General features: G+C 54.1%; 8 protein-coding genes, 1 long non-coding RNA gene, 1 other non-coding gene and 1 pseudogene across 25 annotated transcripts; 7 read left to right on the plus strand and 4 right to left on the minus strand.

The window, feature by feature from the left end:
- Positions 1 to 9,472: 9,472 nt before the first annotated feature.
- On the plus strand, positions 9,473 to 41,078 carry ZAN (zonadhesin). The gene is made up of 46 exons (XM_057749504.1): positions 9,473 to 9,641; positions 10,066 to 10,212; positions 10,374 to 10,645; positions 10,812 to 10,899; positions 11,696 to 11,848; positions 13,780 to 13,944; positions 14,279 to 14,370; positions 14,551 to 14,629; positions 14,722 to 14,868; positions 15,419 to 15,690; positions 16,002 to 16,086; positions 16,554 to 17,757; positions 18,437 to 18,617; positions 20,897 to 21,038; positions 21,199 to 21,315; positions 21,801 to 21,925; positions 22,116 to 22,261; positions 22,878 to 23,021; positions 23,418 to 23,525; positions 23,629 to 23,798; positions 24,706 to 24,908; positions 26,094 to 26,235; positions 26,504 to 26,751; positions 26,983 to 27,163; positions 27,429 to 27,540; positions 27,903 to 27,997; positions 28,271 to 28,447; positions 29,928 to 30,136; positions 30,401 to 30,545; positions 30,851 to 31,095; positions 31,183 to 31,347; positions 31,498 to 31,622; positions 31,952 to 32,247; positions 35,044 to 35,255; positions 35,772 to 35,913; positions 36,243 to 36,490; positions 36,996 to 37,125; positions 37,319 to 37,493; positions 37,799 to 37,972; positions 38,218 to 38,357; positions 38,774 to 38,973; positions 39,079 to 39,217; positions 39,722 to 39,862; positions 40,700 to 40,805; positions 40,907 to 40,944; positions 41,038 to 41,078. The coding sequence occupies exons 1-46, from the start codon at positions 9,473 to 9,475 to the stop codon at positions 41,076 to 41,078; spliced, it is 8,235 nt and encodes a 2,744-aa protein (XP_057605487.1).
- Positions 19,464 to 19,536, plus strand: TRNAD-GUC (transfer RNA aspartic acid (anticodon GUC)). Its single transcript has one exon. It is a non-coding gene; the product is annotated as a tRNA-Asp (tRNA).
- Positions 41,079 to 43,144: 2,066 nt separating the features above from the next.
- EPHB4 (EPH receptor B4) lies at positions 43,145 to 59,803 on the minus strand. Of its 2 annotated transcripts, XM_057747707.1 has the most exons (17): positions 59,283 to 59,803; positions 56,449 to 56,519; positions 55,936 to 56,223; positions 54,905 to 55,301; positions 53,713 to 53,868; positions 53,196 to 53,528; positions 52,722 to 52,846; positions 52,066 to 52,231; positions 50,620 to 50,722; positions 50,347 to 50,411; positions 50,134 to 50,247; positions 49,772 to 50,019; positions 46,871 to 47,086; positions 46,397 to 46,546; positions 45,806 to 45,999; positions 45,456 to 45,611; positions 43,145 to 44,249 (listed from the first exon to the last, which is right to left on the minus strand). In XM_057747707.1, the coding sequence occupies exons 1-17, from the start codon at positions 59,332 to 59,334 to the stop codon at positions 44,120 to 44,122; spliced, it is 2,964 nt and encodes a 987-aa protein (XP_057603690.1). In that variant the 5' UTR covers positions 59,335 to 59,803; the 3' UTR covers positions 43,145 to 44,119. The 2 variants fall into 2 exon arrangements, with proteins under 2 accessions (XP_057603690.1, XP_057603691.1); XM_057747708.1 differs by lacking the exon at positions 45,456 to 45,611.
- Positions 59,804 to 59,954: 151 nt separating this feature from the next.
- Positions 59,955 to 79,265, plus strand: SLC12A9 (solute carrier family 12 member 9). Of its 8 annotated transcripts, XM_057747712.1 has the most exons (15): positions 69,951 to 70,087; positions 70,835 to 71,057; positions 71,269 to 71,403; positions 71,875 to 72,006; positions 72,427 to 72,509; positions 72,684 to 72,735; positions 73,438 to 73,545; positions 73,642 to 73,768; positions 74,316 to 74,473; positions 74,580 to 74,662; positions 74,834 to 74,958; positions 75,107 to 75,299; positions 75,463 to 75,637; positions 75,870 to 76,016; positions 77,970 to 79,265. In XM_057747712.1, exons 2-15 carry the CDS (start codon positions 70,877 to 70,879, stop codon positions 78,857 to 78,859), a joined length of 2,589 nt encoding a protein of 862 aa, XP_057603695.1. In that variant the 5' UTR covers positions 69,951 to 70,087; positions 70,835 to 70,876; the 3' UTR covers positions 78,860 to 79,265. The 8 variants fall into 8 exon arrangements, with proteins under 8 accessions (XP_057603696.1, XP_057603699.1, XP_057603698.1 ...); XM_057747709.1 differs by having other exon boundaries at positions 72,427 to 72,735; XM_057747710.1 differs by having other exon boundaries at positions 72,427 to 72,735; positions 73,642 to 73,753.
- Positions 79,266 to 79,590: 325 nt separating this feature from the next.
- On the plus strand, positions 79,591 to 83,197 carry TRIP6 (thyroid hormone receptor interactor 6). Its single transcript, XM_057748693.1, has 9 exons — positions 79,591 to 79,849; positions 80,135 to 80,262; positions 80,352 to 80,477; positions 80,722 to 81,108; positions 81,419 to 81,512; positions 81,609 to 81,778; positions 82,234 to 82,412; positions 82,683 to 82,803; positions 82,928 to 83,197. Exons 1-9 carry the CDS (start codon positions 79,741 to 79,743, stop codon positions 83,057 to 83,059), a joined length of 1,446 nt encoding a protein of 481 aa, XP_057604676.1. The 5' UTR covers positions 79,591 to 79,740; the 3' UTR covers positions 83,060 to 83,197.
- Positions 83,198 to 84,305: 1,108 nt separating this feature from the next.
- Positions 84,306 to 96,344, plus strand: SRRT (serrate, RNA effector molecule). 6 transcript variants are annotated; one of them, XM_057748687.1, is made up of 20 exons: positions 84,306 to 84,443; positions 84,744 to 84,883; positions 88,904 to 89,032; positions 89,286 to 89,432; positions 89,664 to 89,876; positions 91,720 to 91,889; positions 92,020 to 92,204; positions 92,381 to 92,479; positions 92,561 to 92,678; positions 92,872 to 93,029; positions 93,378 to 93,439; positions 93,552 to 93,630; positions 93,894 to 94,082; positions 94,413 to 94,586; positions 94,684 to 94,837; positions 94,994 to 95,187; positions 95,384 to 95,540; positions 95,714 to 95,815; positions 95,928 to 96,054; positions 96,153 to 96,344. In XM_057748687.1, the coding sequence occupies exons 2-20, from the start codon at positions 84,762 to 84,764 to the stop codon at positions 96,226 to 96,228; spliced, it is 2,655 nt and encodes an 884-aa protein (XP_057604670.1). In that variant the 5' UTR covers positions 84,306 to 84,443; positions 84,744 to 84,761; the 3' UTR covers positions 96,229 to 96,344. The 6 variants fall into 6 exon arrangements, with proteins under 6 accessions (XP_057604670.1, XP_057604672.1, XP_057604675.1 ...); XM_057748689.1 differs by having other exon boundaries at positions 95,726 to 95,815; XM_057748692.1 differs by having other exon boundaries at positions 95,063 to 95,187.
- A 60-nt stretch (positions 96,345 to 96,404) lies between these two features.
- On the minus strand, positions 96,405 to 97,504 carry UFSP1 (UFM1 specific peptidase 1 (inactive)). Its single transcript, XM_057695139.1, has one exon. It carries the CDS (start codon positions 96,981 to 96,983, stop codon positions 96,555 to 96,557), a length of 429 nt encoding a protein of 142 aa, XP_057551122.1. The 5' UTR covers positions 96,984 to 97,504; the 3' UTR covers positions 96,405 to 96,554.
- Positions 97,505 to 97,645: 141 nt separating this feature from the next.
- ACHE (acetylcholinesterase (Cartwright blood group)) lies at positions 97,646 to 103,462 on the minus strand. 3 transcript variants are annotated; one of them, XM_057695137.1, is made up of 5 exons: positions 103,353 to 103,462; positions 100,681 to 101,767; positions 99,837 to 100,321; positions 98,880 to 99,049; positions 97,646 to 97,994 (listed from the first exon to the last, which is right to left on the minus strand). In XM_057695137.1, the coding sequence occupies exons 2-5, from the start codon at positions 101,743 to 101,745 to the stop codon at positions 97,873 to 97,875; spliced, it is 1,842 nt and encodes a 613-aa protein (XP_057551120.1). In that variant the 5' UTR covers positions 101,746 to 101,767; positions 103,353 to 103,462; the 3' UTR covers positions 97,646 to 97,872. The 3 variants fall into 3 exon arrangements, with proteins under 3 accessions (XP_057551120.1, XP_057551121.1, XP_057551119.1); XM_057695138.1 differs by having other exon boundaries at positions 97,866 to 98,767; positions 99,837 to 100,189; XM_057695136.1 differs by having other exon boundaries at positions 97,866 to 98,767.
- A 6,669-nt stretch (positions 103,463 to 110,131) lies between these two features.
- Positions 110,132 to 125,161, plus strand: LOC130861191 (uncharacterized). The gene is made up of 4 exons (XR_009055546.1): positions 110,132 to 110,190; positions 119,730 to 119,833; positions 124,911 to 124,965; positions 125,135 to 125,161. It is a non-coding gene; the product is annotated as an uncharacterized LOC130861191 (long non-coding RNA).
- LOC130861190 (40S ribosomal protein S23-like) lies at positions 123,706 to 124,123 on the minus strand (annotated as a pseudogene).
- A 35-nt stretch (positions 125,162 to 125,196) lies between the features above and the next one.
- On the plus strand, positions 125,197 to 135,035 carry MUC3A (mucin 3A, cell surface associated). The gene is made up of 13 exons (XM_057749505.1): positions 125,197 to 125,386; positions 126,602 to 126,606; positions 129,875 to 130,781; positions 130,883 to 130,984; positions 131,933 to 132,048; positions 132,162 to 132,220; positions 132,832 to 132,980; positions 133,372 to 133,437; positions 133,794 to 133,956; positions 134,137 to 134,313; positions 134,403 to 134,489; positions 134,786 to 134,867; positions 135,018 to 135,035. The coding sequence occupies exons 1-13, from the start codon at positions 125,197 to 125,199 to the stop codon at positions 135,033 to 135,035; spliced, it is 2,121 nt and encodes a 706-aa protein (XP_057605488.1).
- The last annotated feature ends 415 nt before the right edge of the window (positions 135,036 to 135,450 follow it).

The raw sequence follows: 135,450 nt of genomic DNA on the forward strand, positions 1-135,450 counted from the left end.
TTAGTTTCCTGACCAGGGATTGAACCCATGCCCCCTGCAGTGGAAGCACGGAGTCCTTAACCACTGGAAAATCAGGGAACTCCTACTTCTAATTTTTACCTTTTCCCTTGACAACTTCAAATTCCTTCCCAGAAATATTGTTTCAGCGGCAAAGCAATGCCCAAGAGAGACCTGTGCAGACAGCAAAAGATGTCACAAAACTGTATGGGGACCCCGATTCTGACCATTATCGTACATGGGGGATTGGTCTTTCTGCTTATATCACAAAACAGAGAAGTCAGCCTGCACCCCTGCAAATATACACAAGGGAGGGAAGGTTTTGCAATCTGTGGCGGGAAAAATATGGGCAGGTTGGGGGGTTGGAGAGTATTTGCCAAGTATATGTGTGTGAGAGGGTAGGGGTGAAGCTGTGGTGGGAGGAGTCAGCGAAGGGCAGGACCCAAGGAGAATTTTCACTCTGGCCAACCCCGGTCCTGGGCTACAGTGCCCTCTTCAGGCCCTCTTCGGAAATGCTAGGGTAATCTACAAGGTATAGAGCCCTGCGGTCTCTGATCTCGCTCATATTTTGGTTTCCACACATGCCACCTGGTTCTTGCTCTACCAGTGCGAATTAGGAAAGAAGGAACCTCTCTTTCACGATAGAAAAACTGACGCTAAGGGACCTGTCCTGAAGCCCAAGGAGTCTAGCTAGTAAGTTACAGCTGGGGGGACTTCCCTGGTGGCGCAGTGGTTAAGAATCCACCTGCCAATGCAGGGGACACAGGTTCGATCCCTGGGCTGGGAAGATCCCACATGCTGTGGAGCAAGTAAGCCCATGCATCACAACTCCTGAGGCTGCGCTCTAGACCCTGTGAGCCACAACTATTGAGCCAGCGTGCTGCAATGACTGAAGCCCGTGCACCTAGAGCCCATGCTCCGCAACAAGAGAAGCCCATGCACTAAGGGTAGCCCCCACTCTCCACAACTGGAGAAAGCCCTTGCACAGCAACGAAGACCCAACGCAGCCAATAAATAAATAAGTAAATACATAAATTTATTTAAAAAAAAAGTTACAGCTGGGATCTGAGCTTGAGATTTAGGGACAACCCCAAAGTCTTGTCCACCTTTTAGCCTGATGAGCTGCCTAAACATCCCCTGGATCTTTCTACCCCCTGACTTTATACCTTGACTTCATTTCAGATTTCTTACTGCTTTCAATTAAAAAAAAAAAGTAGTTAACAGAACCTGAAGTATATGACCTGGGTCAGGTGTGATGGGCGAGTAGGTTAAGAATGTAATTTTAAAACATAATTTATTCCACGTTTATGGAGTGCCTACTGTGTGCCAGCCTTTGCACTAAGTGCTAGGAAACATGGAATGACGGTCTGTGCCATTCACAGCCCAGTGTTCTCCTAGAGTGGGCAATCCCCTGGGGGCAAAAAGACGGGCATTCATGAGTGTAGACATAGCCAGCGTGGCGTGTGACCGAGTCCCGAGATGTGGGGGGCCAAGGGCCCTGGATAGGAAGAACCTCGTGACACCCAGAGTCCCTGCGAAGAGACACAGACATGCAAGGAGGGCGTGGCCAGATTTCCCAGGTTCTTCAAGTGCGGGTCAGGGGTGTAAACTTTCTTCTGCACTAGTATTATGAGGGTTATTAACAACATATTAATCTCTGGCACTTACACGATCTGCTGGGATTCTCACCATCACTCCATGAAAAAGGAGGACAGTAGGTATCGTCCCTATTTGTCAGACAGGGAAACTAAAACTAAGTTCCTCCAGGTAAGCGACTGAGCCAGCTCTTCCAACTTCCGGGTAGGACAGGCGCCAGCTCTGCCCGGTTCTGAGTCAGCAGGTTACATAACTGTTGAATGGAGATGCCTTCTGTTTGTAGAGTGCTTTGCAGTTTCCGAGGTGCTTTCCCTGGCAGTCTCACATTTGCTCTCCTAACCCCATGAGGAAGGCAGATACCGCAGAGGATCCCCATTTTGCAGAGGAAACCAAGGTCCAGAGAGATCATGTATGGGTCTAGCCCAGGTTGTAAGACATTGAGAGGAAGCATCAGGACCAGAAACTAGGCTCTTGGACTCTGGGTCCCTCTTCTACTGCAAGCAAGGATCATGGGAGAAGAGAGAGGAGGGGGAGTGGGCAGAGAGAAGGAAACAGCTTCTGTCAACGAGGCATGAGTCCCATTCATTTCTTGCTACCAACTCTTTCCCACTCTATCCCCTGCCCCTGGCACCCACTTCCTCCCTGGGAAGGAAGAAACTACCTACCGCCCTCCCCCACCACCCACATCTCCCAGCACTGGGGCCCACTGCCTCCTGCAGCCCCAGCTCCCACCTTGACTGCACCTTGGGTACTACTGGCCCGAATGCTCTTCCTGGGCCTGAGCATCAGGCTGACCAAATGCATCTGCCTGACCCCAGCCCCCAGGCCACCTGGGATTCTCCTGGGTCTCCCCACAGTAGGTGACTGTTGCTGAGCTGAGTTAGCTAAATGGGGCCTCTTAGACACTGGAATCTAGGCTGAATGTTAACTACATTATTTCCAGCTGGCCAAGGCTCATTCCTCTAAAATTCCATCATAAAGCTGTGACATTATAAAAGATTATTGGCAGCAGAAAAACAGATAGCAGGATGGTTTCCCGGCCTACGTGAGTTATGCCCAAATGTCTATAAACTCTCTCCTTGATTTTCAAAATGAATTATTAAAAAAAGTATGCCACCCACACACACTTTCTGATTTTTAAAAAAACCTTAGCTGTGATGGTCTCTCTATCTTACAGATGAGAAAACTGAGGCCCAGAGCAGATGAGCGAAGTGTCCACGGATACACAAGGAAGCCAGGACTGGCTGCAGTTCCCTGGAGTGATTCCCAGTTTCTCCCACATCCCAGGGTCCCTCACACCTATTCCTGCCATGGCCAGTCTTGTCAGGTGACAGAGGCTCTGGAGCCCATGGTTCCCTCCTACATCACCATCCCTCCCGTCCTGCCTGAGCACCAACCCCCACCCAGACAGGTCAGAAGCTGTGACCTTCCAGCTCTGCAGCGGCGCCAAAGGGAAGTCAGCACGAGCAGCCCTCAAAGGACTTATTGCCTAACCTGGAGGGACTGGGGATCAGCTGGCTTCTGCCGATCTTCCCTGGGTTAACCCTTTCCTGGCTCTGTCTCTCTACCGACTACTCTCCTAACCTTCTGGAGGAAGGGGAGATCCGAGTTTGGGCTGGGCGTCCTTTATAGCTCAGCTTTGAAGTAAAGGGATACAGGACCTCTTTTTCGGGGTTGACTCCTGTATGGGCCCTGTGGGTGCTCATTTGGGCAGAAGGAGTCCCCGGAACTCCGAAGGGGGTTGGGACTTCCCTCTCCAACACCTGGGGCATGACAGTGCCGGCCCCTCCCTGACAGCTCATGAGAATGGCTGGCCCAGGCATCCCTGTCACATGTCAGGGGCCAAGGCCAGCCACCTGAGCATAGATTTGATAGTAGGGAGGGGGGCTGCCGAAGTGAAGCCAATGAAACTGAAGGTTTCTAGGAACACCTGGGTGTGGGATACAGGAACTCTGGACTCAATTCAGCTCGCTGCCAGGTCAGCCCTCCAGCCAAGATACAGCCATGAGAATCAACGCAGTTTTTTTTTTAAAGCGGCAAAACTACCCTCTTAGCTGCAATCTCATGTAGACTTGCTATTGATGAAACTGGTACAGGCAGATCTGCTCTGGCTGGGGTGGGACCCCCCCTGGGTGCACTTCGAGGAAACATGGGACTTGGCAGGACACCACGTAGGGACAGTGCCCTTATGCTGGGCAATTGACATCATTTCTCTAGAGCTCAATTTCCACATATGGAAAATGAGGACAACAATTTTGCAGTGAACAGAATATGAGATTCTACAGATGGCCAACAGGCACATGGAAAGATGCTCAACATTGCTAATTATTAGACAAATGCAAGTCAAAACTACAATGAGATACCACTTCACACGGGTCAGAATGGCCATCTTTAAAAATCTACAAATAACAAATGCTGGAGTGGGTGTGGAGAAAACAGAACCCTCTTATAACTGTTGGTAGAGATGTAAACTGGTACAGCCACTGTGGAAAACAGTATGGAGATTCCCCAAAAAGCCAAAAATAGGATTGTCATATGATCCAGCAAACCCACTCCTGGGCATATATCTGGACAAAACTATAATTCAAAAAGATACATGCACCCTATGTCCATAGCAGCATTATTCACAACAGTCAAGACATGAAAACCACCTAAATGTCCACCTACAGATGGATGCATAAAGAAGATGTGGTACATATATACAAGGGAATATTACTCAGCCATAAAAAAGAATGAAATAATGCCATTTGCAGCAACATGGATGCAACTAGAGATTATCATCCTAAGTGAAGTAAGTCAGAAAGAGAAAGACAAATACTATATGATCTCATTTATATGTGGAATCAAAAATATGCCACAAATGAACTTATCTATGAACAAGAAACAAATTAAATAGACTCACAGACATAGAGAACAGATTTGTGGTTTCCAAGGGGGCAGGGCATGGGGAAGGGATGGAGTGGGAGTTTGGAATTAGCAGATGCAAACTATTATATACAGGACGGATAAACAACAAGGTCCTACTGTAGGGCACAGGGAACTATACTCAATATCCTGTGATAAACTATAATGGAAACAACGTGAAAAAGAATATATCTATGTATAACTGAATCACTCTGCTGTATAGCAGAAATTAACACAATATAAATCAACTATACTTTGATAAAATATATTTTTTAAAAAAAGAGAGAGAACATGAGATTCAGTTAGGTCAGCTGGCAAGAAGTGCTGTTTCTGGCTCTTGGAAAGCTCTTGATCCAATCACATCCCCACTCCCGCTACCTCAATATCAGCGCCCATTGGCCGCTCCCATCTCTCACCCTCCACCACCTCCTCTCCCGTCTCCCAGCTCTGCCCAGCCCCTCTTGGATCCATACCTACCTGGAGCTGCTGGAGCAGCCTTTCGAAAATGCAAGAGGAATCAAGTCATCCCCACTGCTTAAAAACTTTTGGTGGCTCCTCAAATCTATGGCAGTTGAGGTCCTCCAAGACAGAGCCCCTGCGCACACACACACACGCACACATCCTCACGCTCAGCCATCCTCCAAGTGTCACGCTCCCTCTGAGCTTGGAAGATTCCCTCTTCCTGGAATAAGCCTTCCCAACTCTCTTGGTAGTTTACAAAGCCCCTCAGGTGTCACTTTTTATTTTATTTTATTTATTTATTTTTTAGGTGTCACATTTTACCAAAAGCCTTCCCTAACTAGCTCCCTTCCCTTCCTGTCACCAGTGACCTGGGTCATGGACTCCTTTTCCGCGCTCCCTAGCAAAGCATATATCTGCCTAGCCCAGGAATGCACACTGATGCAACTGTCAAGCGTGGCAGAAGGTGGGAAGGGGTGGGTGGCGGAGAGGGGGCTGGCGTTGGCCCGGCTGCAAGGGAGGGATGCGCTGCCTGTGGGCAGCACTGGCACAGAGCTCACCTGGGATGGGCACTCCTGTGAGCTTCTTGCCACTGAAGCCTTCTCCATTCACCTCCTACTTCACAGATAAAACAGAAGCTGCTGAATGTGCTGTGGTGTGGTGCCCCGCCCCCCACCACAGAGCTGGCTTGCCCCACCCATTGTCTCCATTCTAGACTCCTTCCAGGAGTATTTACAGTATTTACACAGGCTCAAATTTTTCTCATTTTGAAAAGACCCTACCTCATTCCAACTTCGGCACCTGCCCCCCGAGTGTCCTCTAGATGGCCAAAGAGCCCTGAAACACTGTCCCCTCCCGGTTGGATTCCTTCTTCAACTTCCACTCCCTCCTCAAACCCTCCAGTCTAGTTTCCTCCCAACCAGGCACCTCAGATGGTTTTCACTAAGGTCCCTATAACGAGCCACACCTGTTACACAGGAAGGCCTGGAAGCATCCTTGCTGTGGGCAGAAGTATGCAGAACGCATGGAGAGCAGCCCACCCTTCCCTCAGGGAACCACCGTGAACAGCTTGCTGTATATCCTAGTTCCGTCTCTACACCTCAACTTGAAACACGTACATGTGAAATTAACACAACACTAAATCAACTATACCTCAAATTAAAAAAAACATACATAAACATGTACCTTTGTTTGGGGAGTTCACATAAACGGGATCATACTATAATTTTTTTTCTCTGTGACTCACTTCTTTCACTAAATAAAATACATCCAGGGACTTCCCTGGTGGTCCAGTGGTAAAGAATCTGCCCTGCAATGCAGAGGACACGGGTTCAATTCCTGGTCAGAGAACTAAGATCCCACATGCCAAGGGTCAACTAAGCCTGTGTGCCACAACTACTGAGCCCACGCACCCTGGAGCACGTGCACTACAACTAGAGAAGAGAAAACCCGCACATCACAACTAGAGAGAAGCCCACGTGCCACAATGAAGATCCCGCACGCAACAACTAAGACCAAAAAATAAAAGTAAAGTCTTTAATACAAAAAAAATAGTAATACCTCCAAATGCTCTTTCCACTATCAGAATATACTTATCTACCATAATTCCTTTTTTTCTTTAAGTCAGGAATAAACTTTAATAAACAGTATCATAATATTAAGTAATATTTTTATATTATTTAAAAAGTAGTGGGCTTCCTAGGTGGTGCAGTGGTTGAGAATCCGCCTGCCAATGCAAGGGACACAGGTTCGATCCCTGCTCCAGGAATATCCCATAAAAAAAAAAAAAAAAAGTAGTGGTAAAATATACATAACATGAATTTCCTTTTTAACTGTTTTTAAGAGTACGGTTCAGTAGCACTAAGTATATTCACATTGTTGTGCAACCATCACCACCATCATCTCCAGAACTTGTTCATCTTCCCAAACTGAAACTCTGTCCCCATTAAACATTAACTTCTCACTCCCCTTTCCCCCAGCCCCGGGGCACCCACCATTCTACTCTCTGCCTCTATGAGTTTGACTACTCTCGGTACCTCATATAAATAAACCATGCAGGACTCGTCCTTATGTGACCAATTTATTTCATTAGCACAATGCCCCCAAAGTTCATCCATGAAGGAAATTCATCAGAATTTCCTTCCTTTCTAAGGCTAGTATTCCATCCTACGTATATACCACATTTTGTTTATCCACTCATCTGCCTAGGGACCCTCGGGTTGCTGTCACCTTTTGGCTATTTTGAATAATGCCGCTATAAGCATCAGTGTACAAGTACCTACTCAAGTCCCTGCTTTCAATTCTGCTGGGCATATACCTGGAAGTGGAATTGCTGGCCATATGGTAATTCTACTGTCAATTTTTTGAGGAGCGCCATTCTTTTTAATACCTGTATAATATTCCTTCATATAAATATATTCCTTGAATATGATCCAACCACACATCTCCTGGCAAACATTTAGGTAACCTTGATTTTTTTTTTTCCTAGTGTAAATGATGCTGCAATTAACACCTTTAAGGTATGTACATCTTTGTGAAAATACACATGTATTTCTGTGGGTGGACTCCCAGAAAGGTAACGCTGGGTCAAAGATAAACACATTTGATAGTTTAAGAGTCACTGTCAAATTATCTTGTAAGACGTTCTCACCAACATGCAGTCTTCGCATCCATGTATTTGAGTGTATCTACCTGCACCCTGGCCAACACTCAATGCTATTAATCCTCTGAACTGTTGCCAACATGAAAGCTGTAGTTTTGATTAGCATTTCCCTTATTACGACGGAAGCAGACCGTTGTTTTCAATGTTTACTGGCTGCTTGTAGGTTTTCCTCGGTGACCTGTCTTTTTCAATTCTTTGCCAAGAAGCATTTTCAGTCCTCACTTTACTCCATCTCTCCGTCGCCTTTGCCACTGTTGCCAGCTATAGAATGTTAGGTTTGAAAAGGTTTTCTGTTGGAATGCTGTGGACAATGTTCCACTGCCTCGTAGAATCCGTGGTTGCTATTGCAAGTCCAGTGCTGTGCTGATTCCTGACCCTTGGTATGTGACCTGCTTTTTTCTGTCTGAAAGTGTTTAAGATTTTCTCTTCAGCCCTGATGTTCTAAAATCTCATGACATGCCTTTCATGGGTCTCTGCATTCACTGTACTAGACCCCTTTTAATCAAGAGATTTCTGTTCTGGGAAGTCTTCTTCTGTGGTTTTTCTTAATTTCTTTTCCTTCGTTCTTTCTTTTTTGAATTCTTCTGGTTGAATGTTAGGCTTCCTGGACCGACTCTCCAAGTCTTTCTCTTCTTTCTCTCTCTCTTTCCTTCTCTCTTGCTCTCATTTTATTTCTCTTGATTTCAGTGCATAATTCTTCTACTGGATTTTAAATTTCAGCCCCTGTAGTTTTCATTTTGCAGCGTGTTCTTGTGTTCACCGTCTAGTTTTCATGGCATCCTCAGGAGGATGCCAAGCGAGGAGGGGCAGGAGCGTATAAGGTGGCCTGGGCTCCTCACTCTGCCTTCCTCCTCTCCCCTGAGAGCCGCCTCTGAGGTCCTGCATGGCTCCTCCAGTCTGGACTCTGGTGCTGCTGCTGGGCGCTGCCTGGGGCCAGGGCCACGTGCCTGTCCCTGCCCGGTAAGCTGGGCTCAGGGGATAACTGGGGGTGGCTCCGAGGAAGAGCAAGGGGCAAAGCTGGAAGGGGCAAGCGGGCTAGCAATGAAGGGCATGGCCCTGGGAGGAAGGCAGAAGCCTGAGGGATGTGAGGAATATGCTGAGCAGGAGTGGGAGGAGCCCCGAAATCGAAGAGCCTGGACCTGAGAGGTGTGAGCAACTCAGCAGGAGCAGGACAAGCTGAAGTGTGTGAGGAGAGAGGGAGGAGGTGCTGAGCTGGGGAGACAGGTCTGAGGATGGCAGGGGAGGAGAGAGAGGTTGGGCCCTCAGAAAATGGACAAAACCCAGAGCAGACCCAGCGGACAGAGAGACAGCAAGTAGGAAGCAGCAAGAGATGATGAGTGGCTTGGTGTCCTAGAGCTTATCTGAGGGGATTTGAACAAGCAGGACTTGACCTACTAAAACGAAGGGCAGCTCTACATGGCCCACGCCACCTGGAAAGGGCAGCCGGCTTCTCTGTGGCATTTGTAAGGTGTCACTCGTCTGTGTGTTCAGTTGGGACAATACCATCCCTGCTACCCACCTGGCAACACAGGACCCATACAGATCCTACTCTGTGGGGAAAACTTGGGCTATAGCACAGGAAGATCTTGACCTGAAGGAAAAAGATTCCTCAGGTGTAAACCCTTAGGTGCCCCATGAGAATTCCTGTACAGAGAAACTGGCTCTTTCTCACGTGAGAGGACAACGTGTGACATCAAGGGCATAGAGGGGTGGAAGGAGCCAGTGGTGATGCAAGGAGCTTGACGGGAGATACTTTTTAGGAGACAGATGACAACTTAAGGTGAGAAGGCTGTGAGTGACCTTTTTGAAAACCTTCAAGTAAATACAGGCTTACTGCATACACGTTGATACAATATGGAGAAAAAGAAAGGAACAACCCTCCAGAAAGCTCAGAATCATGGAGGCTTAACAGTTCTTGGTAATGAAAAGGATTACATTTTCTTTTCTCTCTCTCTCCAAATCAACCCTAGGGAAGAGAAGCCTCTGAACTGGAAGCCCGTTGCTCGCAGCTCAAGGGAAAACTGTGAGTTGGAACCTGGGATTGCTCAGACCTCCTGTCCCTCCCAGGAGCGGCCACCCAGGAGGATGGAGGGTGGAGGGAACCCGGGAGGAGTAGAGTACAAGCCCCGCCTGAAAGATTCACAGTCAAATGAACAACAACAAAATGTATGTTGCCCAGACCAGCCTGCCAGACAGGGACCTCAGTTTGCAACCCCTGACCTAGTCATTCTGCCCCCTACCAACCCCAGCCCTGAATTTCTCCCAAGAGATGACATTTCTCGGCTTCTCTTTCCCAAATCTCTACTCTGAACCCTAAATCTCAGTGGCCACCTTCTCTAAACTTTGCAATCCTGCTAACCGCGCCCCCCCCACCCACCCAGGTTGACTCTGTGGCCGACCTTCTCCCTTTCCCCTCTCCTGGCCTTACAGTGTCCCTTTCTTCCCAGCCATTCTCACCCAGTGTGATTTTGAGGATGACTCCCGACCCTTCTGTGATTGGAGCCAATTGTCCAAAGATGATGGGGACTGGACTCGAGCCAGTGAGCCCTCCCCCACCAGCAGCACTGGGCCCCCTGGGGGGTACCCTAATGGAGGTGAGGAAGCCTAAGGTTTAGGGAGGCAGCTGGGAGGTGGACACGGGCTACCTGGGTGCAGGGAGGCGGCTGGAAGTGGATGCCTGGGCTCTGGGAAGGGGGTGGGGGGCAGCCCTTGGTGAGATGCAGGGCCTCACAGTCCTGGGCTCTGCCTCCCCCAGAGGGCTACTACCTGCACATGGACTCCAACACCTTCCGCCCGGGTGGGGTGGCCCGCCTGCGCAGTGCCCCCATATGGGAGCAAGGTCCCCTCTGCCTGCGCTTTGCCTACTACATGTTCGGGCTGTCGTGGGGCGCCCAGCTCAGGCTGCTGCTGACCACGGGCCCCAAGGGCAAGCGCCCCAATGTGCTCTGGAAACACATTAACACCCAGAGCCCCGCCTGGATATCCACCGCCATCACGGTGCCCATTGGGCTCATCCTGCCCAGCCAGGTGAGGCTGCCGTCCCAGTGGGAATCTGGGTGCGGGGGCGTCCAGGCGGGGCTGGGCTGGGACAAGGAGGGGGCACGGGGACTGGGCCGTCTGAATTCGGGCAGGAAAATGGGATCCCGGGGCAAAGGGGCTCACAGGGTGGGTGGTCCCCTCCTCCCTCCTGCAGCTGACATTTGAAGGAGTCAGGGGCAACACGGCTTATGTGGACATTGCTCTGGATGCCATCTCTATCCGTCGGGGCTCCTGCAGTCAGGGTGAGCCCCCGCCCCTCCTCCTCTTTCTCTTCCCCACTCATACCTCTGCCCAGGTGGCAGGAGTAGCTCAGGGACCGTGGCCCTGGTTTCTTCCAGAGTTGGGGCAACTTGCTTCCCTCTACCTCCACAACCCCACACCTTTGACTCCTGAAGCAGCCACATCTAAAGAGAGGTTCCCCTGGAACACAGTATCAAGGTGACACCTGTGCAGAATGCCCAGCCGTTCTGGTTTGCCCTGGCCTGTTCCTATTTAAGCACCGAAAGTCCCGCATCTCGGGAAACCCTCAGTCTCTGGCAAACCTGGACGTTTGGTCGACCTGGCTGTTACCCCAGGTCCATCCAGAATTAGCCCTCTAAGCTGAAGTTTGAGATTCAAGGGGAACGAATTCAAGGGAAAGAACATTCCAGAAGATGCACGCAAGGAACGAACACTCACTGAGCACAGGCACTGTGCTAGATGCTCCGGCGTGTGATGTAACTTACAATAGGCAGGTGCTGTTGTTCCCAGTTTATCGATGGAGACTGAGGCTTGACAGCTTAAGGAATCTGTGCCCGGAACACAGCCGCTGGGCAACAGGACCGTCACTGGCTTGCAAGCCGGCCATGGCTCACATGAGGACCCAGATTGGGACTCAGAATTCTGACTCCACGCTGAGGCTACTTTTCTCTTCTTCTTTTTTTAATTTTTATTTTATATTGGAGTATAGTTGATTAACAACGTTGTGTTTGAGGCCTGCTTTTCTGAGCTGCCTCCTCTTAGAAACAGTTAAATCCTTCCTGCTTTCTCTCTCCTCAGTCTGCACGATGCAAACGTGCAACTTTGACACTGCAAATGATCCCTGCGGCTGGAGCTGGATCCCGACGGCCGCTGGGGCCACGTGGGTCCAGAAGAATGGGTCAACAGGGGTGCCGAACGTGGGGCCTGAGGATGACTTCTCTAACCCTGGTAGTGAGTAATGGCTACGCTTCTGTCCTTTGACTTTCTGAGCTTCTAGTGACCTTCGCAGGAGTTTACGATGTTTGCCTGACCACCCTCCAATAACTCCCTTGGGATGGCCTGGGGTGAACCTCAGCAACCTCAGACCTCCATCAGCTTAAGTTACAGGGCAGAGAACAAATTCTGAGCACCCAGCCAGCTTCCCCCACTGTCACCCCAAAAGCCCTACCTGGCAGACCCAACACAGCCGGCTCACCTCTCTTCCCTGGCACCCTCCTTCTTCATTCATCCAGCAAATATTTACTGAGCACCTACGGTGTGCCAAGTACTGTCCCAGGCCCTTGAGATGCATCAGCTTACAAAACAGAGAGTGGTGGGGGGTGAGGGGGGAGACAGTTCCTGAAACAATGAAGTAAATTATATAGTTATAGGATAACCAGTGCTATCAGAAAAAAAAAATGAATAAAGTAAGGGGATTGGGAGAACAAGGTTGGGTGAGTTGCAAGTTTTAAATAGGGTGGTCAGGGTTACATGTGAGCACAAACTTTTAGGAGGTGAGGGAGTGAGGCATGAAATTATCGAGGGGAAGAACATTCTAAGCATAGGGGCCAGCCATGCAAAGACCCTGAGGTAGCCGTGGGTCGGGGGCTGGGCGTTGAAGTAGAGCAAGTCGCCCCACAGCTGGGATGGACAAGATGGCTCAGACCCCATGGAGCCTTGAAGGCCGTTGTAAGGACTGACTGTGGATGGGGAGCCTTTGCAGGATTTGGAGCAGAGGAGTGACCTGATCTGCTCAGGTTAAAAGGATCAGCCTGTTTTTTTGTATGAGAATCCACTGAAGGGAGGGGGCAAGGGCAGAGGCCATTCTTCTCCATTTTTCCCTGCCCCCAACTCCATTCGCTCCTTCCTCTGATCTTTCCTGCTGCCTGAGGTGTGCATTCTAGAAAGACCTGGAGAAAGCCCCACCCCATCTTCATTCTAAGCCCCTGGAGAGCAGGTCAGGGCCAGCCCATCCCTGCATGTCCCTCAGTATTTGGCACCATATTCCGTGCCCAGCAGTTTCAGTAAGTGTTGGGTTGGTTGGTTGGTTTCCATTTTCTCTCTCTTCTTTTTTCCATTTTGCTCCCTTCCTTAGGTTTTTCCCTCTTTCCTGTCTGCTTCTCCCTCGCCTCCTTTTCCATTTCTCAGACGTCTCAGCGCCACTTGTTGCGTCCTTTCACCACGTTACCCTTTCCCTCCTTCTCCCCTTTGCCTCCTCTCTTTTCTCTTCTCTCCCACTTAGGCTCACTCCCTCCTCTTCAGCTCTCTTCTCACCCTTTCACAAGCCCACCTTTCCAGGGCCCTGGGCAGAGGGCACTCTCCAGGCGGAACCCCTTGGGTGTCAGGCATGTGCGCGCTCATGTGTGTGTGTGTGTGTGCGTGTGTGTGTGTGTGCGCGCGCGCGCAGGGTCAATCCCTCCCCCCCAACCCCCTCCAACCCCCATCCCCTCAGCTACCAGCTGCTCACGGAGCGAGGGCCAGGCTGAGTGGCTACCTGAGCTGGTGGCGTGGGTGAGGCGATCCCTGCGGGCCAGTATCAGACCCATGCTCTCACCGCTTTGAGTGAATCAGCTGTGTCCAGCGGGTCAAGAAAAGGAAGAGGATATGACTCTGGGGGACCTCAAAAGGCAGACTCCAAAGGACAAGATTCTGGCTGCTGCTTCTGAGAGGATGCCACATTTCCTGGGAGGCGCCCGCGTCGTCACCCATACCTGCCAAGCACTTCTGGAAGGATCCAAGGCCTCAGCCTATCGTGTGATGGGTGTGGGCCCACCTCAGGGCCCGCCGATCCTAGGCGACTGTTAGGCCTCCCCAGGGCCAGGATCTCTGCCCTCGCAGCCCCTATCTCTGTGCCACCCCCCCCACCCCCCCAATCTCTCCTTTACTGGCCTTTTCCTTCCCAGGTGGCTTCTACATGCTCCTGGACCCCAAGAATGCAAAACCAAGGCAGAGATCTGCCCTCCTGAGCCCTCTGATCCAGTCCTCCGGCTGCCTGAGCCTGTCCTTTCACTACACCCTACATGGCCAGTCTCCCGGTGCAGCCCTCATGGTCTATGCTTCTGTCTTGGGTGAGAGTGAGAAAGACACGGCATTTACACTGTCCTGAGGCTCTTCTTCCAGGGTTGGGTTGACGAGGAAACGTGGGGCATCCCTCGGGGTCTGGGGAAATCTGGGATACTTGCAAGATGATTCCGTAGAGTGGAATTACAGAGCAGGGAGGGCATGGGGTTCTGAAAAAATAGATAAAAATGCCAGAAGAGTGAGAAAGAAGGCTGTGCTTGCACTTGGGGGAAGAAAATCCCCTCCAAGTATTTCCTCTGCTACTCATCCTTCTGAGTATAGGTTTGAAGTCATTTTCCAGCCCTGTCATCTCGCTGCTCTCTTGGGTTCCTTCCATTGTAGGCAGCATCCGGAAACACACACTCTTCACCGGACAGCCTGGACCCAACTGGCAGCCTGTTTCTGTCAATTACACAGGCCAGGGACAGATTCAGGTACAGAGGAGCAAGAGGTCAGGTCTCCTCGGACTTGGGAGGTGTGCCCAGTAGTGACATGGATTGAGGGTCTGGGCTCTGGAAGCCAGGTGCCTGGGTCCTGAATAGAGTCAAAGCAGGTGGAGGGCACTGAGCATTTGGGCTGTTTGCTCACTCCTGGCCCCTTCTTTCTCTCTTCAGTTCACCATGGTGGGCGTGTTTGGAAAGATCCCAGAGCCAGCAGTGGCCGTGGATGCAGTCAGCATTGCTCCCTGTGGGGGTGAGGGCGTCCCCCAGGATTGGGGGATGGGGGATGGGGGAGGAACAGAGAGCATGGCCCAGATTTCTCACATCTCCATTTTGATCCCCCAGAGAGCTTTCCTCAGTGTGACTTTGAAGACGAGGCCCATCCCTTCTGTGACTGGGTCCAGGCATTACAGGATGGCGGACGCTGGACCCCAGGAAGTAAGAATACACTCATCCAGGGTACAGGCCCCTTCAGAGTCTCCCTCAATGGGGGTGAGGAGATGGAGAACCCCTTGAGCTAACAAGTTACTGAATCTGCTCCCAGCGAGGGGAAGGGCTGGCGTGATGGACGCAAGATATAGGTGGTGAGGATCAGCCAGCAGGGGTTTGCTGGGATGCTGCCACGGGGCCAGAGCTGTAGAGGTGACAGAGGTAGAATGAGTTGAGGGTTCTCGTGGTTCTGGGGTCACTTGAGACTCCCAGAAAATCCAGGCATCACACTTCATTGAGCCCAAGGCCTCAAAACCCAGTGTGTCATTTTCAGTCAAGACATTGACTGGTGCAGCTAACAAAGGAATCTGAGTTGCTGGTTTGGTTTTCCCTTTCTTTTTGATCCTGCCTGCTTCAGTTAGGACTCTGAAATGAGTAGGAAAAAACAAAGCAAACAAACAAACAAACAAACAAACAAACAAAAATCGACTGCAGTGTGGGGAGTTTGGGTGTTTGCATCAAATCCCCATTTGGAAAGTAAGATGTCACTCAAGAAAGCATCAGACTTGTCCTCTGGAAGTTTCTCACCTGCCTGTTACCTTCTTTTGCCCAGAGGGTCACTTTGTCTACCTTGAGGCTGACAAGTTCTCCCAGGCAGGCCAGTCTTTCCGACTGGTGAGCCGGCCCTTCTGTGCCCTGGGTGCGATCTGTGTGAAGTTTACCTACTACATGTATGGCCTCGGACAGGGCACGAAGTTCAGGCTTCTGCTGGGGAGCCCTGCGGGCAGTTCCCTAACTTCTCTCTGGGAACGAGTTGGGTCTCAGAGCCCTGACTGGCTGAACAGCTCCATCACCGTCCCTGTGGGACATCAGCAGCCCATGCAGGTGAGAGACAGAGAGAGTCGCTCTGTAGGTGTCACTGTGGGACCAGGCGAGGGGGACATAACCCGCCCGGGTTCTGGGGGCACAAGCAGGGCTGAGAGGATGGGACGCTGGAAAAAGAGCAGAGCAGAGGGCCCTCTGTGTTCCCCATGAGGCTCTCTGGCTCCTGGAAAGGGCCAGGGCCCCTGCTGCACTGTTGAGGCCAGAACAAGGCCACACCTTGGCAGAGGACAGACCTTCTGTCTGGAGAGTCGCTGAGTTGCCAAGGATTCACTTTCATTTCTCTCTTGCTTCTCTCCCCCTTGTACCTTCAGCTGATGTTTGAGGTTGAGAGAGGCACCAGCACTGCCTTCGTTGTGGCTCTGGGTTTCTTCTTGATCAACCACGGGACCTGTCGAGGTAAGGCAAAACCCCAGGCCCCCGGGAGGGGACCGTGCTCTGGGATGACGATCTCTTGAGCTTCTCTGCGTGTGCTGCTTAAAATGCAAGTCCTCTTTTGGGCCTGAGTCCTCACGCAGCTTTGTTTTCTATATTCTGCCCGCCTGTGCCTTCTCGGCCCCATCAGGATGTTTGCTTAAGTGAATGTGGCTTTGATGCCATGGATTTCTGTGGTTGGACCCCTTACCTAGTGAGTGGTGATCCTGAAGGGAAGGCCAGTATCCTATTTTTGTGTGTTTTCCTGTACTCAGTGCAAGATCAAACTTATATTAGGAGCAGTGTTTGTTGAGTGTTAAGTGAGTGGAGGTTGGGGCTGGGAGTAGAAGGAGAGGTGTGAATAAGTTACCCTTTGAGCGCACTCACTCCAGTGAGTCAAGAGGGTGGTGATATGATTTTGACTAAACTCCAGGAATTGTTTTTCTTTGCAGAACCTACATCAGTAGTGCTTCCTTCCAAACCTCCAGTTACTCCCACTGGCCCTTCTGAAACCCCTGTCTGCATGGAAGGACCTATGGCCTCTGAAGAAACACCCACCATCCTCAGTGAAATATGCACCATCCCCACAGAAAAGCCCACTATTTCCACTGAAAAACCTACAGTTCCCACAGGAAAACCTATGGTCCCAACAGAAAAACCTACAGTCCCCACAGAAAGGACCACAGTCCCCACAGGAAAACCCACAGTCCGCACAGAAAGGACCACAGTCCCCACAGAAAAACCCACAGTCCCCACTGAAAGGACCACTGTCCCCACAGGAAAACCTACAGTCCCCACCGAAAGGACCACCGTCCCCACAGAAAAACCTACAGTCCCCACTGAAAGGACCACCATCCCCACAGAAAAACCTACAGTCCCCACTGAAAGGACCACCGTCCCCACAGAAAAACCTACAGTCCCCACTGAAAGGACCACCGTCCCCACAGAAAAACCTACAGTCCCCACTGAAAGGACCACCATTCTCACTGAAAGGACCACCATCCCTACAGAAAAACCCACAGTCCCCACCGAAAGGACCACTGTCCCCACAGGAAAACCTACAGTCCCCACTGAAAGGACCACCGTCCCCACAGAAAAACCTACAGTCCCCACTGAAAGGACCACCATCCCCACAGAAAAACCTACAGTCCCCACTGAAAGGACCACCGTCCCCACAGAAAAACCTACAGTCCCCACTGAAAGGACCACCGTCCCCACAGAAAAACCTACAGTCCCCACTGAAAGGACCACCATCCCCACAGAAAAACCTACAGTCCCCACTGAAAGGACCACCATTCTCACTGAAAGGACCACCACCATCCCTACAGAAAAACCCACAGTCCCCACCGAAAGGACCACAGTCCCCACAGAAAAACCCACAGTCCCTACTAAAACAACCAGCATTCCCACTGAAAGAACCACCACCCCCACAGAAAAACCCACAATTCCCACCAAAAAGACCACCATTCCCACTAAAAAGACCAGCATCCCTACAGAAAAACCCACTGTCCGCACTGAAAGGCCCACAGCTCCCATGACACCCCAGCCCAGCCCAACGCTTGTAACCACTTGGCCAACGGTCTTCACGATGCCAAGTACCTCTGTGACCACTGTGACCCCGGCCACCACTAGAACCCCAAGACCTACAGGTATGTGGTGGGGCATCTGACAAAGAGCTGAAAATCAGAGACAGTGATGGGGAGAGGGGGCTCGGATGCTTCCAGTAGAAAACTGCAGTCTCAGAGGAGAGAAGAACCAAACACGGTGACTTTAGAATGATGAGGACGATCCTGAGTGAGAGGGCTAGTGGGGGAGGTGGGGGGGAAGGGGATGGGTGGGGTGGAGTTGTTGAGAACCAAGCACTAGACTTATTATTGCTTCTTTTTTTTATTAAGATGTAATTCACTGGCGTAAAAATGCATCCTTTCAAAGTGTATGATTTGGTGGTTTTAGCATATTCACAAGATTGAGCAACCATCCTCACTTTTCCATTTCAGGGCATTTGCATCACCCCAAAAAGAAAGCCTGTACCCATTAGCGGTCACTCTCATTCCCCCACCCCCCAACCCCTGGCAACCTCGAATCTGCTTTCTGCCTGTTCTGTACATTTCATCCCGTGGAATCGTATAATAAGTGGTCTTTTGTGACTGGCTTTTTTTTTCTCAGCATATGTTGTTGTCAAGTTTCATCCACATTGTAGTTTGTGTCGGGACCTCCTTGCTTTGAATGGCTGAGTAATGTGGGCCTCCTTCTTCGGGAAGAACGGGAATGGGGGGTAGAGGGGAGACAGGAGAAAAGCCGGGGGCTTGATGGAGGCTGTTTTCCCCTCAGTGAGCTGCCCCTCGAATGCCCACCATGAGCACTGTGCCTGCCCAGCGTCCTGCCAGAGCCCCACGCCCAGCTGTGGGCTCCTTTGCAAACCTGGCTGTGTCTGCGATCGGGGCTTTTTGTTCAGCAACTCCCGCTGCATCAATGCCTCTTCCTGCAATTGCTTCTACAACGGCAGTTCCTATAAGGTGAGCCCCCAGGCTGCCCAGATCCCCTGAGGGAGACTGTGAGCCAAACACCTGGGGTCTGACAGCACCTGCTCCCCAGGTGACATGAATTTTGGACCCATGGGACACTCCCAAAGGGTCAGCTCTCAGGCAGCAGTGACACGGTGGTGGAGTCATTCATTCAGCGTGTTGCTTTTTTTTTTTTAATTAATGATTTTGTTTTCCTTGGCAACGCCGCTTGACACATGAGATCTCAGTTCCTGACCAGGGATTGAACCCACGCCCCTTGCAGTGGAAGCGCGGAGTCTAAACCACTGGACCTCCAGAGAAGTCCCTTGACGTGTGGTTTTTGATGGTCGGCTCTGTTCACACAACAGATACCTGTTAAGCACCCGCTTTGGCGCAGCCTGATGCTACGCTGTGCAGAGGATCCGGTCATCCCATGGCGCTGTCCTTGCTGCTCCTGGCAGCTTTGATATTTCTGTATTTTTCTGTCCTGTTCTGGCAGCCATGATGCCTTAGACCCTAGACCAGCTGGGTGGTGCAGGCCCCTTATCTCCATGCTGAGGAAAGTCAGGGGTCCCTGTGTATACACAGAGCCCTGGACACTGAGTGTATTCAGGCATTTTCAGGGCAGAAGGCATTTCAGAACCTTCTTCCAAAGGAACTTGTAAATTCCGATAGGATAGGTCAAAGGAGAGGAGATACTGTTCTTGTCTCTCCTAATTGATGCCCACCCCCACTTTGGGAGATTGTAGAAAAGCACAGGCTCTGGGCCAGGGCTGTCCAAAGGGATGGCATGCAAACCTCACACGGTATTTACATGTCGTAATAGCCACATTAAAAAAAGAAGTACAGGGAGGGAATTCCCTGGTGGTCCAGAGGTTAGGACTCTGCACTGTCACTGCTGAGGGCCCGGGTTCAATTCCTGCTTGGGGAAATCTGCACAGTGCAGCCAATAAGTAAGTAAGTAAATAAATAAATAAATAGAAAAAAAGTGCAAGGAAACAGGTTAAATTAACTCCAATCACCTACTCGTTTCAACGTGTAATCAATGTTTATCAATGAGATCATTTACATACCTTTTCTTTTCCCTACTAAGTCTTCAAAATCCAATGTGTATTTTACACTTACAGCCTATGTCAGTTTGCACCGGCCACGTCTCAAGAGCTTCGTGGCCACGTGTGGCTGGTGGCCATTGTATTGGGCAGAGCCGCCCGAGAGTCAGGCCGATCTGAGCTTGAATCCTGCCTCCGGCACTCGTTTGCTGAGTGACCCGGGGCAAGGTTCTTCTGTGACCTCTTCACATCTGTTTCCGTATCTATAAAATGTGCACAATAAGATTTTCCACCTCATAAGGTTGTTGTGAAGGTGAAATTAGATCCTGACACAGAACAATTACTTAATAAATGCTAATTATTATTGTTAGCAATTTATGGTAAGTATATGTGGCCTGGTAATTAAAAGTTAAGTCAGCGATTGATTAGCGTCTAGTACCTCTTCTCAGCTCCGGTGTTCTCCCCATGGAGCGACAGGGTTTCTTGCTTGTCTCTTCAGGGGCCAGTTGCTCCTCCAGCCCCCTTAACCTGTCTCCCGGGTGTCCCTGTGTCAGTGTTAGGATTAGCTTCAGCTGCAGCCTGGGTAAAACAATCTGTCACAACCATCAGCACCAAGCATCTCTTCCCTCTGCCCTGGGGGACTCCTCGTGAACGTGTTATATGTTCACTTATGCATTCAATAACATTTATTAGGTACCTTCAACCCTCTTGGCATTGGGGTCACCATGAATAGGGCATGTCCTTGCTCTCCTAATGCTGTCAGATTCTGGGGGACACATAGGATCTTGGTTCATTCTTTCATTAAGTATTTATTAAATGGGAACTCTTTGCCAGGCCCTGTGCTACGTGTTGGGGCTAAGATAGTGAGTAAAGATAGATGTGGTCCCTCCCAGGGGGCGCTTATGAAATAATCACAGAGGTGAATGTAAAAGTGCAATTGTGGTAAGTCCTGGGAAGGAAGGGTACCCAGAGCTAGTCAGGGAGCTCTGCAAAGTCTTCCTGAGAAGGTAGCAACCCTTGAGCCAAACTCCGCTGGCTGCATAGGAATGGTTTAGACGGAGGGAGAGGGATACGTTCCGGCACAGCATGTGCAAAGGGCCTGGGGTGAGCAGGAAGTCTGGTAGGCGATGGGGAGAGGAGTCTGAGCAAGGTGAGGTCTGCAGGAGGAGGGGGGCTATAGCATGAGATGACGGAATCTGCCCAGGAGCTACAGCCTGGTGACTCTGGCTCCCTTGCTCTCAGCCAGGGACAGAGTGGTTCAGCCCCAATTGCACAGAACGTTGCAGCTGCCAGCCTGGCAGTCGGATAGAGTGCCAGCCCTATAAGTGTGGGACACACACAGTGTGCCAGCTGAAGAACGGCCAGTACGGATGCCACCCCTATGGTGAGGCCCTCCCCTCATGCTGTCCTTGCCTGTCAAAGTGGGTGTGACACTAGGGGCCCCACCACTCCCTCGACCGGGGGAGCCTGGGAGGGCCACTGGGCGGGCGAGGGGGCCTGGCGTGGTGAACCAGCTTCGCGTGTCCCTGGGGTCCCCTCGGCAGGCACTGCCACCTGCTTCACCTATGGAGACCCTCATTACTTCACCTTCGACGGGAGGCGCTTCGACTTCATGGGCAAGTGCACCTATATCTTGGCCCAACCCTGTGGTAACTCGACAGGTAGGGCCCTGGAGTTGCCCCCCCACAGCCTGGGCGTGGGGGCTGAGGTCAGAAGAGCTGGGCATGGGAGCGCGCTGGCCGGCAGGAAAGGGCCAGAGCTGCTGGCAGGGGCAAGATGGGAGCAAGGCCGGCAGTAGAGCAGGGATGACAGGTGCACTCACAAAGCAGGACTTTCTCAGGGCGAGACTGCAGGGAAGATGCAGGTTAGGACTGCTCTCTGTATCAGTTGCTTCCTTGGCCGGCTTGGACGAGGGCACACCTGGCAGAAGATGTCACTGTCCACTGGGGGGGACAGATTCGTGGCACACAGCCCCACACTGTTGTAGACGACACCCCACTCCCGCTGGGGTTCTGCCTCCACTCTTCAACCGCAGAGCCTCCGCCTCTGTGGCCCTCTATCCCCCGCAGGGCTGGGTGGGGGCGCCACCCTCAGAAATGCTTCTGGAATGAGCCCCTGGGCACTCTCCACCCATCTCCCCGCCCAGAGCCTTTCTTTAGGGTGACTGTGGAGAATGAAGAGCGAGGACAGGAGGGCGTGTCCTGCCTGAGCAAGGTCTACGTGACTCTGTCTGAAACCGCCATCACCCTGCTCAAGGGCAGACACACGCTGGTGAGTCTGTTCTCCTCTCAGCCTTGCGCGGCTGCCAGCCTTGGCTCCTCCAGCCTCCCAACCCTCCCGAGCATTCCGCGTGGATTGGAAGAGGTCATTAGCATTGCACTGGGGATGTGGGAGTCCGCTGGGGGTCCTCCTTGACCCCCAGATCTGTCTCTCTGTCTCCTCCCTCGGCCCCGCCTTCCAGGTTGGGGGTCAGCGAGTCACCCTCCCAGCCATGCCTTCTAAAGGTGTCTTCTTGACTCCAAGTGGGCGATTTGTGCAGCTGCAGACGGCGTTCGGTCTGCGGGTGAGATGGGACGGTGACCAGCAGCTGTCTGTGAGTGTGCCCAGGTGAGGGGGCGACCCAGCGACGCAGCTGCCACTCCTCCCTCTCTGCCCCTTCCGCTCCTGGGACCCTCCCATCCCTGGACGCCGGTAGGAAACACCTAGGTCAACCAGCCGGCCTCCGTTTGGTGGAGGAGGGGGAGGAAATGGTTTCAGGGCAGTGTGATAATAGCAGGATATATACACAAGGCTCTGGGAATGTTCTAGGAGTTGCTAAGGAGCCCTGGGAGCCTTCAGAAGAGCGGTCTCTTGACCGCAGTCTTCAAGGAAGAGTAACTCCCCAGATGGACAAACAAGGGAAAGAAAGACTATAGAAATGGTGAACGGTAATTGCAAGGGAAAGAGTGACCATCTCAGGGCCAGCAAGATGTTTGTTACGGCTGAAAGAGGGGATGTGAGCAGAAGGGGACGAGGGGAGACTGACTCGAGGGTGAGAGCTTGAGGTCCTTGTGTGCCTGGCGCCCGGCGTGGAACCCTTGTTCCGCGTCCGCACCTCTTTGTCCTCTGCCCTCCTTTGCCTGTGGGGTGCCCCCCTCATCCCCTCTCTGCTGTGGTCCCTCAGATGCTGGAGGCCCCTTCTCTCCACTAATGCCTCCTTCTCCTCCTCCTCCGGCCCCCGCAGCATCTACTCCGGCAAACTCTGCGGTTTCTGTGGCAACTATGACGGCGACAGCAGCAATGACAACCTGAAGCCGGATGGCAGACCAGCACGAGATGAGAAGGAGCTGGGTGGCAGCTGGCAGACCTCAGAGGATGAGGACCAGAAGTGAGGACCTCCCGACCTCCATCTCTGCCCCTTTCCTCCTCTCTCCTCTTCTGCACGCCCCCACGCCTGTCCTTCTCCCCGCTCCCATTCCCTGCAAAGTTCATTGCCAGCACGTTCATCCCCACCTCCCCAGCACCCCCCCGCACCCCCCACTCTCCCCCCCACCCCGCACCCCCCACTCTCCCCCCCACCCCGCACCCCCCATCCCCCCCCATCAGTCGCCCCCAGGCGCTTCTGAGCAGCCCCGCCCCTTGCTCGTCCGACTCCAGGTTTTCCCACCTCTTGCTGTTCAGATGTTCTCCACCAGGGGACGCCGAGAGCCGGCCGACTGCTGGGGCCGGGCGGGGATGGAGGCGAGCCTCTGTCCTCAAGGCATTTGCGGTGGGTCTCTTCCAGGTGCCAGGAGAACCAGGCATCTCCCCCATCTTGCGACACTGACTTGCAGTACACTGTGTCGGGGCCAGAGTTCTGTGGACGGCTCGTGGCCGCGCACGGCGCCTTTGAGTATGTAGGGGGTGGGCAGGAGGGGTCACCCCGGGGGCACCGGGGTCCTCCGCGGCCAGAGCTTCCACCCTCTCGTTCCTTCTGACCCGGCCTCTCTCCTCAGGGCCTGCCTGCCTCACCGCGGTGCCACTTCCTTCTTTGACAACTGCGTGTTTGACGTGTGTAACTTCCAGGGGCTGCAGCAGGTGCTGTGTGCCCACATGTCAGCCTGGACTGAGACCTGCCAGGATGCTGGCTACGTGGTGAAGCCCTGGAGAGGACCCCAGTTCTGCCGTGAGTTGTGGCAAGATGCAGGGCCCCGTCCTTCAGACACAGACGCCAGCACAGACGCCAGCAGAGGGCCGGCGGCATCTGAGCGTTGGTGGCACAGGCTGGGGGCGGGGGGGTGGTGGCCCCTGGTGGAACCCCTTGGCCTCCACACTAGGACAGAGAAATCCAGAGTCAGAAACACCCACTGAGAAAGCCACACAGTCACCTGCAAACTCAGAAAGCCTCCCCAGGGTTCACTCCAAGCTGTGGATTTTCCAACGCAGAATTTTCAGCCTGGATCCAGCTTGGTTTTGTTACCTCTGATTTGGGCTCGGACTACACTTTGACCTTTTTTTAGTTCTATTAAAGTCTTAATTAAAGCTCTTTGGGAAAAGACTTGGAAAAGAAAAGAAAAAGAAAGAAAGAAAGAAAAGGTTTTCCCAGCTACTTGAGGATGTGGGTAATGCAGAGCAATGCTTATGTGTAAATACACTCCCAGGTCAAGGGATGCGCATGTAAAATACGTAAAACGTAAGATACAGACTGGTGGGAGAGGGCGCACTGTCACTGGGCCACAGCTCCTGGTCGTGGCCCAGCTCTCTGGAGAGCCTGCTCTAGGGCCTCAAGGGGGCCGCATGGGCTCCCCCTGCTCCCCTCCACCCTGACTGCTCACCTTGGGCCCGTCTACACAGCAGTGCTGCTGAGGTTCCTGGATCAGTTGGCGCCCGTGGTCCTTCCTTTTGGCAGTTCCCTGCAGGTCCCCCTCCAGGCCCAGGGGGTGGAAGCTGAGTTCCTCAGTGGTTTCTCCCGGTCACTCTCCTCTCAAGATCGGGCAGAAGCCTCTAGCCGTGGGTCTTCTGAACTCCGGGCTGGGCACTACCTCTTCCTTCTCTTCCCCATCCTGCCTCACCTGTGCTCTCCCCTCCACCAGCAATGGCCTGCCCACCCAACAGCAGGTACACCCTGTGTGCCAAGCTGTGCCCCGACACCTGCCATTCCAAGTTCTCGGGCATGGCCTGCCAGAACCGCTGCGTAGAGGGCTGTGAGTGCGACCAGGGCTTCGTCCTCAGTGGTCTCCAGTGCGTCCCCCGGTCCGAGTGTGGTTGCCTTGACCCCACGGCCGGCTACTTCAAGGTGAGCCTCCAGGGCTGGGCCTCTCTCAGCCCTGCAGCCAGAAGGCACTCGTCCTGGTTCTGAAGTCTACGGCCAGCTTGTGGGCAGGAGAGAAGAGACAGCGTGGGCGGGGGGAGGACTGGGATTAAAGAACTTCAGGTTTAGGTCTAATTTCCCTTTTCCTTTCTTCAGTTCTAGTTCTTTTCACGCAGACCGCGATGGAGTCATAGCACGGTTCTTTCCCACACTGCCCAGCAGAGCCTGGGACCCCTGGTTCTCTACCCTCCCATCTGCCCTGCCCGTCACATCCCTGAGTCACTTTCCCGGTTTCTCATCCTCTGAAGGCCCGGGCACGCGTGTATCTCACCTGCACTCTTTCTCTCCTACCGAGGGTCCCTTTCCCTGCTGAAGGATATCAGCCACTCCCTGGGCCCCATCTTCACCACCTTCTCAGAGGCAGCACTTGGAGCTAGACCCTTATCCGTGAAACTTCCCTTTTCCTTCTTCTCCTGTCCCTCACCCGGGGCCTGGAGATGACACTGACATCCGTCCAAGCCCTCTACCCCCTGACATCCCCTGGGCTCTCCTCCTCTGCTCCAGGGGCACCACGTTCCAGGCTGGCACACGGGACGCTCCTTGCCTGTGCTTTGCTCTCTCAATTTCACCTTCTTTGCAGCCCCCTGACCCCTGCTCTGCCTCCCAGGCACCATGCCTGTTAGCCACCTTTACCTCCTTTGAGGCCCTGTTGAAATACTGCCTCCTCCTTGAAGCCCTCCTGAGAAGCATCTCTAAACTCTTGTAGCAGGTGCCGTTTGTTTGTATCAATGGCACAAAACTCTTCCTGGGTGCCCCGATTGTCGTCTTTGGGTGCACGTCACGTTGGAGCACATGATTTATCTGTTTACATGTCGACTTCCCCCTCCGGACTGTGAGTTCTGTTAGGGCAGGGACATGGTCCATCAGGTTCATTACTGAAGCCCTGACGCCTGGCACAAGGCAGATGATAAGCAGCTGTTGAAATAGTGAACGAACAAACAAATAATGGACTGACTGAATGAGTGAGCGACTGCCAGGGTTTTGCAACTCAGCCTGGCACTTTGAGATGACACGAATGCCTTCCTGGTGAGCAGGTCGGTGATCCACATAGCAGTGCTAATAGACCAGGGGATAACTTCTTTTCCTTCCTTCCGTCCATCTGTCTGCCAGGTAGGGGAGCGGTGGTTCAAGCCAGGCTGCACACAGCTCTGCATGTGTGAGGGCAGCAACAGAACTCGCTGTGTGCAGTGGAGGTGCCAGGCCCAGGAGGTGTGTGGTCGGCAGGATGGCATCTATGGCTGCCACGCTCAAGGTGAGCAGTCGGGGGCAGGAGAAAGGAGCAAAGGCATGCCCTGTCCTAAGGCAGAGAGCTGGGGCCTAACCGGGGGCTGGAAGGCGATTGCCCAGAGCCAAAGCAGCATCTTCAAGGACCTGGAAAGTGAGGTTGGGGCAGTGCCTGACCTTGACCTGTCCAAGTCATGCGACCACCCTGATGAGCCACGGCTACCGTCCCAACGTGGGCTCACCAAGGTGGCAGCTCAGGGTCAATGCATCTCTGAACGGCGTCTCCTCCTGCCCAGGGTCCGCCACCTGCACTGTCTCGGGGGACCCCCACTACCTGACGTTCGATGGAGCCCTGCACCACTTCATGGGCACCTGCACCTACATCCTGACCCGGCCTTGCTGGTTGAGGTCCCTAGAGAACTACTTCGTCGTGAGTGCCACCAATGAGTTCCGAGGCGGAAACCTGGAGGCCGCCTACGTCAAAGCCGTCCAAGTGCAGGTCTTCAACCTCAGAATTTCGATGATCAAAGGCCGCAAGGTCATGGTGCGTGCCTGTGACCCACCCCCAGCCCCACCCCCCAGCCCACGCAGCGTCTCTCCCCTGTCCACGCAGCGTCTCTCCCCTGTCCCTCCTTGCCTGCAGGCCCACCTGTCTGGCAGACGTGGCCCCAGTTTCTGAGACACACCTGCCATCCCCCTCCTACTCCCTGGTCTTGGCCCCATTGTTATCCTGTCCCCGCCACCCTTCCGTACCGTGTCCTCCCCGCCTCTGTAGCTGGACGGTCGCCGGGTGGCCCTGCCTGTGTGGCCTGCGCAAGGCCGGGTGAGCATGAGGTCCAGTGGCTCCTTTATCCTTCTCTACACGGACTTCGGGCTTCAAGTTCGCTATGACGGGAACCACCTGGTGGAAGTGACCGTGCCCTCCTCCTACGCTGGCCGGCTCTGTGGGATGTGCGGTGAGTTCCCTGGGCACCTGTGGGCAAAGCCGGGGCAACAGGCTGGAGCCTATCCCGGTCCTGCTCGTCCACACATCTGATTAGGCGTCCTCGGTGCTTGTTGACCTGTTACTTGGTTGAGGGCGTTGTGAGCGAGGGTAGGCGTGAAGCGAAGCTGAAGATGAAGGAAGAGAAAGGGCTCATTGTGGTGGGTTATGAAGACGGAGGGATGCTTCTTGGTCCAGGGGCTGAGTCTACGGCCTCTGCTGACTGCTCCCTCCCCCAGGGAACTACAACAACAACAGCCTAGATGACAGTCTGCAGCCTGATAAAAGGCCTGCAATCAGCTCCGTGAAACTGGGGGCCTCCTGGAAGCTAAATGAGCTGTCTGAACCTGGGTAAGCCTGGAATGGGGGAAGTGGGGAACTCTCCACTCCAGGGAGGCGCCTTGGTGGGCAGCCTGGAGGTATCCCCTGCGTGTCCCTAATCTTTCCTGGAGTTGGTAAACGGTTGTTCCAACCTCCCAGGCCCCACCTGCTGATTTCTTCTGTGCTTACTGATCTGTCTCTTGGGAAACCCACCCTGAGATCTAGCCTTTTGCCTTCCTGCTGCATCTGCTGACCTTACCACTTGAGGCCATCACTCTGTTCTCCTCTCCTGTCCTTATTCCCCTCCCTGTTTCCCTCTCCATTTTTGCTTTGGCTTTTGGAAAGCTTCCTCCCGTCCTAAAGTCCTGTCCCTTCCCCTCTTCCTCTGTCAGCTGCTTTGCTGAGGGTGGCAAGCCCCCCAGGTGCCTGGGGAAGGAAGTGACCGATCCCTGGAATAAGAACTGTGATATCTTAATAAATCCTCAGGGTAAGACACGCTGGGGCCCCTTTTTGCTCCTCCGGGGGCAGGAGACAGAGGAGGGGGGCTGCCCAGGGAGGGAGGAAGGGTGAGATGGGAAGTAGATGCCCTCAGAGGCTGGCAGAGGGACTTCAGAGGCACTGGTCACCTGGGAATGCGGGCAGCGGATTCTCAACAATTGCGGGTTTTGATGGAGATGGATGTCGAATTTTCCCCAAAGCAGCCGCGTGGTTCTGCTCCCTCCTCAAGCCTACTCTCACCTCCTGTTGTTTCATCCTGTAGGACCCTTCTCCCAGTGCCACGGGGTAGTGGCCCCGCACTCCAGCTTCACCAGTTGTGTGTATGGCCAGTGTGGGACCAAGGGTGATGCCTTGACCCTGTGCCGCTCCCTGCAGGCCTATGCGTCCCTGTGCGCCCGCGCCGGCCGGGCCATCACCTGGCGGAACGGCACCTTCTGCCGTGAGTGACCTGACCTCCTCTCCTGCAGCAGGGAGGAGTCCCCTGAGCGCTGCCCTCTCTTCCTCTCCCTAAATTCTGCTCTTCCGCTCTTCCCTTGGCAGCCTGGCCCCCAGCCCCCACGTGGGACCTTGCTCTGTTCCCCTTTCTCCAGTCTGTCCAAGCCCAGCCCCTATCCTCTACATGTCTCCCTCCACTGGGAGCCTCCATCCGATTCTCACCTCACCGAAAAGTTCTGATCTCACGGGACTTCCAGTGGTTAGGACTCTGAGCTTCCACTGCAGGGGGCACTGGTTCGATCCCTGGTCCGGATCCCACATGCCATGTGGCGTGGCCAAAAAAAAAAAAAGTTTTTATCTCATTGGGTTGCTGCCTCCTTTCCCCTTTTCCCTGGGCCAGCTCTGTGACCTTTCTTCCTCTTTCCCAGGAACTCTTTTTTTTTTTTTTTAATTATAGTAAAACATACAAAATATGACAATTACCATCGTAACAATCTTTAAGTGTCCAGTTCAGTGGCATTAAGTGCATTCACCCTGTTGTGCAACCTTCACCACCATCATCTCCAGAACTTTTTCATCTTCTCAAACTGAAACTCTGTCCCCATTAAATGGTATAATTCCCCACCCTGCTTCCCCCAGCCATCTACTCTCAGTCTCTATGAATTCAACGACACTAGGGATCTCATCTTAGTGGAATCACACAGTAGTCATCTTTCCGTGACTGGTTTATTTCACCCAACATAGTGTCCCCAAGGTTCATCCACGTTGTAGCAGAATTTCCTTGTTTTTAAGGCTGAGTTGTGTTCCATTGTGTGGATGGATCCCATTTTGTTTATCTGTTCGCCTCATGGATGTTGCCAGGAACTCCTTTTTTTCTTTTTAAGATTTTTTTTTTATGTGGACCATTTTTTTAAAGAAATTTTAATATTTATCCATTTATTTATTGGCTGCGTTGGGTCTTTGTCGCTGCATATGGGCTTTCTCTAGTTGCAGCGAGCCGGGGATACTCTTCATTGTGGTGTGTGGGCTCCTCATTGCAGTGGCTTCTCTTGTTTGCGGAGCATGGGCTCCAGGCGCATGGGCTTCAGTAGTTGCGGCACACAAGCTCAATAGTTGTGGCACATGGGCTTAGTTGCTCTGGAGCATGTGGGATCTTCCTGGAGCAGGGATCGAACCCGTGTCCCCTGCAGTGGCAGGTGGATTCTTAACCACTGCGCCACCTAGGAAGTCCCTGATGTGGACCATTTTTAAAGTCTTTACTGAATTTGTTATAATATTGCTTCTATTTTATGTTTTTGGTTTTTTGGACTTGAGGCATGTGAGATCTTAGCTCCATGACCAGGGGTCAAACCTTCACATCCTGCGTTGGGAGGCGAAGTCTTAACCACTGGGAAACCAGGGAAGTCCCTCCCAGGAACTTTTGATGCCCCAAAGTCAGAGAGCTGGAAATCACTCTTCCTTCCTAAACACCGATTTCTTCTTAGCTTTGAAGTGCCCATCAGGCAGCAGCTATAGCACTTGTGCTAACCCCTGCCCAGCCAATTGCCTCAGCCTGAACACGCCATCATACTGCCCGTCCTCACTGCCCTGCGCTGAGGGCTGTGAGTGCCAGAAAGGCCACATCCTGAGCGGAACCTCCTGTGTGCCCCTCAGCCAGTGTGGCTGCACCACCCAGAGAGGCTCCTACCACCCGGTGAGAGGCCAGCTCGCGGGGGGTGCCCTGCCCTTCCCAGCTCCACGAGTTTGAGGGCCAGAGGGCTCAGAGCCTGCATAGGGGTAGGGTGGGCCAGTGCTGGGGGCTGAGGAGCAAATCCAGAAGCCAAGAGGCTGAGAAAGGCTAGTGATGGAGGCGGGAAGCCAAATGAAGTGAGCCTCATGGGGGCTCCGGGGTGCGGGGGCTCCGTCCATCTCCAACTTCCGAGTTTCTATCGGCTGCGCTAATGCCCGTGCCCCGCAGGTCGGGGAGAGCTGGTACACAGACAACACCTGCTCCAGGCTCTGCACCTGCTCCACTCACAACAACATCTCCTGCCTCCAAACCGCCTGCAAGCCTGGCCAGATGTGCTGGTCCCAGAATGGGCTGATACGGTGCCGGGCAGCAGGTAGGCGGCCACTGAGCATGGAGGAGGACCTTCAGCCGCCAAGAGGAGCACCGCCCAACCCCACCTCCATCAAGAAGGGCTCCTCGGGGTTCACCCATGGTTCCTGTGGCAGCCGTGAACTTAGACGGGATGTTATAAGTCTTTCCCCGCCCGCATGACACCTGCTCCGCCTCCCCATGTCTTGACTCTTTTTTGTCTCCTTCCCTTTGAGGCTCCCTCTCCTCCACATCCTTTCCTTGAAGGTGGGGAGAAGCCTGTTCTTACTAGAGACTGGGCCACTCCTCAGCCACCTGTCTGTCCTCCAGGGATGGGAGTGTGCGGCATCCGCGACACGTCCCGCTACGTGAGCTTTGATGGCAGTTACCATGCCATCAGGGGCCCCTGCACTTACGTCTTGGTGAAAATATGCCACTCCACCATGGACCTGCCTTTCTTCAAGATCAGTGGCAAGAATGGGAAGCGGAAAGACCAGCCCCACACTTTCTACCTTCGCCAGGTCCATGTGGACATCTTCAATACCCTAGTCACCCTGAAGAAGGACCAAGTGCGGGTGAGCCGGGTGGGCAGTGAGGACATGGACTCTGGGGATAGGGCTCTGGTCCTTCTTCCTGCTCACGGATCCTGCCCTCCCCTGTAGATCAATGGCACACGGGTCACCCTTCCTGCAACCACCCAAATACAGGGGGTCAAAGTCATTTCCAGGGATGGCTACACCGTGCTCACCATCAACATTGGGGTGCAAGTCAAGTTTGACGGCAGTGGTTTCATAGAGGTTGAAATCCCCAAAGCCTATTATGAAAAGGTGAGGAAAACACCTGGGTCTCTTCGTAGGGGAGTCAGCCTGCAGGGAGGGGGGCGCCTTTCTCTTTGGAGTGGAAAAGGGGGTGCCAACGAAAAGTGCCCTCTGCCATCCCTGGCACTGAAGATCCCTCGATCCCCTCTGCCCGCCCAGACCTGCGGCATATGCGGGAACTTCAACGGCGAGGAAGAAGACGAACTTATGATGCCTAATGACGAACTAGCCCCAGATGACATCACATATGTGGACAGTTGGCAAGACAAGGAGATCGACCCAAGGTAATTGTCCCCAAAGACTCTCTGCCTTTGCAGAGGAACAAGAGTTGGGATTCTAGACCGTATATGTGGCCCACCTGGGATGGGAAAACTGGAGTGGTCCTTTAAGTGTGTAACCTGACAGGGGATGGTGTCTGGGTCCCAGGAACCCATCTGGGGAAACAAGAAAGTCTTCCTGTATTGGCTTCGAAACGTGGGAGGCAACTGAGGCCAGAGCCCAGGCCAGCTTCCCAGTGAAGACAGGAGGGGTTTTCAGGGTGGTTTGAGAGCGCTGAGTCATTTTCATAGGAGAGGCAGTGGCTGTCCCTATGATGGCCCCCTTCCCTTCCCAGTTGCCAAGAAGATGACAAGAAGACCGAAGCAGAACAGCAGGAGAAGCCAAATACAAACTGCCGGCCCGCTGACCTGGCAAGAGCCCAGGAGCAATGCCAGGCGGCCTTTCAGGCCCCGGCCTGGGTGAAGTGTGCTGCCCGCGTGGTCCTCAGTCCGTTCTTGCTCAAATGTACCCACAGCCTCTGTGAGTTTGGAGGCCTCAACCGTGATCTCTGCCAGTCTCTGCAAGCCTTCGGGGCCGCCTGCCAGGCCCAGGGGATCGAGCCTCCCATCTGGAGAAACAGCAGCTTCTGCCGTGAGTGTCTCCTCCGGCCGCCCCCAAACTGCTCCCAAATCCTCTTTCCTCCTGTGTATCTGGGAAAGCTCCCCCATTCTCCTTTTCAGTTGTTCACGACCTATTTCTGACCTCTTTTTCTCCGATGTGGACCATTTACAATAAGCTCTTAGCCAGTGCCGCATACCACCAGGACTGCTTCTCCGTGACTCCTTTCCAAAGGAAATGTGATCGTGTCAGGCTCCTGCGCAGCTGTTGCCTGCAAGTCCAAGCTCCTCTCTGAGATGTCTGAGATCCTGTGAGCTGTACATCCTCCACCCCACCCCCTCCTCTGTGTACCAGCATCACCTGCATCCTACCATCCCATTCCCCACACAGGCCTCGCTTTCCCACATCCCTCCCTGCCTTTATACACACCATTCCCAGCACCTGGAAAGTTCTTTCTCCTCCCTTCCTGGCAGACTTCGAGGCATCCTTCTCTTTCCTTTAAAATTTTTTTTTTAATTATTATTCACATACCATATTCTTCTACTCTTTTAAAACATTTATTTATTCATTTTTATTTTGGCTTTACTGGGTCTTCGTTGCAGCATTCGAACCCTTAGTTGTGGCATGCATGCGGGATCTGGTTCCCTGACCAGGGGTCAAACCTGGGCCCCCTGTATTGGAAGCGCCAAGTCTTACCCAATGGACCACCAGGGAAGTCCCTCTTCTATCCTTTAAAAGTATACAATTCACCGATTTTCAAAGTTGTACAACTAGCACCATTATCTAATTCCAGAACCTTTTAAATTTTAAAACAGTGATTAAGGTGTTTTTCCTATGTGATGCATTCCTATGGTTCAAAAACTTTAAAAGTATTAAAAGAGTCCCAGTGAAAATTCTCCCTCTCACCCTGGCCCCAGGGGCCCAGGTCCCAGCCTGCTCTTATCAGCAACTGAGTATTTTTCCAAAAGTCTTTTATTTCTGCACATACAAACAAATGCAGATTTATTTTCTGCATTTTCTTACAAAGAGCAGACGGGACACAATAGTTTACACTTAATTTTTTTCACTTAACAGTCTAGCTTGGCGGTCCTTCCCTGTCAGAAATGTAAAGAGCATCCCTGTTCTCTTTCGCGGCTGTGTCATGATTCATTCATCATAATTTATTTAATAAGATTTCTGTTGATGGACTTTCTAGTTGTTTCCAGTCTTTTGCTATTGCAAACAGTGCTGCAGGATACAGTTTTCTATGTGTGTGTCTCTGGTCTGCAGGATAAATTACTAGAAGTGGAATTGTTGGATCAAGAATCATGTGGATTTGTGCTTTTAAGAGGTATTGCCAAATGGCCTTCCATGGGGGTTGAGGAATTTGCATTCCCACCAGCAGCATAGGAGAGTGCCCATTTCCCCGCAGCCTCAACAACACAGAGCATTATCGTGCTTTTGGGTTTTTGCCAATCTGATAAATGAAAGATAAAAAAGAGTCTTAATTTGCATTTTTCCTATTATGATTGAAGTTGTGCATTCTTTCATGTGTTCAGGAGCCATTTGGATTTCCCTTTCTGTGATTTCTTCATACCCATTCACCATTTTTCCCACTGGTTTGTTGCTCTTTATGGAAAAATTTGTAGATGTCCTTTGTCTACGCCAGAGAGTAGCCCTTCATTAGTGCTATGAGTTACAAAAATTTTTTCCAGATCTTTTTTTTTCATTCTTAACTTTTTATCATGCAGAAAAAAAAAAAACAAAACATGTATTTGTGAGCTTGAATATAATAGTCTTTGTTTTGTGGCTTCTGCATTTTGAGCCGTAGTTACAATCGCCTTCCCCACTCTGAAGTTAATGAAGAATTTGCCTGCGTTTTGCCCTGGTATTTGTATGGTTTCTTTTTTTTATATATTTAAATGTTCGATCCATGGGGATTTATCCTGGTGTGTAGGATGAGAACTGAACCAACTTCGTGTTTATTTTTTCCCAGTATTGTTAAATGGCCAGGCTCTCTTTTTCCACTGACTCAGATGCCATGATTTATATTAAATTCCCACACATATTTGGGTCCCTCTCTGGGCTTTTTCTTCTCTTCCACTGCTCCATTTGTCTTCATTTACTAGCAGCACAATGTAGTGATCATTGCAAGTTTAAATAGTGTTGAGATTTCTGGTAGAGACATTCACTACCTACTGTTTCTTTTTGTTTTTGTTTTCCAGTTTGTTTTGTCTTGTTTTCGAGTTTTCCCAGCTTTTCTTTCCTGGTTTGTTTATATCCTCATTTCCACATGGATGTCATGTTGTCCTATTAGAAAACCAAACAAAATCTTGTTGGTGTATTTTATTGGGATCGTATTAAATGTATAAATGAACTTAGGGAGGGACTTCCCTGGCCGTCCAGTGGTTAGGACTCTGAGCTTCCACTGCAGGGGGCACGAATTCGATCCCTGGTCTGGGAACGAAGATCCCGCGTGCAGCGAGGTATGGCCAAAACATCATCATCGTCACCATCATCAAATTAACTTGGGGAGAACTGACACCTTTATGCCGTGGACTCTTCCTATCTGTGAACGTTTCTGTGTATTTGCAGCTACCTCTCCTGAAAGGGCTTTGTTTAGCTCCTCCAGCACAGTGAATACCTCCCTGCCCTGTGCTCCTGTCACACCTTGTACACACACGCTAGTCACATGCTTGTTGACCGGATGCACCAGGGCCACGCTGCTGCGGCTGCTGGCTGACCTTGGATTCCCACGCTGAGTTGGGAGAACCATTCTTGCTCTTTTCTGTCCTCAGAGCTGGCACACAGCCTATGCTCAGTCAATGTTTCCGCCCCTCCCCTCTCCAGCTCTGGACTGCTCTGCCCACAGCGTGTACACCACCTGCGTTCCCTCCTGCCCCCGTTCCTGCCAGGACCCAGAAGGCCAGTGCAAAGGCTCCAGAGTTCCCTCTACTTGCAAGGAGGGCTGCGTCTGTGAGCCCGGCTACGTGCTCAATGAGCGACAGTGTGTGCCCAAGAGTCAGTGCGGCTGCAGGGATGCTTGGGGTGACTCCCTTCCCGTGAGTGAGGACGGGAAGTAGGGGCAGGGACAACCCACCTTCAGGATGCCACTTTCTCCTTTCCTGTGCCTCTCTTGGCCTGGGGTGCCTGTGTCTCTACAGCTGGCCCTGGGTGTGAAGGCTGGTGACAGGGCACGGTGGTCTCCTGCCAGGTCTGGGGCTGTAGGGTGCGTGGTTTGGATTTGGGGACTGAGGAATCCAAACCACAGGGATGCAGCTGGTGGGGTGGCCTTGGTTTGAATCCTGATGGTACCACTTACGAGTCAGGGGACCTCTGTGACCTCAGTTTCCTCATCTGTAAGATGGGTTCAGCAGTACCTCCTGAGCAGCCTGTGTGAGACACTGAGCACACTGCCTCTAGGGGGTGGTACAGGGCCATAAGGGTGCAGATGGCACTAGGACTGCCTCTGGCATGTGCCCCGTGAGCCATCAGACTATGGGCTTAGGCTGAAGTCCTGGAGGAAAGAGAGCTGGCCCTTCCCTCCTCACTCCCCGTTCTTCCTGCGGCTTCTGCAGGTGGGCAAGTCTTGGTTCGTCAGAGGCTGCTCCGAGAGATGCACATGCAGAGCGGGTGGCGTTCACTGCCGGCCCTTCACCTGCCCCTCGGGCTCCCAGTGCCAGCCCAATGAGGATGGCAAAAACTACTGCGCACCTGAGAGTAAGGGGGCCCCCGGGGAGGTGGAGCCGGAGAGGCCTGGGCTGGGGGCTCTTGAGAGGGCGGGGCCCGGTGCAGGCATGGGTGGACCTGGGCTCTCTCACGCTCTTACCAGCTTCCTGGTCGCCTGCGTGATCCTCTCTGGGATCTGCTACCTTAAGGGCAAAAAGAAGGAACCAGACAAGGGGATCCTCTCAATCTGGGAGAGGGAGAAAGTGGAGGATCAAGTCCACTGGGAGCCCGGCGCTAAGAGGGAGGCACCAGGCGGGTGAGGGGCTCTGGGGCCGTTATATCGCGCAGGGTGTCTTCTCAGTGTTGGCCATTCTTGGCAGAGTCGGAGCAATGCACAATTTATGGGGACCCCAGTTACCACACATTTGATGGCCTCAGCTACCGCTTCCAGGGCCGCATGACCTACTTTCTGATCAAGACCTTGGACGTGCTCCCCGATGGGGTGGAGCCCCTGGTCGTGGAGGGACGCAACAAGGTGTATCCGTCCTTCAACCCCATCTTCCTGCACGAAATCATCGTGACGGTCTACAGCTACACAGTCCAGCTCCAGACCGAACTGGGGCTTGTAGTAAGCCAGGCCAGGCCGAGAGGGTCCGGGGAGGCAGGTCGGGCCATGGGAGGCCACCTGAAGCAGGTGAAGCCAGGACTCCGTGTTCCCTGCGAAGTTCCCGGCAGAGGCTGCCTAATTGTAGAAATCAGGATCAGCGTTGCGCTCACCTCCTTGTGGGGAGCAGAGGAGGGCGGTGGGGTTATACACAAAGTGGGAGAGAGGCGGTGGTGGGGGATGGGAGGAGAGAGAAGGGAAGATCATGCAATGTGAGGGTGGAGGCGGGCTGAAGAAGTACCGGGGCACCCACCTGCCAGTTTTTTTTTGCAAGGAAAGGGCCGGGGCAGCCACAGAAGCAGACCGCAGGGAGGCCTTTGCCACTCAGGATGGCAAAACTTCCTGGGGTGTCTCGTTCCCCAGAACGATGGCACCGAGAGGTACTGAGATGTGCAGAGAGGCAGAGGCCAAAGGGGCAGAGGGTCTGCTTGGTTCGGGCCTCCCTGCAGCTCCTGTCTGCCTTCTCCAGGTCAATGGTCAGAAGATGGCCATCCCCTACGAGCCCAGCGACCAGCTGCGGGTCACCATGCGAGGCCATCGCCTGTATCTGATCACAGACTTTGAGCTGGTTGTCAGCTTCAATGGAAGGAACAACGCAGGTACCTGAGCGTGGGGACTGCGGCCCGAAGGGACGTCCCAGGGATGGGGGAGGGAAAACCACACCTTAGACGGGCTGAGCGTGGTGAGAAGACCCCTGCCTGGGAGTGGGGCCCCGAGCTCGAGGGGAGGACCCAGGAGGGGTGGGAAGGGACAAGGTGGGGAGTCTCGCTTCTGGGCCCCTTCCTCCCGCAGTGATCTCCCTGCCCATCACGTACCGGAGGCTGGTGCGCGGCCTGTGCGGCAACTACGACCAGAACAAGAGGAACGATTTCACGCTGCCCAGCGGCGCCCTCACCCAGAACCTCCTTGTCTTTGGCAACAGCTGGGAGGTAAAGAAGACCAAGGGGGGCCTCCCCCGCTTCTCAAGGTGAGAGGGCTGGGGCTCTGAGCAGGGAGGCCCAGGCCGGAGGGGGTGCAGAGGGGATGCGCGACAGCCTACTGTGTTCACAGCCCGCTCCCCCCCATCCTCAGCAGAGGAGGAACCCTGAGGTCGAGGGCCCAGATGGGCCTGATTCTTCTAATCGCATTTCTTTTCTCTCCCACTGGCTGTGGGGCACCTGCCCTGTGGATCCCAGTCTGTGCCCGAGCCCTCCCCTCCCGCCCCCTCCTCAGTCCCTCCTAAGTTCGCAGCCCTGGTGGGCCTCACCTGGTCCTTCGCTGTCTCTGCCCCAGGGCCGTACAAGAGGAAGAAGTGAAAGAAGAAGAGGCGTCAGGCTTTCACGTGTCAGAATGCAGCCTGGAGCAGCTGGAGCTCATCAACCACACCCAGGCGTGTGGGGTGCTGGTGGACCCCCAGGGCCCCTTTGCTGCCTGTCACCAGACTGTGGCCCCAGAGCCCTTCCTGGAGTGAGTCAGGGATCCAGGACACGTGGGAATGGCCTTTCTTCAGGTCCTGTGGCCTGTGCTCAGATCAGGTCTCTGTTGGGAGCAGTTCTCTCTGCGGCCTGGGTACCTTGTCGCATACATGTGTGCTCACACACACGCACACACACACACGTGCTGCCCATGGGGCTTCCAGGGCCTCTTCTGCAGGGCTGGGTCTCCTTGCCTCCCCGTCTCTGACAGCCCCAACTGTTCCTGCCGTCCCCCAGGCACTGTGTGTCTGATCTGTGTGCCACCCGGGACCCCAGAGAGCAGGAGGAGCTGCGTTGCCAGGTCCTCAGCGGGTACGCCATCGTCTGCCAGGAGGCGGGCGCCGCCCTGGCCAGCTGGCGGGACCACACCCGCTGCGGTGAGGCCCTGACCTTCCCCAGCGGCTGGCCCCTGACCCCTTCTGGCCATGTCCACCCTCTGCGCCGCTCTGAGCCCCCACCATTACCTTCACCTCGGCTTCCTGCCTTGGTTCCCCCAGCCCTAAACTCTCCTCTTGTCGAGTCCTTCCCTGCCCCTTCCCTGCCCTCACCCGACGCCCACCCCCACCCCCCATCACTCCGTCACCCCATGACCCTGTCCTGCTCCTTCTTGCAGACGCCCATCTTTGCTTCACCTCACGCTTTGGTGTGACAGACAAAAAGGGACACAAAGCTGGTCCACTCTTCTGGCTCCTCTGCCTCCACCAAGCTTTGTGCTCTGTTGGGTGACCTTGTTCCCCATACCTGGGGGCGGCCCCAGCACAGCCACCTTCTGACTATGGCTCTGCCCCCTCAGCCTTGCTGTGTCCGGCCAATACCATCTATCAGAGCTGTATGACACCCTGCCCAGCCTCCTGTGCCACCCTGGCGGTCCCCAGGGTCTGCAAGGGCCCCTGTGTGGAGGGCTGTGCCAGCCTCCCGGGCTACGTCTACAGTGGTGCCCAGAGCCTCCCCCTGGCCCACTGCGGCTGCACCAACAACGGCATCTACTATCAGGTCCGGGCTGGAAGTGGGAGGCCCGGAGGGAGCAGAGGCGCGAAGGGAGAACCAGACGCGGGAGGTAAACCAGACCCCCGCCTCCCGGCCCTTCTCCATCTCCAGCAGGGTGACAGCTTCGTGACCGAGGATTGCTCCCAGCGCTGCACCTGTGCCCGCCCGGGGGTCCTGCTCTGTGCGCCCCTCAGCTGCAGCCCTGGGGAGGTCTGCACGCTGGGGAACCTCACTCGTGGCTGCTTCCAAGGTGAGCCTGGACTGGCCCTTGGCTCCAAGCTGCCCTCATACCCTCTGGGTGGGGGTGGGGGGCGTCCCTGGACCAAGGACCACACCTCCCAGTCCTACGCCTGGGATTCTACTTCACTGATGTCAGGAAGTTTGTGCCATGTCGTCCTGCTTTTTGGAAGGGGCAAAGCCATGGGCCCTGCCTTCTCTGGGCCTCTGCTCTCTGCTGGGCGCTGTGCTGGACCCGTTTTCCAGCATTAGCTTCCCAGGATCTCCTTTAGTCCTTACTCAGCACTTGGGGGTAAGCAAGGCATCCCGCTTTATAGGTAAAGAAAATGGAGTTCAGAGCGGGTAAGCAGTTTCCCCAGAGCTTGGGGGTGTAGAGCCAGGATTAGAAGTCTGGCCCGCAGACCCCGGCGAGTCTCTGTCAGCTGCTGCTTTCTTCCCTGGCGTCCCAGTCCCCAGGGCCGTCTTCCTGGCTGTGGGTGTCCTCCAGAACCCTCTCCCACCCCCTCCATCCTTGCAGACAGCCCGTGCCTGCAGAATCCCTGTCAGAATGATGGGCGGTGCCGGGAGCAGGGAACCCTCTTCACCTGTGAGTGTGAACTTGGTTATGGGGGACCCCTCTGCATGGAACCTCGGGATGTGCCACCCCGCCAAAAGCCAGGCAAGAACTTCATCCCAGGCCCTGTATCCTCACAGCTCCTTCCCCGCCGCCACCGGTTGCAGAATGATTCCACGTATATAATATCCATTATAGATGTATAATAGATAAAATATGATCAAAGTCATATATTACTGTGTGAAATATAGTGACATGATATTATAATATGATCCCTAAAGATTAGCAGGATCAGTGTCCTCAAAGAATCTCAGAGTCCCTGTGCCCATCTCCTACCCACACACTCTGGATCTTCTCTCTGACACAAGCTCCCCACTTCTGTGATCTCTCTGCCTCACCCTGCTGTCAGTTCCCCTTTCTTGTGTCCCTCTGAGCCTCCCCAGTATCTTTTATTGGTTTTCTCCATCCTAAACTGTAATTCCCGTGAAACTCTGGGCCAGTAGTTCTCCAACTTTATCCTTGTGCCTCAGATCAGGGTGGAGCGGGGTGTCTTGCTTAACTTGTTCATTCTGGGACGCACCCCCAGAGATTTGGATTCGGGAGGTCCAGAGGGGGGCCCAGAGATCTGCATTTTCCATCAGTTCCCAGGTGACCGACAGAAGTGATTCCAGGGCTACTCTTTGAGAAGCACTGACCTACCTAATACCCTGGACTCTAGGGGACCAACTGGATAAACATCCCCTTGAAAGGTTTACAGGAGTTGTGTGTCCAGAAGCAGGAGGGCAGTGCCAAGGCCTTGAAACCCCTGGGAGCAGCAGCCTCCTAGAGGGAGAACTAGTCACCCAGGGATGTAGTCCCTCCAGGGTGGCAGCCGAGGACCAAAAGGGAGTGTCTCCCTGACCCCTTCTTAGCCCATACCTCTTTCTCTTCCCCACACTCCAGAAGCGTCTGACTTTGTGGCCATCCTGTTGGGACTGCTGGTGCCTGTAGTGGTCATAGTGTGGGCGGTGACCAGAGAATGCATTTCCAGGAAGAGGGGGAGGAGGAGGTGAGTTTCTGGAAAGGGGAAGAGGGGTGGCTGGTGGGGGTGCAAACATGGGGAGTGAGTGTCAACCTTCCATGCTGGTGTCTGTTCCCCATGCCCTCTAGGGAGAAAATGCAGAGCCAGACCAGAGACAAGCTGGCGGGTACCGGTGAGCACCAGCCCTACCGTCCACAACTTTGGTGCCCGGGAGTTGAGTCTGCCTCTAATAATACAAGTTTTCTCGCTTTCTCTTCAGATTTTGCCCCAGAGCATGGCTCCAAAATTGCTCAGTTCTGAGTTGTCCACAGAAAAAGGAGATAAAATTATTTATTTTTGAGATGTGAATTTTCACATGGTTCTGGTGGAGGAAGGGTGTGTGAGATGGGTTATGGGGGAGAAAAAGGAGGGAGATGGGGATGCAGGAGCCTAGGGCTGGGTACTCCACAGAGTGTCCAGAGGGGAGGGGAACTGAGGTCTGAGGAGGTGAGGGGCGGTCTGTCCCTTAGACAGAGCCATGTGAGGGTGGGGCCCCCCACCAAAGCCCTCTGGCTTCAGGGATACAGGAGAACCGGTCTGTGACCAAAAGGGCCTTGGGGTTCCTATGGTAACTGAGGGTGGGGTCTGAGGGCCGGCTTGGGAGGAGTTTGGAGCTCCATCCTATTAGGAGTGACTAGCTCACCTCAGCCAAAGGCCAAAGTGCAGACATTCCCACCCTGACCTCTGTGCCTTCTGCCTCCCACCAGGCAGGTCCTCGGGGAAGGGGCTGTGACATCCTGCTTGGGCTCTAAGAAAAGGAAGGCTGCCAAAGCCGGGGGTGGGGTTGGGGGGGCGGGGGGCGGGGACGGGACGACTCAGGATGGGGGACACCAAAACAGGCAGGACCCTGGGTTCTAGAAAGGAATCCCTACTCTGTGCTTGTCCTCCAAATGACCCCAGAAGCCACCTTCATGTAAGAAAGGAAGACCCAAATTAAGGAAAGGGCTCCAAGGAGGGAGGGGTGTCCCTGGCCAGGCCACCCTGCCCCTTAGCTGCGGGGAGCAGCTTACACTTGAGCTCATGGCAGGAAGGCTCAGGGGGTTCTGGAACTGGGCTGGCCATGCTTTAACCTGGGCATCACGTGGCTCCCAGCAGCGTGCCTGCCCCCCCCCCCCCACTTAGCTCCCTTCTCCTGCTCTTTGACCCTTTGCCTTTCTGTTCTTCATCTGTGTCCTGCCCCCTTGATCTCTGCTCCTCCCCTCACCAAACTAAGTCTCCTTATCAAACCTGGATGTCTGGCTGGCAGGGAAGGTGGCCTGGACCAGCAGCCTCCAGATAGACCTCCTTCCAGAAGTAGGGGGACCCAGACCCTCTCTGTCCTTATACATGGGCCATGTCATTGAGGGAGGGGACAGAGGATTCCTGAGTATTATACTCCCCAAGGCAGTTGTAGAGTCAGGAAATTGGGAGCAGCATCAGTGGCGGTGGCTTTCTGGGCGGGGAGTGGCAGAGGCTGTGATCTGGGGGCCTGTACTGACCCCAACGTGACAACAGGGGGCAACTGAGATGCAGAAATGGCAAAGCTGCACCAGCTTGACAAACCAGACCCAGACCAGGCCTGCCCCTGCAGGTGTCCCCTGGGGCGGGCAGGCTGGGAAACTGAAGATTCTGAGAAAGACATCGGGGGATTGACCCCAGCCTCATCTTCCTGTTTGGGAGGGAGAAGTTGGGGGAAGATACTCAGGTGGTTTCCCCTCCCTTCCCAAGAGGCTGGGAGAACCTGCCTGGGCAGCATCTTGAAAGGGGGAATTGTCCTTCCGACCCAGCCCAGCGTCTGTGCATGTGCCTGTGCGCGCATGTGTGTACACGTGGGGGGTCCGCATCCTCCACTCCAGCCTCTGCCCCTCCCCCACAGCCAATGCAGACCCCCCCCACTGCCTCTAAACCAACCCCAGCTGTCAACATCTGGCCCACATCTGTCTCCATCTGACTGGACCTCCACCCGATTCCTCCGTCCCCTCTTCAGGGGGCTGTAGGGCAGGGCTCCGAGCTCAAGGCCTCCCCTGCCTCAGAGCCCCCTGCCAGGGCCAGGGCACCAGGGCAGGGGAGGGAGGGCAGCCCCACCCCGGAGGTGCCCCAGGCTCTTGGCAGAGCCATCTGGAGCCGTTAGGAGCAGCTGCCGATGACTCATATCCCATTGCCCCCATCCCACCACCTCAAACACTCCCTGCAGCTGGGAACCAAGCACCCAGCCCCCCACAGCCCTGTCTTCAGACCTCCGACACCTCTCAGTCAGCCTGGCTCAAGATCTCCTCCATGCCAGACCCCACCCTCCACAGAAGTCTATTCCACCCCCCCACCCCACTCCCAATCACCCCCAGAGCTAGGACACTTCCCATTTTCTTTTATTTATACAAAACAATTGTTTTAAATATAATTTAAGAGCCCCCTCCAAGCACCGGTGTCTGTCTCTGGTTTCCACCACCACTCCCCCCCACACCCCCTTCATGGACACAGCTTGGGGGTACTTGGGAGGGCAGGGCAATGTCTGGGGGTTGTGGCGTGACCAAGGCACTGTTCTGGAAACAGACACAACGATGGGTCCCTGCTTCAACTTGGGCAGAGGAGGCAATACTGAAACAGGTCCCCTCTAACACAAAAAGTTATGACAAGGACGGTAGAAAAAACAAAGACAAAAACGAAAAAAAGAGGGGCGGGGAGGAAAAAATAAGACCGAAAACAAAAAATAAAACTCAAAAACCTTCAATATGAAGGCAGCAGATAAGGGAGGGGCATTTACAAGGGAAAACTGAGTTCGGTGGAGACAGCAGCAAGGTTGGGACATCCAGGTCCAATGATGTTGTCACTGGGCCGTGATGCCCCTTCCCGCCTCCCGAGCTCGCAGGCTAGTCCCCCCTTCTCTTTGGTCTGCAGGGCCACTGCCCTTCAAGGTGAGGAGGGGCACCTGGGGGCCCTAATTGGGGATCAGAGGGAGGCTGTGGGGATCGTGCCCAACCACCCCGGGACGCTGGCAGATTCTGGGCACTTCTTTTCCTCTGGTCACACCCAACCCCGAGGGAAGGGCTCCCGCACCCTCGGTTTGGGATTCCCCGCCTGGGGAACCTGTGATTTCTACACTCCCAAACGGCAGATTCCCCAAATCCCGGCAGCATCCCCAAATCCCGACTCTCCAAATTGCCAGCTCCCCGTCCCCATGGGTTCAAAGTGCAATCCAGTGGGGCGCGGGGATGGGAGCCTCTTGGGTCCCCACCCGATTCTGCCCCAGGAAGAAGGGGGGCAGTGTCCCCGGCATGGGTGTCCCTGCTGCTCCAGAGCTGTGGGGCCCGGCGAGGAGGCGCAGATCAGTACTCGGGGGCTGGTGCTCCCGACCCGCCTGGGGCTCCAGGCTTGGCTTGGGACTTCATGTGCTGGACACTGGCCAGGATTTTCTTCTGGTGTCCCGCCAGAGTGACTCCTATTCGGAGCAGGTCCCTGGGGAAGAATGAACAGCTAGGTGAGGCCACTGGGCTCCCGGGGAGGCTCTCCTTCAGAAACCCCATCCTCGCCTCGGCACTGTCAGCCAATCAGAGTGGCTGGCGGGGAAAAAGGGCAGACGTCAACAGTTGCCAGGCAGTTCCCGGAGGATTTAGGAGCCCGCCACAGTTCTGCGCAGCCGCAGTAGGGGGCCAGTAGGGGGCGGGGCTAGGTACCCGCAGGGGTCGAGGAGCAGGAGTTGGGGGGCTGCCGCCTGGATGCTGGATCGAGGATTAAGAATAGGCGGAGAATCCGGGAACAGGAGGAACTAAAGGGAGAGAAAAGCCCATAAAATGAGGTTGGGGAGAGACTGCTTTAGAGGAGAAAGAAGTCAGAAGGAAAAAGCCAGAGAGAGAGACAGACAAAGAGAAAGAGCTGGGTGAGTGGAGAGGAAGGGGTGGGAGGGGACAAAAACAAACTGCTCCCAGCCCCCATCCTGATGCGGGGAGACTGAGGTACAGAAAAAGAGGTGAGAAATGGATGGCAAGAACCCGAGTCAGGGAACCGGTGTCAAGGTGAGGCTGGACCTAGTCAGGGAGGAGGCACCCAGACCTGGTGGGGCAGACTGGCCCACGACCTGCCTCTCACGTAGAGGGCCTCCTGGACCCTCTGTGTCTGGATTTCTATTCCTTCTATTTCTGTGATTCGAATCTGGGTTGAGAAGAGTCCTTGGGAGAGAAATGGAAAGGCAGAAAGGAGGACCAGGGAGAGGTCAACTAGGGAAAACCAGTATTTGGGAGGCACTGGAATCATAAAACCATGTAACGCTAAAGCTGGAAAGGAGCTCCAAAACCTAGTCCAAACCTTCTCCTTTTATGGGTGGGAAAACATCCAGAGTTGACACGTTGTTAATGTGAGAGCAGGGTCTGGAATGTAGATAGATGCACAAAGAGAGATTATGAGGCGGGAGCGAGATGGCCCAGGGCTGAGATGGTGCAAGGGGGTGAGGAGGACACAGCTGACCTGCAAGATTCCCGGGGCTCTCAGCCCCTGCAGCTGTTACTGCTTTGGCAGGGGAGGGGCTCTAGAGAACAAAGTTGGCACCAGGAGTTGACCCCAAAGGCCCCTGCTGACACTGTGGGCCTGATTCTGGTCCCCAGGCACCACGCTTTCTGGCTGCTTGGCCCTCACCACCCCCCACCTCCTTCTCCCGCCACGACTTACTCAGCGGAGATCTGGCTGACCAGCTCAAAAGAGCCAAACCCAGCAGCTGCAAAACTTTCTTCGTATCTCCCCATCTTGATGGCTCGAAGCCACTCGCCCACAGACCCAAAAGCTGAGTAGTGGGGATGTCGCTGATCCAGGAGGGGGTGCGAGGCCCTGGGAGGCAAGGGTGGGGCGGACGCACTGAGAACCAGCCCGTGTCAGGCTGGGCACGTGGAGCCCAGCCCTGGAGAGGCGGACTGGGACCACCCCACACACCACCAAAGGGACAGACACTTCTGCGGGGGGAAGCCAGCTTCTCGGGGGGGTCAGAGGGCAGGGAAGAGGGGCCCGTCCTCTGGGGTCCTCACCCGCCGTTCTCCCGGGCCACTATTTTGAGGCTGGCAGGGTTCCGGATCATCTTGTCGAGGGCGCTGACCACCTGGGGGAAGCGAGGCCGTGCATTCCGGTCTTTCTGCCAACAGTCCAGCATGAGCTGGTGCAGGGAGGTGGGGCAGTCCGGGGGTGGGGGCAACCGGTAGTCCTGTTCAATGGCATTGATCACCTGGAATGACAGGTAGAAGCGCTAGGTGAGGATGTCAGGGAAAACGAGGCTGCCAAAGGACCCCAGGGAAATGGCGACTTAACACATGCTGAGATGGGTGCTACAGCCCCCCAGAAGGGCAAAGCTGGGGGGTCCTCCTGGCCAGGGCCAAGGCTGGCTGTGGTTCAACATCCCAGAAGCTCCTGAGCTACGATCCAGACATATAACCTCCCAAGCCTGCCCTCCATCACTGTGTCCTTCTGTGACCAAACAGGCTGTATCAAACTCTCGGATGCAGAGATTAGCTCCTCACCTCAAGGACCCAGCAAAAATGAGCTCTCTGGGAACCCCAGTCCCACCCCATATCCCAAGAGAGAGGACATTCCAGGAAAGCTTGGTAGGACCACGGGACACTTACATCCTGATTGCTCATATCCCAGTATGGCCGTTCCCCAAACGACATGACCTCCCACATCACAATCCCATAGCTCCAGGCATCACTGGCAGACGTGAACTTCCGAAACGCGATGGCCTCTGGGGCAGTCCATCGGATGGGAATCTTTCCTCCCTAAAGACAGGGAAGGAAAAGATGCCCTGAGGGACTCACAGGACTCAGGCATTCTGCCCCCCCACCTTTGCCTTTCCCCCAGCTCAGGCCTCCTTTCCTTCTGGGACCCAAACACCCAGCTCCCCAACTCTGTTCTTTTCCTAGACGCCTGGTAGCCAGGTTCCTTAAGCTGACCACCCCCTACCCCCCCATACCCTGGCATGGTCTGCTCCTACATCCTATCCTGGACCAAAGCTGTCAATCCCTCAGCCTCCCACCTTTCCAACCTGCCCCATCCACCTGGCCCTAAAGATCTAGTTCACATGCCCGTGCCCCCCGCCTCACCAGAGAGCTTGTGTAGGTGGGATCTGAAGAGTTCTCCTCCAGGAATCGGGAGAGACCAAAGTCTGAAACCTTGCAGACAAGGTTGCTGTTGACCAGGATGTTGCGGGCGGCCAGGTCTCGGTGGACGTAACTCATCTCAGCAAGGTACCGCATGCCTGAGGCGATGCCCCGTAACATGCCCACGAGCTGGATGACGGTGAACTGGCCATCGTTCAGCTGGAGATGGACATGGGGGGCGTGGTTAGGACAGCTCACCCACCACTCCCCCTTCCTTCCACGTTCTAAACCGTATTTGTCCCTTCCAGACCCACCTCACGCCCACCTGTAGGGCAGGCATGCTGACATCCCAGGTAAACCCCCTCCTTTTTTTAAAAAATAAATTTATTTTTATTTATTTTATTACTTTTTAATCTTACTATTTGAAATCTATAGATGGTTTATTTAATTTTATTTTTTGGCCGTGCCTTATAGCATACGGGATCTTAATTCCCCGACCAGGGATCGAACCCGTGCCCCCTGCATTGGGCAGTGCAGAATCTTAACTACTGGACTGCCAGGGAAGTCCCCTGCCCCCTTTCTTTTACCCCGAGTTCTCTCAGCTCTTACGACGGTATCATGACACAATGCTTATAATTGTTCCTGTTTCAAACATGCTTTTGGTCTCTCGTAATTAGATTATTTTAAGATTTTCTCCCATTTAACTTAGTACTGTGCTTTACATCCAGGAAATATTCAACAAATGCTTTTGATCTAATATGTTCTTTTCATTTAGCAGCAACAGAGTGCTGACAGTTACGCGTATGCTCTGAAGCCACGTTTCTACAGGTAGAGATGTGGGCATTGCTGCTGAGCCGGCCACAATCTCACTCAGCCCTCTTGGACCAACTGTATGTAGGATGCAAGAGAACAGCGAGGAATCAGCTGTGATCAGTGACCACAGCACCAAAACTAAGTTTAAAGCCCGACTTTGACCTTTATAGAGTTCTCTCTCACCAGGTAAGCCAACCAGTCACGGACGGTTAACTAAGCCCATCCTCTGGGTTCAGCTAGCACACAGGGGACCCTCGGCAGCCCTGCAGGGCCAGCGACAGAGTCCAGAAACCCAATTTTGAGTCCATCCTCCAAGCCTGCACCTACCCCAGGCCTCGCCTCTCAGCTGGTGGACTCACTCCAGACGCTCAGGGTAGAGGCCTTGGAGTCTCCCTTGTCCACGGCTTACAATCCATCGGCAAGTTCTGCCGGCTGTGCCTCCAAAACACATCTCAAACCAACCACTTCTCCACGTTCACTTCAGCCCCCACGGCCTGAATGACTGAGTCTCATCGGCACCTCTTCCCTAGCACCTGTCAGAGGGATCTGCTTCAATCATCTCCCTCTCCTGCTGAAAAGCTTCCCCTTGGACTTCTAATCACATCCGAATTCCTAAGGCCACGAGGTCCAGCCGCCAACGACGACGTGATCCCCCATCGCTCCTCTGCTGACCTGGTTCACCTTTACCGGCCTTTCTGCTTCTTGAATGTGCTGGGACCCCACCCCACTCTGGGTGGCTGCTCTCTGTCCCCAGTATGCTTCCCCCCTTCTTCTGATGGCTGGCATTCTCATCTACCCAAACGTCATCTCTTCTAAGACAGAACCCCTTCCCTTTCCTGCAACCCGACAATGGAACAGGCTCCCGTATCCACAAGGGAGGGTCAGGCCGCCCTGGCACTGTTCAGGGTCTGCCTCAGCATCCCTCGTGCTGGGAGCCGGGTAGCCTGTGTCTCCTGATGCGGTGCCACAGGAAGTAAACAGCATCTCCGGAGGTAGGCTGGCCACAGATGTACAATTTTGAACTTATCACAATATTAGGTATAGCTTCCCTTACAGGAAACACAGAGAAACAAGCTAGATGACCCCACAAGGAAGAATCCGATAAATCCAGAAGATAAGACATTCAAGTGGACAAGTGGCCCGGCCCTTCAGTGTATCAGAACCCGGACAAGGGACTGTCCTGGATGTAGAAAAGGTTCAAAACAACCACCACCAGGTGCAATGCTTGATGCTGAACTGGATGCTGGGACACAGTGGAGACAACTGGAGAAATGTGAGCATCGAGTGGGCGTTAGCTAAGACCCCGCATGCTGCCACAAAGATCCTGCATGTGGCAACGCAGATCCCATGTGTTGCAACTAAGACTCGGTGCAGCCAAATAAATAAATATTATTAAAAAAAAAAAAGCGGGCATTAGACATACCAAGGAATTGTTGTAATTTTGTTAAACGCAATGTTATTTTGCTATGTGGAAAAACGTTTTGGGGACTTCCTTGGTGGTCTAGTGGTTAAGACGTCGCGCTCCCACTGCAGGGGGTGCGGCTTCGATCCCTGGTCAGGGAAGTTCCAAACGTGTGGTGCGGTCAAAAAAAAAAAAGTTTTGGTTTTTTACAAAAGATGCATAGTAAGGTTAAAAAATAATAAAATTTCGTAAATTTTTGTTAAAGTAGCAGAAGTGAGCTCTTCCCTCTCATTTCTATGATCCTGTTTAATTTTTTTCACATCTCAAATTCTGTTCACTTTTTATAAAAGCTGCTGTGTATGTGTTCATTTTTGGTCTCCCCCATTACTCCGACAGCTGGCCAAGAGCAGAGCTGTTCACGGCGCTAAGCGTCCGAGGCCCAGGACAGTGGCTCGTGCACACGGAGGCGCTCAGTAAATATCTGTCACAAGGACAGATGACAACCCCTCCATATCCCGGGCTCAGCTGGCCCCACAGGGAGACCAGTTCCAGGACCCAACCTTCCCTGGCGGAGAATGCAGGGCAGAGGGGCAGCGACGCGGGACCCACGTCTGTCCCGGGATCTGAGCTCCTGGGCTGCGCTGGGGGAGCGCAGGGTGGACGCCGGAGGCCGGGGGCACGGGGCTCACCCGCAGGAAGGAGTCCAGGGCGCCATTCTCCATGAACTCGGTGAGGATCATGACGGGCACGCTGTTGGTGACCACGCCCTCCAGGCGGATGATGTTGGGGTGCTCGAACTGGCCCATGATGGACGCCTCGCTGAGGAACTCCCGCCGCTGCCGCTCCGTGTAGCCGCCCTTCAGGGTCTTGATGGCCACGCAGCTCTCCTTCTTCCCGGGGGCCTTGAGCCGCCCCCGGCACACCTCCCCAAACTCGCCTTCAGGAGGGATGCCGAGGGTCAGCTCTCCTCCCCTCTCCGGGTCTGGCCCTGCCGTGCCGTGCCTCCCTCCACCCCACCCCCGGCCCGAGCACCCGGGCAGTTTCCTCTCACCTGCGCCAATCACCTCTTCGATCTTGACGTAGGAGACATCGATCTCTTTTGCGAATTCCCTCACAGCCTCATTAGGGTCTTCGTAAGTGAAGGGGTCAATGTAGACCTTAGTACCTGAGGAATCACGCGGGGCCTGTTAGCCACCACTGCGCTCAGATGCCCTGGTCCTGGCTCCCGCCCCAGCCCTATCTCCTGCAGGACAGGCCTACCCACCGTGCCCAATGAGATACTGTCCGTGTTTGTCCGAGTATTCAGCTTCTCTCCCATTGCTCTGCTTCCTGCAGCCGATGGGAAAGAAGAGGTAAACTGAGTCATGTGTCTCGATGTTCCCAGAGGGGAAGGATGGGAAGAGAGGAGCAGGAATCAGAGAAGATTCCGGGTGAAAACAGGCTCCCGGGACATCAGGGGAGGCGTGCCCTGGAGCAAGAGGGCGGGTGGCCAGCTACACAGGCTTCACACGGGCCTCCAGGTGCCCAGAGCCCTCACCTGAGGCAGAGGACGGCAATGACGATGACCACGAGGACCAGCACCACACCCACGACCGCCGTGCCTGCAATGAGGGCCAGCTGCTCCCGCCAGCTCTCATTCTCTGGAGGAGAAGAACTGGTGATCAGGGAGACCCGATGGGCCCGTGGGCTCAAGTCCCTCAGGGCAAAGAAGCAGCTTCCCTTCCCAGGCTTAGCGGCTTTGATTTTGTTCTGTAATAAATAGTGGTAACCACAAAAAGTCCCACTTGAACAGAAAGTTCCAAAGGCTAAAAATGAGAAGGTTTGTAGCCAAAAAGTGGAATAACCCAAATGTCCATCAAAGGATGAACGGATAAATACAATGTGTGATAGCCATTCAATGGAGTATTTTTTGGCCATGAGAAGGAATGAAGTCCTGATATATTCTACAACACAGATGAACCTTAAGAATAGTATGGGACTTCCTAGGTGGCGCAGTGGGTAAGACTCCTCCTGCCAATGCAGGGGACATGGGTTCGATCCCTGCCCCGGGAAGATACCACATGCCACGGAGCAACTAAGCCCGTGCGCCGCAACTATTGAGCCTGCGCTCTAGAGCCCGTGAACCACAACTATTGAGCCCACGTGCCACAACTACTGAAGCCCACGCACCTAGAGCCCGTGCTCTGCAACGAGAGGCCACCGCAATGAGAAGCCCGCGCACCACAGTGAAGAGTAGCCCCCGCTCTCAGCAACTAGAGAAAGCTCGTGTGCAGCAACGAAGACCCAAGGCAGCCAATAAATAAATAAAATAAATTTATGAAGAAAAAAAATAGTATGCTACGTGAAAAAAGAAGCCAGTCACAAAAGACTGTATTGTATGACTGCATTTGTATGAAAGGTCCAGAACAGGCAAATCTACAGAGACAAAAAGTAGATGAGTGTTTGCCAGGGGCCGGGAGGTAATGCAAGGGGTAGAAGCATCTCTTTTTTGAGGTGCTGAAATGCTCTAAAATGAACTGCAGTGATGGTTGCACAACTCTGTGAATGTATTACAAGCCAGGGAATCATATATTTTAAATAGGTGAGTCACACAGTATATGAATCATATCTCAATAAAATTGTTTAAAAAAAACGAAAAGGTTTAGAAAACCATTGGACCGCATATAAAAACTATCAAAGTGTCACATCATTTAATCCTTGGAGCCCTGTGAGAGAGGCCTCATATTTCCATTCTTTTGGATGAGAGAGCTGGGGCTCAGGGGTCAAGTGTTTGCTAAAGGTCACATAGCTGGAGAGCCTCTGAGCTGGCCTTCACACCCAGCTGTTGGTTTTGGTTTCTACATGCTATCACCAGGCCAAAATGCCTCGTGGTTGAGAGAAAGAAGCATGGGGCTGTGACCTTGGGGGTCCTGAGGGCAGAGCCAAGGCCTCCCGGCTGGAGGGGGCCAACCAACTGAACCCACACCCTGCTCCCCGGGCTCACCGTCCAGCTGGGTCTGGCTGTGGTGCTCCTGGCCGAAGGGCCCGTAGCCGGCCTCAGAGCGTGCCCGCACCTGGACCAGGTAGCTGGCTCCCTGCTTCAGTCCCCGCAGCTCTGCCCGGTTCTCCGACGTCTTCAGGAACCGCACGCTGCTGGGGCCCTCTGCACCCTGTTCAGGCGAGGGTGCTGGCCATGAGCCAGGGCCCCCAGATTCCACTGCTCCTCCCGCCTCCCCCTGACCTGGGCCTTCATCAGTAGCACCTGTTGAGTGGCAGGTGAGGCCTTTGTGCCACTTTTATGTATGCCCTGTGCTGTGCTTTGCATTAATTATATCATTTAATCCTTGTAGCGATTCTGTTACATTATCCTAAGTATTATTTTTTCTTTTGGTCGCGCCCCACAGCCTGCAGGATCTTAGTTCCCTGACTAAGGATGGAACCCATGACTCCCTGCAGTGGTCACTCAGAGTCCTAACTACTGGACCACCAGGGAATCCCTATCCTAAGTATTTTACAATGAGAATATTACGCTCTGAGAGGCCAAGGGGTTGACACAGGTCACTTAGCGAGTATGCATCAGATGCCTGCAATTCAGGTGTCCCAGCCCCTGGAGCAGGTTCCACTGCCCAGCCCCACCCCTGGCGTGAGGTCTGGTCTCACCTTCTCGTGATACTTGACCTCGTAGTCCAGCACTGCCCCGCTGGGTGCCCGGGGAACCGCCCATGCCAGGCTCAAGCTGCTGGGTGATGACCGAGTCACCCGGATGTCGGACACTGGGGGTGGCACTGCGAGAGACAGACACCTTGGGGCCCTTGATCGTGGCTGGTCTGTCCCTTATCTTGCCCAGCTCTTCCTCTGCTGGCCACACTTGTCTCGGTCCTCCAGCTCTTTTGGGAACGCCTTCTGGCTCTCTCTGCCCTATCCTGAACTCTCCAGCCCACCTTTGCATCTTTTTAATGCTCTCTTTCTGCCTCTTGCCCCAAAGGCCTTGACCCGCTATGTTTCTGGGGACCCCCACTCCCCAGATGCTGCTTCTTCCCCATCAGGCCTTTAGACTATCCACATCCCTCGCTGGACTTTCCCACCCATGCCTCTCCCATCCGACCACAGGCTGCCCCCTGCCCCCAGTCTCACCCTCGCGGTCGGTGGTGACATTCACAGCCTCAAAGGGGACTGGCCCGCTGGCTAAGGAGGACACCCCGTTCAAGGCGGTGACCTCGAAGGTATAGGTGAAGTCAGGACGCAGCCCACGAATCGCCACCCAGGGCTCCACCAGGTCCCGGGGTCCGGGGTCGAAGGTCAGGTCTCCCCCACAGGGCGTGCAGGACCCCCCGGGGCGACACTCCCGACATCGGAGCGCATAGGTGAGGTCCTCTCGGCCGCCTGACTCGAGGGGGGCGCTCCACTCCAGGCGCAGGGCGGAGCCGTTCAGGCGGGAAACCACACTTCTCGGGGCGGACGGAGGGGCTGTGGGAGACCAGGGCATCATGCAGAGGCTGGCAGACGGGCAGGGGGTGGGCAGTGGGACAGACAGATGGCCACACTGATGTCTTGTCTTGGTGGGGCACCAGGCCAAGGTCAGGAGGAGGAAAGTGTGGGAGGAGGGGGGCTGGGGTCGGGGAGTCCACCCCAGGGGTCACTGGCCACTTACTGGTGCAGGGTGCACCCCGGGGGTCTGCGCGGGCCCGGAAGTACCCGATGCGACACTGGCAGACGGGCGAGCCAATGGTGTTGGAGTGGCTGTTGGCTGGGCATGGCTGGCAGGACCCCTCCCCTGACTGGGGCTTAAAGGTGCCCTGAGTACAGGCTGAGGGAGAGAAAGCTTCCATCAGAAACTTGCATCAGAGACAGTCAGCAGTAGGATGGGGAGGTGGGGACAAAACCAAAAAGACACTCAGCGACTATTACAGTTGCACGAGGTGCATAGGGGAGAGCTGGGAGAGGAGATCAGAAACCTGGCCTCTAAGAGGAGAAGACCTCCCACCAGAGCAGGGGTCTGAACCCTGACATGTATCCCGCCCCCCCAACATCCCACGGCAGCCTGGTGAAACCCAGACCGCTGCTCAGAATGATTTTGAATGCACACCACGAAATACACAGGTGACCAAGAAAACCAGATAAGTGAAAATATAACTATCAAAACAGGAAGAAAAGTTTGCAACATAGCAATGTGTGTGTTTCTCTAACAACAAGATACAGTGGCAAGGCTGACAGCCAATGAAATACTGAAGTCACCATGAACGAAAACATTGCCATTCTTGCGCCATCGTTAACGGGCTGTGAAAACACCCAGGATTTGAATGGACCCCAAGTTTCAGGCCCCATTCTGACCACTGGGCCGTGGCTGACATTCCATAAAAGGACTGGCCAATTTCAGGTGGAGAGGAGTGAAAAGAAAGAGCCATTTTTTTTCTCTCCCACCAAAGTTCACAGATCCCCTGCGTTCTATCTAGAAAACCCAGGTTAAGGACCTCTGCTCTGGAGAAAGAGCTAAGTGAGAATTCAGTATTAGTAAATTAGAGGAAATCATACAAATAAGACTAGAGACCATGATGCCTTTGTCATCTGAGTCCAACAAGGTCCACCAGCCCTGAGGACAGGCCCGCAGCCCAGGACAGCCTCCCAGGTTCAGAGAGGAATTAGACGTAGTTAGAAGGATGTGTGTGGAAATGATGGAGAGCTCAGCACTGTGCCGGGGGCCCTACAGACATGCCCTCTAGTAACTGAGTGCCCAGGAGAGTGAAGAACGTTCGAAATGGAAGTTTAAGAAATGGGTCCAAGAGCAGAGTACTGGCCCCTCCTACGAGGACGTGCAAGCTTGGCTGGGAGGCACCAGCCCTCACCTCGGCACCTGGTGTTCCCCTCAGCAGCCTCAAACCCCGGAGCGCAGCTGCAGCCCGTGACCGGCTGCTCCGCCCACTGGCCGTCCTCCCGGCAGTAGAGGCTGGGGCTGGGGCCAGGGGCAGGCACGGCATCGGCCACGCAGCTCCCCGCCACGGGCACCACGAGCTCACGAGGCACGGTCTCCGGGAAGCGCGTGAGGTTCACGGTCAGCTGGGCGCACTTCTTGTAGAAGAGGTGCAGGGACAGCAGGGCCATGCAGGCGCCCTGGTCCTGGAAGGCCAGGTAGAAGCCGGCCTTGGTAAGTGGGCCCAGACGCAGCGTCTTGACGTTCACCTTCCCGGTGGCCTCCGCCCCGGGGCGCTTCCGGGTCAGGTGCTCGGCAGCCACGGTGTCCACCTGCCAGGTCGGGGAAGAGACTCACTGCCGCTGTCCTCCACTCCCCAAGGACCCCGTTGGACTGCCTTCTTCCCAGCTCACCCTCTCCCTGGTCTGCTCAGTTCCTGTTCCAGGACCTTCTCTCCACCTTTCCCAACAGGCCCCAACACTGTCCACTAACACTCGCCGAGCTCCTGTGCTGTGTCCAGCCTCCGTCCTACACCTCCTTTCTGTGCATTCACTCATCCTACAGACACTTATCAACACCTACTCTGTGCCAGGCCCTGGACTCCGGGCCGAGGATACAGAGATGAAGGAAACAGTGTTAAGTTAAAAATATGATGAGTGCTGCGGCAGGCGGGACCCCAGGGCAGGCGCAACAGCAAAGGCATCCCGGGGGGACCTTGGGGCTGGAAGTTACCGGACAAGGAGGTGTTGGGGGGGAGAGGCAGAGAGAAGGCATTCCAGGGCGAGGCATCAGCTGGTGGGCGCTGTAAAGGGGCGAGGTGCACTCGCGCGGTGGAGCAGAGCGGCTGTTCCACCCGGCAGATCACCCTTTTCCCTCCTCAGACCCAGGCCTCCTGCTTCCAGCCCCCAGCGCCTCTAGACCACGGGCCAGCCCCAGTCCCCACCTTGGCCCGAGGCGCCTGGGTACCTTGATGTAGGGGTTTTCCATCCAGGCTGGCGTGTGGGCTGTGGCTGTGTCCGCGTCGCTCTCGAAGTAGAAGACGGTGAAGGTCTCCTTGCAGGAGCGGCCGGCCCGCGGCAGGGAGAGGCACTCCAGCATGGTGAAGCGCAGCGTGGCGTACACGTGCACGGCGCCCCGGCGCGGGACCCAGCCCGTGCGCAGCCAGTGGGCCAGGCCCGGGGCCCGCTGCACGTCGCACACCTCATAGGTCCGAACGCTGTGCTGCTCCTCGTCGAGGCCACTCAGCTCCTCCCACTGCGGGGAGAAGGGCGGTCAGCCCAGGGGCCGCTGAGCCGAGAGGTGAGGGTCAGGGTCAGGGTGTTTGCCTGAAAGCCAGGAGGGGCTGGGGGGGACGCCCCTGGAGAGCAAGGGCTCAGAGGACACCTGCTCCAGCCGCGGCGAAGGGTCTGTGTGTGTGGTGGGAAGCAGGCGCACAGGTGGCCCCCTCCCTCTGTTTCCCTCTCCAACCCCAGCTCTTACCTGTCCCTCCACCTGAGGGAATGTCACCCACTTCAGATCGGCAGTTTCCAATTTTGTGTTCAGTAGGGTCTCTAAGACACACAGACAGACAGGCATCAGGCAGAGTCAGCGCTCTGGGGAGATACCAGGAAGACCAGACCCCTGGGAGCTGAGACAGGCGGCACCTCGCTGGAGCCCATCAGGCAGACTGAGACAGAAAGGTCGAGCAGGGGCGCAAGCCCTGCCCTCTGCCCCGCCCCACCGTCCCCAGATTTCCAGCCTCTTTTCTGAGTGGCAGTCCCGCCCCTAACAGCTGGCAGGCACCGGAGCTGACCCTCAGGACTCCCAGATCTGGGCCTCTGTGAACTGCTGTGCCCCGGAGGAGACCGGGAGACACAAACGCTGAGAGGGGAAAAGGGCAAACAGCTCAGAAAGGGCTACACTAGAGCCCAGACCTGACCCCGACCCCGAGGAGGTGGGGTACAGGGACACCCCTCCCGCCAGGGCCTGCCTCAGCCTCTGCAGTCTCTTCCCAAATCCAAAGGTGCTGCCTTCGTCCCCCCAACTCTACTCCTCTTCCAAGTCCCCAGCCCCCTTCAGACCAAACACCCACCCCTTCAGATCCTTGAAAGTGGTGCTGACCTCCTGAGGCCCAGCCCTGACCCCCCACCCCCTCCCCACCCGCGAGCTGCCCATCCGATGAGGAAGTGCTGGAGGCCAGGACGCTTGGGTTCCCGCCCTCGCCCCTGTCTGCAGAGGCCTCACATCTGGATTTGGTTACGGGAAGGAAAAGGGGAGGAGATTTTAGAGCTGTGTGTATGGGGGGGTGGGGGCGGTGAGCACACCTGGCTCCGCTCAGGCCTGGGGAGGGGAGGGGAGGGGAGGGGTGTTGGGGGAAGGGAGGGGCGGAGTTCTAGTGGAAGTGGGGGATTAGGAGAAACTGCTCAGCCCCCAGGCTGAGGAGGGTGGCGGGAGCACAGGGGAATCCCCTCAGAGATGTGGGGGGGCTGCAGCCTGCCCTGGGAGAAACTGAGAGGGGGCCGCCAGGGGAGCCAGCAGCACACCTGGGACCAGGTCCCTCCACCCCTGCAGAGGATACAGGAAGGCAGGTGGGTGGGGCAGCCTCCTCCCAGGGACCAGGTGATGTCCAAGGAGGGCAAGGGGTCAGGTGGGACCCCGGCCAGCCCAAGGTGAGGCCTGGGCCCCCATGGGTGGTGGGAGACAGCCCAGCACACTGGGGACAGGATGCCCGGGTTCTGGGAAGGGGGTGGATAGAGGCTGCGTCTCCACCCTCCATTGTTCCAGACTGGATAGTGTTTTCCTGTCTCCAATTTACACAGTGTCTCTGTTTCAGGCTGTCCTGGGCGCTCGAAGCGGCTCACTTTCTCTCATCCTATCTCCGTCTAGCCGGCCTCCCTCTCTTTGATCTGTCACTTCTCTTGCCTCTCACCTCTCTCTCCCCCACTCTCCGTCCACCTCCATCTCTCTTTCTGTCGCTCTGTTTTCTGTCTCCCACCTTTCACCATCCCTGGGGCACAGGGCCTTGGATAAAAGACTGAACTCTTGTCTCAGTGTCCTCATCTGTAAAATGGGGGCAGCAATACCTCCCACCCACAGGGTTGTTGGAACCGTGAAAATATAAAGCACTTAGTGTGGGTCTCGGGCTGGGAAAGCACTCAGGTAATAGGAATTAGAAGTTACTCCCTGTTCCTCTTTGCATCTTTCTCTCTCTCTTACCACATGTCTTCCTGGCGGGTTTTCTCCCTGCTCAACCTTCCCCTCTCTCCCACAGTTCTTTCCCTGTCTTTCTCTGAGCACAGCAAGTCTCCCCTCTCCCCCCACACCCAGCCTTTGATCCCCAGCCTAGAGCAGCACTGCCCAGCCTGGGGGAGACGGGTTTCTAACTGCCTTTGATTCCTCCTTCTCAGCAGCCCCCCATGGCCCACTCCCCAGAGACCCCTTTGATTCCAGGCATTGAAGGAGGGGAAGGAGGCAGCTCATTGAAAGGAGATTAGGGCTGTGGGAGGAGGGTTTATAGTGCTCTTGGCTCCCCCTCTAGGGGTTGAAGGGAGGGCAGAGACTCATGGATAAAGTAACATTTGGGGGGCGGGATGCAGAAAAAATATAAATTTAAGAGAGACTAGGAGACAGTAGTTAGGCTGAGTCTGGGGGACACGAGGGCTGTGCAGGTCAGTTTTTGCCAGCCTAGGGTTAGAGGAAGGGACTCCGCTGGGCCTGGAGCAGGGCTGGCGTCTAGGCAGCATTTAAAGGGCTGGGGTGCAGCCTGGGGAAACCAGGGAGGGGGCCTCCCTGCAGCAGGGGCCGTGGCTTCGGTAGAGATTTGTAGGTTTGGCGTGTGAATGCAGAAGGTGGCCATCCCCACAGGGATGTGTGGAATTGCAGGATCAAGGTGTGAAAGCTCCGGAATGGGGGGTGGGGGTAGTTTTATGGCCTAACACAAAGTTCTGCCTTGTCTTCTAGTTCCTCCAGAAATGTTTCCTCCTGTTTGGGGGAGGTGGGAACAGGGATAGAAACTTTGGAGAGCGTCTTGGAGACTGGAGTTGGGAGCAAAAGAAAAAGGCTGCCATGGGCGTTTGTAGTCAGGAGTCAGAGTTTGGGGAGCCGGGACCCGGGCTTGTCCCGGGACGGAGCTCAACTCCATCTCTTTCCCAAACAAAAGAAAACTCCACTCCCCGCTGGGCCGCCTCCTCCCCGCCCTCCTCCCGGGCTAGCACTATTGGTCCGCAGTGTTCGAGGTTGGGGTGCCGGGTTTGGGGAAGACAGAGGTCTGCCCCTCCACTCCGAGGCCCATCTTCGGGAGCCCCAGAAGTGGCGGTGCCCCCAGGGAAACTCACCTTCTAAAGCGGCTGCAAGCGAAGCCCAACAGAGCAGAGCCCGGAGCTCCATGGCGCCGCCTCACTCCGGTTGGACCTGATCCGAGTTTGGGGGGCGCTAGCCCCCCCAGGTCTGAACCCCTCCTGAGCGGGTGGACGCCGACTCCCCGCGTGGGACTCGGTGGGGGCCCTCAGCGCGGGCCCATGCGGGCGCGCCGGGCACCGGGTGGCGGCGCCCAGGTGTGGCTCCGCGTCCCCGCCGCGCGCGCAGACGGGCGGGCGGGGGGCGTCCTGGCGGCGGCCGCGCCGGGCGGGCGCAGAGCGAGACGTGGCTGGAGTCGGGGTCCCTCCGGGGCCTCGGGGTCCCGCCCCGGCTGGCTGGGGGTGGGCCGGCCGCTCGCGGTCTCCCTCCCTCCCTAGAGTGGCGCTGGTCGCGCCGCCGGGCCGAGTGCGCTCCGCGCCAGCGGGGAGGGTGGGAGCGGAGCGGGGACGGGAGCGGGAGGGAGGGAGACTGCGGCGCGGGGCCGGGCGGGCTGGGGCTGGGGCTGGGCCGGGCTGGGACTGGGCCGGGCGGCGCCTGGCCGGGGAGGGAGGGGCGCGCGGGGGGCGGGGGGCGGGGGGACCTCCCCCAAGCCCCGGCTCTGCGAGGGGGCCGGGGCGCGCTGATTGGAGCGCGCGCTGCTGAATAATTCATGAGGGAAGCGGAGCGGGGCGCCGAGCGGAGCAGGTCGGGAAGTTGGGAGAAAGTTTGGAGAAGGGGGAGGGGCGGCGGGCGCGGAGCCCGGGGACCGCCCAGACCTGCACGGTGGCGTTGCGCCCTGGCCCGGACCGCGCGTGTCGGGGCCGGGGCCCAGGGACCCCCGGGGCAGGTCCGAGCCCGGCAGACACCGGGGAGCAGAGAAAAACACCCAGCAGCGTGGAGGGCCGCACACTCGAAGCCCTGTGGAATCTTCTTGCGGACTTTGGATTCTTCTCTTGCATTCGCCCACCACTCCCTAGTTGGCGCAGGGGACCGTGTTTTGGGAAACTTTTGAGGATGGAGGGTGGCCCAGCGGGCCCCAAGGCAGCGATCTCAGCTTAGATGACCCTGGAGCGAACGTTTACACAATCATTCAACAAACATTAAGTACTGAGGACCTACAGTGCGCACAACCTAGCGCTGAAAAATGTGCGGAGGGAGAAGGGCACCCGGGTTGAGATGCGGCGGAGTCTAGAAAATTGAGAAAGAAAGGGTATATAGAAGGTAGTTGGGTCCGAGTGAGAGACTGGTCCGGACGGATTCCCACATCATGGTCCTCACTCTCCCTGTCGCGTCTAGGAGGGCTCCGCGACACTCTCAGCCCTGACCCCTGAGGCTCGGGCCGGGGCTGCTGCTGTCTTTCCTGAGGCTGTTTCCTGTCTGGCTCCTGGGGGCCCTCGGCATGGCTGGGAGGGCCCTTCCTCTCGTTGCCATCCACTCCCCCCCCCCCAATCTCATCAGTTAAAGGGGAGGGTCCAGGAAAGCAGCTCCTCCCACAAACCGGTTCTGGGCACAGATATTGTGGGTCATGCGGGGGATGGAGAAGATACCGCGGGAGTCGGGCAGTGGAAGAGCTGGGAGGAAAGAGCTTAGACTCAGAAGGTATTGAAGGGGGATAGAGTCTAGAGGAGCTGAGGAGCCAAGAGAGAGGGAAAGAGGAGTCCTTGATGCTTGGGGGGCTGCCAAGCCTCTCTAACCCACAGAGAGGACAGCCAGGCCCGCAATGACCTCTTGCCCCAGTGCACTTATCTTTGCTGCCACAAGTGGTGCTCCCCACACCCCTGCCCTTCCTCATAGCCCTGCCTGGGTCCTGCTCCGGGGTGGGGGGTCATGGAGGGCAGGAAACAGCCGGCTTGGCTGGAGCCAGGCAGACCGGGCCAGGGCTGGGAATTCTCTCCTCCCTCCCCGATCCAAGCCCAGTCTTCCTTCTTATTCAGCTTCTCCTTCAGGTTATCCATCTCCTCCTGACACACCTTTCCCTGCTCTCACTCTGCACTTATTCTCTAGTCTCAAACAGTTATGTTTCTGTCTCATCCTAGGCCCTGCCCTCAACCTCACTCAGGCCGTTGGTTGCTTGAATTGATGCGGGATGCAGTTCATCATCATGGCGGGGGTGGGGATGCATGGCCTGAATGGAAGAGAAACACAGGTGCACAGAGAAATGAGGCTGGATGGAGTGAGGGGCTGATGAGACAGAGGGGTGAAGAGATGAAACAGCTCACCACAGATTCAAACCCTGTATTTCTGACCCCTGAGTAGCAGGACTCCCTCAGCTAGAGGGAGCAGAGCACCACAGGTAAGAAAATACCCAGTCGATTCCCTATTATGGGTCCTCAGCCCCCATCCCACAGCATGTAATCCAGTTCCTGATACCTAGTGTATACCAATCAAGGAATGAATAAAATGAAACCTTTATTGAACATCTACTATGTGCCAGGTGATCGCTGTGCCAGTTTGCAAGATTTGTAAAACTGGGCTCCTGACCTCAAAGATCTATACTCTGGTGGAAGTCCCCTTTCCCTCTTCCTTGGAAATGATATGACATTTTTCCCTCCAATCCTCAAAAATCACCCTCAATGTCTCCAGTGGGTGTGAAGTCATTTCCTCTACCCTCCAACCACCCAGGACCACTTTGCAGGCAAGCTAGTTCAGTATCCACTGAGTTACATCACACAGGTGAGCATCCACATCACTGCCTGGTTTGACACTTGCTTCATAGACCCAAACAAATCTCGAGCCCTTCTTTCCTCATTATTAGGGCACTTACAGTATTTCACTGTCCTTTCACCCCAAATATCAGGCTGTCACCTCTGTTCCCTGTACATGATGGATATACTGCTGTGGCAGTACCTGTGTAGGGCACACCACCCCCCACCTCCAACAGCTGGTAGGGTTTTCTTTTTTGGTATCCACATGGTTACAGTTGTTTGGAGCAGGCTTAGAGTTAGGACTTTTTTCTATATGTAACAAACAAGCAACAAACAAATCCCTGGGACTTCCCTGGCGGTCCAGTGGTTAAGACTCAGCACTTCCTCTGCAGGGTGCACGGGTTCGATCCCTGGTCAGGAAACTAAGATCCTGCATGCCTGCAGTGTGGCCCCAAAATTAAAAAACAAAAACAAACAAACCAAAAAACCCCAAATCACCCCTTTTCACCATCAATTGGAGGAATCGAAATCGTCCCTCCTCTTTCCATATCCCAGCCCCCCTTGTAAGGCCCACCTGACCCTGTCAAGTCTAGAAGTAAGTTACCTGGGAGCTCAGGAAGTATAAGTTTAGGCATTCCTCACCTTCCAGGCTCCTCCCACCACCCTGGTTAATGAATGCCATCAATTTAAACAGTTTTCAAGGTGAGTCACAGCAGGAGAACCTTTGAAATGGCCCCAAATCTCACACCTCTCACACGAAAGGAATTTCATAGATTGACTGTAACGATAAGTTGTAAAGCTCAATGAGATGTTTATAAACTCTCAATAATCAAAGAAAAAAAATTGAATCAGCCATGCTAGAGAAAGAGAGAGAGAGAGAATAGAAAATAATATGAAATCATTAGCATATGGACAGGTGGTCAAAGAGTTCCCATCTAAGAAACAGGACCTGAAAGTATTATAGTGATGTGTTGGCAGTTATTAACTACAAATATTATGCTGTTTTTCTAGATTTTGTAATATTCATGGTGTTTGACACCTTAACATTGCAACTGGTTGTGATTTCTCAATCTAGGTAAACATTAACTTTTACACCTAATTGTATATTCATGGTTTTGCTTTTGTTTTCTTAAGGAGGGTTCCCTCAAATTGTCAAAACATTAGGACCCAAAAAACCTGAATCCATTCATACTACCACCACAAACCTTCCTGAACTCATCATACACAAAGTTGTAATAGACATATGCCTTTATTAACTTATTAATGATTGTATATTTGCTTGTATGTGGCTCTAAGCTTCAGGAAACAGGTACAACATATGTTGTGTTCACTGCTTTAAGTCCCGTGCAAGCTTTTCTCATAGACGATGCTCAATAAGTATTTGTTGACTTTTATCCCTTTGTTGACTAGCCATTCTTTAACTTACCCAGCAATTATTTTTGGGACAATCACCATGGACCAGGACTGGGGACACAAAGTCACCCTCTGCCTTCTAGGACTTGACAGCCCAGGGGTAGAAATCACCAGAAAACCTCAACAGAACACAGGAGGCTATGTGTTGAGCATAAAGGGTGGCAGGCAGAGGGTCCTATGTGATCATGGAGGAAGCACCCAAATCCAACTCGCAGGTCCAGGGTGAGCTCTCTGGACAAGACGATGCTGTCTGAATGCGTCCTAGAGGAGACTGGTGGGAAGGGTTGCTTTCAAGGCAGAGGGAGCAGCAAGTACAAAAACAGGGATGCAGTGAGATTGTCCTTGAGCTGCCAGCATTCATGATGCCAGGGTGTGGAGTGCAAGGACAGTGACAGTGGATGAGCTGGAGAGGTGTGCAAGGGCCAGTCTCCATCATTACAGGACCTTCCAGGAGTGCAGAAGCAACGCCGTCAGATTGGTATAGAAAGTTTCCACTTGTACAGCTTTGGAAAATAGTTTGGAAGCAATCAAAACGGAAGGCAAAGAAACCGAGTGCAGTTCTCCAAATGACAGTGAGGGCTTGAACTTACATGGGTGAGTGTGTGTGTGTGTGTGTGTCTCGGCTGCGGGGGGCGGGGAGGATTCAAAAGATGTTAGGGAGCTAGAGTGGGCAGGATCTGGAGCCTGGCTGGGAGGGTAAGGGAGACTGAAACCAAGCATGATTTGTTTCAGACCTGGGCAGCTTGGTAGGAGCTAGTGATATGGGGACCATGGGGGAGGAAGATGATGAGCATGCTGCATTTCAGGTCTCTGTGTACCACCCAGGCAGTGGGGCCAGCAGTCAGCTAATCTGAGCTCTGCAGCTCAGAGACAGCTTTTTGGCTGGAGATACAGGTTTAGGAGTTATTGGCATATGATGGTGATGGAAACTGAGGGGAGTGGGAATACGGGGTGTGGAGGAGGCTGTAGAGGTTAGGAAGACTGAGGAAAGTTTTAGTACTTCATCCTTTTTTTCTAAACAAACATCATCGTATTTAAATCATCATAGGAACCCCATTAGAGGGGCAGGATGGGTGTTATTAGCATATCCGCTTCAAAAATGAGACGGGGGACTTCCCTGGTGGTCCAGTGGTTAAGACTCCATGCCCCCAACGCAGGGGACCCGGGTTTGATCGCTGGTCTGGGAACTAGATCCCACACTTGGCAACAAAGATCCCACGTGCCGCAACTAAGACCTGGCACAGCCAAATAAATAAACAAATGTTAAAAAAAAAAAAAGAAGAAAAAAGGCTCGGAAGGTTAAGTGACCTGTCCAATGCACTCAGCTAGTAGCCAGCAAGTGGGCCTGACTCTGCACTCAGTATACAGGACAGCCTTCCAGCCCCACCTGGAAGGACCTGTAGGACATGCATGTCCTTTTCCTCCCTCTCTCACTCAGGCCAGGCTGAGGGGACGTACCTCCCTCAGCCTTGGACCCTTTCTCTTGTGGAGCCCCTACTTCCCATTACCATTAAAGGGGTGTGATTTTACCCCCTGACATTCACCAGATCCTTGACCACCCAGCCCCCAATCTTGGCACTGGGGACAGAGGAAGAAACCCTGAGCACTGATGGGAGTGGCAGGGGACTGAAACAGCCAGGACTGGGATCAAGCATCAGTGCGAGCTGATAGGAACGAGGGCAGGGGAAAGGCAGAGCTCACCTCAGAGGCCAAGGCTACCTACCAGAGGGCAAGGAGGTAGAGAGAAGGCAGGCGAGGGGGCTGGAGGCCAGAGCTTAAAGGGAGGAGTGGGGGGGTTGTGTGTGGCGGGGGGAAAGGTAATGGGAGGCTCATTGTCCCAGCAGTGGGAAGTCTTTTGTTTCCTCTCTTCCCTTGGCAGCCTGACAGGATATGAGGCCAAGCCCCCCCTCCATGCCAGCATCCCCCCCCCCCCCCCACTGGACAGGGCCCTTCCCTTACAGTTGTGTCCTTGACAGGGATGGGGGCAGGGGCAGTGGCTCTACCAGGGAATATGAGAACTATTCGTGGCTGGGGGCTACGCTACCAAGGTCCTGAAGGGACCAGAAGCCCCTGGGCTGCTTCATGGGGCTTGGCAGGGAAAGCTCTGTGCCTGGGGAGGAGCAGGAAGCCGGGCCAGGGTGGGGCCTGCACCGAGGGTAGCAGGTCGGGCCGGGGGGGCAGTAGGCTGGGCCCCAGAGGAGATGACGCAGGGCTTCAGGCCTCTCCCAGCCCCCACCATTGCAGCCTGGGGGCCTGAGAGCTCACCTGAAATCCTGTGTTCCCCCCTCCTTCTCCATTCCCTGTGGTTGACATCACCCCCACCAGGGCTGTTGGGATGTAGTAGAGCCCAGCAGACTCCGGAGAGGACACCTGGGCCCTCCACAACCACTTTCCTGGACTCCCTCCCTCCTTCCCTGGGATCCAGGAGTCTGGCCTCCCGCTGCGGTCCTCCAGGAACCCTGGAATTTCATCCCTCCCCTTCTTTCCCTCCTGGGTCATTTTGCTCCATCAGCTGTTGCTGCAGGAAGGGCGCCCTGCTCAGCCTCGCCTCTCTTCCCGAGCCTTTTGTTTGCTGGGTCTGCAGGAAATTGTAGGGGCGGTGGCCAAGGGCTCATCTGCCCCTGGGGCCTGGGGGAGGGGGGTCCGGATTCACGAGACTTAATGCTGGGGAGCTCACGGCGGGGGTAGGGAGGGTGGATCGCCGGGGAATTGGCATTTAGGGCCTGAACTCGGAGGGGGGCACCTGGGGGCGGGGATTGGACGTCCTGTCTCCGAGGGGCGGTCCGGCGGTCCCTCAAACTGGAGGCTGGACGGACACCCCGAGGTGACCTAATGGGTAGACCCGGGAGCCAACACGAGGGGAGAAAAGTTTAGATGCTGAATCCCCCAACTTCGTTCTACACGCTTCGGATCCCGGGAATCCCAAGCGGTGGGGAGACGGTACTCAGGTCAGAACGAGCAGTTTCTGAAGATTGACTAATTCCTTTCTCCTTTAAAAATGGTGGGGAGGAGGACTCGCACGTAGTCCCAGAATTCCCGCCTTCCCAGGACGCATCCGCAGACTCGGCGGCGGCGCGGCCGCTCTAGCGAGCCGGCGCCCTCTCGGTGATTGCCCTCTCTCTGAGGCCACGCTGGGCGCGGCCATGTTCCCTTCCCAGCGGGCGGGGCGGGGCCAGTGCAGTCACGTGAGGAGCAGGCCCCAGGTCCGTGATTGTTCACTGATCAGTTGGCGAATGGCTCTTGAGGGCTACCCGAGTGCCAGGGACTGTTAGAAGTACCGGAGCTAGAGTAGCGAAGCGAAGATCTGTGGAGCTTAGCTTTCTATTGGGAATAGACAGTCAATGAACAAGGTAAACAAGTAAACGACATATATTAGATGGTGTTAAGCGCTACGGAGAAAGAAAAGATATGACGGGAGGAAAAAGGAAAGTGGGATGGGAAGGAAGGTTAGTTCAATTTTAAATGGGACTGGCGGAGAGGATTTCACTAAGAGGCTAATATTTGAGTCCAGAAGACAAACGAGGCTCACGCGCTTTGTGCCCCTGGCGCGTTTTTGAGAACTGCCCAGAGGTCCTTGTGGGGCAAGACCAGGAGTTGAGGAGAGGTAAGGGCAGGATGCATATCGGGTGGGGCTTCATGCGTAGGGTGCCCATATGATAAGTAGACCACTGTGGGTCACTCCTGAGAGGAGGAAATGCTGTTAGTACTTATGCCAAGGCAACAGGCATAAACTGTGCTAGTTGGACTGTAGTTCGTGAACCCAGAAGGTAAGGCCTTTGACTTTTACTCTGAGGAAAATGGGAAACCACGGGACAGGTTTGAAAAGAGAAGTGTGGTGAATGGATACTTGCTTTAATCGCATCACTCCAATCTATTGAGAATAGAATGTAGGGGCCAGGGCAGAAGCAGGCACACAGGGGCCACCATTCAGGGGGCTGTTGCAATAATGCAGGGAAGAGGGACTTCCCTGGTTGTCCAGTGGCTAAGACTTTGCACTCCCAATGCAGGGTGCCTGGGTTCAATCGCTGGTGGGGGAACTAGATCCCACATGCTGCAACTAAGAGTTCGCATGCTGCAACTAAGACCCAGTGCAGCCAAATAAATAAATATTAAAAAAAAATAATGCAGGCAAGAGATGGTGGTGACTTGGACTAGGGTGGTAAATTGTGGTTGGATACTGGTTGTATTTTAAAAGTAGAGGCAAAAGGAATTGCTGATGGGTTGGATGTGATGTGTGAGAGTATTCAAGTTTTTTGGCCTAAGCAACTGGGAAAGTGGGACAACCACAAGAGGAGTAGGTTGTGGTGGTAAGTTCAGTAATAATTTCCTTTTGGACATGCCAAGTTTGAGGTGCCTGTTTGATGTCCAAGCAGAGAGAGTATATTCTTGGACATACAGTCTGAAGTTCAGAGTAGAGATTTGGGCTGCAGATGCACCCTTGAGGCACTATTACAGAGATGGTAGTTAAAACTAGGAGATTGGATGAGCTCACCAGGGGAGTGGGTATAAGTGGTGAAAAGAGAAGTCTGTGGACTGAGCTTCCAGAGCTCAATGGAGCCTCCAGTCCACAGTGGCCTCTTGGCTGTTCCTCCAACACCTGGGGGTGCTCTGGTGTTGAGACAAGACATGAGGAAGAACCAGGAAAGAAGACTAAGCAGGAGGATAGTTGTCTTTACCAGGGCTGTGATTTTGCCAGGAGGTGTAATAAAGTGAGAGCAGGGCAGGGGAGTGCTTCTCACTGACCATGAACTTTAAGCTGGCTAAGAAGGGAAGTGAGTGGGAGCAGTGGGCAGAGAGCAGGTTCTATGGATTGGGGGTCCAGGGAGGCAGAGGATTGTTGGGGTCAGGGCACGAAGAAGACCTTCCCCTTGACCAAACTTCAGTCAGGTTCCTCTGAACCCTCTTATGGACTTGGTGTTGACCTTGGCCCCCATCCTTGCTGGGCCTTCCTACCTCAGTTTAGAGAGAATCCACCCACTCTCCATAATCTGATCATCCTGGCCTACCTTCAGCAAGGATCCTGTTAAGTCCCTTTAGCTAGAATCCCCCTACACTTGATGCTTCCTTTTAGTAATTTTCCATTCACTGACCCCCTCATTTCTGCTTATCGGCTATAAATTCCCAGCAGTTTTTGCTGTATTTGGAGTTGAGCCTGTTCTCTCTCCCCTATTGTGAGTCTTGACACCTATTGCAATAGCTCTGAATAAAGTCTTCCTTACTGTTTTAGCAAGCGTCAGATTAATTTTTTTCCTCAACAGACATAACTAGAATTGGTGAACGAAAAGAGGAAGGGGTACATTATTGCAATGACAAAGTCTAGGCATCACCATTGGGTGGGATGGAGAGTGAGATCTATGCAAAAGTGGAATTTAAGCACCTACCAGCCCAGGGTGTTGGAAGTTTCATCAATGTGGATATTGAAATCACCAAAAATTGTGACAGGAGGGATGTTGGAGAGACCCAGGAGCCAAGTTCTGTGTCGTGGGTAGCAGAGATGACCAACCACTGAAAATGCCATAGTTTAACTGGTCATGAGACCTCTCCTTGGCAAAGCCACACTTGCCCTGCCTTGAGCCTCTTCCTCTCCTAGGGAAAAGTTGCAGATGATTTACAGCCAAAGACCAGTGGCAGGAAAAGTCGTGTTCATTTCCTGAGGCTCAAATGACAGTGTAACCATGAAGGACTCTATGAAAGTTAGGAAATTATTACTGAAGTTCTCCAAGTTTCAGTTCCCTAATGTGAAAAATGGAAATCATAGCGGGACCTACCTCACAGAATGGTTAAGCATATTTCATGTAGTACCATAGACAATTAATGTATTGAACATTTCGGTATTTTTCTCAAGTGCCTATAAGTTTACCGAACACTCACAGCAACTGTATCCGGGAGGGGCTAGTTAATCCCCATTTTACAGATGAGGAAACGTTGCCAGGTGGTCCGGATGTTGATGGTACCTGTAAAGAGTGAGGACGGGGTCCTACCTCTCAGAGGTTCAAAAGTCTGGAGGGAACCACCCTGCAGAGAGGCACGAAAGTGGGCGGGGGACCGGCCGACCTACGGCGGCTTGCGCCTCCAGGGCTCGCCCGGATCGGCGGCCAGTGGCTCCCTCCAGTGGCGGAAGAGAGGAGAGCAGGCGGTGGGCAGAACCCGGCGCGCGGGGAGGACGCCGCAGGGGCGGGAGCTGAGGCCAGGACCCAGTGCGCTTTCCTGGGATGCGAGAGGCTGGAGAAGTAGGACCCCGTTAGGCGAGGGTCCGCAAGGCCCTGCGTTCCTGGCGGCGCACCTGGGTCAGGTGTCGTGGCCCCGCCCACCTGCCGGAGGCCTTCCGCTCTCACGACACGCCCCTTTCGACAGGGTCTCCTCCAGGCGCCCCCGAGCTCTGAGTGGGGTCCCGCCCGCGCGGTGGGCGCCGTGGTGCACCAGGGTGATAGGCGCAATGGGAGCCGTGGCCCACACCCTGCCGAGGACACACGTCTACGGGGCGACCCCGGGCAGCACCCGGGTCGCACGTGGGGCGGGAGCCGCGGAGGCAGCGTGAGCCGGGTGGGGCGGAGCTTCCCCGGGCGCGCCCACGGGGCGGGGCCGGGCCCGGGGACCAATGGGGCGCGTGTGTGCTGGAGGAGCAGGCTCCGGGCCTGGCATCCCGGTAGCCGCAGCTGTCTTTTCCGGCACCCGCGCCCCCTTCGCCAGTAGCAGACCCCTCCGGCTCTCGGGGATCACCCCCGAGCGGCTGCGTCCCCCTGTGGGTGAGTGAGCGCCCTGCCACACCCGGGCGGTGGGGGTGCGCCTGGCCGGGGAGGAGCGAATCTCGGCCCCTTCCAACCCGCCCCAGGAGAAAGTGGGCAGGAACCGGTGGGGGGGGGGGGAGGACCACCTTGTGTCGCCGGACGGTGTTTTGTTTTGGTCGTCGAGGAGTGGTTGGGGCGGCAGAGTTTGGGGGACGCCTGTGTGGATGGGAGAAATCTGGTGAGGTTAGGGAGAGCGGAGGCTTTTTGAGATGGGTTGAGGGAGAGGGTGGGTGGAGGGTGGGGCTTTGGAAGATTCGGAAGTTTCTTATTGCCCGGGGATGAGGTGATGGCTTGGAGGATCTTGGGGGGCGGCTCAGGACTCCGGTGGAGGGAATGAGGAGGGCCTCCTGCCCATTACTCACTTCCCTTTTGGGGGATTTGCTTCCTCTTGTGCTGCTAGTTAAGAAGGTGGAGGATCTTTGCACCTTTCCAGAGCCACTGCCGTCCCTAGTCTCAGGGAAATGGGAAAAGGAGTGGCCCCGGGAGCTGGGAGGGGCCTTGGTACCCACAGCTGAGGCTTAGAGTCTGCCATTGTTGGGCCAGTGGCCAGGACCAGTCTGCCCTCCACTAACTCTTAGAGTTGTTGGTGAACGTGAGTGTGTCTGTGTGTATGTTTCCTTTTTGGGGAAGCTTCTGTGTGTTTGGTTACAGGTGTTTTGTGGGGGGCTCCATGGAGCTGCCTTCCACTCAGCAAACTCTTTGCAGGCCTCACAACCCACTGGTGGCTTCCTCTGCCCGCTCTTGACCATGGCCAGTGAGAACTCTCCTCTGCTGGCCTACCGGCTCCTGGGGGAGGAGGGGGTTTCCTTCCCTGCCAATGGGGCCGGGGGTCCTGGAGGGGCGTCTGCCCGGAAGCTCTCCACCTTCCTGGGTGTGGTGGTGCCCACGGTCCTGTCTATGTTCAGTATAGTTGTCTTCTTGAGGATTGGTGAGTGGCGGGGTTTACTTGGGGGTGCAGTGGGGTGGGACTGGGATGAGGTTGGGGAAGGGCCCTGGGAAGTGGGTGTGTGAAGGGCTTGGGGAGGGGGCTCCCTCTGGCCTTGTGTTTAGCTCTGACCTGGAGGTAACTGATGACCCGTGGGCTCGGGGATGGGATGGGTGAGCTGCCGTCTGACCTGCTTTCCCACTTCCTGTCCCAGGGTTCGTGGTGGGTCATGCTGGGCTGCTGCAGGCTCTGGCCATGCTCCTGGTTGCCTACTTCATCCTGGCACTCACCGTCCTCTCCGTCTGTGCCATCGCCACCAATGGAGCTGTGCGAGGGGGCGGAGCCTACTGTATCCTCCAGCATCAGTGGCCGGGGGTCTGGGCTCTTCTGTCTTATAGGGGGTTAGGAGAGGACCCCTCCCCGCATCCCCTGGGGGGCAGGACAAGAGGGGACAAGTTCGAATGAATGTCCAGCAGACAGGTTGGTATGGGGAAGGTGACCAACATGGCTTTACACGTTACTGCCACTTTCCAGTCCACCAGGTGTCTTCCCAGCTGCCGTTTTGGTTCTCCTTACAGTCCTGTCAATCAGGTAGTACTCATCTAATGAATGAGGAAATTCAAGAGCGTTAGTGACTTGGCCAAAGCCACGTGGCTTGGGAGTGGTTGCACTGGGACACACTGCCTCTGGGGACAGCCCCGGGTGTTCAGGGAGATGCGGCCTGGAGGGCCAGCTGCAGGGTGCTTTGTGCCCAGGCCCTTCCTCACACTCCAGTTCAGTTTCTTTTCCCTTAACGCTCACCCCCTGCTTCCACTTTCAGTCATGATCAGTCGGACCCTGGGGCCCGAGGTCGGGGGCAGCATCGGCCTCATGTTCTACCTGGCTAACGTCTGTGGCTGTGCCGTCTCTCTGCTGGGGCTGGTGGAGGCCATACTTGATGTCTTCGGGGCTGGTCTGTGCTCCCCACCCTGGTCTGGGCAGCTCTGAGGATTTGTAGGGTCTGGGATTCTGGGATCATGGCAGGGAGAGAAGCCTCTCCAGGAGAGATGCACAGCAGTCGTTTAGCTCGACTTCCTTGAGCTCCCACCATGTGCCCAGCCTCATGCAGACATCCTAGAGAATGTCCTGGCCCACGAGGAGCTTCCCATCTAGTCAGAGAGGCCAGACTAACACTCCTAAAATTGACAGGACAAGATTGGTGGTACCCACCAGGCAGGGCTAGGGTGCTGGGATACAGTTGGGTAGGGGAGTGGGAAAGATGGCCTCTCTGAGGACACGTGGGCCAAAGATGGGGTCTCTTCCTGCTTTGATTCATGGTTGGGGTCCCTCCTTGGGGGTCTGGCCTTCTAACTCTGTTCCTTCCTCCCTACAGATGCCACGGGGCCCAGTGGGCTCCGGGTCCTACCCCAGGGCTACGGCTGGAACCTGCTCTATGGCTCCCTCCTGCTGGGCCTGGTGGGTGGAGTCTGCACGCTGGGGGCCGGCCTCTACGCCCGTGCCTCCTTCCTCACATTCCTCCTGGTCTCCGGTTCCCTGGCCTCTGTGCTGGTCAGCTTTGTAGCTGTGGGGCCCAGGGACATCCCCTTGACCCCTCGGCCTGGCCCCAACGGCTCCTCCCTGCCGTCCCAGGTTGGCCACTTCACCAGCTTCAACAGCAGCACCCTGAAGGCCAATCTGGGTGGTGAGCTGGGTGCAGGGGTCCTGAGGTTCTCAGGGTGAGGGGCGGGCATGTTGGAGTGGGGGTGGCTTGGAATCCCTGGATGAGAAGAGATGTCAGAGAGAATCAGGGGTGGGAGGTCAGGACCTGGAGTAGTACAGGTGGATTAAGATCTGTTGGGCATGTGTTGGCCGCTGTGTGTGTGGTCCAGCCGGGCACGAGAGTGACCACAAGACAGTCCCCGGCTTAGAGGAACTCGTTTAGTTGGAGAGATAAGATGCACGTTCAGGAAACAAATTGCATAATAGGACCGAGTATGATTCAAGTAGACAAGAATCACAGAGGAGTCCAGAGGAAGCAGACCTGGGTATGGGCTGGGGAGGGTGTGAGCCCACAGAGCTAGAGGTGGCCTGAGCAGGGTTGGGAAATTCAGATGGGGGCGGGGTGGGGGGGGTGGGGAAGGAAGGCTTCTTAGGAAAGAGCATGAATGAAGGCTCAGAGGGAGGAACAGAGGAGCATGGGGAGAAGGAGATGAGGTCAGCTGAGCCAGGGCCAGAGACGGGTCAGGGCTGAGGTGGTGGGGAGTTGGTGAGGGTGGTGGCGAGGTAGTGGGCAGGGGGGGTGCGTTTAGAATATGAGGAGAGGGTGGCAGGGCCAAAACGCCTGGATCCCTGAGGAGGGATGCTGACGCCCTCTCCTCCCTGGGAACGCTCCCCCTCTCCTCAGCTGGCTACGCCAAGGACTACACCACGGGGGCCATGATGACCTTTGCCAGCGTCTTTGCCGTCCTTTTTAACGGCTGCACGGGCATCATGGCTGGGGCCAACATGTCAGGTGAGAGTCCCTAGGGGAGCCGGGCTGCCTGGAGGGCTCAGGGAGGCAGGGGCTGGCGGAGGGCTGACCCCTCTCCCTCTGCTCCCTTCCCTGCAGGGGAGCTGAAGGACCCCAGCCGCGCCATTCCTCTGGGCACCATTGTTGCTGTTGCCTATACTTTCTTCATCTACATTCTGCTTTTCTTCCTCTCCAGCTTCACCTGTGACAGGTGCCTGGGGAGGGGGTGAGTCCGGTCCTTGAGGAGGTAGATTGGGGGTGTTGGAACGAGGTCGTCTCACCTGGATCGCCGAGGGAAGCACGGGCTAGGCGGGGAGATACCCAGGTTGTTGGGGTGCAGGGAAAATGAGGACTGTTCCTCCCACTGGAGCTGCTGCCCTGGATGGGGAGGGCTGGCTACACGATGAGAGCCAACCCGGAGCCAGCATTTGCTTCGTGCCTGGTACTGTTGTTAAGTACTTGGTTTGGGGGTGGGGTGGGGAACGGCTTTCTGGTCAATTTGTATTTCCAGAAATATCGGGCTTCTTGTGCACATACTGTTGGGAATGTCCGCCCTGTGATAAAATCCAGAGCAGCCCAATGGCAACCAGTGAATGCCGAGTCTAAGCCCTGGGCACGCTTGATCTATTAATAACGTCCTTGAGATCAGGGCTGGGGTCAGTTCAGAATAGCCCGTGCTCAACCCCACCCCGTGTCGTGCGAGCTGTTCGCACCAGGACTCTAGGGTGGATGCACATCTGTCCCCCGCACTCCCCTCCTTTCCTTCCCTGCAGGATCCTGCTTCAGGAGGACTACGGGTTCTTCCGCGCCATCAGCCTGTGGCCCCCGCTGGTGCTGATCGGTATCTACGCCACGTCGCTCTCAGCCTCCATGAGCTCCCTCATCGGCGCCTCCCGCATCCTCCACGCCCTGGCCCAGGACGACCTCTTCGGTGCGCTGTCCCCTGCCTCGTGCCTGGTTCGGAGCCGGCTCCCGTGTCTGTCTCGTTCCTCCGCTCGGCCCAGGCTGATGTGGCTGCTGTGTTTCTGTCTGCACAGGAGTGATCCTGGCGCCGGCCAAGGTCGTATCCCGAGGGGGGAACCCCTGGGGGGCTGTGATCTATTCCTGGGGCCTAGCGCAGGTAAGCCTTTCTCTTCAAGCTGCCCTCACCCTCACCCTCTCCTGGTTACACTCGCAGGACCAGGCAGGGTTAGGCGCGTGCGGGGAGATGTGCCTGAAAAGGCAGGATGTGTTGGCATTTGATGGTAGGGGGAGGGGTGCATGAACGCCCAGCTTCTTGGTCCTTGTCCAGCTGATGCTTCTGGCTGGGAAGCTGAACACACTGGCTGCTGTGGTCACTGTCTTCTACTTGGTGGCCTATGCTGCCGTGGACCTGTCCTGCCTGAGCCTGGAGTGGGCCTCGGCCCCCAACTTCCGGTGAGAGAACGAGATGCCTGTGTCCCCAGAGAGAGAGAGAGAGAGCGGGAGGAGGGGGAAGGCCTGGGACCAAGGTGGGAGAGGTTGGGGATGGAGTGGCTCGGTGTCAGGGCGGTCCTGAGCATCCTTCCTTGTCTGCCGGCCCCAGCCCCACCTTCAGCCTCTTCTCCTGGCACACCTGCCTGCTGGGGGTGGCCTCCTGCCTGCTCATGATGTTCCTCATCAGCCCCGGGGCCGCCGGCGGCTCCCTGCTTCTCATGGGCCTGCTTTGTGCCCTGCTCACCGCTCGAGGAGGCCCCAGCAGCTGGGGCTACGTCAGCCAGGCCCTGCTTTTCCACCAGGTCGGGGGAGCTCAGGGGAGGGTGTGGAGGGGAGGAGGTGGGCTGGGAACGCCCACACCGCAAGGAAGCTCCCTCTTCCTTTGGCTGGAGTTGGCTCCAGTCCAGGTGGTGAGGGGGGCTGCGCACCGGAACCCTTCCTCCCACCACCTCACCTTGTCCCCAGGTGCGGAAATACCTGCTCCGGCTGGACGTCCGGAAGGACCACGTGAAGTTCTGGCGGCCACAGCTGCTGCTGCTGGTGGGGAACCCCCGGGGCGCGCTGCCTCTGCTGCGGTTGGCCAACCAGCTCAAGAAAGGGGGCCTCTATGTTCTGGGCCACGTCACCCTGGGAGACCTCGGTCCGTTGCCTTCTACTCACCCCCCCCATCCCCCGCCAGCCTCTCTCTCTCTGTCTTGTTCCCAGACGCTCTTTGTGTTCTTTGTGTCCCAGAGGCCTCGTGCTTCTTCCCAGATGACCCTTCCTACCAGCCACACCCCTGCCCAGACCTTCCTTTTCTGCCCACGTGGGATTTGGACTCTAGGAGAAAGTACATGAGTCTGGCCCACATGTGCCGCCTACCTTCTCCACAGACTCCCTGCCCTCGGACCCCGTGCAGCCACAGTATGGGGCGTGGCTGAGCCTGGTGGACCGGGCCCAAGTGAAGGCCTTTGTGGACCTCACCCTCTCGCCCTCCGTGCGCCAGGGGGCTCAGCACCTGCTGCGGATCTCAGGTCTTGGTGAGCTGCTCCTCTCCGGTGCCCTCGCCCGCCTCCATGGCCCTTCTCAATCTCTGCTCCCCTCCCCCAGAGAGTAAACCACAGATTGCAGACTCCAAAAGGAACCCACAGTCTAGTGCAGATAGGACTTGGTTCTCAAAGATAAAAGACAGCGTGTGATAAGGTCTCCGAGGAGATACCTTAAGGACTAGAGACGGAGTGACGCTGTTTGGTTTCTTTCTGACCCGTGACTGGGGTGCAGGCTCTGAAGAACATGTTGTCTTTCTGGGGACAATGGGAGAAGTATTTGAGGCTGGGGGCTGCCCCATCAAATCTAGGGCAGATGCTTTCTAACCACCAGAGTTCAGAGAGAGGAGGACCACTGTCAATGGTGTGGCCAGCAAAGGTTTTGTGATGAGATGGTATCTCAGCTGGGCCTTGAAAGGAGCAGAGAAGTAGGGAGGGGTGTAACATGGCCCCCAGAGACTACAGGGATACCGTAGGTGTGTGGGGCTGATGCTGTCGGATGGGGTGGAACATTCCCAGCTTTGTGACTGTGTCTTCACGCCAAGGCCTCCTGCCCAGCGCCCCAGCTTCCTCCAAATCCCTCCTCAGCCGCCTCCTTCTTTCTCAATCCCAGGACTGGCGTCTGTGCCCTCTCTGAGCGCATGCTTCCTGCTCTACTTTCAATCTGGCTAAAGTTGAAGTGCTGGACATTGCCCTGGTCGGTGTCAATCAGAACCCTGGAAAATGCTCAGGAGGGGGTGTGACTAGTTTAATTTGCAAGATCAGCTGGAGTTCCCACCTGCCAAGGTGTTTTAGGGGTGTTATCAAGCATTATTAGATAGACCCTGGAGCATCTGAGGGTCTGTCTCTCCTCAGCCCCACCTTCTATAGGAGAGCCTGGACCAAGAGACCACTCCTTTCATGCAATTCATCCTTCGGAAAATGATTCAAATGACAAGGAAAAGGTTTCTTTTAAGTGGTCAATCCCCCAGCATGGAGAATTTGATTTACTGGTAGATTTTGAGTAAACCATTTGCCCCATGACAAGGGGTCTTAGAAAAAAGGTCTGAGTCTTCCTGTAAACTCAGCCCGTTACAGGGGAAATTATCTGATTCCATATTGGTTGTTCAGATACTAAAACCCAGGGGCTGTCAGCAGGGACTGGGGGCTTTGTGGCTGGTGCACCATCAGCTTAGTGGCTCAGAGAATGGCTCTGGTGCTGGGCACATCGTGTCCACTTACTGGTCCCAGTGTCTACCAGCCATGAGCCTTTGGGCAAGTGACTTCACTGCTCTCGGGCTCAGGTCCCTTATGTGTAAAAGGGGGTGAGTAATAGTCCCTACCTCATGGCATTGCTTCAAAGATCAGATGAGTTAAAACATAAAGTGTTTTCAACAGGATGGGGCCCCCGGTCAGCGTGCAGATGGTGGCTCACAGGGGACCATGCTTTGGACACGCCAAACCTTTAGGGCTTTGCAGTCATAGAAATAGACTGTGCAGCCCCAGCCCTGAGTTTTCATCCTCCCCTCGCAGGGTCTGAGCGCTCTTTCCCTGGGGATTGAGACCATGAGCTTGACTAATCAGGGGGTCCCATGTGCCAGTGGAGTCAGACTCTTATCTCCCATCATGAAAAAGGTGTGCGGCCTGAAGCCCAGAGTGAATGCATCCTATGCCCAGGACCGGAAGTGCTTCTTAGTGAAAGGAATCCTAAGGCGAACTTTGCCTATTTAAGTGGGGGAGATTAGTCATGGAGAGAAATCAAATGAATGCCTGCTAACGTGTTTGGGAGAACTAACAGTCATTATGCAAATATGCATAATGTTGCCTTAAGAGGCCCAGCACAATGCACATGGCATACCTGATGGCTGACCCACGTCGCTGTCAGTGGGTGGGAGTGGGCGCCTGTTAGCATGGTGTGAGCTCAGCCCATGAGTCTGATTCCTGTGGGTTCCTTCCTGCCTACCCCAGGTGGCATGAAGCCCAACACACTGGTCCTGGGTTTCTACGATGACGCTGCACCACAGGACCACTTCCTTTCAGACCCAGCTTTCTCTGAGCCTGTGGATGGCACCCAGGAGGGTGGGTCCCCGGCCCTAAGCACCCTGTTCCCTCCACCCCGGGCTCCTGGGAGCCCCCGGGCTCTCAGTCCCCAGGATTACGTGGCCACAGTGGCAGACGCCCTGAAGATGAACAAGAATGTGGTTCTGGCCCGGGACTGTGGGGCTCTGCCCCCTGAGCGGCTGAGCCGGGGATCCGGGGGCACCCCTCAGCCACATCACGTGGACGTGTGGCCCCTCAACCTGCTGCGGCCTCGGGGCGGGCCCGGCTACGTGGACGTCTGTGGCCTCTTCCTGCTGCAGATGGCAACCATCTTGGGCATGGTGCCTGCTTGGCACAGTGCCCGCCTCCGGATCTTCTTGTGCCTGGGGCCTCTCGAGGCCCCAGGGGCGGCCGAGGGGCGGCTGCGGGCACTGCTGAGCCAGCTGAGGATCCGGGCTGAGGTGCAGGAGGTGGTGTGGGGCGAGGGGGCTGCATCCCAGGAGCCTGAGGAGGAGGAGGAAGGGGACTTCGTGAATGGCAGGCGGGGAGACGCCGAGGCAGAGGCCCTGGCTTGCAGCGCCAACGCCCTGGTTCGGGCCCAGCAGGGGCGTGGCAGGGGAGGAGGGCCTGGTGGGCCTGAGGGTGGGGATGGCAAGGAGGGGCCCGCCACCGCCCTCACCTTCCTGTACTTGCCTCGGCCACCTGCTGACCCTGCCCGCTACCCTGGCTACCTGGCGCTACTGGAAATCCTGAGCCGCGACCTGGGCCCCACGCTGCTCATTCATGGTGTCACTCCTGTCACTTGCACTGATCTCTGAGGCCCATTCTAAGTAGAGCACCCAGGTTGGGTGGCCCACCTTGATTACGGGGTGGGGAGGGGAAGGGCCGCCTCCCACTCGCTTGGCGCATGGGCCTCAGACGCCGGTGGAGGTATTAGGGGATCCTGGTCTCCGGCATCTCTCGGTCTCCGGGAGAGGGGCCCTGGTGCACTAACTAACGCAGGGCAGCTGTCCCTGCCACCACGGGGGAGGGAGTCGGCAGCCCTCCCCGCTGGCCTCTCTCCCCTCACCCGTGCCTTGACCTGGGCTGGGTCTCCGCTTGTGACTCTAGGCTACCTCAGTCTCCCCCCCCCCCCCCGCCCCCCAACAGCCTCCCTGACCCCTGAGGTTGTGGTGTTTTTGTTCTGTTTTATTTTTCTAACTGCTGAACGTGAATAAAAGATCAAAACACTACGTGTGGGTCGAGCATTTCTGGAGGGGGGCAGGTAGGTGGGACGGAAAGAGGGAGAAATCTGTATGAGGGATGGGGAAAGAGGGGTGCTGCGGCGTCCCAGCAGCGAGGGGGCCACGTGCGGGACCGGGGCGCCGGGCCCGGCGGGGCTGGTGGAGATGGAGGCTGCCCGTAGCCCCCAGACTCGGGCTCCCGAGGAAAGCCCTCCCTGCTCGCAGGAGGGGGCCCGACTCGGGGAGGGAAGGCAGTTTAGGGCCTAGGGGGCCACGTGACCCTCCCCCAGGAATGCGGTGACGTCACCGGGGGCGTGGCCGTCCCCAAAATTAGGGAGGAAGGGGGGAAAAAAAAGCCAGAAAAAGTTTCTTTCCTGGAGTCCTAAGCGAGGTGTGGGGCAGTAGAAGGGATCAAAGTCAGAGACCAGGGGCTCCGTGGGGCCCTGACCGCTGTCTGGAGTCCCCCTTTCCAGGCCATGTCCGGGCCCACCTGGCTCCCCCCGAAGCAGCCGGAGCCCGCCAGAGCCCCTCAGGGGAGAGCGCTCCCCCGAGGCGCCTCGGGGCCGCCGCCGGCCCACGGAGCAGGTAAGGCAGCCCCAGTGCGGCCGAGGAGGCCACCGGGCCACCGGCGCGCACCTCTGCCCTGCGGCTCCTGCCTCCCGCTGAGGCCGCCCCTGCCGCCCCTTCCCCAAGCTCGGCTGGACCCCGCCGCCCCTGCCCCCTCGCGGCCCTCCCTGCCTTCTGTCCCCTTCGCGGACCCCAGGGGCGGGGGAGAGGGAAGGAGAGAAGAGGGACCCACGACGGCCGCCTCCACAAGTGTCACCCTCTCCTTCCCCATCCCCACCTTCGCTCTCTCTTCCCTCACCCCAGCACTCCAGCCCCACCCCAGGGTCAATTTTTGCCCCCTCCCATCTGAGCAGTGTTACCAGGCCCCTGGGGGACCGGAGGATCGGGGGCTGGCCTGGGTGGGGTGCCATGGAGCACCCCAGCGCCCGCAGGTGAGCACGGGGATTGGAGGGTGGGGGGACTTATGGCAGGAGAGGAGACCGTGTGATCTGCATTCTCCCTGCTTTTGCTCCATCCCCAGGGGCTCCCGCCAGACAGGGGGGGCTTGCGCCCAGGAAGTCTGGATGCTGAGATAGATTCCCTGACCAGCATGCTGGATGGGTTGGACGGGGGTCGAGGTCACGCCCCACGGCGGCCTGACCGGCAGGTGACTCCCCTGTCCTGCCCCTGTCCCTCCCCCCAGCCTGGTCCCTGCTCTGAATTCTCCCCCCTCCCACTGTGTGAGTGTGTTGGAAGCTGGGCCACCAAAACTCGCTAGGTTGTCAGCCACCCGCGGGAGGGCCCTTGTCAAAACCAGTGCCTGCCTGGGTGCCCCATGGGGTAGGGGGTTCTACAGATGTGTGTCCTGGAATGGGCCCAGCTCACTCCTTCTGGTCTGCGTTTCTCCCTAGGCTTATGAGCCCCCTCAGCCCCCTGCCTACCGCTCAGGCTCCGGCTCCCTGAAGCCGAATGGAGGGGGCGTTCCTCCCGCGCCGCTCCCAGCGTCCCCCTATGGGGGCCCCACTCCGGCCTCCTATGCTACCGCCAGCACCCCTGCCGGCCCTGCCTTCCCTGTGCAAGTGAAGGTGGCACAACCGGTGAGAGGCTGTGGCCCCCCCAGGCGGGGGGCCTCTCAGGCCTCCGGGCCCCTCCCGGGCCCCCACTTTCCTCTCCCAGGCCGAGGTGAAGTCTGGGGGGCTGGCTATAGGAGCCACCGTGAGCCAGGGCCTGGGGGCAAAGAGGAGGCTGCTGGGGTCTCCAGCCCTGCAGGAGGAAGAGGAGGCGGGTACGGCCCCCAGGTAAGCCCTGGGCACTGGGATTGGGGTCCTCAAAGAGAACTGGATGCTGACTGGGTGGGGTTTAATGTCCTGGTTGTCAGAGGTCTGGGTTGTTGGAGCTCTGGATCCCCTGGGGGTGGGGGCAGGCCAGGAAATAAAGGAGGAAGGGGTCTAGATCTGCACACTGGCTCCTAGAGGGGCACCCCAGCCCCTGGGCTGGACTGTTCTCAGACGAGCTTTCTGGGTAGAATTGCCTGGTCACCCTCAGTGACCCTCAGTGATAGTATCATGAGCTAGAGGTAGGGCCGAGCCTCTGCTTCTCACCTCCCAGGTCCCCTTGAGCCAGCCTCCTGAGGAGGAGCTTGAGAGGCTGACCAAGAAGCTGGTGCACGACATGAACCACCCGCCCAGCGGGGAGTACTTCGGTGAGCCACAGAGTCGAGGTGGGGCTGGAGAGCCTGAGGCCAGGTGGATCTGGCTTCCGGGCCTTGCAGATTGATCCTGTCCCTCCCCGTCCCCAGGCCGGTGTGGTGGCTGCGGAGAAGATGTGGTCGGGGATGGGGCTGGGGTTGTGGCCCTGGACCGCGTCTTTCATGTTGGCTGCTTTGTGTGTTCTACATGCCGGGCCCAGCTCCGGGGCCAGCATTTCTACGCGGTGGAGAGGAGGGCGTATTGTGAGAGCTGCTATGTGGTGAGTGGTTGGGGCTCCCGGGGCTCCCATCCAAAATGGGAACTAGATGTCCAAGCGCCAAAGAAGAATAGGGCTTGAAGCAGGGGGACTAAAACGGATATACTGGAGGGGGATAAAGTAAGTAAGTAGCGATACACTGGCGGCTGGAGGGGAAGGACAATATTCCCTCATGTGCGTGAGGCATTTATTTTAGATTTAAAGGAATGTGCTAAGTTCCCACAATACCCCTGTGAGGCAGCTATTACTGCTGAGGGAAGCTGAAGCTCAGAGAGGTTAAATAACTTGTCCAGGAAGCTGCAGTGCTAGGGCTTGCACTCAGATCTGTTCAAGGCCGCCGCCTTTCACTGAATCATATGCAGGGGGCTACATAAACAGGTGGGTGGGCTGCTGGGATGCCTGTAAGGGCTGCCGTGGGTCTCCCCAGCCCCGGACCTTCCTGCTCTCCTTCCTGACAGGCCACCCTGGAGAAGTGCTCCACGTGCTCCCAGCCCATCCTGGACCGGATTCTGCGGGCTATGGGGAAGGCCTACCACCCTGGCTGCTTCACCTGTGTGGTGTGCCACCGTGGCCTTGATGGCATCCCTTTCACTGTGGATGCCACCAGCCAGATCCACTGCATTGAGGACTTCCACAGGTCAGTGGGGTCCCCAACTTTTGTCTCAGGATGTCTGGCCTGGCCTTTCCCATCTTCCTTGTCTCTCCATGTCCCAGTACCAGCCTTTCCTGTTCTGCACCCCTGGCCACACCTCATTCTTGTTAATGTCATTTTCTTTCCCTAAGATCCAAGACCTTATCTACCTCTGGCCTCTCCTGTTCCCTCCTGCACCCCACCTTCTCTGGGCTTTGTGGTTAGTCCCCTCTAACACTGGGGCCCGACAGCCTCCTTGGTTCCCTTCCACCCCAGGAAGTTTGCCCCAAGATGCTCAGTGTGTGGTGGGGCCATCATGCCTGAGCCAGGTCAGGAAGAGACCGTGCGAATTGTAGCTCTGGATCGCAGTTTTCACATTGGCTGTTACAAGTGCGAGGTAGGGGGCCTGGGCAAGGGAAAAAGGGTTATTGGGGTCTGGGGTGCTGGGTATGGTAGAGCACGAGGGAGAAGGAACTCAGGGGTCCGGGCCTGATGGAAAGCTGTTGCTTCTTTCTGAACAGGAGTGTGGGCTGCTGCTCTCCTCTGAGGGTGAGTGTCAGGGCTGCTACCCACTGGATGGGCACATCTTGTGCAAGGCTTGCAGTGCCTGGCGCATCCAGGAGCTCTCAGCCACCGTCACTACCGACTGTTGAGTCTCCCAGGAGCACCTGCTGTGTTCTCCCTTCCCATCAACCACCCTCCCTGACATCTACCTTTATAACTTTGTCACCAAATGCTGTCTCCTCTTCCTCCAATCATGAAATAATAATTCCTCCAGAGTTTACAAAACACTTTCAAGTCTGTTGTCTCATCTGATTCTCACAGCAGAACAACACAAAGCACGGTTGTTGCGACTGCCTGCATTTTTAGCTGAGAAGTGACTTCCTGGGAATTCCCTGGTGGTCCAGTGGTTCCACTGCAGGGGGCACAGGTTTGATCCCTGGTCGGGGAACTAAGATCCTGCGTGCTGTGCAGCACAGCCAAAAAAAAAAGAAAAAAGAAAAGAAAAAGAAGTGACTTCCTCAAGTTGCACTGCTCCCAAATGGCAGAACCAAGAAACCAGGGTCGTCTTCGTCCTGGGTCAGTTTTTTGCGACTCCACTGTACACTCTTTTTAATGTAGTTTCTGTAACGATACCCCTCCTCTCGGCGCTGGGAGCAAGGCTGCAGCATGTGCAAGGGAGGCGGCATTTCCTATTCTAAAGTTTTCACACTCAACTCACTGAACAAGGGTTTTTTGTTTTGCCTGGGGTGGCGGTGCATTTAATCTGGGGCAACCCAGATCCTGCTTGGTGGTCAGGCCCTCAACCTACAACCGATCTCATAAAAGTACTGGTCGGAGTTTGCCACTTTTGCTGAAAGATGGGGTGCCTTTGTGGAAGAAGAGCAGGAGCAATGGGTTTTGCAGGTAGCACATACTGAGGCACCAATAAAGGCTGGTTCTCTGACGGGACCACAAAATGGTGGGAAATGCTTTAAAATGGTTGCTGTCTCCGCTAAACGCCCGCAATCCCCAAACCCCTGCCCCACGCAAGGAGAGGGGGGAACCAGCCGCGATGACGTGAGGATGCTGCTCGTTCAAAGTTGGGGAGAAACCGCTGGACGTGAACTGGTTCACACCCCGGGCACATCCGGCAAAGCGCGACCTTCGACCTCGGCGGGAGGAAGCTCGCTCTCAAGCACAGACTGCTCTACCGCCCTCCCGAGGCTACGCTTGATCGCTCTCGGCTCCTGTAGTTCCTCTCGTCCGCGCAGTTCTTGTCCCGGAAAGCCCGCGAGACTTCCGGGGCCCCGCCCCTTCCCATGAGCCCCCGGTGCTCCCCGCCTTCCCCTCTTTGATTTAGTTCCAGATCAGGCCCCGCGGGGTGTAGCTTGTGGCTCCAGGCGCCGTTCTGCGGGTGACGCAGGCGCAGCTCAGGCGGCGCGCGCCGACCGCCCATCCGCGGCTGTCCCACTTTCTTTGCGTCTACTCGGCCCCGTCGCGGAGAGCCCCGCGTCTCCCTCTCACCCTCCCCGTCATCCCCGTCGCGCGCCCGAGGCAAGGGGCGGGCCCAGGTCACCGGGAGAATCTGCTGCTCCGAGCGCGAGGCTAACGGCCGCGACCGCTCCCGGGTGGGGGAGGGGAGGGGCCTGGAGAGCCGGGCTGGGGCGGGCTGCGGGGAGGGGGCCTGCGGGTGGGCGGGGATGCCTCTGGGGGCCACGGGAGGGTCGGAGCCCTGCGGCTGCTGGGGCCGAGGGCTTAGGATGGCCGGGAATGCGGACCTGCTGCTCCGAAGAGTGGGATCTTTTGCTCCTGTCGTCATTGTTCAACATCCTGATCCTCTCTGGCCGGCTCCAGGTCCCCTGAGTCCGCGCCATGGGTGACAGTGATGACGAGTATGACCGAAGGCGCAGGGACAAGTTTAGACGAGAGCGCAGCGACTATGACCGTTCCCGGGAAAGAGATGAAAGACGTCGAGGGGATGATTGGAATGACCGGTAAGACCCTGCTTTTTCTTATATTCTGTTCCCGTGTCTTATTTTCTTGCACTCAAGTCTCATTGCATTTCCCTTAAGGTTTTATTAGGGCGAACCATATGAAATCGTTCATACTTGACCGTTTCACGTGGTTCAACCTATTTGCTCTTGGTCAGAGAGCTTGATTTTTGAAATGTCCAGAAGATCAAAGCAATAGAGGTAAGAGTTTGAGTGTGAAAATGCAGTATCTGTGTGTGCATTTTATTGTTTGTAAATTGTACCCCAAAAAGGTTGACTCAAAAAAGTGATATTACCGAATTGACTTGATTGGAGGAGGTTGTCAGACCAGTTCCCTGGCAGGACATGATCAAATTTCTTATAATTGTCTAGCCTAAAATCAGAAAGAGTTCCTTTGAACAGTGATGGTTGGGTTAATTGATTAGATTTGACTCAGCCAGTGATTAGCTTTCTGGGATGTTCTTGAGTTAATTATAGTTGAGGTATTTCTGTTAAGAAAAAGCTGATGTTTAAAGCAACGGTGGAAGACTTTCATCTAAGGGACATCACAAATATCGAATCAGTGAGCTTATGGCACAGGCTTGATTTGGAAACAGGTTATCAGAAAAAAGAGTTTGAGGTCGCTTATTACAATAGTATTTATTCGTTCAGTGTCTTTTTAAAAAAATGAGTTTAGTAAATGGTTTAGCTTTTCAGTCAGTGTATCTCTTCACTGTGGATACTTTATGTAGCACTTTGTTTTGTTTAGTATTTTCTAAGAAAGTCAGAAGACAACTGAAGGTGTTCTTAATTCTGAAGATGCCTAAGGTATAGTTATTGCCCTTAAGGAGTTTATAGTCTAGGGCTTGGAGTGGGGGGCAAAATGGCCTTAGGTGTAGTTTGCAAATGAGTATACTGTATAGGAGAGGTCATGATGAAGATGGGAAATGTTGAAGGAACAGGTCTGAGGGAGGGGAGAAGTGGTGGAGGTGATGTAGGGGAGAGTGACAGGAAAGGGACACAGCAAGGCTTGGAAAGGTTAGTGGGGGTTCCTCAGGCACAGGTGGAGGGTACAGCTTGGAGCTGGGGCCATAATGTTGTGCACAGAAAAGAGCATATCTTCTGTTTTTTTTTTGAGTAGTGATTCTCAAATCCCTAAGAGATCTGTGGGCTTACAACTATTTTTTTTTTAATTTTTATTATTTAAAAGAAATTCTTCATTATGGTTTATCACAGAATACTGAATATAGTTCTCTGTGCTCTACAGTAGGACCTTGTTGTCTATCCATTCTGTATGTTTGCATCTGCTAATCCCAAACTCCCAACCCATCCCTCTCCCCCGCCCCAACCCCCCGACCTTGGCAGTCACAAGTCTGTTCTCTATAGCTATGAGTCTGTTTCTGTTTCATAACAGTCCATTTGTCATATTTTAGATTCCACATATATGTGATATCATATGATATTTCTCTTTCTCTTTCTGACTTCCTTCACTTAGTATGATAGTATCTAGGTCCATCCATGTTGCTGCAAGTGGCATTATTTCATTCTTTTTTACGGCTGAGAAGTATTCCATGACATATTTTACACATTTTCTTCATTCCTTCATCTGTTGATGGACATTTAGGTTGTTCCCATGCTTTGATTATTGTAAGTAGTGCTGCTGTGAACATAGTAGTGCACATATCTTTTTGAATTATAGTTTTGTCTGGGTATATGCCCAGGAGCGGGATTGCTGGATCATATAGCAACTCTGATTTTAGTTTTGATGATCCTCCATACTGTTCTCCACAGTGGCTGCACCACTTTACATCCCCACCAACAGTATGGCAGCGTCCCCTTTTCTCCACACCCTCTCCAGCATTTGTAATTAGCTTATGACTATTTTTATAGTAACGTTAAGCTTGATAGTATTGTTGCTTTCACTGTACTGACATTCGGTACTGTAGCAGTGGTGCCTTAGCATAAATCAAGGCAGTGGCGCCAAACAGTTAAAAAAAAGTTTCACTTCATGTCATTGATGAAGCAGTAAAAATTTTAAACTTTATTAAATTGGACTCTTGACCATGGTTTTGTTTTGTTTTGTTTTTTTGCTGTGCACGGGCTTTCTTTAGTTGTGGTGAGTGGGGGCCACTCTTCGTTGTGCTGCGTGGGCTCCTCATTGCCGTCGCTTCTCTTGTTGCAGAGCATGGGCTCTAGGCACGTGGGCTTCAGTAGTTGCAGCACATGGGCTCAATAGTTGTGGCGCATGGGCTTAGTTGCTCCGCGGCATGTGGGATCCTCCTGGAGCAGGGATCGAACCCGTGTCTCCTGCATTGGCAGGCAGATTCTCAACCACTGTGCCACCTAGGAAGCCCTTGACCATGGTTTTCAATACACATGATGAATAGGAAGTATGCATAAAGCACTTCTGCATATGGTATGGTGGTTATCTTGAGGAGGAGCATTTGTGGGATTGAGTTGTGAGCTGAACTAAGTCCTCATCTCCCATGGGATGCTGCTTTTTACCTGAATGAAAGCCTGTCAAACGGTGCTTATTCATATTTGGGTATTTGGTAGACATTTTCTTGAAAAAAAGGTAAGAGAACTTGTTTCTTTAAGGAAAATTGTCAGTTTTCTTGCCAAGGAGGAAGTGGAACTTTCCAGTGAAAACTAAAATTTTGGAAAACTTGTATCTACCAGTGTCAGTGGGACAGCTTTGAAGACTTTTCTGGTGAGATACATAGTGATACTAATTATTATGATATTTTGATAAAGTGTGATGAGATGTGCCAAGATCCATTCAAAGAGCAAGGTAGAACAATGAGTTTTTATGTAGCAGAGTATGAAATGTTCATTGATTTAGTTTCAGATTCGACATTGCAACTAGCCTTTAAGAAACTATCTCTTGCCAAAGAGATAGTTTTGGGTAGTATCAAAAACAAAGAATATCCCCAGTTATCTGAGAAGGTTATTAAATTATTCCCTTTTCCAACTACATATCACTGTGAGGTCAGATCTTCTTCATGTTTTTCAGCCAAACAGGTTGAATGGAGAAGTATGTACTGTGAGAATCCAGCTGTCTCTATTAAGCCAGACCTTGAAAAGATTTGTAAATGAAAAAGCAATGCAACTTTTCTCAGTAAATTTTTTTTGAAAATATCCATTTTTTAATAAAAATATATAATTTATGTTACTATTTAACTTCAAAGTTAGTAGGTATTTTTTTCTGTTCTGATTTTGAATACAGTTAAGTATTGATAGCTCTAACCCACATAAGCAAAAGCTCATGACTCTTCAATAATTGTTAAGAGTGTAAGTGGGTCCCAAGACCGAAAAGTTTCAAAACCACTGGGTTATAGCAGCGGATTTTCTTTATTGGTTAAGATGGAGATGGGGTTGGCTGGTAACTGGTAGAGAACCTGGAATGACATCCAGGAACCAAGGTTTTAACAGTGTTGTGTGCCAGCGTTTAAGCACGGGTATGGCATGGTCACACTTGTGTTTGAGAAAGATCACTTTGACCTTGGAGTGGAGGAGGGGGAGAGACCAGAGGTGGGGAAGACAAACCAAGGCTGCACTGAAAGGAGAAATGGCCAGGACCAGGGCCGCGTTTGTGGGGATGGCAAGGAAAAGGATGGCTTTCATAGGATTTGAAGCAGAGGATTAACAAGCCAGTGACAAGTTAGTGGATACCTGGTGGTATGTTGTGCAGCTGAGTGGGAAGCAGGAGGGGGGAAGCAAGTTTGGGCCCATAGTGATAGAAATAATAGGCTCGATTCTGATATGTTGAATTTGAGGTGACATGGCCATCTATCAGGGGTTGTTAATGTTGGTCTGGAGCTCAGGAAAAAGACCAGGAAAAGGCAGAGGAGGAGCTGGCAAGCCATCAGTTTGTGATTAACGGCTAAAGTGACGGAAGTAGACAATCTTTTTCCACTTAGGGGGTAGTTTTATAATTTCAGGCTTTTAGTCTGGTGTCTAATAGGATGGGAAGGGCCTGTCCAGGAGTGTGATCTTGGGATATCCATCTGTGTCTTATTTACTGCTACCTGTTCGTATCTCCAGAGAATGGGACCGTGGCCGGGAGCGCCGAAGTCGGGGTGAATATCGTGACTATGACAGGAATCGGCGAGAGCGCTTCTCTCCTCCCCGACACGAGCTCAGCCCCCCGCAGAAGCGCATGAGGCGAGACTGGTGAGATGGCCACGGTTTCTCTGTCTTCTCAGCCTGAGTTCTACCTGGGCCTCAGCTGTCTTTCCTCACTTCTGCTGAGAACTTTCTTTGTCATTTCCTTTTTTTAAACTTCCCATAAACCCATCTTTTTCTGCCCTTTAAACCCTTGGCTGAGAGACCACAGTCCGTGTGTGCCGCTCCCTCTGCCCCATCCTCCGTTGCGCTCTGGGGAGATGACTGCCTTCTCTGTCTCACTGTTGTGTCCCCACCTCAGGGATGAGCACAGCTCTGACCCATACCACAGTGGCTATGAGATGCCCTATGCCGGGGGGGGTGGGGGCCCGACCTATGGCCCCCCGCAGCCCTGGGGCCATCCAGACGTCCACATCATGCAGCATCACGTTCTGCCTATCCAGGCCAGGTAAAGACCTGGGGTTCTGGGGTTCTCGGGAGAAGGGAGTCCGTAGGCCCAGGGGATGGCTGGGGTTGCTGAAGACCGTGGCTGGAGCCAGGAGAAGTGGGTTGGGCACACAGGACTGCCTGTGGGGGTGGTAGCAGTTGGTGCCTGGGATGATGTCCATGGTGGGCAAAGGACGGGGGCAGCTGGCTCCTTCGGCCCCCCATCCCCCCACCCTCTTCCCCCACAACCAAGACTTCCTGACCGGGCCCCCCCCAGGCTGGGCAGCATAGCAGAGATCGACTTGGGTGTGCCACCACCTGTGATGAAGACCTTCAAGGAGTTTCTTCTGTCTTTGGATGACTCTGTGGATGAGACAGAGGCGGTTAAGCGCTATAACGACTACAAGCTGGATTTCCGAAGGCAGCAGATGCAGGATTTTTTCCTGGCTCATAAAGATGAGGAGTGGTGAGTGCCCCTCCTCTCCTGCTGTCTTCTCCCTGGCATGTTTCCCCTGGCCCCGCCAGTGGAGCCTGCAGCCCTGTCCTCTTCCCATTTTCCCCAGTCCAGAACTTCCTGGGGGCGGGGGATGGGAAGTATAACAGCACTGGCTGATGGGTTCTCCTCCTCACTTCCCCGTCTGCCACGGCCCCCACTGCATCTCCCTTCCCCACTGTCCTCAGTGAGCGAGACGCCTGCAGGCAGCTGGCCAGAGCCACCTGTCCCCTGGGGGCAGCAGACACACTGCTTCCCACTTGCTGATACTGGGTCATTGTCATCCCTGGTCGCCGGGACCCTGTGTGGCTGTGGCATCCTCCCAAAAGCAACGAGTGAATCCAGACAAGAAAAGCAAAGATCTCAGGGTCATTTGACAGAAAAAGAATTTTAAGTTTTTTCCTTTTGTGGATGTTTTAATTTTAATCAACCATCTTTTCCCCCCTTCCTGCTCCTCCTCCTCATCCTCTTTCTGCTCCTCCTCCTCGAAAAGAGCCAGAACTGGGAACTACACCCGCTCATCGACGGAGCTCGGAGCAAACCCACCTCCACCCCCACCATACCCAGCCCATACATGAGCCCCCTGGGCTGACCGCGCTGCCCCGGCCAGGCAGACAGGCAGGGCACCGCTGTGCACAATGCAGTGGTCTAGCTGAATGTGATTACCTAGGCAGTTAGTCAGTCAGGGCCCCCACCGCGCAGTCCCGCGGGGGTGGGGCATCCGGGCCGGGCGCCCCAGCCAGGAGCCAGCCGGTGGCCCACCAGCCAGCATGGGCCCTGGGCGCGGCTAGTTAAATCTTGAGCTCTGTTTGACCAAGCAGCCAAGGTAAAGATCCTGGAGGTGACGCCTGCGGCTTTCCTTTCCTCTTAACGCTCAACTCGTGGTTCTGTTCTGTCACTGTCTCCTCTTTCTTCTAAATCTGTGTCTTTGTCTCACGGTCTCATGAACCTTTCATTCTTTCTCTGTCCCTGTTCTTGCTTCTGCCTAACATTTCTTTCCACTGTTTTTTTTTGCTTTCCTGGTTTCCGTTTGGTCTTCAGTTTTACTCTCTGTTTTTGACTTCTGGGACTTTCTCACGCCTTCCTCTTTTTTGCATATCCTAATTTCTTCTCTCCCTCCCCCGACTCCTGCCCCCCTGCCCAGGGTCCTATTTTAAGTGTTTTCTTTTTCATGCTCTACCCTAACTCTCCACCCCTCCTCCTCTCTTGATCCCTGTGGGCAGTACCTGAGGTTATAAGGGCACTTCAGTTTCTCCCTTTGGTCTTTCCCTGTCCTTTCACCATCTGCTTATCTTCCCAAGGGGGGAGAAAGGTATCCTGCCTTTTTTGGCTTTTCCTTTCTGGTGATTTCAGGTTTCCCTGTCTTCCACCGAGGGATGGAGGGAGCTGGTGGGAGCAATCCTTTTAACGACTCTAGTTTGGGGTTGGCAAGGAGAGGGCGGTTCTTTGGGGCCTACTATTTCCTTAGCGTTCCTCTGGGAAGCTTTGGGAAACTACACTTTCTAAAATTTGTGTTTCCCAGACACTTAGGGCAATCAGTCTGCCTCCAACCCTGGCTCCCCTTGTAGTCATGCTCTTTCCAAATCCAGAGCTCTTAGTTCCTGGCTCTTCCTCAGATCTTCTCAAGAGCATAACTTCTGGTTCCTTTTGGGGGGATTGGGTGGTTCTAGTGCACCCCTCTCCCCTAATCTCTGCTTTCATGATCTTTTGTGGGTGTGAGAGGATGGGGGCTATGCCCTGACTTTCCTGGGCCCCTCCCTATGTCCTGGCCCTGGCCTCCAATGACTGGCCTCTTCCCTCACCACTTCCTTCCCAGGTTTCGGTCTAAATACCACCCAGATGAGGTGGGGAAGCGTAGGCAGGAGGCCCGGGGGGCCCTGCAAAACCGACTAAGGGTATTCCTGTCACTCATGGAGAGTGGCTGGTTTGACAGTCTTCTGCTGGACATAGACAAAGCTGATGCCATTGTCAAGATGCTGGATGCAGGTGTGTGGATTGGGGGGGTGGGATTGTCTGGTGACCAAGGTCTTGGCTGAAAATGGAAATAGTTGGGCAGAAAGCCAGAGGCTGAAGGCCAGGGCCCTTGGATTGTGACCTCTGCTCCCTTTGTTGGTAGCTGTGATCAAGATGGAAGGAGGTACAGAGAATGATCTACGCATCCTGGAGCAGGAGGAGGAGGAGGAACAGGCAGGAAAGCCTGGGGAGCCCAGCAAGAAAGAGGAAGGCCGGGTTGGACCAGGCCTGGGGGATGGAGAGCGCAAGGCCAATGAGAAAGACGACAAGAAAGAAGACGGCAAACAGGTCTGAGTGCTGGGGCTTCTGGGTGCTGCCTGTGAGGCCTGGGGAGGAGAATGGAGCTGCTTTGGGGGGCTGTGTATTGGGTGGGGGGAGGTGAACTTGTGGGCTCACCTGTGGGGGGTGGGCGGGGCCCTCTGACAGGGGCTTAAGGGGAGACCGACATCTCTGGTAATTTGTAGGCTGAAAACGACAGTTCTAGTGATGACAAAACTAAGAAATCCGAGGGTGATGGGGACAAAGAAGAGAAGAAAGAAGACTCTGAGAAAGAAGCCAGAAAGGTAGGGCCTCCCTTGCAGAGGGTCAGTGTCAGGGCTGGATTCTGGTCCCTGGCTCATCTCCCCTTGCTGTGGCCCTCACAGAGCAGCAAGAAGCGGAATAGGAAGCACAGTGGAGATGACAGCTTTGACGAAGGCAGTGTGTCGGAGTCGGAGTCGGAGTCTGAGAGTGGCCAGGCCGAGGAGGAGAAGGAGGAGGCTGGTGGGTTTTATTTTCTTTGCTTCTAGTCCTGTCTCTTCCCACAGAACGGTGGTGGGGGGAGGTGAGAGGTTGATGAAATTGATGGGAGGGTGGCCTTTTGGGAGAGGCTGGTGGGGGGAGGTTTGACATCTCTATCCTCACCTCTTCAATCAACAATAAATTTTCACCAACTTCTATGCCACTTGCTGTATAGAAGAATCACTCAAGGAAAAGGAGAAGCCCAAGGAAGAAGAGAGGGAGAAGCCTAAGGACACGCCTGGGCTGGAATGTAAACCGCGACCTCTGCATAAGACGTGCTCTCTCTTCATGCGCAACATTGCACCCAACATCTCCCGGGCTGAGATCATTTCTGTGAGTGGGGAAGGTGGTTTTGGGGGCAGGGATGACACCCAGGCTCCATTCCTTCGGGTGGGGGCGGCAGGGAGAAGATAACCTGGCACTGCTTCCAGCATACATCCCTATTCCTCCGATAGGGAGGCCCCCTCCCCATGGGTCCCTGCCCTTCAGAGAGGCTGGCACTGACTGCAGTGTTTGCTTTCAGCTGCTATCATTCTGTAGCCCTTCATTGTTTTTTCCTAGTCCAAGGAAAGCCAAAAAGGCTTTTGTCCTCAGCATTCTGAGGACATGAGGATTGGAGGCAGAGGTAAATGGGGTTTCCTCGCATCACTAAGTGAGGTTTCTGTTTCTCTGCTTCTCCAGCTTTGTAAAAGATATCCAGGCTTTATGCGTGTGGCATTATCGGAGCCCCAGCCCGAGAGGCGGTGAGGAGTGGAGGGAGGTGTGGCCCTGGATGCCCTGGGGGAAAGGTGCAGGGGAAGATTAGTGGCCAACATCACCTCCATCCCAGGATCATACTGACATGTTCTTGTTTAGGTTTTTCCGCCGTGGCTGGGTAACCTTTGACCGCAGCGTTAACATTAAAGAGATCTGTTGGAACCTGCAGAATATCCGAGTGAGTGCTGGGAGGGGGACTGCTGAGGGGGAGCAAGTGGGGCTTCCCGTGCTCGGCACAATCTCTGATTCCTTTGTTCATTGGTGGCTTCATTCATCTGCTCCTTATTTCATCCGCTTAGTCTGCTCACGTGAATTGTATGCAGTTGTCTTTGGGTTTGGTTCTGAGACTGTTCCCATGTCTAATCACTAATGCGCTCAATTGGGCCTATCTTCGAGCGGCTCTTCTTGGGCAAGTGTTGGTGAGCTTTCTGTTCCCTCCAGCTCCGGGAGTGTGAGCTGAGCCCTGGTGTGAACAGAGACCTGACCCGTCGCGTCCGCAACATCAACGGCATCACCCAGCACAAGCAGATAGTGCGCAACGACATCAAGCTGGCAGCCAAGCTGATCCATACGCTGGATGACAGGACCCAGCTCTGGGCCTCTGAGCCTGGGACGCCTCCTCTGCCAACAGTCAGTGACTCCTTGTGGAACTTTTTAAAAAGCTGCTGGTCCCACCTCATCTGCTGTGGGTACCTCTAGCCTTACCTGATCTGTAGCATTGACCCCTTGCAGCCACCCACGTCTTTGTCCCTCTCCTCCTGGCAGCACTTCCAGCTTCCAACAAAACAGTGATTATTTATGGGCTAGGGCAGAACAAATACACCAATTAAGACAAATATGAGGCACAGGTAACGACCAGCAGAGTCCTGAACCCTTTCTGCCCACGTTGCTTTTTTAAATGAGGAGGTTCCTAGACTACCCTGAGGAGTTTTGTCTGCCCTACCTCTCTCGCCCTACCAGAGTCTGCCCTCGCAGAACCCGATCTTGAAGAATATCACTGACTACCTGATTGAGGAAGTGAGCGCTGAGGAGGAAGAGCTGCTGGGGAGCAGTGGGGGGGCCCCTCCGGAGGAGCCGCCTAAGGAAGGGAACCCAGCAGAGATCAACGTGGAGCGGGATGAGAAGCTGATCAAGGTGCCAGCGGGAGGGGAGTGTGGGGCATGGGAGAGCCTGGCTCGGGGTGGTAAAGGGGCAGGAGTGTGGTGAACTCACAGCTTCTCATTTCTCTTAGGTTTTGGACAAACTTCTCCTCTACTTGCGCATTGTGCATTCCCTGGATTATTATAACACGTGCGAGTACCCCAATGAGGATGAGATGCCCAACCGCTGTGGCATCATCCACGTCCGGGGGCCCATGCCGCCCAACCGCATCAGTCATGGAGAAGGTGCGCTCCTGGCTTCCCCACTCCTGGTTTCCCTCTCTCCCCGCTGCCTCTGGCCTTCGTCCTGCTCCGGTAGTGATGCTGTGACACCCTCTCCTCCCAATCCCCTCCTCTGGGCTCCCTTCTCCAACCTGCTCTCCGTCTGTTCCCGAACCGCAGTGCTAGAATGGCAGAAGACATTTGAGGAGAAGCTGACTCCGCTGCTGAGTGTGCGGGAATCTCTTTCAGAGGAAGAGGCCCAGAAGATGGGTCGCAAAGACCCCGAGCAGGAAGTGGAAAAGTTTGTGACCTCTAACACCCAGGAACTGGGCAAGGATAAGTGGCTGTGCCCTCTCAGTGGCAAGAAATTCAAGGTCTGGGATGTTAGAGAGTTGTGTGTTCAGACTGTGGGAGGAGCGGGTTGAGCCAGGAAGCCTCCCTAAAGCCTGGGAGGGAACTGCTTATTGGGATTGAAGGGAGGGGAGGTTGATTGTCCTTGCAGGTTGGGTCTGGGGAGCTAGGGAACCCACATTGCTCACTCTGTTCTGACCCCCTCCTCTCTGCACTCAGGGTCCTGAGTTTGTACGCAAACATATCTTCAATAAGCATGCAGAGAAAATTGAGGAAGTGAAGAAGGAGGTGGCATTTTTTAACAACTTTCTCACTGATGCCAAGCGCCCAGCTCTGCCTGAGATAAAGCCAGCTCAGCCACCTGGCCCTGCCCAGAGTAAGATACGATCCATGAGGGTCTGCCCCATTCCCTCTCCCTTGACTGTTCAGAGACTCCTGGTTCTCTTTAACTTGCCATGCTCTGAAAAGTTTCTGCCCCACTTTCAGGCCATATTACTAAAAAGCCAGGCCCCCCCCCCCCCGCAGTAATTCATGTCCCTGTCCGTGTTGTACTCCCCCCAGGTCTCACCCCGGGACTCCCCTACCCACACCAGACTCCCCAGGGCCTGATGCCCTATGGTCAGCCCCGGCCCCCCATCTTGGGCTATGGAGGTAAGTGTAAGAGGGAGTTGAAAGGACTTGGAGTGGGGCTGGGAGAAAGGAAACTTAGCTAGGACATAGTTGAGGTCACAGTTTTTCAGCTCAACACTGATCTTTTTCATAGCTGGTGCTGTTCGCCCTGCAGTTCCCACAGGAGGGCCTCCGTACCCCCATGCTCCCTATGGTGCTGGCCGAGGTAACTATGATGCCTTCCGAGGCCAGGGAGGTTATCCTGGGAAGCCTCGAAACAGGTGAGAATGGGCTAAGATGTCTAAGTGTTCTTGGCCTTCTTCAAACTTCCTTTCAGGGACCCTCAACTCTCACCCCATGTTTCTTGCTTATCTCACAGGATGGTCCGTGGAGACCCTCGGGCCATTGTGGAATACCGTGACCTGGACGCTCCAGATGATGTGGATTTCTTTTGAGTCACCTACTTTTCCTCACTCCTAGTATCTGTACTTGTGACTGCCTTGTCCCATCCAGCTCTGAGAAATTTTTGTACCGTTCAGCCCTACTGCCAATAAAAGCACTTGCGTGGTGACTCCTGGCTTAGTGTATATATACCTCCCCAAATTCTCCCCAAAACTGCCGGGGACCATGGTTAGTTGGGTCTTGCCACTTTATTAACACCAAAGGTCCCAGGCTCTGCTGGGACTTCCTGGGGGTCTGACATCAGGCAGCCTCTGCCTTTGAGATGGGGATAGATGAACGTGTACAGAGCTAGAGACAGCTCAGTTCTGGGACCTTAGCCTCAGTCCAAGGTGGGCCACAGCTTTTCCGAGTTACAGCTGGTCAAGCACAGGTTGTAGAAGGAGTTGGGGTCAAATGCTGTGCTTACCTCTTGCCAGCCCACCCACCCAGCAGCCTGCAGTTCACTGGGGTTTTTGGGAGCACCCCAGCAGTGAGGATCCAATACCAGGACGTAGGCTTCCGTGCCTGGCCCCAGGCACACTCCCAGCAAGGCCTTGGACTGGGCATCCGCATCGCCTCCAACCATTACAGGCCCCCCGTCCTCTGCGAAGTGGGAATAAAGCCTCTCCAGTTCTCCCCGAAGCCCTGCTCCACGGGGCACGTGACACAGGCGCCCTTGGGGCCCCCCGAAGTGGTCGAGGCAGAGGCTGGCCTCTACACAGCCGATCCAGCTCCGAGAGCCCCGGAACCCGGGGGGCTTGTCGCCCATGTCCTCCAGGGCCGCCTGCACTGCAGCCAGTTCCGGTACGCCCGCCGGCCGGCCCTCTGGCCATGAGCACAGCGTCTGCAGAGTACGGTAGCCGCAGCCCCAGCCCCGATCGTCCACGCCGTCGCAGCCGTAGTGGTAGTAGAGGTAGTGGCCCGAGAGGAGGGCCAGGCGAGCGGGGCCGCGGCCGGGCGGAGCCAGGCCCAGGTGGACGTCCTTCAGCGGCTCCAGGGCGGTGCGCGGGAGCGGCGGTCGCCGGGCCGGGCAGATGCGCTCTCCAGGCGGCGCGGATAGAACTCCAGGGAGAACTCCAGATTCCAGCGCTTCCTCTCGGCCCCCGGTCTTGGACTAACTGCGCGCCGGACCAGCGCCCGGCACCCCCGAGCAGCGCACGGCGCTCCCCGCGACGCGGAAGACCACGCGGACCCGCGGGGCTCCCACAATGCACCGCTTCTCCCGCGCCGCCGGCCTCACTGCGCAGGCGTGAGCTCCACCCCGCGGGGCGGGCCGTACTCGCCGGGGCGGCGGGGGCGGCGCGCGGGTCCCCAGCAACCGCACCTCAGGTCCGCTCTTCCCGCCGGCTTTAGTGCCCGCCCCTCTTTCTACTCAGCCCCAGTGGCTGAGGCATTCTGCCCGGATCCCCGCTCCCCAGTCGCGCACACTCCTGTGGCTGTAACAGTTTATTGGCAGCCCAGAGGGGCGAAGGCACCGCGGGGGAGGGGGCTCGGCCCGAGGCATGCAGAGGGCGGGGAGCCCCAGGGGAAAGTCGGGGGTGGTTGGGCAGGGTCTAGGGGTCCTCTGTGTTATATCCCAGCCCTTTAATAAATAGTATATACAACTGAGGGGCCGGGCGGAGCAGGCAGGGCAGCGGGACGTGGGGGTCCCGCCTGGGTCACAGGTCTGAGCAGCGATCCTGCTTGCTGTAATGGTCAAACTGGTTCTTCCAGTGCACCATGTAGGAGCTCCAGCGGTGGAACTCGGCCTTCCACTGGCGCTCCGCCTCGTCCAGCGTGTCTGCGGCCAGAGTGCCCGGCAAGTGGGTAGGGGGAGGACATGGGGAAGGACGGGAAAGGACATGCGGGGGGTGGGGTGTGAGTTCAGGGAGGACACACGGAGAATGTAGGAGACCACGTGGGGTGGTGGAAAGAGGATCAGGTGAATATGCGAAAGATGGAAGACCAGAGGGAGGACGAGGGTAGAGGCGGGGCCAGAGAAGGATGGCGGGAAGGAGGAGGGAGGGGGAGAAAATGACCGGAAGACGGGGGGACAGAAGGGATCAGAGGAGGAGGATCCGTGGGTTGGTGGGGAAAAGAGAAGAGACAGAAATGGTTGGCGGTTATAGCCCCACTGGGGGGTGCTATCTAGCCCCAGGGCCTCCCTCTCCCCCCAACACCAAGCTCAGGCTCCAAAGAATAATTTTATAAAAAAAGAAAATTGGCCTTTTCATTTCCATTTAAACAACAAAGTCGTGTGGGTCCCTGAGATGGGTTGTGTAGGTGTTACCCCCCCACTCCCGCCCCCCTCCCCCGTCCAGTTTGAGTTCTCGGTTTGAGGAGGGAGGGGGGCTCTGGGTCGGAGATCCCTGAGTGGGGCCCTTCTCCACGGTCCGACCACTTATTAGAGGAGGGGGCCCCCTGAGGCTGGAGAGGGAAGAGGCCGTGGTCACAGCCGCAGGAGCCGGGAGAGGAGGAGGAAGAGGAGAAGGAGGGACAGGGGGAGGCCGGGCCTGGGCCTCGGGGCAGCCTCCCCGTGGGCGGGGCCTGAGCAGGTGCAGGGGGCCTCCGAGGCTGGGGGGAGAAGAGAGGGGTTACACCCGGCCGGCTCCCAGCCCCCCTCCTCTCTCCGCACCCCTTTTCTCACCCGCCTCCGCCCAGCCCCTGCCCGCTGGCCCCTGCGTACCGGTGGCGCTGAGCAATTTGGGTAGGAAGCGGTTCCAGAAGGCGCAGGCCTGGGCGCGCAACCCCCGCCGCACCTCTAGCGGCCGCAGGTTCAGGCTCACGTACTGCTGCGCTCCCGCCGTGTACGGTGGCCACTGCGGGGCTTTGGGGTCCCAGGGGTCATTGGGGTCCCTGCGGAAGGAAAGGGAAGGCTCAGCCCCTGGGGGCTGGGGAATGGAGTTGGAGAGTAGGATGAGGCAGTCTGCTTCCTGAGCTGTGCCGTGCCCTCTTAGGCTCCAGGGAGAGCCGCGTCCCCTCCCTCCCACCACTTCGTTAATCCTTTCTCTTTTCCAATATGCTCCGTCCTCTGGAGTCTTCCCTTTCCTCTTACTCTCCGTCTTTCTGTTGTTTTTCTTCTTTTCCCTCAGTTTTTCTGTTCCATCTTTGTCTTTGTTTCTCCCATTTAAAAAATTGCTATGATTTATTGAGCCCTTACTATATAACCAGGCCCAGTCCTATCTCTACAAACATAATGTTTACTTCTGCCACACCCATGTGATGGGATATTTATGGTCCCCTTCTTCAGACTGGTAAACTGTGTGTGTGTGCGCGCGCGGGCACCACAGCGAATAAAATCATCACTGGTCCGACTGATCCAGTTATACATTCCTTGCTCCTAACTGCTATGGAAACTCCTTTGACTCTCCCTCCTTGTCTATCTCTTCTCTTCCCCTACCTCTGCTCTGTCCTTGTCTCATCAGGAGCTGCCACCTTGCCCTCCTCCTTCCCTTCTCTCCAGGTCTCCTTTGTCATTCTCTCTCTCTCCTTTTTGTTTCCTTTCTTTTGTGAACTTGCCCCCCACCCCTGCCCTTTCTGTTTGTGTCTGCTTGTCTCCCTCCCTCTCTGTTTGCCACCCCCCCCCCACCCCGCACTTGCCTCCCTGGCTCCCGGAGGCCCTCCCCCCCTCAGCACCGCTGACCCTGTGCGGGCGAAGTTGGCCCAGTATCTCATCAGTCGTTGGGCAAAGGTTCTCTCCTCCACGGTGTAGTTTAGCGAGGGTTCCAGGGGGAGCCCGAAGATGAACTCAATCTCATAGCCGTGGGGCACCCCCATCCAGAGGGGCCAGGAGAGTGTGGATGCACGGTGTTCAAAGATGTAGGCATAGACTCGAGCGCCCTGGGCGGCCAGTCGCCCAGCCAGCTGGGCCACGGGGCACACGACGTTGTGATCGCCCACCACATCACTCATGGCCTCCCTCAGGCGCGCTGGGTCCTCAGGGTGCAGCCAGTCTGTGTAATGCAGGACCACAGCCTCGGCAGCCAGGTCACTTGCCTGTGGGACCCCGACCCGCACCCCTGCCAGGAACTGGGCCCGGCTGATGAGAGATTCGTTGTCTTTGCTGAAGCCTGGGGCCCCGTAAACCAGAAAATAGGAGCCCTCATCCTTCACCACACCCACCAGCACCTGGGGGGACAGGATGGAGGGATGGGGGGAGGGGAAGCACAGACAGACAGGCAGACAGAAACAGATGGACAAAGAGCCAGAGAGATGAACAGTTATAGACCCAGCACCAGGGAGGAAGGGAGTTCAAGATTGGGGAAGGGAAAGAGAGAAAGAGAAAATATACCCACATTTCCTTTCCTCTCTGTCCCACTGACCACCCTGGGATTGAGCCCTCAGGGAAGAGGAGGCCAGGGGGCCCAGAAGTCTGGGCCTTTGGGAGTGGGTCTTGAGGAGCCCTCATGGCTGGGTTCCCATGGGGAGGGGCAGGTAGGAGAACAGGCCTAGAGGAACCAGCTCCACCCCCTCCAGCCACTAGTCACCTGCAGGCCATGGAAGTCTCCAGCATTGATGAGGGCCTCGGGCGTGTCACTGAGGAAGTCTCCATCTACCACAGGCACGAAGGAGAAGCGAAAGACGCTTTCCTGAGGCAGCACATGCCACTCGTGGTCCACCAGATCCTGAGCTGGCCGCGTCCGCAGGCAGGCCACCAGCTCTGTGTCATTGCCACCAGCCCCACCCGGGGGACAGCCCACGAGGCGGGCCAGCAGCGTGGCCCTGCGGCGGGCCTCTCCCACACCCACCGTGGCCCAGGGCCCATTGGGTGCCCCACTTTGCAGCACAGCCCTGTGGAATAGGGCCCGGCTGGGTAGGGACAGCAGATGCATGCCCACAGAGGCAGCACCTGCGCTTTCCCCAAACAGAGTCACTGACGTTGGATCCCCCCCGAAGGCTGCTACGTTCTCCTGCACCCACTGCAGTGCCAGCCTCTGATCCAGTAGACCCACATTGCCTGGAGCCTCCCGGCTCCCTGGCAGGGCCAAGAAGCCAAAGGCTCCCACCCGGTAGTTCATGGACACCAGCACAGTCCCCTCGACCTGGGCCAGGAAGCGGCCATCATACACATCCAGGGAGGAGGCCCCGCTATAGAAGCCACCCCCATAGATCCAGACGAGGACAGGGGTGGGGGACGCAGGCCGGGGGTACGGTGTCCACACATTGAGGTAGAGGCAGTCCTCGCTCAGCTCACGGTTGGGGTTCCACATCTCGGTGCCCTCAAAGCCAGGGTACAAGGTGTCCACATATTGGTAGCAGACGCTTTGGAAGGCTGTGGCATTCAGCGCCCCTGGCCAGGGCCGCTTGGGCTCCGGTGGCAGAAAGCGACGGGGGCCCACAGGTGGCTCTGCGAAGGGGATGCCCAGAAAAGCAGAGACAGGGCCCCCAGGGGCCATTAGGCGGAGGCCCCGCAGCCTGCCCCCACGCACTGTCACCAGCAGCTCTGGGTCCTCTGGGCCCTCAGCCTCTGCCCCTCCTCCCAGGAGGAAGAGGAGGAGAAGGAGTGGGGAAGCCAGGGAGGGCATGTGCAGGGGACACCATGGGGGCCTCATGGCTGCCAGGGCAGGCAGGCGTCTGTTGGGAGAAAGAAAGGCAGAGGGTGAAGGCTCAAGCCTGCCAGGAGGGAGGAGATGATTAGGTAACACTCTTGCCCAGGGGTTATCACTGAGCTGCAGAGGAGGTGGGGCAGGTTGGCAGAGAGAAGGCGAGAAATGGAGGGAGGGAGGGAGACAGGCAGAGACAAGGACATAGACAGGGAGAAGCAAGAGGACACAGACAGAGATCAGGCACATACACACACACACCCAGACAGGCAAATGCTGGGAACAGAGACAGACCTGCCAAGCAATACCCTCCCCTGCCCTACATAAGACCCACTGCCCTCACCTCCTTCCCCCAGCTGGGTGGACTGCCTTGGGCCCACTGTGAGCAGTGTGGGGCACCAGCACCAGAGGCTGCAGGCCACCCGACAGGGGCGGGGCCCTTACTGACGGCAGGCGCGGATGGGGGAGCTTGAGGTGGCGTGAAGGCGCAACCTCTCCTGCAGTTGGCCAGGGCTGGGCCCTGGGGGGGTGTGGGTTGGGCATTCAGGGTGTGGGAGTCGCAGGTCCCGGGGTACCCCAAATCCTGCCTACTCCATACGCTGCCCCACCCAGCCCCGCCTCATCCACTGTCTGACACAGCGCGCTGGTACCCGCGGGTGCCAGTCAACTGCGCATCCCCCTCGCCTAGCCTCAGCCAACAGGCTGGCCAGCCCTGGCCCCCCAGGACTCCAGTCCCCCATCCATCCGATGCTGCGGTGCGCGATGCCGCCAGCGGGGGGCAGTAGAGACCAAGAAAAGAACGGCGCTCCCCGCCCCAAGTCCAGGAGCCGGGAACTTGGGGCGGGGGTCTGGGGCTGGCGGGCATTGCCGAGGAGTCTGAAGGGCGAGCCCGGACGCCTGTGTTCCCGGAGCTCCGGAGATCCCCGGCTGCAGGGGCGGGGGCGCTATTTTGGGGCAGCAGCTGCTGCGGTTCCGGCATCTCCAGCCAAGGGATCAAAATTCCCCGGGTCGGAACTCCCCCCTCTCCCGCCGGTCACCCCTCACCCAGCCCTCGCCGCCCTGAGCTGGGGTGGAGGTGATGGAGATTAACTAGGAAACCCGAGTGGGGCTAATTATAACTCGGGGCTTCCGCTAAGCCTCCCCTTCCCCCAAAATAGAGACGGAGTCCCCGCGGGAGGGGGACGCCTGGGCCTGGGAGGGGGCTTCGGCTGGGCACTACGCAGGGGCGCTGGGGTCGCGGGATCCCGGAGGGCCCAGGCGGGCTCTAGGAACCTGCGCAGCTCGGATTCCGCCCCCAAGCAGGAGGCATCTTCTAGTGGCCCCAGACTTGAGGGCGAGCAGGGGCAGCGGCGCTTGGGGGTCCCCACAGTAATTCGAGAGCAGAGGCGGCGGCTGGCCCTGCGGGCTGCCGTCTCCCGCGTGGGCAATCGTAAGTACGCGGTGGCGAGGGAAGAGTTAAGGATGAGTGTGGGGCGGCGGGGGGAGTCGCTGGGCAGGCCCCGGGGCGCGGTGGGCGTCCCGTTTGGGGGCCTGGGTTCCCCGGGGAGCGCACGGTCCGCGGGACGCGGAATTGGCCTTGGGCCAGAGGAGGGACCCGGGCGGGGCGGGAGACTCACCTGAGGCGGCCGAGCCGGGCCGGGCCGCGCCGGGAGCTGGAGGCGGCCGATGTTCCCCGGCGCTGGCTGAGCCGACTCTGACAGCCGCCGCCTCCGGCCCCCCGCACACACCCCCTCCGGGCCGCTCGGCGCCCCCGCCCGCCCCCGCCCCCGCCCCCGCCCACAGTCTCCGCCCCCGCCCCTCCCCGCCTCCCCCGGCTGCCACCTCCCCTCCCTCTCCCTCCCTCGGAGCCCAGACCCAGAGACCCCGGGGCCCAGACGGACTCCAGGGACAGACGCCGACAGACGGACGGACACGCCGTAACAGACACGACCGAAAGACACTTAGTGGCGGAGCAGATACCCACAGGGACAGACAGACGGACAGAAGCCCGCGGAGACAGACACATGCAGAAGGACAGTCTCATGCAGTGACAGCCAGAGACAAACGCAGCGACCGACATTCACAGACGGACAGACACACTCGGACACACTGACAAGTCGGGGCTAGGGGCGGAATAAATGAGCACCCCTGGCCACGACAGAGCAGGGGTGGCAGGGGAGGATCAGCACGTGAAAATGTGGCTGAGAACCTCCTCAGGGGTCCGGAAGGCACCGGTGGAGAAAAGGTGACACCTGTGGGAATGAGGATGTGAACATGAGATCACGAGGGGACACGAAGGGGACCCCCGAAGAGGGAGGAGACCCCCGGGGGGAGGGAGAGGTGACTCCGGGACACCCGACAAGGATGCCGGAGTGGCGGCGCGTGCAAGGCTGCGGGGCGAGGCCGCACTCCGCCGCCGCAGTGGAAACTTCCGGAACCCCCGCGGGTGGGTTTGCGCCGGCTCCCTGATGGGAGGTCTCGGACTTTCGTCACCAGGGTCCGGCCGGGGCATGACATCACCAGGCCAGGCTCTCATTGGCCGCCGCGGCCGGCAGGTGGGAGCGGCCTGGCCGGGCGCCCCCAGCCTGGTCCGAGGGGCCTGGGTCGCACGGACCCCCCAGGTCCCGCCCTACAGGGGGGCACCCATGGGGACGGTGCGGCCACGGCGGCGTCCCTGCACCCCGGGTGATGTGGAAAAAGAGGGCAGCGGTGTGGCCGCGCGAGCGCGCTGCGCGTAAGCCCCTTCCTCTCCCTGGGCAGCCGGCTCTGGAGCCCGCGGCCAGCTCCCTGCGTGGAGAACGGCCGGCGCGAGCGAGCGTCTGGATGTGCGTGCGTGCGCGCGCGCGGCGGTGCGGGCGCTGCGTGGGGCGGGCGGGCGCGCGCGCGCACGCTCCCTAGGCCGGCCGGCGAGGCGCAGTGCCACGCGCGGCAGTCTGTCGCCGCTAGTGGGGTGGGGGTACCGGGTCTCGGGGTCTCGCGAGGACCGCGGGGTCCGCGGGAATCCAGAGACGTGCCGTGTCCTGGGCCGCCTGGTCCCGGCTCTCCAAGGTGGGCGATCCCCAGCCTACACGCCCGTCCCGCGAGAACCGGCCCCAGCGGGCGCGGGACTCCGCGCTGGGTCCACTCTCCGCTTTCGGGCGGCGGCCGCCAGGTGGCGCCGAAGGCAGCCGCTCCAGCCTCGGAAACCGGGATGGCCCATAAAGGCCTTGGGAGTGATGGGGGCTTGCCTCGCTGTCCCTCTCCGGAACGGGCTGTGCCACGCGAGCGCCTCGCTTGACTTCTTTAGTCATGAGGTCCTAGGCCCAGACCACGGAGATAAGGGAGGTGAGGGACAGCTTATAGCCTGGGGTTGTCATGAAGTGGTGATCGCTTAGACGGTGAAAGACAGGGCATGTTCTAGAAGTTGGCCCAGCAGAGACCTTCTCAGAGAGGACAGTGCTTGCCCCTGCCCGCTTGGGAATGGCATCAGTAGGGCAGTACCTGCGGGGGAATCCGTGGCACGTAAGGGCAAGGCAGGTTGTGGCGCTTTGTGAAGCCAGTCAGAACTTTATTTGGGGGCGGGGTAGGGGGGTGTGGGATATGGAAGGTCAGCCAGAAGGAGAGGGAAGGGGAAGTTGCATCTGAAGATGTTCCAGATTCTGAGGCAGGAAGGGGATGCAGCCAGTTATGTCAATACCGTTCTCTCCCTTCCCCAGATGTGGGGAGGGCAGGGGCAGGGCTGCACTAGGGAGATGGGAGGAAGGGCAGGCAGGCCCAGAGTGGGGTAGATTGGGATCCAAGGAGGGTGTCTTGCTCTTGGAGCCCCTACTGTGCTTCCCCAGGCCCTGGGTCAGGGAGGGGCAGGTTGAATGTCTGGTCAGAAGAATCTGCAAGTCTGCGTGGAGTCCTAAGGCATGCCAGTCCTATGCTTGCTCCCTAGGTGCTACAGAAGGAGGCCAGGGCTCTGCAGCTGCACACAGCTCTGGGAGATGTGCCGAGGGGCCATGGTGTGTCCTCAGCCTGCAGTTTGTCCCAGGATTGTGAGGATGGAGGAAATTGTGCAGACTGTGTCCCCATCTCAGAGAGTTTTGAAATTAACAGCGGACCACCGGAGAGAGCCAGAGTGCAGGTGTTGGGAGATCCACAGGGCATCGGGGCAGGCCCTGGACTGGGTTCTTGCTCAGTGTTCTGCTGACTGGCAGGGAGACCTCTGGAGGAGGTCCTCCTCTCTGAGGAGGTTTCCTTTGTCTGGGCCTCAGTTTCCAGATGTGTACAAAGGTGGATGGGACTTGAGTGTATGTCAGAATCATGGGGCCACTTAGAGGGGCTGATCCAGCTGGTATTGAGTGGAATCCTTAGGCTGCATTTTTAACAATTCGTCAGGCAGATCCGTGTGGGTGGTCTGAGGACCACATGAAGAGAAATGCTGGACAAGGTGCCCCCACAGCTGAGCCAGACTGACCCCCTCATGATCAACAGGCTGTGTGACTCAGCAGGAGGTGCTGTGGGCAGTCAGTGGATATGGGAACTAACAGCAACACCTCTGGCCACCAAGTGAAATGGACAAGATTTTAAGCCTGTTCTTGAAAATGGATAGAACTTCTGGGAACAATTCCTCTTTTTACCCTGAGTCTCTCTCCAACCTTTGTCAACATGGTGACCTCACCTGTCTAGCCATGACACCTGTCCCTACATAGTCCAACATGGTAACCTCCCCAATGTCCTCTGTGACCCCACCCTCTACAGACACCACTACAAAGATGTCCTTGATCCATATCTTCCTTCACCACATCTGTTTATCCAGGAATCAGTCTGGCTTGTACCACCAGTGCTGCCAATTCTGTTGATACTTCCCTTGCATCTCTGTCTCCCACCTTTCCTAACACAGGGAACCCATACTTCCATTGCAGTCCTTGCCCACCTCTGCCAACAAAAAGAATTCTCATCTCCTCTGTTTATTGGTTAGGATCCAGTTGAGCTATGTGAGACAGAAAATCACACAATAATGGCTTGAATGAAATGTAATGGAAATGTATTTCTATCTTAAATAAAAGGGACCCAGAAGTAGGCTATACAGGATTGGCAGGGTGCCCTCGATACCAGGGACCTGGTTCCTTTACAGAGAACTTTGTTACCTAACTGTCTTCAGTATGTAGCTTCCACTGCATGGTGTAATATGGTTGCTGGAGCATCAGCCATCACATCTACATTCCCAGCGAGCAGGAAGGAGGAAGGACTGAAGAAGGGCATTGCTCCTCCCTTCAGGAACATTTCTTGGGAATCACAGACACAGCACTTTGGTTTATATTCCACTGGCCAGAACCTAATCCTAAAGTCATAACTGGCTATACAGGAAGTTCAAAGACATAGTTTTTGTTCTGGATGACCGTTTACCCATCTAAAACTTGGCTGTCCTAATACTAAGGAAGAAGCGGGAGCAAATACTGGGGGTAGCCAACGTTTGCCAAACCCCATGATGGCTTCCTTTACTTCTGTCAGTGCAAGACGGAAATACACTTCTAAAAAGTTTCAACTCAGGGCTGATGTCCCCCACCCCGGTACCCCCTTCCCCGCTCCTTTTTTCTTTTTTGGCTGCACCCCAGTGGCTTGTGGGATCTTAGTCCCCCAGCCAAGGATTGAACCCCAGGCCCACGGCAGTGAAAGCGTGGAGTCCTAAGCATTGGACCACCAGGGAATCCAGCCCACCCCCTTCTTCTTTTATTTATTTATTTATTTATTTATTGGCTTCATTGGATCTTTGTTGCTGCACGTGGACTTTCTCTAGTTGTGGTGAGTGGGGGTTACTCTTTGTTGCAGTAAGCAGGCTTCTCATTGTGGTGGCTTCTCTTGGCGTGTGGGCTTCAGTAGTTGTGGCACGTGGGCTCAGTTGTTGTGGCTCTTGGGCTCTAGAGTGCAAGCTCAGTAGTTGTGGTGCACAGGCTTAGTTTCTCCGTGGCATGTGGGATCTTCCCGGACCAGGGATCAAACCCCTGCATTGGTAGGCAGATTCTTAACCACTGTGCCACCAGGGAAGTCCCCCAACCCCCTTCTTTCGTGAACATCCCCACCCTATGATTTCTGTGACGTGGGACCTCTGCTGTCACCAGCTGCTTCTCCAGGGACACACACTGCTTGAGGTGGCCATCTGCTGGAGGGCTCTGGGTGCGGGCCTGGCCGGAGCCCAGCTGGGCTGCTGCAGCTGCTGGTGGCGCTGAGGTCTCCGTTGCATGCTTTTGGAGGAGGGACCTGGGGGTGGAGAGGTGAGGGCAGCAAAGGGATTCCAGACGCAGCACTCCCACTGGGGTCCTCCCCTCATCCCCGTGCTCAGAGCGAGGCAGGAGCACTGGTTCAGGCCAAGGACGTCCTCCAGGACTGCCCCCATGTAAGGCTGGAGGGGCCTGATGTGACCCCTGTCCAGTCCCGCATTGAGCCGGGCTGTTGACCTGCAGAGTTGGGAGCCTGAGCTGTGTGGGAGACTTTCCTCCCTTCTCCCCACCCCTCCCTGGGACCCCTTCTGAAGGTTGGCCTAGAATTCATGTTTGATCCAAGTTACTTCATTTCATATGGTTCCTCCTTGGACTCATCTATCCATCCTGTTTTTACCTTTCCCCTCTTTTGCTAGTTTTGAGCATTTCACACATTTTTAAGCCAGTCTCTGGATAGTCTAGTTTTATTTTCACAGTTCTGTTAAATATTTAACCAGTTTACAGTATCTCCCATGCAGCTGATCAAACATCCTTCATTCTCTCTCCTTTTCTAGCTGAGGGCAGGGTGGAATGGGGGTTTCCTATCCCTGTTCCCCTGACTGAATAATTAACAGCAGTACCCTTCTTGGGTTGATAAGCTATAATGGTTCTGAAAGAAGTGAAATGTATAATTTAATTCACAGTGAGTGCATTTTGCCCCGTGTTATCATTTATCTGCTCCGTGTCAGAACCCTGAAGGAACTCAGGATCTGGGAGTGTGACTAAGCACCCACCTGACAGATCCTGGAGCACTGACCTGTTGCCCTCTCAGATCCTGGTTTCAAACAGGTTCCAGCCAATCCCGATGATGGTTTCGTTTAAATGTTAGCAGTGTATCTTGGATGCCTTCTTGGGAACAGCTAGCGAGGTTGAACTAGGTACTATGTCTGACACCCAAGGAGCTCCTGTAAATGTTCCCAGCTGCTCCTGGCTGCCCTGCAGGTATCAGCCAGCCAATGAGAGCCATCCCAAAGCAGAGGTTCCTTGAATGAACCTGGCTGTGGTCCAGGGACACCAAGCATTGGATCCAGGAGTGGTGCAGAGGCCAGCAGGGCCTTTCTGGGGCTGGCTGCAAGGTTAGCTCCTGTGGACAGCTGGAGCCCCGAGGTGAATGTCTACAACATGGGGGGCACCAGACTGGGGTTGGAGAGTAGCCCAGACTCAGTGTTACTTCCACATTAGCGTTTACTGGGGGCTTGTGTGCCAGCCGCTGGCCTGATTGCTTGGCAAAGCATCATGCTATTTCATTCTCACAACATTCCAAAGGGATACACCCTGTAATCCTTACAAGTTAACAGTCAGGAAACTGAAACTGACACAAAGAGGGGTTAAGCTTTTGCTTACTTTCATCAGCTGGTAAGTGGAGGCCCTGGATTTTGGTTGGGAACTCTAATCTGAGATGGGCTTCAGAGCCAGTCACCTCTTCTGTGACTTCCAGAAAGTTAACTCCTAGAGTCCAAGAAATGTAAAGTGATGGGGGCAGGTCTCTGTGCTTCCTGGGACAGCTTCCTACCTGCCTCCCACTCTGCCATCCTCCCTTCCTGCCTTCCATCCCTCTATCCCTCCCTTGCTCTTTCCCTCTCCAGATCCTGCCTGTCAGACTTTCCAGCTACCTTGGACCATGAAGACCATGGGGTCAGGGTGAGAGGTGCCAGGGTATTGCCCCATCATTTTCAGGGGCGAGAGCAGGGCAGGATAAACTCTGGGGGAGAAGGACAGGTGATGGTCTCTGCAGTTTCCAGGGCCCCTTCCTCCTCACCACTTGGGACCTCACACCTCCACCCCACTCCCACACCCAGAGACCTCTCCCTACAGCAGGATACCACCCTCTTCAGCCAGGCCAGGGCCTGAGGGCGTGGGCTGCCCGACCTCCACAGTGGTCAGAGGAGGTTAGCACTTCCTGAGTCGCTGCACAGGACCCACAGCCCAGCGCGGCCCCAGGCCTCACCTCTCTGACCCTATCCTGACTGCTAATGAAATACCACATAATTCTTCTGGGGATGTGTTTTCTTTCTTTGGTCTAATGCATGGTAAAGTTTGTGAATGTTCTATTGGCACCTGCAAAAGATACCTATTCTCTGTTTTCAGGACACAGTATTCAGTATAAAGATCAATCAGATTTGCCTTAGTATGTTATTTACGCTTTTTATTTTATTTTTTTGTTTAATTTTGTTTTATTTTTAATTTTTTTAGCTCTTTATTGGAATATAATTGCTGTACACTGTTGTGCCAGTTTTTCCTGTACAACAAGGTGAATCAGCTGTATTTATACCTATATCCCCATATCCCCTCCCTCCCATGACTCCCTTCCACCCTCTCTATCCCGGCCCTCTAAGTCATCACCCATGATTGAGTTGATCTCCCTGTATTATGCAGCAGCTTCCCACTAGCTATCTGTTTTGCATTTGGTAGTGTATGTATGTCAATGCTACTCTCTCACTTCATTCCAGCTTCCCCTTCATGCGCGCCCCTCCCCACCCCCGCCTCCGTGTCCTCAATTCTGTTCTCTACATTTGCATTGTTATTCTTGCCCTGTCACTGGGTTTGTCAGTACCATTTTTTTAGATTCCATATAAATGAGTTAGCATACAGTATTTGTTTTTCTCTTTCTGGCTTACTTCTCTCTGTATGACAGTCTCTAGGTCCATCCACCTCACTACAAACAACTCAATTTCATCCCTTTTTATGGCTGGGTAATATTCCATTGTATATATATGCCACATCTTCTTTATCCATTCATCTGTTGATGGGCATTTAGGTTGCTTCCATGTCCTGGCTATTGTAAATAGTGCTGCAATGAACATTGTGGTACATGTTTCACTTTGGATTATGGTTTTCTTAGGGTATATGCCCAGTAGTGGGATTACTGGATCATATGGTAGTTCTATTTTTAGTTTTTCAAGGAACCTCCATAGTGTTTTGCATAGTGGCTGTACCAACTTACATTCCTGCCAACAGTGCAGGAGGGTTCCCTTTTCTCCGCACCCTCTCCAGCATTTATTGTTTCTAGATTTTTTAATGATGGCCATTCTGACTGGTGTGAGGTGATACCTCATTGTGGCTTTGACTTGCATTTCTCTGATAATTAGTGATGTTGAGCATCTTTTCATGTGTTTGTTAGGCATCTGCATGTCTTCTTTGGAGAAATGTCTATTTAGGTCTTCTGCCCATTTGTGGATTGGGTTATTTGCTTTTTTGGTATTAAGCTGCATGAGCTGCTTGTATATTTGGGAGATTAACCCTTTGTCAGTTGCTTCGTTGGCAAATATTTTCTCCCACTCTGAGGGTTGTCTTCTTGTCTTGTTTGTGCTTTCTTTCGCTGTGCAAAAGCTTTTAAGTTTCATGAGGTCCCATTTGTTTATTTTTGATTTTATTTCCATGATTCTAGGAGGTGGGTCAAAAAGGATCTTGCTTTGATTTATGTCATAGAGTGTTCTGCCTATGTTTTCCTCTAAGAGTTTTATAGTGTCTAGCCTTCCATTTAGGTCTTTAATCCATTTTGAGTTTATTTTTGTGTATGGTGTTAGGAAGTGTTCTAATTTCATTCTTTTACATGTAGCTGTCCAATTTTCCCAGCACCACTTATTGAAGAGGCTGTCTTTTTTCCATTGTATACTCTTGCCTCCTTTGTCAAAGATAAGGTGCCCATATGTGCGTGGGTTTATCTCTGGGCTCTCTATTGTGTTCCATTGATCTCTATTTCTGTTTTTGTGCCAGTACCATACTGTCTTGATCACTGTAGCCTTGTAGTATAGTTTGAAGTCAGGGAGCCTGATTCCCCCAGCTCTGTCTTTCCTTCTCAAAGATTGCTTTGGCTATTCAGGGTCTTTTGCATTTCCATACAAATTGTAAGATTTCTTCTAGTTCTGTGAAAAATGCCATTGGTAATTTGATAGGGATTGCGTTGAATCTGTAAATTGGTTTGGGTAGGATAGTCATTTTCACAATGTTGATTCTTACAATCCAAGAAAAGGGTATATCCCTCATCTATTTGTGTCATCTTTGATTTCTTTCATCAGTGTCTTATAGTTTTCCGCATACAGGTCTTTTGCCTCCTTAGGCATGTTTATTCCTAGGTATTTTATTCTTTTTGTTGCAATGGTAAATGGGAGAGTTTCCTTAATTTCTCTTTCTGCTCTTTCTTTGTTAGTATATAGGAATGCAAGAGATTTCTGTGCATTAATTTTGTATCTTGCTACTTTACTAAATTCATTGATTAGTGCTAGCAGTTTTCTGGCAGAATCTTTAGGACTTTCTATATAATATCATGACATCTGCAAAGAGTGACAATTTTACTTCTTCTTTTCCAATTTGGATTCCTTTTATTTCGTTTTCTTCTCTGATTGCTGTGGGTGACACTTCCAAAACTATGTTGAATAATAGTGGTAAGAGTGGGCCCCCTTGTCTTGTTCCTGTTTTTAGGGGGAATGATTTCAGTTTTTCACCATTTAGAATGATATTGGCTGTTGGTTTGTCATGTATGGCTTTTATTATGTTGAGGTAATTTCCTTCTATGCCCATTTTCTAGAGAGTTATTTTTATAAATGGATGTTGAATTTTGTCAAAAGCTTTTCCTGCATCTACTGAGCTTATCATATGGTTTTTATCCTACAATTTGTTAATATGATGTATTACATTGATTAACTTGAGTATACTGAAGAATCCTTGCATTCCAGGGATAGACCCCACTTGATCATGATGTTTGATCTTTTTTTAAAAAAAATTTTTATTTATTTATTTTTTACTTATTTTACTTTTGTCTGCTTTGGGTCTTCATTGCTGTGCGCGGGCTTCCTCTAGTTGTGGTGAGTGGGGGCTACTCTTTGTCATGGTGCTCGGGCTTCTCGTTGCGGTGGCTTCTCTTGTTGTGGAGCATGGGCTCTAGGCGCATGGGCTTCAGTAGTTGTGACACGTGGGCTCAGTAGTTGTGACTCACGGGCTCTAGAGTACAGGCTCAGTAGTTGTGTCACATGGGCTTAGTTGTTCTGCAGCATGTGGGATCTTCCCAGACCATGGCTCGAACCCATGTCCCCTGCATTGGCAGGCAGATTCTTAACCACTGCGCCACCAGGGAAGCCCGTGGTGTATGATCATTTTAATGTGCTGTTGGATTCTGTTTGCTAGTATTTTGTTGAGGATTTTTGTGTCTATATGCATCAGTGACATTGATCTGTAATTTTCTTTTTTTGTGACATCTTTGCCTGGTTTGGATATCAGGGTTATGGTGGCCTCGTAGAGTGAGTTTGGGAGTGTTCCTCCTTCTGCTATATTTTGGAAGAGTTTGAGAAGGAGAGGTGTTAGCTCTTTTCTAAATGTTTGATAGAATTTGCCTGTGAAGTCATTTGGCCCTGTGCTTTTGTTTGTTGGGAGATTTTTAATCACAGTCTCAATTTCAGTACTTGTGATTGGTTTACAGTTTTTATATTCTATTAAACCCTTTCTATACTCATTTCTTTTTTCGTCCAGTTGATTTATCCTGGGCCCAGAGAAATGAATTAATTTTCTCTTACTCATGTGCTTCTGTCTGTTTCTTCTTATATTTTATACAGGTTTAACTCTAAAAATATTGATGATTTGCAAATTGTTGCATAGATGTTCATAACTTTTATATCTTCATTGTGAATTGTACACCCTGACATTAGAAAGTGTCTTTTGTGGTGTCCAAATCACCATCTATAGAAGTTAAATATTGATGAATTGGACTTTGTCAAAATTAAAACTTTTTCTCTGTGAGAGATACTGTTAAGAGAATGAAATAAACTGCAGAATGGGAGAAAATATTTACAAATCACACCTCTGAAAAGGGACTTGTATTCAGAATATATAAAGAACTCTCAAAATTCAACTGTAAGAAAACAAATGACCCAATTAAAAATGAGTAAAAGACTTAAACAGAAACCTCGCCAAAAAGGATATATAGATGGTAAATAAGAATATCAAAAGATGTTCATCATTGCTAGTCATTAAGGAAATGCAAATTAAAACCACAGTGAAATACCATCACACGCCTATGAGAATGGCTAAAATTAAAAAGCACGGACACTTGGTAAAGTGTTGATGGGGATGGTGAGCAAATAGAACTCCTATACATTGCTGGCAGGAGTGCAAAATGGTACAGCCACTCTGGAGAACAGTTTGGTAGCTTCTTACCCAGTAAATATGCACTTACCAGATGACCCATCAGTCCCTCTCCTGGGTATTTGCACTAGAGAAGTGAAGTTTTCAGTTCACACAGAAATGCCACATGTTGGCAACAATCCAAATGTCCGTCCAGCTGTGAATGAATAAATGGACTATGGTATATCCATCCCATGGGATAAATCAGTGACAAAAATGAAAGAACTGGTATTGATACACCAGTAACTTGGATGAATCTCAAAGGCATCCCGCTGAGAGAAAGAAGCCAGTCTCAAAGGATCCATTTATATGACGTTCTCACAAGGACAAAGCTACAGGGATAGCGGACAGATCAGGAGTTTTCAGAAGTTAGGAGTGGGAAAAGGTTGTGACAGCAAAGAGCACCGAGGGAGGTTTTTGTTTAATTAATTAATTAATTAATTTTTGGCTGCGTCAGGTCTTAGTTGTGGCCTGCAGGATCTTCGTTGAGGCATGCGGGATCTTTCATTTTAGCTTCTCTCTAGTTTTGGCATGTGGGTTTTTTCTCTTCTTTAGTTATGGCTCACAGGCTCCAGGCGCGTTGGCTCTGTAGTTTGCGGCACTCGGGCTCTCTAGTTGAAGCCCTCGAGCTCAGTAGTTGTGGCACTCAGGGTTAGTTGCCCCATGGCATGTGGGATCTTAGTTCCCTGACCAGGGATCAAAGCCGCATCCCCTGCATTGGAAGGCAGGGGGACCACCTGGACCACCAGGGAAGTCCCAAGGGAGCTTTTTGGACTGATAGAATTGTTTTGTGTTCTGATTATAGTGATGGCTGCGTGAATCTAGACATGTGTTAAAAATTCATTGCATTGTACACCAAAATGTCAATTTTACCATATGATAATTTTTTAAGTAAAAGGAAGCAAATTTTAATGTGTTGGAATTTAGTTGACTATAAATCCTTATAGAATTTGCCATCTCTGTTTCTATTGAATATAAAAAGTTTTGAACTGAGTATAAAAAGTTTTTAATAAAAAAATGTTTGGTGTATTTAAAAATAGATACATATGAAATTGGCCTGCCTTTTTCAACAAAAATGAGAAGTATCATAGGAATTATACAGTACAATTGGGGAATGCACACAGTACAACATTAAAATGTTTGGATTTGGTACTTTATATACTTTGAATTACTCCGTGACTTCAGTTTGGATGGGGAAGCTTTGCATGTTTTAACCCTGTGTTTATTTTGGTTTTCATTTACTCTGAGATGAGTGATAGGTGGAAGCATCTTGAAATATAAAATTATAGATTCAGGTTAACAATTTATAGGCCTGCACACAAACTGCGTGGGTTACCAGAGCAATACCAAACAAATACTCTTTTGTGGGTTTCTGCTTGATTTTTAGTTAGAAAAGATTCTAAGGTATGGTAAATAAGGTTAAAAATCAAGTTGTACAATGTTATATCTGAAAGTAATTTAAATGTAAGAATTGTAACCAGGATATACTTCAGTCCTTGGATTTTTCCTCTTTTCCTTTGTATTGCAACTATATCTGTGATCAACATACTGGATCTTTGCTATTTTCAAAACACTGTGCTCTAATTGCCAGCACACAGGTTGCTAAAACTGTTAGCCTTGGATGCCCTGGCAGATATTCCAAAGAAAAATAATAAAAATTTATAGATAGGAAGTAAGGAATAAAGGAATAATATTATAATAAAAATAAATTAATATTATGAACTTTGATTTCTCATTTGCATTTCCTAGGAAATTTTGGCCATCAAAAGTTTCTGAATCGAGAAAAGAATCTAAGAAAGAATATGTGTATATGTATTTATAACTGAATCACTTTGCTGTATACCTGAAACTAACACAACATTGTAAATCAACTATACTGCAATAATATTAAATTACTAAAAATAAGTTTCTGAATCACTTTGAGAGGTGTCTTTTGTATACAACAGTGTTGGGTTTTCCTTTGTGTGCCATTGTTAAAATCTTTTTCAAAAGTAGGTGAGGGACTTCCTAGGTGGTGCAGTGGTTAAGAATCTGCCTGGGAATGCAGGGGACACGGGTTTGATCCCTGTCCCAGGAAGATCCCACATGCCGTGGGGCAACTAAGCTTGTGTGCCACAACTATTGAGCCTGTGCTCTAGAGCCTGTGAGGCACAACTGTTGAGCCCATGTGCTGCAACTACTGAAGCCTGCGTGCCTAGAGCCTGTGCTCTGCAACAAGAGAAGCCACCACAATGAGGAGCCCACGCACCACAATGAAGAGTAGCCCCCGGTTGCTGCAGCTAGAAAAAGCCTGTGTGCAGCAACGAAGACCTAACACAGCCAATAAATAAATAAATACATAAATTTATTCAAAAAAGTAGATGAGCTTAATCCATTTCCTTTTATTTATATGACAACTTTTTTTTTCCCTCACATTTTCCCCCTATGCTTTATAACTTAAAAACACTTTTATTGTTTGGACTCTGCTTTCTTTTGTGTATGTTTCTTATGATAATTTGAAATATTAAATTATTTTACTGTGGTTACTGTTATAGAATATGTAACTTATACCATAGCTGTAATTCTGTTTCCTTTAGGAATTAATTCCCTGCTCCGAGAAATATTGAGATCAATATACCTTTCTTCTGTGCCTTCCCCTCTTTCATCTCCTTTGTTAGTATTTATTATCTTTTTATGTTTTTATTTTTTAATTTTTAAAAAATATAGTTGATTTACAACGTTGTGTTAGATTCTGGTGTGTAGCAAAGTGATTCAGCCATGCATATATACATTCTTTTCCACATTCTTTTTCATTATAGGCTATTACAAGATATTGAATATAGTTCCCTGTGCTGTGCAATAGGACCTTACTGTTTATCTTATTATCTTTCTTAATATTTACCTTTGTACTTAGTTTTATAAGTTCATTACTTATTTTTTGTTTGTTTGTTTGTTTTTTGGTTTTGTTTGTTATTTTTGGCTGCCTCGGTGTTAGTTACTGCACATGGGATCTTCGTTCAGGCGTGCAGGCTTCTTTCTAGTTGGTGGCTCCTGGGGTCCAGAGCACGTGGGCTCTTTAGGTCGTGGCATGGGAGTTCTCTCCTCGAGATGCCCAAATGCTCGACTTCAGTAGTTGCTGTGTGAGGGCTTAGTTGCCCCTCCCCCCCGTGACATGTGGAATCTTAGTTCCCCCACCAGGGATGGAACCTGTGTCCCCTGCATTGGAAGGCAGGTACTTTACCACTGGACCACCAGGGGAGTCCCTCATTACTTGTTAATCAGTTTCTTTTGTTTTTTTTGGCTGTGTTGGGTCTGCATTGCTGTGCCTGGTCTTCCTCTAGCTGTGCTGAGCAGGGGCGACACTTCATTGTGGTGTGCGGGCTTCTCATTGCGGTGGCTTCTCTTGCTGCAGAGCACAGGCTGTAGGTGCGTGGGCTTCAGTAGTTATGGTGGGCGGGCTCAATAGTTGCGGCTGCGGGCTCTAGAGCTCAGGCTCAGTAGTTGTGGTGCATGGGCTTAGTTGCTCTGCGGCATGTGGGATCTTCTGGGACCAGAGATCTTACCCATGTTCCCTGCATTGGGAGGCAGGTTCTTAACCACTGTGCCACCAGGGAAGTCCTAATCGGTTTTAAGTGATAGAAATTGCAGGCTGTGAAAGATAAGGAAATCATGCTTAGACTTCCTCTTCCTCTCCCAATTAACAATACATATTTTTATGTTGTCTTTTAACCATAATCCTCATATTGTTTTTAGTTTACTTCATCAGTTCGAGAGATTCAGTGATGAGAGTTAGTTGGTTATCCACTCATCTCTTGGTTGGCTGAATTTTTTCTTTTAGTATTTTTTATTCTCAAAAAAGCCTCATGGGAATGATATTTTCTAGCTTTCTTTCTCACTCCCACCCCCACCCAATATTTATTAGTTTTTAAAAACATTTATTTATTGAGATATACTATAAAATTCACCTTTTTAAAGGGTACAATTCAGTGATTTTTAGTATATTCACAAAGTTGTGCAACTGTTACCACAATCCAGTACAAAGGAAAGCGAAAGCACAGCCATAGCAACCCTGGCCAGGGTCAGGGGTGGGAATCCCCCATCCAGGAAACGTTCATCATGAGAGAACACACACCTGCTGAGCTTATGGACATAGGTGCCGAATTCCAGCCAAAAGCCAGGGAAAGTTACCAGGCATGGGTGGTGCGGCCATGGCATATGTGCAGCGATGACATTTTCTGACCGGGCAGGAGGCAGAGAAAATGTACAACATCAGACACTCTACCCTCTGACAGTGCCTGCATGGTGCTGGCGGTGGGGGGGAGGGTCAAGGTCCTCACTCCAGATAGATTGGATTATTCTATTCGGCAGGGAGGCTTGCCCAATGACAGGGACCTTCCTGGGCATGTGGGACCCTGGAAATCCATAGAGGAGGTACAATAAATTCTTAGGGAGTCTCATCTTGGGAATGTGATAGGCAGTCTATGCCCCTGTCTGTGAAGGCCCTGATTGAGCCACATTCAGTGCAGGAATGAAGCTAAGTTGCTGTCGTCTGCCCCACCCCCGGTGTGGGATGGGATACCCAGGCTGAGCCCAGTTGTGGTGCAAGATATTTATTTATTTATTTAAAACAATTTTAAATTTTATTTACGTATTTATTTGGTTGCTCCGGCTCTTAGCTGCAACAGTTGGGCTCCTTAGTTGAAGCTCACCGACTCATTAGTTGCGGCATGTGGGACCGACTTCCCTGATCAGGGATCGAACCTGGGCCCCCTGCTTGGCAGCACAGAGTCTTAACCACTGGACCACCAGGGAAGTCCCCTGATGATGTTGGGCACTGCTGATCTGCGTGAGACTGACAAATCCCAGGAATGGATACAGGCTGTGGGGAAGACCAGAGACTGCGAGGGAGCTCAGAAAGCTAAAAGGGCTATCCCACTTGGCTGTAAAGGGTCAGGGAAAAGTGACCTGGAAGCAAATGTGGTTTGACCTCATGGCTGCGGGAACCCCACCTGAACAGATGGACCGACAACACATTGCTGGGTGGGTCAACCTGTGGAAAGCCTTAAAACCCAAACAACAGGGACTTCCCTGGTGGTCCAGTTGCTAAGACTCTGCGCTCCCAAGCATGGGGCCTGGGTTCAATCCATGGTCAGGCAAATAGATCCCACATGCCACAACTAAGAGTTCAAATCTGCAACTAAAGTTCCCACACGGGGCAATGAAGATCCCGAGTGCCTCAACTAACACCCTGTGCAGCCAAATACATAAATAAATAAATAAATATTAAAAACAAACAAACCTGAACAACAGCTCAGACCTGCCCCATCTACCCCTGCCATCCCCAATGCCCTGCCTGCTCTAGCAGAGCCTTCGGGGATACAGTTCTCTTCAGGGTGGGTGCCTCCCACTCCCTGGGTATAGGATGCAGGCCAAGATGGCCTCCAGGTGGGGGCTCTTGGAGGCAATCAAAGGCCTCATGTTGTGCTCACTATTGACTGGTCCCTTGGAAATAAACTAAATGTGGCAGCTCTGGTGGACGCTGGTGCTGAATGGGCTCTAGTACAGGGTGACCCTCTGTTTTCTGCTCCCCACCCTTTAGAGAGCGCAAACAGTCATGATCAGCAAAGTCCTTTTGACACTGCAAAGTGGGTGTTGTACTCCCAGACAACATGAAATTTTTATCCCTCTATACAGAGAACACAAGCCTTGGCATCCTACAAGGTCAAACGCTGCAAGCGCTACCTGTGAATTCTGGGTGAATCAAACCAGTGGTGAGGGGAAACAGCAACTGGGAGCTGGTAAGCGTGCCCCTCCCTCAAAGAGTGGCAACTGTCAAGCCCTATACATTTCCTGGGGGTGTAAGGAGACAGGAGGAGCTATCCAGAGACTGCACTGAGTGGCTACTGTATGCCCCACCCATCGTGCTTTCAGCCACCAAGGATGCCTGGTGAAAAAGCCAGATGGTTCACGTGGGTGATGCTGGACCAGTGAGAACTGAACCAGATAGTGCTCCCCATCTCCACAGCTGAGCCCAGCATCACCATCATCCTCGACACCTTGGCCGTGGCCCTGGGAGTGCACAGCAGCATGTACTGTGCAGGAGTCCAGGACACGTGGTACCAGACTTAGCAAATGCCTTTATCAGTCCACCTGTGGCCACTGAGTCACAAGATGAATTTTCCTTCACCTGGGAGGGGCAACAAGGGACCTTCAAGTGCTCCCCAAGGCTACCTGGACAGCCCCACCATGTGTGAGGGGATGGTAGCCCCAAACCTGCCCCTGTCTCCCTCCCCACCTCAGTAAAATGGGCCCATTACATGGGTGATTAATGTTCACGTGTGAAGACTCACCTCTGGTGCAGGGCACTCTGCAGGCTTTGTCAGAACACCTGTGAGGGAGATGGGCGGCGAACCCACAGAACATTCAAGGCCCAGGCACAGCCATAAGGTATTTGGGGTCGTTTGGTCACGTGACATGCTTTTTGTCCCAGCAGTTGTGTTTGGTAAGATGCACGCCTATCCAACCCCTAAGAAGGTAAAGGAGATGCAAGGCTTTGTAGGGACTTGGGGGTTTTAGAGGACTTTTATCCTCACCTGGCACAATGCCTGCATCCCTATGCTGCCAGGTAAAGAAAGGCACGTATGGGACTGGGGATCAGAAGAGCAAACCACTTTTGAGAAGGCCAAATACTAGTGAAGTAGCTCTGGGTGTCTCCCAAGCAGGGCTGCCATTTGAGTTAGTTGTGTCTGTGACTCCAGAAGGTATGGGTCAGACACTGTGGCAGAGACAACAGAAGGGGAGAGGGCCCCTAGGATTTCTGGTCCCAGCTCTGGAAGGGGACAGAAACCCCAGATACCCCCACGGAGCAGCAGCTCCTGGCAGTGTACACGTGCTCCTCCAGGTGGAGCTCTCGGAAGGGACTAAACCGCAGCACCCAATGGGCAGAACTCAGAGTGGTTTGGCTGGTCATCACTCATGAGCCCTGGTTGTTAGCTGTTTGTGCTGGGCTGTGCTAAAGAGATTAACCCTATGGCTTGGACAATAGGAAGCCAAGGTGTGGATGATTCATGTGTGGGCACTTGTGGGGTCAGGATGTGTGGAGGGACAGCTGAGTTTTCCTGCAAGAGCCTGAGGCAGTCCTCACTGTTTCCCATATCCCAGCTCATAAAGCACTGACATCCCCTGGCAATCAGGAAGCTGGTGCCCTAGCTTGGATGTTGGCCCTAGCAACACTTCAGTAGATACAGCAGATGGGGTACCACAGCAGAAAGAGTGGCCATCTCAGTGCCTAGGTGGATGGTGTATCGTCAAGGATGCTGGATTGCTCTTGAAATACAGTGACTTGGTTAATGCAGTAACAGCACATCCTGTGAGTTCTAAACAGCACCCAACACCCAACTGCCAAAATAGTCTGGGGACGTCCACTAGAGATTCAATTGGTGAGGGATTGGCAAATTGATGATATCAGCCTCCTCCCTCCCCGTGAGGGTTCTAAACCTGCCCTGATTTATATGGACACTGTGTCTGGCTTAACCCAAGTTTTCCCTGTCTTCATGCAAACCAGGTGCCACTATTAGCGCATCAGATAAGCTGAGTGCCAGGTATGGATACGCTTGTTGAACAGACAGTGATTGGGCATCACATGACAAAGGTCATAATGGTCAAGACTGGGCAAAGGAACGTGACACTGAATGGAGGATCCATCTCCCCTATAGCCTGCAAGTAGCAGGGTTAGTGAAAAGACAATGAAATTCACATTTAATAAGCAGCAGATTAAATTACTAACAGCTGAAAACCACGTTGACTGGGTGGACTAAAGTACTACTTAATCATTTAATACATTTAAATGATTTTATACAGTTAAATGATCAACCAGTAAGGACTTTCGCCCCACATGCCAGGCTCGGGAACCCTGTCAAGACACCCAGTACCCTGAAAGTGGTGGAGACAGGCGTTGCCCTGACTCTCACCGTGGATTAATGTGCTATGCTGTTGAGAATACCAAGCCCCATCACGCCCGGGAAAGGCATTATCTGCTGGAATTTGCAATGGGATATCTCACCAGGATGGGTGAATTACTTCATACCTAGGGCAAGGGGGAACTACCCAGTCTCCACTGGGCTCCCCTTGTCCTGCTACAAGCTGGACTTGTTGGAACTCTCTGGACCTGGAATGGACCATGCACCATTGAGGGGAGAAGGTGGGGGTCCTATGCAGTTGTTTTTGAGTGTCATGGTCTTGAACATCTGACTCTCAAAAGGCAAAAAAGCAAAGAACGAAGTGGGGAGGGGTGTTGACCCTTTAAAACACCCAGAAGTCATTTCAGATGGAAGGGGAGGGGCTTGCAAGAATTGGGGGCGGGGTGCAACAACAATGGCTGTCTACCTCTTCTCCTGCACGGATGTGATCAGAAGCAGCAACCAGTGGATCAGAGCACAGATCCCTGATATTTGGAGTTCATGGTCCTTTTTGCCTACCCTAGCTCCCACAAGCTGTGTGCAAGCAACTCCAGGAACACATGCATAGCTGCCTGCCATGGGGCTGGAAGTGTTGAATGGTAGCTGTTACTGTGCTAAGAGCTAAAATTGTCCAAAATTAACTGAAATTTGCAATTTACCATGCAAGTCTTCCCCAGAAGTGTCAAGCCTTCAGTAGACTCTAGAATTCTGAAATGAATTCAGACAGATTCTGCTAATGCAATTGTTGTTTAGGTGGGGTGATGGATTCCTGGTGTGTCTAGACCACAACCTTTCCAGAATCTTCCTCTAAATTATTTTTTAATTACCTTCAAAAACATAATATAGTCTTCAAGTTGTCAAAGATAAACAAAGCCAGACATTAAAGTGGTAAGGACAGATTTTATTCAGTAATATACTATCGCAATAGGAAAAGAAGTCTAACATAAACTGAACTCCACTTTGATTTGTACAGAAGTGACATTTTACAGGGAGAGTGAAGGTGTAGGCAAGGGGGCGAGCAAGGGCTCAGCAGTGTTGGGAAAGTGAAAAATTACAAAAAGGGGTGAGTGGTCCCTGTGAAATCCATCTCGATTTGCTACCTGGCACTTATACATTTAGGTTCCTACTCTCCACAAAGGCTAGGAGACAGGAGACCTGTCTTCAGGTGCTGGCTGCAACAAACAGTAAGTTCTTTTGACAGCCTTGAGTTTTCTTAGGCAGGCATTTTAAGGAGGACTGGTGTCATCCTAGGGATGGGGCCTTGAGCGGTTAGAAGCTATGTTAGTGTCTATGCAAGTGTTTATAGTTCAAGGTTGAGGCTTAGTGAAGAAGGAGACTCAGAGGAGCCAGGTTAGAGTTTGGTCAAGGAGATAATATTTGTTAAAGTAAAAATTAAAAGCTACAGATAGAGTGAAACTTGCCTGACAGTCATTCCCAACCTTAGTTCCTTTATGCTTTCTGAGCTAACCTTTTCCCTGCTTTAGAGTAAGTGAGGCTCTTTCCAAAGTTTGAAAGCATTTGTGTATATATGTGTGTGTGTGTGTGTGTGTGTGTGTGTATTCATAGGAGACATATATGTATGCCTTTTAACAAAACTGTGTCTACTGGTTTCACTGAACAAGACATTCAGAGATTCTTGCCTCATGGTACCATTATTATTATTGTTTTTGGCATATGAAAATTTATTACTATTGTGCTTTCATCATCAAAGCTTATGATCTTGGTCTTTCCTGCTTGCCTTTGTGTGAGGCCAGAAGAGAGACACTGGCTACTTTGACAACCTTAAAGCAGACTCCAGGAATGTCACCAGCAGCATGACTTTTGTGACCAAATGCAGCAACCACATCTTCACCATTTTCCTCAATAATATTCAAACACCATCATTGGGTACAAAGGCTGTGATTCTTTAGCTGAACCCTGACACACTTCCTGAGGACAGAATTTGGCTGTTTGGCTTCAACCCCTACTTTTTCCAGGACAATTCCCTTGGCATGAGAAGCACCTCCAAAAGGGTTGGCCTTCAGGGCTGTGCCCAAATGGGTTTTCTTATGCTGTTTATCATGCCGCTTCTGGTCTCTTCAGTGGCTGTGGAGCTTCCACCCTGTATGAAGTACCTCGACAGTTGCCCATCCTGCTGGCGCCATGGGCCTCCATTATTTTTTGCGTGAACATGGTAGTCTATAGTGTGACTTGTCCATGGTCATTCTAGTTTCCTTTGGAGGGCCATTTGGGTTTTTTCCAATTTCTATTGGAACTGCAATAATTTGGATGCCAATAAACACTCTTGTGAATGCCTCCTTGAGGTGCCTCTTAAACACAGAGATGGAAAGGTGGAATTACTGGGTCTTTGAGCATGGATTAAGATTTTAAAAGATGCCATCAAATTGACTTTTTAAAAATATTTGTGTATTTATTTGGCTCTGCGGGGTCTTAGTTGTGGCATGCAGGCTCTTAGTTGTGGCATGCAGGATCTAGTTCCCTGCCCAGGGATTGAACACGGGCCCCCTATATTGGGAGCACAGAATCTTAACCACTGCACTACCAGGGAAGTCCCCAAATTGCCTTTTTAAAGCAGCCCAACACACTGACCCTCCCTTCAGCTGGGTAAGAGCTTTCATTCTTCCCACTTTTCCCAATGCTGGATAGAATCTAAGTTCCTAATACCTGCTAATCTGCTGGGTCGAAACTACTCATTTTGTTGGATTGTTTCTACTAGCCAGCTGTGTTTCCTTTTCTGGGACCGGGCCCAAATCCTCAGATATTAAAATGACTTCTGATGGAATTCTGCATTGTTGCCCGGCACTGGTGGTGGGGTCATAGCCCCAGAGTCATGCTAAGGGCTGGATGGAGAGTGGGAAGAGTGAGGGGCAAAGGGAATGCAGAAAACAACTTTTCATCTCCCCCCCCACCCCTGCAGCTGGAAATGAAACTAAGGTGACGCCCCAGACTCCGGAGTCCAAGGTCTTGGCCAGGTGTGTTCTCTGTCCAGTTTTGCTAGTTCTTGGTGGGGGGCAGGAGAAGGGCAGGGCAGGGCAATGTCCTGGGAACTGCTCTGAGTGGGCCAGGCAGGCTGGGGTTGGAGCTCTGGGCTGACACCTCCTGGGCTTGACGTATCTTCTAGAAAGTCCTTTCTTCCTGCAGCAGTGGCAGATACAGGGAGAAGGCGGGAAGAGTGGTGCAAAGGGCGGTGCAAAGGTGAAGCTATGCTCAGCCTGCAGGCCCAGCAGGGCAGAGAACTTCAGCTGGTGCTGCCGTGCACACCGTGCCGCCTCCCCGCTGCTGTCCCCAGTGCCGGCGCTGGCCCTGCTCCCCGCCTCCGCTGCGCCGGACCCATGCAGCTGCTCAGGGTCCTCCTCCTCCTCCGGATGCTCAGGGTCTCCCTGGCGGCCACAGGTAAGGGGGCGAGATGGGGGTGGGCTGGGGAGAGCCTCTTGATGTTCCAGGGCAGGGGTCTGTGTGTGTGTGGGTGGCTCTGGGATCTAAGGGGAGGCTGAGGAGGGGTCCCGCCGAGCTCTCGGCGCAGGGAGAACTGAGGCAGGGGAGGAGAGGGAAGCTGGGTCCAGTGGTGCTGCTCTCCACCTGGGATCCAGCAGGTTTGCAGGAGTCCCTGCTCGCGTCAGGAGGGTGGGATAACCTGTTTCTGGAAGAGTGCTCTTCCCACTGTGATTCAGTTTTCTGAGCCCCCTTCCCCGTGTGGCTCCTGCTCCCCCAGCACTGATGCTTCCTCCACCCTGGACTCTATCCCTCCCTTTACTTGCACTGGTGCAGCCCTCCTGGGGGCGCCTGCCTCTGCCCCTGGGGCCCCCTGCTCTCTCTGGGGCGTCTCCACCTTTGGTCCCTGTGCCCCCTCCCCCCGCTCTGCCCCTGACTCTCCCACCCTGACCCAGCCCATGTTTCTGGGCACAGCTGTCGTTGGCAGGGCTGTGGGGGGAGATCCTGACGGGTCCCAAAGGGTGGTTGTGAGACCACCTGGTGCGGGGTCCTGCTCCTTCTGTCTCCCACCCCTCAGGAACCTCAGAATTGCTCTGCACTCCCCTCCCTCTGCGACCCGCCCAGTGTCTGCTTCTGACCACCAACCCTGGACCTTCCCGGCACTGAGGTCCCCTGGTCCTCACTCTCGCTTACCTTCGGGGCCACCTCCTCTCTGTAAAGGCTCTGGGCCAGGAACCTTCATGATGCCCTCCCCTACCTCCCTGACAGCCCAGCGAAGCTGAGACGTGAAACCCCAGCTCTCAGAGCACAGATGTGCTGAGTCTGAGATTCGAAAGTTAACTCCGAGTGGGTGGGAGGTCTGGGTGTTTCCTGCTGGCGACTGCTGTACCTGCCAGTCCCCCTCAGCATTATGAGATCTTTGACCCTCACTCTTATCACCTGTAAACTGGGGTTGATGACATCTGTAGAGGGAGGGGCTCATGTCTGTAAGCTAATTAACCCCTTGGCTGAAAGAGAATTGGTGATAGAAAATATATCTATTATTATTATTAACACTCACTGCTACACCTTAAGGTCTCCAGGACTCATGCCTGCCTGCTGAGGTACCTCTTTCTGGAAGTTTCCCTTTCTGTCCTGCCTTCAGCCTGTGTGTAGTCCGCTCTCCTTGTCTGTCAGCCTCCGTGAGTCTGAGCTTCAATTTCTGCTTTTCCCTTTTTTATTCTCTTTACAAGTTTCTGCCCTCTGACCCCTCATCTCCTGAAGCCCATGATGTATCCCCACCCTTAGCCCAGGTTTGGCTGGGTTCTCTCCCTCTCCAAAGAGGAGAGTCAGCCCAGACAGCAGTGGGTCACAGGGAGAGAGGCAGAAATGGGCCAAAGGGTGGGGGTGGAGAATCAGAAGGGAGAAGGACTTGGGACAACAGGTGAAGGTGAGGGGAGGGAGCAGAGGAAGGGAAAGGTGGGTGTGTGAAGAGAGAGGGATGGGAGTGGTGATGGGAGGAGGCGGGACCTTCTGCTGAACCTGCATGCTCAGCACTGCCATCCCAGGAATGCAAGATCGGTACTCAGACGGGTGGGCAAGGGATTAAGGTCGCGCTAGCCCCGACTCTCCTTGGGGAGGCCGTCCTGGGGAGAAGACAGATGTTGGCCTTTAGAACCTTGAAAGACCCCAGCCCCAAACTGCCTTTGATGGGGGAGGAACTCATGGCATTTCCTACCTTCTGTGACATGTATCTGGAAAATGGGGTGTGAGTAACCTATGTGGTGTTATGGTGACAAAACGACCTAGCAATGAATTCCTCTGTTCTACCGCCAATACAGGAGCTTCAGCCATGGCCACATCCACCTCTAATGCGCTTTTGCATGTTGCTCTCAGCAACCCCTCACACTCCAAAGGCACAGCAAGGTGGCCACTGAGTACCCCCAAAACCTCTCCCACTCCTGGCACTAGGGAAAACTTACCTGTGACGGTCATCACCTCCCCCTACTTGAAATCCATTCCTGAAACATTGCTCAAATCGCCAGTCAATTCCAACACCTCAACAAACCCCTACGTCCAAGTTTGTCTTCAAATTTGAAACCACTCTACCTACCATGATTGTCTATGTGGGCACAACAGCGTGCATTAGTTCAGTGAAGCTTACAATCACCACCACGTACCCCACCACCACCTGCATGGCACAGACCCAAGTGTCCTTCACCAGCTCTTACACCACCACGCCTGTGACACAGACGCCATGGAAAACCATCACTAGTATTTATCCTGTGACAACTACCAGGAGAGTCACCTCAGTGGTGACCAATTCTCCCAGTATCACCACCTCGGGGAAAACTCCCACAACCATGGCCCAACCGTCTTCCTTTGTCCCAACACAACCCTAGATACTCTGATCTCCTCTATGAGTGGCACCAGAAGAAGGACTATCCCAGCTGTTACAACTATCCACATAACTGAGTCTCCTACCCCAACAGTCATGCCTACCTCTGCTACTGTGCCTTCTCTAACAGTTAGGAATACCTTGTTAACTACCGCAACTGATAAAATCTCCTCACCCACCACCAGTGGTACCTTGACTATGAGCAGTACTTCATTTCCAGACTTGGTCAGTACATTTAAAACATCAACAGCCACCACTCAAGCACCTACTTCAGCTGATATAGTAACAACGCCTACAACACCACTTGTATCTTCTGCTACTGAATCAACCACTGCACTAGACACACCAAAAACAACTCCTTTGAACACAATGAGCTCCTTGAGTAAAACTATTCCAATGACTGACATTCCCAGAGAAACTCTCACCACCTCAATTACTTCCATTTCTCCAATCATGTCTTCAATCATTTCCCCAAATACAATCACTCCTGCCACGTTTACCACATCCAAATCCAGCCCTGTGCCAACCAGCACTGATACATACATGACATCCACTACCAAGGGACCACCCTCCGCCACTGTAGCCACTCAAGAAAAGGGGCACAAGCTCTCCTGCTTTAACTACCAGGAGACCCACATTTATTACTACCAGTGATGTTGCTTCAGAGTCTCTAGCAACAGTGATTACTTCTACTACGTCAATCATACTAGCAGACACTCCCACAAATACAATCAATCATCCAACATCCACTACTTCTCCTTCAGCGACCACCAGTACCTGGATACCTCCCGCCAGTAAGCCTCAGTCTTCACTTGCCCAGACCACAGAACCTGTCCTGACTGCTATCACAAATACTACCCTTCAATGCATTTTATTACCACAATCCCTACTACAGAGGCCACGTCCACCCCTCCATTTCCCACTAGTACTGTAACCATGACCACAACAGAAATCACCCCTGTGACCCATACTTCAACCCCTGGCACCTCGATCACAGCAACATCACCAACCACCTCAATTACAAAAATAGGGAAGACTGGGATCACAAATATAGCTAATAGCACTCACATCAATAAAACCACAAAGAACACCAGGCATCACGTCTTCAGCCAACTTCTCTACAGGAAGCACAATGACACCAGCCACTGCCGAGTCCACATCCACGAGTTCCACTGGTTCATTGACCTCCACGACTGGCCTCAGCTCTCCACAGTCACTCTTAACAGCAACTCACCCATCCCCACAAATATTATCCCATTTTCACCCACCATCCACAATAAAGACACAAAATTCGTTGTCACAATCTCGGCCACCATGCCTAGTGTGACATCCATGTTCACAAGTACCTACAGCACAGCGAGTCCCTTCCTCTCTACAAGCATTCCAGCTAAATCTGTTAGCTCCTCTTTCATGTCCACCAGTAGTACCAGGACCACTCAGACAGAGAGTACCACCTCATCTCCAGGGAGCACGGATTCACGGCACACTACTGCTGAAACCACCTTGGCATTCACTACCACTGACACATACATGACATCCAGTTATAGGACTGTCCTCCTCCACTGCAGGGAGTACAGAAATAACCCAGATGAGAGACACAACCTCTTTTACTGCATCCACTTTGAAAACCACTGTTACTCCTATTGGTAATGTTTCTATACAGTTTCTCACGACAGATATTACTTCTGCTCCTCCTATCCCGTCTTCAGTCACTGATGAATACAGTTTATTTTAAAACATCTCCCACCTCTACTCCAGTGACCACTAATACCTTGATGGTATCCAGTATGTCTCTATCTTTTCTGTCTTCCTCAACTACAGAACCAGTCCCCACTTGGACCTTAGACACTAACCCTCTGTTCACCTTCATTACCACAATCCCTACTACCAAGTCCACATCCACCCCTCCAACTCCCACTGGTACTTTTATCATGACTACTACTGAAATCACCACCCTACCTATACTTCAACCCCTGCCACCTTGATCTCAGCCACTTTTACCACTCCTTCAGCCACAGAAGTACCAAAGACTGGGACCACAAACATGGTAACAACACCCACCTCAATAACAGCACTCACTACTTCGTGTTTCTCTCTCATCACCTTTCCCTAGATTGAGTACTTCTAGTAGTGCAATAAGTACCCCTTTCAGTACCATCATCTCCTCTTCAATACCCGCAATAACAATATCATCTCTATCTCCCTTTGGCACAAGTTCAATGGTCTCTACGACAAGTAATTCTTTTCCTACCTCCTCTCGTATGTCCAGTGCAGAAAACTCAGGGTCTTCTTCTGTCACTGCTTTTCCTTCTCTTTCAACATCTGAACCTACCAGAACTTCTCCCACCATGTCTTCCCTAATGACCTCTCCTACCCAAACCACCACCATGTTGACTCTTGCTTCCACTACCCAATGTCCGGAATCAATATCGGTTACAATAGTGTCTGCTTCTCCCACTACACCATGTACAGAGGTGGGTCCAAATCCTGAAGTTACTGCTCCAGTCACCATCCCATTATCAGTTTTTACCTCTACTACTGAGATGGCCACCTCTCCCAGTTCCACCATGAGGACAACTGTGTTCCCTGCAAAAACGGACACTTTTACATCCATTCTGGAAACTGACCCCACCAACATGACAGATGCTGCCAGTCCTGTCAGCCCTGGAACCACCCCCGTTAACACGGATTCCACCAGCACACAAAGACCCACCAGTGGGACCCGGATCAGCTCAAACTTCGTAACCACCTCCCATGTGCCCAGCTTACCTAGCCTCCCAGAGACCCTGAAACTAAGTAGATGCTTTTCAACTGCCATGAGGACTTCAAGCAAGTTGACACACCCCACCTCACCCATCACCAGCACTCCAGGGAGGCCGGTAATTACCACCAAGACCCTCTCCACCCTTCCGTCATCTAGCACAACTTCAACCACGACTCAGATGACCACACAGTCTAGCCTGATCACAACACCAGGTTGGATCTCGCGCCTCCTTGTTGCCTCTCCTCCCTCTCCTGCTAAATTCCCAAGAGCAAGGTCAGTCCTGTCCTGAACTTCCCTTTTCTCCTGTGCTACCCAGGCCCTTGTGAGTATGGTGGCACCTGGATGCAGGGCCAGTGCTTATGCCCCAGCACTTTCTCTGGCTCCCACTGTGAGTTTGCTGTGGAACAGATAGATCTGGGTGAGTTGCTCTCTGCACCGTCTCTTGGGAGGTGCCACTGACGCTAATGGGCCCAACCATTTTGCCAAATCCCTGCATCCTTGCTTTCTCCCTCATGCTCTCCTCTACCCCACACCATGCCTACTCTCCACCCTCACCTCCGGGAGGTGGCTGGGGCCACTCTTTCCTGAGATCTCCTCCCAGTCTGGGCTATTGGAGTTGTATTAGGGTTTAATTTCTGCTGTGACAAATTACCACAAACTTAGCAGATGAAAAAGGCAAATTTATTATTGTTCAATTCTGTAGATAAGCAGTCCAACATGAGTCTTGCAGGGACAAAATCAAGGTGTTGGCAGGGCTGCATTCTTTCTGGAGGCCCTAGGGGAGAATCCAATACTTTGCCCTTTCCAGGTTCGTGAGTGGCCCACATTCCTTGTCTCAAGGCCCCTCGCTCCATCTTCATGGCAGCAGCATTGCGTCTCTGTGCCTTTTTTCCATACTCACATCTGCCTCCGACTGATTCTGGCTTCTTCTGCCTCCCTCTTCCACTGCTGTGCACCCTTGTGATTACACTGGGCCCACCCGGATAGTCCATGTTAATTTTCCCATATTAAAGTCAGCTGAGTAGTACCCTTTGCTCCATCTGACACTTTGATTCCTCCTTGCCATGTAGCATAATACATTCCCAGGTTCTGGGGATTACACATAGACATCTTTGGGGGGCCGTTATTCTGCTTCCCACTGGGGCGGACAAGGGAGAGACCACAGGCCTGACTGCTGGACATCCCAACTTCCAGTGTTTCTCACATCTCAGGACAGCTCATCCCAGAATTCCTACCTCTCTCCCTCCTTCTATTCAGTCAGTCCTCAGGGAACATGGAGAGGGGGAAGGGGGTTGGGGTGGTGATGGTGGTGACGTGAGAAAGGAGTGGATGGTGAAGTGACCAGAGCAGGGCATGTTCTGTGTAGACACAGTGGAAGCGGAAGTGGGCATGGAGGTGTCTGTCGACCAAGAGTTCTCCCATGACCTCAATGACAACACTTCTAAGGCCTACAGGGATTTCACGAACACCTTCCAGGATCAGGTGAGAGGGAAGGGGAGGGAACTCGAAGGTCTGCCCCTGGAATGTAGCTTGGGTCCCTGGGTGCTCTCTGGTCTGGATGTTCAGATGTGAGCCCAGCATTTTTGGCATTTCAGATGAAGAAGGTTTACCAAAATGTGCAGGGCTTCAAGGAGGTGGTGATCCTTTCTCTGAGGTAGGAGACCCTTCCGGGGCTGTGGAGGCTGTCAGGTGGGGGGAGGATGCACAAAGAAGGGCTGGGGAAGCCATCCCTTGCCTTGGGGATCATCAGATGTCATAAAGAGAGGGATGGAGGGAGGATGCAAGGGAACCACTCCGTGGGGGATATTCTGCAATCGTTTTCTGGAGTCATTTCTCTGTAGGAGGGATGTCACCCCTCCTCTCGAAGCATGTTGGGAGGAGAATGATTGACTGGGACATACAGGGTGGTGGTGCATGAGTGATGGCACCTGGTATCTGGACTATAGCTGGTCTCTCTCTGATTGGCACCTGCTTGCTGGATGGGTCAGCAAGAGGGAGGCAAAGATCCCAGGAGGGTCTGGTTTGATTATGGCTGAGGCAATGCAAAGAGAATGTCAATCATTCCTCGTCCCGCCTGCCCAGATTGACAAAGGCAGAGATGCTGGCAGCCCCTTCTCGACATAATGTGTCTTGAATCCCAGCTCACTGCCCCCTTCCTGCCAACACCCACCTAGTTGTGGTTGGACTGGGAGTGCCCTTCTACAGACCTATGGTGGCCCAGGCCTGGGCACCTTTTAAGGCTTCTTGCCTCCTTGCCCCCCTCAGGAATGGCAGCATTGTGGTGGACTATCTGGTCCAGGTGGAGTTACCCTTCAGCGTCCAGCTAGAGAGCGAGTATGAGAAGGTGAAAGTGGCCTTGAAGGAGGAGCTCCAGGATGTCAGCCAGGACGCAGACAGCTGCCAGAATGACCAAGGTGAGCAGAGGCTGTGGGGGCCTTGGGCTGGACGGAGGGGTCAGGGTCACAGCCACCATCCCAGCCTGCTCCAGCTCAGACAGGGGCCTCCTGGGGTCAGGTGCCAGCCCTGTGTTACCTCTGGCAGGTTGGGAGAGGAGACGCAGGTCCCCAGACAACTGGGTCAAAGATGGGGCTAAGGAGAGGTTGGCCCGAACCAGGGGGCAGGGGAAGAGACAGTTCTGCTCACGGTTACCAGGGTGGCTGAGGACCCCTGACTATTCAGGGGACGTGAGGGAGGCCAAGGGGGCCTTCCCTTGTGACCCATCCACCCTTCCCCCATACTGACCAAGTCCTCTCTGCCCCTCTTTGTGCCTCCCCCAATTCCACCTGTGCCTGTGGCCCCTCCCAGTCCTGTGTTTTAAGCCTGACTCCATCAAGGTGAACAACAACACCAGGACGGAGCTGACCCCGGAAGGTGAGAGGTGGGGCAAAGGACTGAGTGGCCCCAGGACGCCATGACCCCTCCCACAAGGGACATCTGCCTATTGAAATTTCCAAAAGAGAAGGGGGAGACCCTTTGGGGAGGCAAGCGGTGTGGACCTAGCAGGGCTGCCTGCCTGGCCCTTGTTAGTCCTTCCACCTGCGGACCAGCAGGGAGGGTGAGGAGAGGGTGAGGGGCCTGCCCTCCTCTCATCTAACCCCAGGGTCTACCGCTCGACACCCCACCCTCGGAAATGTAGCCCTTCTCATCCATTTTCAGGGTCATTATAGCCAGGCCCCAGAGTAGGGCCGATGAGGTCTTTGCCTCTGTAACCCCCTACCTACCCCCAGCCATCTGTCGCCGCGCTGCTGCCCCGGGCTACGAGGATTTCTACTTCCCCCTGCTGGAGGAGAACAAGCTCCGCTGTGTCACCAAATGCACGGCGGGCGTGGACGGCGCCTTGGACTGTCATCAGGGCCAGTGCGTTCTGCAGAGGAGCGGTCCTGCCTGCCGGTGAGGCCCCGCCCACAGCCAGCTGGGCCAATCACGCGACCCCGCTCAGCCGGCCCCGTCGGAGGCCCCGCCCACTCTCTCCCGCGTGGACCCCCGCCCACCGGCCGGTACCCGCGTGGTCCCGGGGCGTAAGGCCCTGGAGGTGGTGGGGGTGTGTGACCTGTGGACCTCCTCCCCCAGCTGCTTCTCCACGGACACGCACTGGTTCTCGGGCCCGCGCTGCGAGGTGGCCATCTCCTGGAAGGCGCTGGTGGGAGGCCTGGCGGGGGCCGCGGCGCTGCTGCTGCTGCTGCTGCTGGTGGCGCTGGGCATCTTCGTCGCGCGCTCCCGGAGGAGGGGCGGCCAAGGCGGAGGCCGGTGAGTGCGCTGGGGGTGGAGGGGTGAGGGTGGCAAAGGGGGCCCAGACCGGGCGGCCCTGCCCTGACAATGCGGCGCCCGTCTGGCAGGTCCTGGGACGACAGGAAGTTGTTCGAGACCTGGGATGAGAATATCGTGGGGACTCATTCTATATCGGTCTCCGAGGATGACGGAACATGTGAGTCCTGTCTCCTGGGGAAGAGGGACGGTGGCTTCCTTGGGCACCATTTTGGCCAGGGCAGGACCAGAGGGCCTCTCTTGCCCGAGACAGGCACATATCTCCTGCCCCAGAGTTTGCCTCGCGGCTTCCACGCCCCCTTCTAAGGCCTGCACAGGGCCTGCACAGGCCACCCCGGGAGGGCACGCACAGGGGCACAGGAGCTCCCTGCGGCCCTGCCTTCCTCACATGTCCTTCCCTCCCCCTTTTGCTCCCCACCTCTTCCCTCTCCCTCTTCCTATCCTCCTTTCTTCTATTTAAAGATGAGAACGTCCATGTGGCCTTGGAGAATGTGGACACGAATGTGACGGTGAGGGGGCAGGTGGGGGTGGTGAAGGTAAGCAGCTCTCCCAGGTCCAGGTCCCGATGCCCGCCCTCCCCATCCAGGCCAAGGGGCTGGGCTGGGGAAAGGAGGCAGTGACCTCCTAGCGAGCCCCAGCAGGGTGGCTCCCTGTTCTCACTCCCTGTCTCACCAATTCTGTGGCAGGCGCACTTCCAGAAGTGAGCCCTACACTGCCTTCTCCATCCTGCGCGGGACAGCAGAGGGAACCCTCTGCCCTGCCTTTGAAGAGATGGCCATGGACTCGCGTGGCTCAGTCTCCTGGTTTCCTTGGGCAAAATCAGACTTCCCCCTGACCTGCATCCTTTTCCCAACTTGTGTGAAACCCACCTGGAGACCCAGTTCAAATCCAGGCTCTTCCACTGTGGGACCAGGGGCAAGTCAGTAACTTCTCCAAACCTCGGTTTTCCCTGTGAAATGAGTGTGGTCCATTCATCCTGATACCTCATGGGGTTATTGTGAAACCCAGATGTGCTCGGTCAGACCTCTGTCCCAGTGCACCTTCCTGTGTTGGCCCTCATGTTTTTGGGCTTCTCTCAGATCCCCCATCCCCACATACTTATCCAGGGCTCAGGCCTCC

This window comes from Hippopotamus amphibius, chromosome 9 (assembly GCF_030028045.1).
Source record: "Hippopotamus amphibius kiboko isolate mHipAmp2 chromosome 9, mHipAmp2.hap2, whole genome shotgun sequence".
Lineage (NCBI taxonomy): Eukaryota > Metazoa > Chordata > Mammalia > Artiodactyla > Hippopotamidae > Hippopotamus > Hippopotamus amphibius.

Coding starts and splice junctions, on each gene's coding strand:
- ZAN (XM_057749504.1), top strand. CDS start 9,473: ATGGAGAAAAAGAAAGGAACAACCCTCCAGAAAGCTCAGAATCATGGA. Junction 13,945..14,278: donor GGTCTATGCTTCTGTCTTGG/GTGAGAGTGAGA, acceptor CTTCCATTGTAG/GCAGCATCCGGAAACACACA. Junction 18,618..20,896: donor ACAACGGCAGTTCCTATAAG/GTGAGCCCCCAG, acceptor CCTTGCTCTCAG/CCAGGGACAGAGTGGTTCAG.
- EPHB4 (XM_057747707.1), bottom strand. CDS start 59,334: ATGGAGCTCCGGGCTCTGCTCTGTTGGGCTTCGCTTGCAGCCGCTTTA. Junction 50,020..50,133: donor CGAAGAGGTGATTGGCGCAG/GTGAGAGGAAAC, acceptor TCCCTCCTGAAG/GCGAGTTTGGGGAGGTGTGC. Junction 44,250..45,455: donor GTCAGCCAGATCTCCGCTGA/GTAAGTCGTGGC, acceptor ATTCTTCCCCAG/GGACCTGCTCCGAATAGGAG.
- SLC12A9 (XM_057747709.1), top strand. CDS start 70,877: ATGGCCAGTGAGAACTCTCCTCTGCTGGCCTACCGGCTCCTGGGGGAG. Junction 72,007..72,426: donor ACTTGATGTCTTCGGGGCTG/GTCTGTGCTCCC, acceptor TCCTCCCTACAG/ATGCCACGGGGCCCAGTGGG. Junction 74,663..74,833: donor ATTCCTGGGGCCTAGCGCAG/GTAAGCCTTTCT, acceptor GTCCTTGTCCAG/CTGATGCTTCTGGCTGGGAA.
- TRIP6 (XM_057748693.1), top strand. CDS start 79,741: ATGTCCGGGCCCACCTGGCTCCCCCCGAAGCAGCCGGAGCCCGCCAGA. Junction 79,850..80,134: donor GCCGCCGGCCCACGGAGCAG/GTAAGGCAGCCC, acceptor CCCTCACCCCAG/CACTCCAGCCCCACCCCAGG. Junction 82,413..82,682: donor TGCATTGAGGACTTCCACAG/GTCAGTGGGGTC, acceptor CTTCCACCCCAG/GAAGTTTGCCCCAAGATGCT.
- SRRT (XM_057748687.1), top strand. CDS start 84,762: ATGGGTGACAGTGATGACGAGTATGACCGAAGGCGCAGGGACAAGTTT. Junction 93,030..93,377: donor CCCGGGCTGAGATCATTTCT/GTGAGTGGGGAA, acceptor CTGCTTCTCCAG/CTTTGTAAAAGATATCCAGG. Junction 95,188..95,383: donor TCAGTGGCAAGAAATTCAAG/GTCTGGGATGTT, acceptor CTCTGCACTCAG/GGTCCTGAGTTTGTACGCAA.
- UFSP1 (XM_057695139.1), bottom strand. CDS start 96,983: ATGGGCGACAAGCCCCCCGGGTTCCGGGGCTCTCGGAGCTGGATCGGC.
- ACHE (XM_057695136.1), bottom strand. CDS start 101,745: ATGAGGCCCCCATGGTGTCCCCTGCACATGCCCTCCCTGGCTTCCCCA. Junction 99,050..99,836: donor GCCAACTTCGCCCGCACAGG/GTCAGCGGTGCT, acceptor TTCCTTCCGCAG/GGACCCCAATGACCCCTGGG. Junction 98,768..98,879: donor CAAATTGCTCAGCGCCACCG/GTACGCAGGGGC, acceptor TTCTCCCCCCAG/CCTCGGAGGCCCCCTGCACC.
- MUC3A (XM_057749505.1), top strand. CDS start 125,197: ATGCTCAGCCTGCAGGCCCAGCAGGGCAGAGAACTTCAGCTGGTGCTG. Junction 132,981..133,371: donor CAGCTGCCAGAATGACCAAG/GTGAGCAGAGGC, acceptor GGCCCCTCCCAG/TCCTGTGTTTTAAGCCTGAC. Junction 133,438..133,793: donor GACGGAGCTGACCCCGGAAG/GTGAGAGGTGGG, acceptor ACCTACCCCCAG/CCATCTGTCGCCGCGCTGCT.